General features: G+C 40.7%; 1 protein-coding gene across 4 annotated transcripts; it reads right to left on the bottom strand.

Moving 5' to 3' along the window:
- Positions 1–18822: 18822 nt before the first annotated feature.
- On the bottom strand, positions 18823–95253 carry Cd96 (CD96 molecule). 4 transcript variants are annotated; one of them, XM_075963976.1, is made up of 14 exons: positions 95037–95252; positions 92524–92880; positions 81286–81404; positions 70140–70347; positions 66900–66955; positions 54075–54165; positions 51878–52066; positions 46954–47046; positions 38646–38717; positions 30730–30843; positions 27713–27775; positions 26878–26964; positions 23764–23887; positions 18826–21539 (listed from the first exon to the last, which is right to left on the bottom strand). In XM_075963976.1, exons 1-14 carry the CDS (start codon positions 95095–95097, stop codon positions 21431–21433), a joined length of 1743 nt encoding a protein of 580 aa, XP_075820091.1. In that variant the 5' UTR covers positions 95098–95252; the 3' UTR covers positions 18826–21430. The 4 variants fall into 4 exon arrangements, with proteins under 4 accessions (XP_075820096.1, XP_075820091.1, XP_075820092.1 ...); XM_075963972.1 differs by having other exon boundaries at positions 18827–21539; positions 27713–27778; positions 95037–95251; XM_075963981.1 differs by lacking the exon at positions 23764–23887 and having other exon boundaries at positions 18823–21539; positions 27713–27778; positions 95037–95253.
- Between the last annotated feature and the right edge of the window lie 48926 nt (positions 95254–144179).

A 144179-nucleotide genomic window follows, 5' to 3' on the forward strand; every position in this document is an offset into this window, starting at 1 on the left:
CCTTAGGGAAGAAGAAAACCGAGTCCAGGACTCAGGCAAGTAGAGCATCAGAGGCTCCCGTCCAGAACCCTAGGTCAGCTGCCATTTAATCACCAAATGACCCAACTTCATCTCTGTTCCGTAACCACAGTTCCCGAGGCACAGTGGTGCCTTTTGACATACTTTTTCCTTCTTCTCGGATATTCTTAACATTCATTTAAACTAGCTTCCCTGCATAAATTTACTAAGTCTCCATGGAGGAGTGTTGCTTGACAGCTCATTAAAAGAAAGTATATAATATTTATCTTGAATCTTCTGGTGTTTAAAGGGCATTGCAGTATATAGTGTTCTTTTAATGATACCACAAGATCTTACCAATATGTCACCTAGCTGTTAGACTCAACAAAATCTCCCCACAAGACAAAAAGTCCCTCGAGCAGTATCTCAAGATTTGTTTTGCAGATTCCACATTTCTGGTCTTCCTTTGAGTATATACGTATGTATTTAGTTTCCAGACAAAAACAGTCTTCTGGGAGCTAAGATCCATAAAATGTGCTTTTGAAACTCAGCTGTGGAGTGTCCCTTGCTCTGCCACTTCTCCTGTATTCTTGGTATTGAACCGACAGTGGTACCAAGCATTGAGGAGCTCTGTTCAGACGCCTTCTGTAGGTGAAGCAGGGATCCTTTTTTTTTTTTTTTTGATTTTTTGAGACAGGGTTTCTCTGTAGCTTTTGGTTCCTGTCCTGGAACTAGCTCTTGTAGACCAGGCTGGACTCGAACTCACAGAGATCCGCCTGCCTCTGCCTCCCGAGTGCTGGGATTAAAGGCGTGTGCCACCACCGCCCGGCAAGGGATCCTTGATTTACACTGTAGAAAATCACGCCAGGATAGTCCTTGTGAAGCAAAGCTGGAATTTAAGAAGATCTGAATGGGACTGGTGTGTAGCTCAGTTGGAAGAGTGCTGGCCTAGCATGGACCAAATCTTTGGTTCCAGCCCCAGCGCCACATAAAGCAAGTATGGTGGTGCATGTCTATGATCCCAACATTCCAGAGGATGAAGCAAGATGACCAGAAGTTCAACCCCAGCCTTCGGTACATAGTGAGTTTGCGGATAGCTTGGGCTACATAATAAGTCTGGTCATGGTGGCTCATATCTATAATCCTAGCACTTAGGAACATGAGAAAAGAGGATACAGATTTGAATCCAGTCTAGTCTGCATTAAATAAGACCCTGTTTTCAATGGACTTGGCATTGATATCACTATATATATATATATATATATATATATATATATATATATATATACATATATATAATTGTTTTGGCTCCAAATTTCTCCTGCATGATCATTTGGAAAATTGTAAACCTTTATCCAGAGATGAAAATTTAATTTCTTTGGATCCATTGCTTCAATAGTCTGATTGCCAAAGAGAGAGGTACAGATGTCTCTAGACTATACTCATATAATGATATTTTATTTGTATTTTAATAAATAAAACTTGCCTGATTCCAGAGAATAAAACAGCAGCCCTGGTCAGCCTTATAAACTAGGCAGTGATAACATACACCTTTAATTCCTGTAGCCACACTTGTTTGCCATTGATACCAGTGGTAGTGGTACACGCCTTTAATCCCAGCACAGAGAGGAATATAAGAAGGAGGAGACAACTCTCAGACATGGTCTCATTCTGAGGATTCCTGGAGGCAGGATCGTCATTTCAGACTGGGGTAGAGGTAAGAGCCAGTGGCTGACTGTTTTGCTTTTCTGACTTCAGGCTGAACCCTAATATCTGTCTCTGATTTTTATTAATTGTGCTACATATTCATTTCTTCCAGGCAGGCTGGTTACAACCATGTTTGTCTGTGTTTTATTATTTTCCCTTTCTCCTTCCCTCTTTTCCCTCCTTTGTCTCCTCTTCCTTTTCCCATCTTTTCTCCCCCCCCCCCATTCATTCCTTTCCTGTTGGAGTATGGACATGGGTCAAAGAATCCCAGATAACACCAAAAGATTTCAATTATTATTTTTGTCTATTATAAGGAACAAACTCACGGAACAGGAATGAGAAGTCCAACCTCAGGTGCGTAACATGGGAACCAGAGAGAGCGAGCCCTGGGTGCGCCAGTGGTTTTCTCTGGGTACCCAAAACGTCATCCCTAACCTGGCCAACCTCTTAAAGATCATTGACTGACAGAGGTTCCCTATCACCTCCACCTTTTGTCTAAATAATAGAGTTTTAAACCCAATTTATACATTAGGAACAGATATCAAGTATAAAATTAGGATTACAACCAGCGTAAACAATATTAAGCAAGGAACACATGTTAAATGTTTTATCCTAAAGAGTTTAAGTCTTATATTGAAAATGGCTTGGTTAAATTATATGAGGAAGATAACTACGAATAACTAATCTTTAAATCCATCAAATGCCTAAGAAGGGAGATAATATTACTTGAGTAGGCAGGAAGTGCAATCCAGTAGCTTCCAACATGTGTGGTATATGACAGAGACAGCTGGCTACTGGAGCAATCATCCAAAGTCTCATTTACAATGTTGAAGCAACCAACTTTGGCTAAGGCCTAGAGTAACTGACAGACCATTTTTAGAGGCAGGAAAAACTTTAGAACTGTCTTACCCTGTCTTGGTAAGGTTTGGCAGTCTTTTTTCTTGTGACCTGCTTATCCAGCCTGGACACCATGTATTTTGTCAGTGGTCGAGGAATGGGCAATTTCTTGCACAAAGGCCAATTGTGCCAAGAAGAAAACAAACTCCAAGTGGAGTGAGTGTCTTTGGTACTCAACATTTTCTCGGGAATAGATTGATGCTATCATGAACACTCGTATTTCACATCAACAAATCCCTTAGTTATTTAAATGCCATGTTTTACAGATCCTTGAAGTGGTTGAAGATTACCTATCTATGTAGAATACAATCTCTATGTATCTAAAGAACCTAATTAATCTGACTAAATGTATAACAAACATGAATAACTATTAACTTACAATACTAAATACATGTATAACTTAAAAACTAAGACTTTATATCAGAATATTAAATAATCTGTAAATAACTGTGCAGTAAATGAGGACAATGACCTCAGAATGTAAATAATGTATAAGTATCTTAATCAGAGGTAGAAATATATAATGTAATATGATAAAATATCCTAAAAAATGTATCAATATATAAAATGTCCTAAACAGAGGTAGAAACATGCATGCATACAATCTGACAGAATAACTTTTCATAGGTGTACAAATATTGTAAACAGAAATAGCAAATATAATTTGAACTTGTATCAATATACAAGAAAGTATACCAATGTAAATTGTTCATAAATTATAGCTCACAAGTATTTACTTTATTACTCACTATCATTATTATTATTATTAGTGTGAGTAAGTTCACACTAAGTTACCTATTATCTTATTCAATTTTCCTTCTCTCTTTTAAGGAGATCTCCGGGCCTAGATAATTTTTACCCCAACCCTTTACCCTATAGAAGTAATAGTCATCTCCTAAATGGTGTCCCCAGCCCTGAGGAAAAACTATGTTGGAGAGTTGATGCAAGTCAAAGAATCCCAAGCTGACACCAAAATAATTGAAATACACACACACACACACACACACACACACACACACACATTATAAAGGGCAAATTCACCAAACAGGAACAAGAAGTCCAACCTCAGGTGTGTGGCCAGAGAGTACAAGTCCTGGGTGGTGGTAGGCTGGTGGTTTTCTCTAGGTACCCAAAAGGTCATGCCTTAACCTGGTTCAACCTCTTAAAGGTCACTGAGTAACGGAGGTTTCCCATCACTTTCTGTTTCTCTTTCTTTGCAGAATGGGCCACAAAGAACCAAACATACTCTAGAACTTACTATGGAACTAAATAGCACTTTGGATTCCTGAATGGTGAGGTATTGGGTAGGAAAACCAGGGATGAGAATAAAGAAGATGAGAAATTCTTTATTAACTCCTTTAAAGCAGGAGGACGAAAGCAATAGCTGGGCCCAGGAGATCTCACATGAGCTGATGACTGTGCCAAGTAAATGTATTAAGAAGTACAGCACCATTTTTATGACTTGCAGGGGGATATGGTCAAGGTTAGTGGAGAGCTAAGTCAGACAATGTCAGCAAAGAGAACAAGGTATACTTCCAACCTAGCTGCCCAAGGGCTATTATATAACCATAGCCCAACGAGAAGAACCATAGTCCCCATAGTTCCCAGAAGCTGCAACCTTGACTCCAATGTGGCACTGGCTCCATCATCAGACAGGCCTTGCCAAGTCCATTCCTGGACTTTGCCCTTTTATAGGGACTTCTGAGAAAGTCTCCAGTTAGCAGGCTCCCTACCCTTGATTCTTGGTAACAAGTGCAGGAAGCTGGCTCTTTCCCTTCCCAGGTTCTTCTACTTTCCCCTGTCTGTCCATGCTGCCTCAGAAAGAAAGAGCCGATAAAGAAAGCACCAATGAGCTCCGTGCAGTGGACCATGCCTGTAATCCTAGCACTTGTATGGCTGAAGCAGTACGCCCAAGAACTCAAGGTCAGAGCAGGCTACAGAGTGAGTTCCAGGTCTTCCAGGTTATGATGGGTGACAGTGGGAGAGACCCTGTTTCAAAAACAACAACGACAAAACTACTACAGACATTTACAAACATCATTTTCAAATAAAACATAGTATTCAGAAATTGAGTGTTCATGATACTATGATGTCAAAGTTGTCAAGTAGACAGGAAACTAATAGAAGGGATGAAAATTTAAAATTAATGCTAATAAATAGTCACAAACCGTTCCGACAGATTTCAGGAACGGAGAGAAAGCAGAATAACTCCGAGACAGTATATAATCAGTAAAAAAAGAAAGTGGGGCTGGGGGAAGAGGAAAAAAGGACCTTGTAGGTAGTGGGGTGACCTGGAATGAAGCCATAGCCCACATGTTTCCAGACACAATAAAGAGGCATAGAATGTGACAAGGGAAGGGCCAAAGGACGTGGGAGGCAGTCAAGGAAGGCCTTGAGTTCTAAGAAGGTCTGCTCCTGGAAGGTGGGGGTGTGGTGGAGTAGAAAGGCGGGTAGAGCCGAGAAAACACGAGCAATGCTGTGGGAGCGAGTGTAGGTGGGAGCAGACAATCACACCGGCGCGGCTGCGGGAATAAATGGACACGCGGCACTATTGCTTTCGGTTAGCTTTCACAGCAGCCTCAGGAGCTCGGACACTTGCTGCTCTCCTGCTCAGAGGCTGAACACGTCCTGGTTTTTAGGAGCGGAGCCGTGACTCTGCCAAGGACTCCCTGCTCTACGCTACCTATCATTATCATAAATCAGGCAAGGCATGTTTATGACTGAAGCGTATTAAAGCGCTGACCCTTTTCTTTGGGCAAGAGAAACGATTGTAAGTTTTTAGAACAAGGGAGATGAAACTACCTGGTATTGTAGGAAGATTCCTACAGCAGAGTGGTAAATAATGGGAAAACAAACATAATTTAGGTAACTGATCAACATCGATTGTCTAAGCAAAAATAAGTCAGAGAGCCAGGCAATAAATGCATGGCCTTCCTTAAGTCTGCTGCTTGTCTTTCTCAACCTATAATTCTGGAGCCTGGGTGGGCATCCAGACAACCTCTTAATTTATATTCATCACGTTAAACCCCCATCAAACTCCTCATCCCTTTTTATTTTACATATATAAAACCAAACCTGTTCCTTCTTGCAGATCCAGTTACAAATTTTGTTTTCTGAAACGTCCTATCTAAGACTTGAGTAAGGAACATAATGGATTCCTGAAAAGATAGCTATAGCATTTGGCCCTTCCTTAATGGCTATGCTATATTTCGAAATATCTATATTCTGATGCTGGTTTATTTGTTTTGTTTGGATTCATGGTATAAATGATGAAAGAGAGTAATAGGGCAGCACCTCAATAGTTTAGCACCTAAATCTGTTTGGCAGGATTCCCAGCCTGAAATTTCTCTAATTGAAGGCACTCAAAGAGCCTCAAAGCAAACATATAGTCTTAGAGGTGTGGGGACTGGGGCTGTCTCTAGAGTCAGAGCCTACTATACTGTGTAGCCTTTACCGTCCGGGCCATGTGCTAGGTAAAAAAAGTACAGATCTCAACCAGGATCAGCGACCAGACCAGGTGTATCTGATGCAGGGATGTTGCTTGAGAGATGAGACGTTATATGATGCTCTGAGTTCTGCGGTGGTCTTTCTCTCTCTCTCTCTCTCTCTCTCTCTCTCTCTCTCTCTCTCTCTCTCCTGTCTTTCTTTCTCTGTCTCTGCTCCCCTCCCCCCAGCCACATATACTTATTTCTTTCTTTTCCCCTGAGAGGGTAGAAAGGGTACTAAAATGAGGAGCCAGAATGTAGAAGATGGAATGTCATATAAGTGTAATGTAAACTATTTGTTTCGTCATGTCACGTCACCACAGTCTCAAGAACATGTGAGACAACACACATACACCTGACCATGAGGCAGCGTTCATGTGTTTGGTCCACATGTTTCTTGATCAGGGCTGGAGCCCCAACCTTTTGCTCTGCTGTTATTGTGACTCAGGGCCTTGACTGTACCAGGATGCGTGAAATAGGGTGAGACAGCAGGGTCTTAGCAGGAAGTAATCATCTTATCACATGCAACCCTCTGTTCGTGGTCCACCGCTGAGACTGCAGAGGGAGACAGGAGAGGATGTGCCAGGGGTTGGCTACATTTGTAAGCACACGTGTTTAGTGCACGCGTGTCTAGTCAGAGCCTTTGTGCCTTCACAATGCATGGCGCAACACGATTTTGATCTCTAAGAAGAAAATTTCCCCTAGCAACAACGCAGTATTTCTGCGGAATTTCCCAAAAGAGAGTTCCCCAAATTGATTATGGTAGCATTTGTTTTCACATCCATTTCCTCCTCCAATACCATCTTACTCCTGTGGTCAGACCCATCTTATATCTCACGCCTGAAAGCCCTTAGCCCTTAGGCAACAGCTGTGATTTCAGAGGCGAGAGCGCCACCTGCTGGCACTACAGCAGAGTGCCTTTCAGTTTCCAATTACTCCAACAGGTCTAACCAACTGCACCAGGGACAATGAAGAGATTGTTTCTGTGGCTCCTGGTTCAAATGCCAACCCTCTTGAGTGGGGTGACATTTACCACCCTTTAAGAAAACTCCCCTGGGTATTTTTATGCCCTAAATATTTGAGACTTTGTCTGCGAAAGGCCAAATTTTCTTATGTGGGGGAAAAAAAAAGAACAGGTAGAAAGATAGAGCAAGCAATTATTCTACACATTGCATACCAATTTACATATAGAGAAATGCACCTGTGGCAATAGTACATTTGTTAGTTCATCTAAACTAAATTGGCAAAAAACCCAGCTCCTCTGCCCCCCCTTATCTTTCTATTTTTTGCTCCTCTCCCTCTTCCCCCATCTCCTCCCTGCCCGTCCCCCTTCTTTCTCTTATTCTCTCCTATTGCTCAGGTCGGTTTCCAACTCAACTCACGACTGGCCCTGCCTGAACTCCAGATTCTCCTGCATCTAGGCCTCGAGTGCTGGAATGATAGGCCTGTGGGACCACTTTCAGCCCGTCCCCCCACCACCTCACCCTGAGACCTCACTTATTCAGAGACTTTTAATAACATGTCCCTTAGTGAGTGTAATTATAAATAGATGGGTCCCTGCCCATGCGTTATCATTTAACAAGCTCAGTCTTCTAAAGGAACGCTTGCTTTCAGCCAATTTGGTTGACTTTGGATTTGGTGTTGGTGGTGTGAGTTAGAAACATCACAAGGCTACTTCTCTCTCTCTCTCTCTCTCTCTCTCTCTCTCTCTCTCTCTCTCTCTCTCTCCCTCCCTCCCTCCCTCCCTCCCTCCCTCCTAGCATCCTACCAAACACTGACTTGTCCCGGTCTCACCCCTAAGCTAGGGATGCTGAAGGATGCAAAGGCAGCTGTCCTTAGCCCAGAATGCTGGAGTCCAGTCCAGGAGTTCATAACCTGATCTTCCCAAACCAGGGTGACACTGCAGCCATTGTTCTTATTCTTGCATTTCTTTCTTTCAGTGTGTACGTCTAGGGTGGGGGTGATGCCAGGGTGTATGTGGAGGTCGGAGGACTGCTTGCTGGAATCGGTTCTCTCCTTCTACCATGTGGTTTCTGGAAACTGAACTCAGGCTATCCAGCTTGGTGCCAAGTGCCTTCCTTTAATGCATCGTCTTGTTGGTCTGACATTGCAAATTTTGATTGAGATGTTATGGCTGGAGATGGGCAGATGGCTAGATGGTTAAGAGAGCTTGCTGCTTCCTAGAGGACTGAAATTCAGTTTCCTGAACCCCAGGTGGCAGCTCACAGTTGCCTGTAATTCCATCTCCAGGATATCTAACACCCCCTTCTGACTTTCACCTCTTATCACCACATACTCACAGGGACATAGATACAAATAAAGAAACTAAATATTTAAAAATAAGTAAATAAACTTCATACCAACAACAACAGTGAACAAAATTTTTATCTCAGTAGAATATTGAGTAGATGCGAGTTAAGTGTTTCTTGACTATTTACTGACTTCTTTATTGAAGACTGGATGTCATCTATCCCAGACTAGTCTCAACCATCTTGCTGAGAAATTTGGCCTCGACTAAATTTCTCATTATTTTGCTCCCAGTTTCTAAGTGCTAGGATTGAAGGTGTGCAGCACCATTCCCAGTTTGTGAGGTGCTGGGGACTAAACCCAGGGCTTCGTGCAAACTGCTCAAACACTGTGTCAATTGACTCACAGTCCCAGCCCCTGCAAGTTAAGCATTTATCGAATAAATAACTCATGGGCAAGTCCTGCACTCAAATATAAAGGTGATAGAAAGAGGTCTTGTAACGTGGCTGAGTGGCCCCCACAGGGCCATTTGAAAGCTTAGTCATCAGGGAGTCGCGATACTTGAGGACTAGGAGGTGTGGCCTTGTTGGAGGAAGTTTGTCACTGCAAAAGGGCTTTGAGGTTTCAAAAGCCCAAGCCGGGCTCAGCAGCTCTCTCAGTCTGCAGCCTGTAGATCAGGATGTAGCTCTCAGCCGCTTCTCCAGCAGTGTCTGCCTGTGAGCTGCCTAATGAGATCAGACTCTCCTCTGAAACTCTAGCCAGCCCCATTTAAATGCTCTCTTGGTAAGAGCTGCCATCATCAGGGGTCTTTTCACAGCGATAGAGTATTGACAGGTCTAGAGGAAAAGACTGGAAGTGACTGCAGAGGCTGCCCTGTCAGCGCCACGCGGGCACTCACGGGCTCTCTGAACTGCAGTTGCCTCCACTGCTCTCTCTGTGTGAAATTCTTTCTGCAGGGCCGGGGAAAGTGGGCTCTGTTTCCATAGTTCCCACTAAGGCTGCAACAGAAAGCTCCGCCTCAGGGTTTGGAGGGAGAAGGGAGGTCTCACTCACGGGTGAGGTCTGGGCAGATGCAGCTCAGCTTCTTTTGATATGAAATTGTTTATGGGAGGGAGGCTAAGTCTGCCCTAGAGTTTTAGGGAAATCAAAGAACCTCATTCATTTCCTTCAGAAAGGGAAAAAAAAAACTGATTGAAGTTTTAGTGGATCCCAGCCAGGACCTAGGGCCAAACAAGACTCAGCAATGAAATGGAAAGAGTGAACTTGCCAGATAAAGACACCTTCATTTCCTTCTGAACTTCACTGTGAAGCCATGCTCAGAGAAAAAAAGGAGAGCTCTCTTGGAGAGCTCAGCCCCAAGAAACAGACTTTGGCATTTGTTGCAAAAACAGGATGTTTGTAGATAAATAAGCATTTTTTGTTAGGTCCTTGCGTGGGCGCTTTTATTTACCTCTTCTATTAGGACTTGGGAGCTAGAAACAGGAGGATTACACGTTTGTGGCTATCCTAAGTAGCATATTGACACTCATCTCTTGGAATAAAACCAAACGAAGCCAAATTTGTATTTGAAAATATTTTCGAACTTAGAATAAGATTGAAAAATGAAAACTTCATAAGAAAGTAAGGCAAACTCTTTCCATTCCTAGATTAAGCTATTTTTTTTAATAATTTGCCCCCTCACACCATCGTTTTCTCCCTTTCTCCTGCTGTGAATATGTATGTTTGTATATGTGTAAGCAGGCACATACATGAACACACTGTGTGATGGTTGTGTACATGCATATATGCCTTTAATGCTCAATGCTTCAACGTGTATTTCATGAAAATATTAATACCCTTTTAGCATAGCAATAGCTGAGCTGACAGTACACGTCTTCAACCCACATTATGCTGCTCTCAACTTCTCTCCCCATGCTCCTTATAGTATCTTTCCGCTTTTAGTAGAAGATCCAGTCTGGGATCAGGTATTGCAATTAAAATGTCTCTTTAGTTTTTTTCTTTTCTTTTTTTGGTCTGAAATATTTTTAGAGTCTTTCTTTGTCTTCTAGATAGCTACATTTTTGAAAAATACAATCCCCCTTTATTCTGGTTTGAATAAGAAATGTCTTCCGCAGGCTCCTCTATTAAAGTTCAGGTCTCCAGCCAGTGGTGCTCTTATTGGGTGTTCGAAAACCTTCAGGATATGAGGACTAGCTAGAGGAGGTGGGTGCTCTTCTTTCTGTCTGCCACGAGATGTATGACCTCAGTCAAGGGTTCCCATTGCCATACAGTTCTTCCTCGCATGACCCAGACTCATAGGAGTCAAGGACTATGCATGCAGACTGGAAACCATGAGATAAATAAATCCTTACTCTTTTAGTTAGGTTCTATGGGACATTTGGTCATCACAAAGACAAAACAAAGGCACCTTTTAATAGACTGTTTCTTGTGTCTGATGTTACTTTGTGACTGGGTATGGTGCTTTCCTTCTCTGCCCTAGCACTGTGTGGGGGATGTGTGCCGCACAGACAGACAGATGGAGGGGCACAGGGCCCTTGTTTCATTCCATGGAGACATTATTGTGGTCAGGTGGTTGTTTGATGTCTTCGCTATTTCTTTTTCCTTGGTTGTCACTAAGGAGCATCTGCAGGAAGCCAGAAACCATACAAACACCCCAATCTTCCCTCGGACCTCCTCCGTGGTTTAATGCCCATGAACGATTCTAGAGTGATACAGTTCTTATGATGACGACAAAACGAGAGAACCCCTGAATTCTAGGATCTACCCACATTTCTCAGTCTCCGTTCAGCATTCTACTCTGGGCCTCCGTGTCTGTTGCCTGTTATTGGCAACCATTTGTGTGGCAGATCTCAGAAGAACCCGCCTCTTCTGAGGGACTAAGTACCGTCACTTGTTACTGGTTTTCAGGACTCAGAGCCTTAAGCATCTAGGTCTGTTAGTTTAGTCCACAAGCCCATTGTTACTTAGTGGGCTAGGTGGCTACCACCCCTGACGAACACACCCTTTGCCCATGCACAATTTTCTTTGAAATAATGCCAAAGACTCCAACCAACTGGCTGGCAAGAGACTTATGAACCCTTGTTTTTATTCAGTGTTTTAAAAACCATTATCATGCTGGTGTTCAAATGATCCTTGCTCTATCTGGTAGAGTCATTTCAGGCTGCTGCTTTCTTTCTCTTGATATAATCCAACATATTTAGACTATGTTTTTTCTGATATTATTTTAAACAGACATTTTAGGCCCATTTATACCCATTTTGTCTTTGGTTAGATATTTCTATGAGAAATTTAGATCCTTACAGAAAAAAAATATATTAGAGGCTGGTGGTATGGTTTATCAGGAATAGGTGCTCGTACCAAGCCTGATGATCTGTTTGATCTCTGAGATTCACATGGAGTAGGAGAGTTCAGATTCCCAGAGGTTGTTCTCTGACCTTCAACATGCACAGCACACAAACGAATACACACATATGCACACATACATGCATGCACACACACACACACACATGCATGATAAATTTGGCTAAGTTTAACAACAGCATGAGGTATAGGCGAACATCATGGGGACTCCAGCTGTGTTATCTTTGGATATTTTCAACTCTGCACATACATGTATGAATATGCATACACCTACACATTTACATTATAGAGGAAGTAATGAGCTCACACAGAGGGGTTTTTCATACTGTTCCTTATTTCACAATTCTCTGTTTCTTCTCCTAGAATGAGAATATGAACTTTCAACAATAATATATTTATATATTCACTCAGTTATATTACATACACAGAGGAGTTTAAGAAGTACTTTGCTCATATAACCACAACCAACCAAACAAATCCTATTACAAATAATTCTAAATTTGTATACAGTTTTCCCATTTGTCTCTCACTTCTATCCTACATCAAAATAAGAATATGTAATTATTATAGCCTGTGAAAGTTCTTGGGTTAGTTTTTTTTCTTTCTTTCATTATGATTGCAGTATTTTTCTGAAATACAAGTAAATTAGTCTGTTTTAGTTTTCATTCAGTTTTCTTGCTTGCTTTCCTTGTTTTGTGTTCAATTTTGCTATTTGAATAGGTCAGATATTAACATATTTCTGTCTGATAATATTATGCAGAGAAGTATATGTAGTTGGAGGTTGCTTGTTTGTTTCCTGACTGCCCAGACTCCTGAAATAATCACACAGAAACTATATTATGTTTTTTTGAAACTATATTATTTAAATCACTGCTTGGCCAATCACCTAAGCATATTGCTAGCTAGCTCTTATATCTTTGGTTAACTCATTTCTATTATTTTATATTTTACCATGAGGCTCATGGCCTACCAGCAAGGTTCCACCTGGTAGCTTGCATCTTTCCCCTCTGGCAGCTCCATGGCTTCTCTTTTACTCTGCCTACTCTCTTTATATTCCATTCCAGCCTGGCTATATTCTGTTAAGCCATTGGTCAAAAGCAGTTTCTTTATTAACCAATAGCGGTAAAACATATTCACAGCACACATCACCTCCTACATCAAGTATACACATTCCCTCCCATTTCACTCCACGTCTCTCCTTAACCATCACAGGCAACCAACCCCATGATCTTTTGTTTATTTTTTTTATTTCCTTTTGCTAACATATGTGTACATAAAGAGTTTACCATGATCAGTTGGAATAAAGCAATTTCAAATGCGCTCATCACATCTAACATACTCCACAGGCTGCCTTGGCAACACAGCAAATTATCGAGTCTTCACTGTTGGCCGGATGGGGATTTCAGTTAACTGGGCATGGCACCTCACTGGAGCCAACCTGTCATCAGAGAACAGCACACTGCATATTACTAGTGCAGGAAAAGATCAAAATCTGAAATAAGGTTCCAACTGAATATATATTGCTTCCCTGTCATGATAAAATTGAAAAATTACCATTGTCTGCCAGTGGCCATGTCGGAAGAGCTGCAGTTGGCAATTGAGCTTCTAGAGATTGGCCCACCAGGAGGTAAAGCCCTGATGGGTGGATCTTGGATAGGAAAGGCCCCAAGGGCTTCAGCTCCAGAATGTCTCTCACTACCTCTGTGACTTTGCAGGTTTTGCTGCTGCCATTTTCTCTGGTATCTGGCACAGTATGAATAGGTGTGGGGGGATTCCCACTGCCTGTAATGTAGTTGTTTCAGGTATATAGTGGGTCTACACCATTAAGTAGTTTATAACATGCTGCTCACAAACCCCATTTAAATGCTTCATAGCCAGAAGCTATGAAGAGTCATAGCCATTTGTGCTGCCGAACCAGGAAGGCAGCTTCTAAATAAGCCTTGAAGCCTTCCTTGTCAATGCTGAGTCAGGAAGACCTGTCTTAAAGGAGCTGTGACAAGCCAGCAAACAGAATAAGAAGCTGTGTTAAACTCTGTTTTTTTTTTTTTTTTTTTTTTGTGTGTGTGTGTGTCTAGAATTCCTTTTCAAGCTCTTTCAGGTTTTTAAGTGGATTTAGTTGACCAGGTTGGTGCAAGTTTGTTGGCAGAGGCTGTTCATTCATTCCTGGCCACTCAGAACCGAAATAATCGCACAGAAATCTGCATTAATTGCAATACTGTTTGGCCAATAGCTTAAGCATATTTCTGGCTCACTCTTATATCTTAAATTAACCCATTTCTATTAATCTGTGTATTTCCATGTGGCTGTAGTGCGGCCTACTGGCAGGGTTCCAATGGACTCCAGCAGAGGCATCTGTCTCCTGTGGGTGGCTACATGGCTTCTCTCGACTGCACCTACACTCTCTAATATCTTTTCCAGCCTGGCTATGTTCTGTTAAACCATTGGCCAAAGGAAGCTTCTTTATTAACCAATGGTAACAGAGGAGACTCCCATATCATCTAAAGGCTTAAGGGTTAAACGAATAGTCCCTGTAATCTTTATGACCTATGTGGCCTCTAAAATGTGGTAATTATCTCCTCATAGAGTATCCTCAAAAAAGATTAGTATCCCAGTTCCCCTTTCTTTCCATCTTGTGATTTTGGCTGAAGAGTAGACAGTCTTGTCATATTGCATGCTCCTGCCATGATGTGTTGCCTCACCATAGGCCCAGAAATGATGAGCATTGTGAGCCAAACAGACCTTTATCTTTGCAAGTTTATTATCACAGGTATTTGTCATACAAAACAGAAGCTGACAAACACAACATTACTCCATTTTAGGTGTTTGTAATAGTTTATTCAACCAATCTCTCATGTTTGGGCACTCAGATGGTTTCCAGTACTTATCAAGTACAGACAGTGATGCCAAGAATAAGCCAGGTCTATATAGTTTGTCAGCATGGAGAGCCTCAGGAGGGTCTCTCCTCCTGAGGAATTGCCAGGTCAAGGGAGAAAGGGTGCTTTGGTTTGGTGCTGTAAAGTACCTTTCAGAAGCATCTATGCCATTTTATATTATTTTCGGCAATACAGGAATGTGTCCACCTTCCCAACCTTGATAGAAGCTCATTAGCTTCAGTTGTCAACTTGACATCCCTGGGAAGAGGGAACCTCAACTGAGGGATAACCTCCATCACACTGACTTGTGGGCGTGTCTATGGGGCATTTTCTAGATTGCTTATTGATGTATGTGAGCCAAGCCCACTCTGAGCAGTGCCATCTCTAGGCAGGTAGTCCTGGGCTGTATAAGAAAATATCCTGAGCAAGCCACAGAGAGCAAGCCTACCAGTAAGCAACATTCCTCTCTGGTCTCTCTTCTTTCTCCTTGGTTCCCACCTCCAGTTTCTGCTTCAACTTCTCTCAGTGATAAACTGGTCTGGACTTGTAAGCCAAATAAGCCTTTTCCTCCCCAGGTTGCTTTTCGTCATGGTCTTTATCACAGTAACTGAAACCAAACTAAGACACTGTGTATGACTTCACATGCTTGTATTTCCAGTGGTGGAGGAGGACAAGCAGATCTTAAGAGCTTGCTGGTCAGGAAGACTAGTCAAACAGCCAACTTCAGGTTACAGTAAGAGACTGTCTCAAAAAATAAGATAGTGAGTGGTAGAGTGAGACACCTGATGTTATGCTTTGGTCTACACATGCATATGCATGGGCATGCACATCTACACATGTGTGTATATGACACACACACACACACACACAAGTGTTTATGTGTCAAAGAAGAAAGCTAGCACACAGATACCTACTTCTGTGCCTTATCCTCAGGTTAGTGGGTCCCTATCAGATTAAGAAATAAGGCACTGTTTTCCTATCTCATTTAAACCACCTTTCTAGTGCTTTTGAATAATTTTGTTAATAAATCAGTGCCAAAATGATACTGCTGTTATTATTTTTCCTTTTGCTTGTCTCTGAGACAGGATCTCAAAGTACTCTATGCTAGCTCCAAATTTATCCCATACTAAAGATGACTTTGAACTTCTGATCTTCCTGTCCCCACCTCCCAAGTGTATTGGTTATAGTCCTGCAACCCCACAATCCTGTCTACGTGGTGCTCGAGACTCAACCCTGGGCTTTGAGCATGCTCTCTACCAGCTGAACTACATCCCATCCCTTGTAGTCGGCTTTATTTGGTTAGATATGTTTTCCTAAGACAGTATATTAGAAATAGTCTGACAAAATTGAGGGAAAATGGGCATATGCTCCTGGGGTTTATCTGAGTGTTTCTTGTTTATAACTTGATATCTGATTTGTTGTTTTGGGTCTTGATAGCCTGAGTTCCCACAATGGCAGAGCTTTTGAACACATACTAGGAGTCATACAAATAATTGAACAGTTATTAAAAAATTCCTAGAGGCTAGCTGAAGAGCGAGCATTAGATTGTTGTTCCTATGTTAATCTTCCTGCAACTAATGTCAAGATCCATCATAGTTGCACTCGGTATATTTTTGGAATAACTTACGTAAGTTTTCTCTGCTCCTGAGGTCATACTCTCTCCTTTGTTGGCAATGCCTTCCTGATACAGCATGCAGCCTTGTTAGCAATCTCAGTATCTGGAAAGAAGCTGCCTTGCGGCAGCTGGAACAGAACCTACTTTTGTCCCCAGTTTCTCACTCTGTGTTGCTGGTTGGAACATCAGCCCATTTCTGCTGGTTGATGGCTTTTCTCCTGCGGTAGCAGCTCTCGCTTGCCAGTGCAGCTGCCCCTGCTCCAGGACTCTCACGCTGTTCTCCTGGCACAGTAGTGGGTGCCACTGTCAAAAGCATGCAGTTTTAAGCTCTGCCTAGGAGATATAGTCTGTTTCTGCAGAGTCAGCCTCCAGGTTCAAGGCAAAGTTGCCTCCGAGGCCCTCCACTGCTCAGAACCTCTGAGAAACAACCTTTCGTTGCCCATGACCTTGGCAAACTTCTCTAGACTTTCTGTTCAGCTTCCGATTTTACTCTATTTTTCGTTATCTACTCATTTCCCCTTTCTTTCTAGGCCATCTCCTCCTCAGGGATCAATTATTTCTGCCTTTGTTCTGTTTTGTTTTCTGTTAAAAATTTTTGAAGTATATTGCCTTGACAGTTAAAAAATCCCTAATAACTTAAGCAGGTCGTCTCTGTAGTGAAAATAAAAAGGAGGTATGGAAGGAATCAAAGATGGGAGCACTGGAGGTAGGAATGAGAAAGCTGTGCCACCATTTTGATGTTGCTGCGTCTAGTTGTATGACCTTGGGCAACTCAACTTTATGGATTTACCTCTCTATTTGTAAAATGACCTTTACTGTCCATCCTTGTTAAGGATCCTATGATTTTAAAGACTTAGAATGCAAAATAAATTTTGTGAAGCCCACTATACCTTCTTCAGTTAAAACTAAAAGGTAGGCTGAGTCAGAGAAAGAATTATTTTATGATTGGGGCATGTTCTTTATCCCCAAGTGTGGATATTTGCCATTAATAAAAATACATGTTTCTTGATCTGTGTGTACAAATATTACTACAGCAATGCTATATGGTAATCATAAAATTCCTGTGATATGCAAATACTTATGTGTCCCAGGAGATCGTAGGTTATGGGGTTGGCTGGTGTAGCTTTGGCTTGGCTTAGCCGGTTCAGTTCTACACCATGATCTTCTCATCTTGTTCTTGGTATTATCATGCTAGTGTGAAAATGTCTCACAGCAATACAAAAACAAGAGTATAATTCCAACATACATTCAGTTTTCCAAGCTTGAGTTAGTCATGCCATGATATGCCATTGATCCAAAGAAGTCACAGGACCAAGATCATAATCAAAGTGTAATAACGGTACAAGTAGGTGAGAAAATTCTTGTGTCTGAATAACAATGTCATGTACGTCAGAATGATTCTATATAAATTCCTCTTAGTGAAAATGAAGGCAGTGGTGAAGACGTGTATACTGCAAAGGTAAAATATTGATATTTCTGTAGAACATAATTGTGTCAAAACACACACTAACACACACTAACACACACACACACACACACACACACACACACACACACACACACACACGTATTTGGAGATAGGGTGTTCAGATAGCCCAGGCTAGAACCAATCTCTATGTAGTAAAAGCTCACCTTGAATACCTGATCTTTTGCCTTCCCCTTCTGATTACTTGAACTACAGGTAAGAGCACCACTACTGGCTCTGAGTCTATTACTGATGTGGGATTCCCCACTGTATGCTGTGAATGTGTTTTACTACCTCTGGTTACTAAAAGAAGCTCCTCCGGCCTATAGCAGGCAGAATACAGTCAGGCTGGAAGAGATATATAGAGAGAGTAGGCAGAGTCAAAGAGAGACACCATATAGCTACCTCAGGAGACAGATACCAGGCAGATGAAACCTTACTGGTAGGCCACAATCATGTGGCGGTACACAGATTAATAGAAATGGGTTAATTTAAGATATAAGAGTTAAGCAGGAATATGCCTAAGCTATTGTAATAAATATAGTTTCTGGGCAATTGTTTTGGCTCTGAGTGGCCAGGAAATGAACAGTCTCTGCCCACATGACAAGAGAATGGAGATGCTATTTGAGGCTGGCTGTAGGGTTTCGTTGGTACCCACCTCAAGGTGCATCTGATACCTTCATTTTGCTCGAACAAGGGATTTCAAGCCCACAACACTACCTAAAAGATGTCTTAGCCCCTCTACTTTGTAGTTCTGTGAAAAGTTCCTCTGAGTCACTGACTGAACCAGCAGATAAATGACTGATTTTCTAGTCAAATGGGAGATGAATTGCAAATGGTAACCAGAACAAGACCAAAAAAGACCAAATAAAGCTCTTCAAAGGAAGCCAACGTTAAAACACCAGCACACCCGTCACAGACTTAAAAATGACATAGACTTACATTGTACTGTAGAATCATCTCTCCCTTTACTGAAACTATTTGTGTCTCAAAATCTGCCATTTTTTTATCTTGCTGTTTCTGCTTGTATTCATGTCTCCAAATAAAACAACAAACTAAATCCATAATAAAATGTAAACATATCAGTGATGATTAAGTTGTTTAAATAAAAATAATTATCTCATTAAACAACAGCTATGTGTACGAGGCAAGTCTTTGTTACTTGGGAACCAAGGAGAAGTTGAGAATAATTAAAGGAGGCAAACTTTAGTTTATTTTTCCATTTGTTGAGCTGTGTTAGTTATCTACTGCTATGTGGTAAATTATACCGAGATTTGGTGGTATTAAACAAGCATTTATTCCTCTTATAGTGCCAGCAGGTCATAAATTAAAAAAATAAAGCACAGCTTGGTACTGTGCCTCTCATGAGCTACAGCATCGGCTGAAGTTGCAGTCATTTGAAGCCATGGCTGGGGAATCTGGTACCAGGGTGGTGGCTTGCTTGCAGGGCTGGTGATTTAGTTGGTGGATCCTGCTAACAGAAGCCCTGGGGCAGGTGGGTGTCAGCAGGGTTGCTTGCATATCATCATGTATGTCACCATGACATGAGACTGGGCTTCCTCCAGAGACAGTGATTATAATGAGGCGAAGGTTAGGGTTACAGTGTATTTGATGATCTAGTCTTGGAAGCCATACCTTGGCTCTTCTGTGGTATCTTATTGTCTAGACCAGTTAGACTGGTCAATAACTCTCAGGATTATGCAACACGGTGACAATGAATGCAATTATGCCACTCCGGGTGCTTCTCTTCAAGACTGGTTTAGACAAGCAGTTGTACTCAGTGTTGGAGGGGATGCAGAGGTGGCCAACCTTTTGACATAGTGACACGTGACACTGTGATCTACAACTGAGTTCATTTGGTCACATTCCTAGCTATCCTGGGATGAATACAGCATATGGGTCACAGGTTGATCATGCCCAAATGGGACAGGGCCACACAAGCGTAAAGTATCTGAAAGAGTCTGGTCTGTGAACTTGCAATGGTTCTGTAGTTGTTATCGTTGTCTGACCATGTACTGATGCAGGCACCTCACTCCTCAGACAGGAAGGCTTAATGGGCCAGGGGTGGTATCAGATAGTATTAGAAAACACAAACTTTGAAGCTGTTTTCATGTGCAGTTAGGGATAAGCACATTGCCAGTGAACAGAATGGCTCTCCTGGGGACTAAAGTCCACTCAGTATTTCCCATGATCCTATCTGCCAACATCTGTTCTTCCTTCCTGGGGCAAGGGGTGTGGGAGAGTTTGAGGTGACAAGGAAGAGCTGTAATTTATTCTGCTGCAAAGTGTTGCCAAACACAGTGTTTGTCTGACTAACAAGACTGTTTTCCTCTTCATTTGTAAATTCTGCTGGAAGTGTTTCGAAAAAAGTCGGCAGGAATGGGGTCAATCTGTTACTTCCAACCCACTCTATCTGTTATAAAACCGGTCAAAGCAGTGGGCTGGAAGAACAGGGAAGTCTCCAGTTGGACTGCCTGTAGACTTAATGTAAGTGTCTCACAGAGTCTGGTGCATGTGTGCATGTGTGTACTTGGGCACACATACACTGACAGTCAGAACTGAGGATAAAACCACCCAGCCCTAGGAATCAGTGGATTTCATTCATATCCAGAAAGCAACAGGTTTCTTGGCTACGTATCTTCTTACTCTTTCTCCATTGTAGTGCATGTGGCCGGCACTTGGGTTGAGCAGGATGAAGGGAAAGGGCTAGGGAGTACTGGGAATGCAGTCCTTGTACAGGGTGATGTATTTTCCTCCAGTGGAAAAGATGGGCAGATTTCAGGACGAAGACCTTTCACAAACATTTGGAGTTACTATGATAATTTTCACATCTTTGTCTTAGAATATTCTCAGGGAATGGGACAAAAGTCAGAGAGGATCATGGTTTAGGAAGATGGAAACAATCGAGAAGATTTTGTGTGGGAATGTTTACAGTTTGATGGTAAAATGGTCTCCACAGGCTCATGCTTATACAATTGGTCCTCAGCTGCGGACAGTGTCCAAAGGTCATGGAACCTTTTGGACATGGGATCTGGCTGGCAGATGTAAAGAGAGGGTGGGGGGATTGAGGGGTTCCAGGTTGGCTGTTTCCAGCCCAAGCTCTGTTTTCTGCCAGTGCCGTTTAACAAGCCGCTGCCACATACTCCTGTCACCTGATGTTCCCTTTATGATGGCCTGCATCCCTCAGACCGTAAGCTGGCAGAGCTCCTCTTTTGCTGAATTGCTTACGCTCAGGTGTTTGGACACCGTAGCAAAAACTTTAACCAATTTGCTGGAAATCACTGTCCTCCCCCAATAGAGCACTGAGATACAAAATAGAAAGAATGTACTTTTAAAAATGACAGCAGCCTTTGTGCACTTCTTACATAAGACAGGGAGTCTTTAGACTTTGCACTGGGTGTAAACATTGCTTCTTCCTTGGACACAGTGGCACCCTCCTAATGCTTAGACCCTTTGACACAGTCCCTCATGTTGTGGTGACTCCAACCATAAAACTATTTCCATTGCTACTGCATAACTGTCATTTTCCTGCGATTATGAATAGTAATGTAAATATTTTTTGGAGGTAGAGGGGTCGAGACCCACAGGTTGAGAACCACCGCTATAACTCGTATTTACATCTCAAGTGTGTGCAGATGAAAGAGGGCAAGGTGTTGGTAAAGCAGTTTGTTTATTTCCCACAATCATTTGAGCTGCAGCCGAGGCTCAGCTGGCTGGTGATGACAGTAATCTAGCTTTCAATAGGATGACAGAAACGCTCTACTGCATGGCAAACCTCAGAAGCTCAGAGTGTCTCCATCTCATGACAGGGCAGGTCATGTCCAGTGGACTCCTGAATGCACGTGTACTTGATGGGAGGCGGTGGTGGCTTGAAAGGTGGGGGTCTTTCCATGCTGAGAAGAAAACATTTCTCTTTCAGTGCTGAGAATGTGGGGTGGTGTTTCTTAAACTTAGGGATATACTGACGGGTGAGGAAGAGATACACTCTTATCTTATTTAGAATTTTTGACAGCTTAACTCTGCAAATGATCTTACCATTAATTAATAGGGATATGTATGCATGCATGTGTGTGTGAATGTATATATACACATATATGATTAATGTGGTATTTTATAGTTTGCAATGTGATTTTGATCCTGGCATCACTTATTTTGTGTAAGATATGTATATATATATATATATATATAAAACATTCACATATATTTATATATACAGTATTATTATACTATATATAATAACTGTGATTATTATAATCACTGTTTGACAGTTTGAGGCATAGAGGTTTTAAGTCACTTGCTTAAGGAAAGCAGGCCAGCAAAAGAAGTCTTGTAATGAGATCCCATAATCTCCATGGCAACTACCTCCTAATGGAAGGAACTTTACTCTTACATGGGTAGAACATCCCTCCAGAGACAGAAACATAAAATTCAAGGACTTTTTGAAAGAGCAACTTTGCTGACTCTACCCTCGATTTTTATGCAGACACTCATGTACATGGTGAGGATCTGGTACAAGCAGGAAGCAAGGTATTCCTTACTCCTGGGTTGGTTGGCTGGATAATGCACGCTTGACATTGTCTTTGTGCAAAGCCCTATTTCATGTTAGCACAATGCATCTCTGTCTTATGTGCGCCAAGCATCCAGGTTCATGAGGGATTTTGTTGTGCCAATGCTCAAGACATTTTGATAGCAGGAAACAGGGATATCTCTGTGAGAATTTTTGTGTCTATGTTCTGGCAATCAATAGCATCTCAATTTAGAGAAAGAATGAGTTAAAAGAGTGGGGAGGGAAAGAGAGAGGGGAGAGAGAAAGAGAATATTTTGTTTACTTTTATCTTTACATAATACAAATATTTAAGGAGAGAATAATTGAAAACTCAGTTTTTTTGTACTTCCATTTATATTAATATAAATACCACTAAACTTAAAAAAATTATGTTTATTTGTGTGTATGTCAGGTATGAGAGAAAGTATCCTCAGATACCAGGAGACACAATTAAAACAACTGTTACTTGAGGTTGTGAGCTGTTGGATACAGGTGCTGGGAACTAAACCTCGGTCCTCTGCAAGAGCAGCAAGGGTTCTTAAGCATTGAGCCATCTTTCCAGTTCCATAATCTGTAATTCTTATTACCCTGTATGTAAATATTTAAAAATATGCCAAAATGTAGATTTGAGTCTAAGAAACTTGTACTTTTTTTCAAAAATATTATGAATTTGTTAAGGTAATACAGTGTCCAAAATCCAGTCCTTGGATAAAAAAAAGCCCAGAATATTGCTTTTGTTTTTTCATTAACATGAAATATTTGTTGCTCATAGTTATAAAACAGGAGCATTCACTTTTGACATGGTGACATCATCTTCCCCATCTTCAAATGTACTGGGCCACATTCACAGCTTTTCTGGGATGCATGCGGTAGGTAGGATGTCTGCTGGGCCCTCCTATCGCAGTCTTAAGGGATCCTCTGGGAAGAGGATGCCCTGCAGTGATGACTGTTGCATTAGAGAGCGAACACACGGTGATCAGCACTGTGTATCCTGTGATCACAGCCTGGTCCAGGCTCATGCTCCATCACTGAATTAGAAAAAGGGGGTTTACCTTTACACCTACATGAGATTGCTGCTTAGAGAATTTGGGAAAATAAAGTACCTCTTTCCCCCTCTGTGAAAAAAGGAAAAGGGTGGGAGAAGCCCTCTCTGATGGAGAGCAACTGGAAGTTCAGAAAAATTACTTCTCTTACTCAATTTCACACTTGAGCATCTGGGCCCAGCTGATCCCAGTCAGGTCAAAAATTCAGGAAAATGAAAAAAATAATGAAGATTAAAAGAAGACAGTCAGTTTTAGCTTCATGGTGAGGTGGGCTCAGTTCTCGTTTCATGCCTACTGACCTGTGCATAACCTCTAATGTTCCTCCTGAGCGAGCTAGTGCAGACAGGGGGACTGAATCAAGATCTCTGTGTTGAGCCTTCACTGAATGATCCTGGGAAATTTTTCTCTGAGCTTCTAGAAGCCTGGATTGCTCATTAAATTGTGAGATGAATGCAATGTAGTCTTTATATCAAGTAAATATTTTATAATGGAAAATGTATATGTCTCTACATGTCTCAAAATACTCACATTTCTTTTTGATACTGACACCATTTTCTTACTCCTAGCATGAACAATATTGCACAGAAAATGAGCAAAGCTGCTACAACCACAGGCCAAGACATTCCATCTCTGGGCTTATTAACAGTGATACCTGCAGAAGAGCAGAAAAAGATGAAAGTTATTGCTAAATGTTGGCATTGGGGAAAAACAGGGATTTCTGTAGTTCACTGTAGCCTGGTGGTAGAACGCTTGCTCAGCATGCGTGAAGTGTTTCGTGTGACCCTTGATGTCACAAAACATTAACTTTTTATATGGAGGAATGCTGTAGGATAATGCTCTTGTGCACTGTAAAGATTTGTCACTCATGTTGGTTTAATAAAATGCTGATTGGCCAGTGGCCAGGCAGGGAGTATAGGCAGGGCAACCAGACCAGGAGAATTCTGGAAAGAGGAAAGGCAGAGAGTAAGTCACCAGCCAGATGCAAAGGAAGCAAGAAAAGAATGCCTCACTGAAAAAAAGGTACCAAGCCATGTGGCTAAATATAGACAAGAATTATGAGTTAACATAAACTGTAAGAGCTGTTAGTAATAAGCCCGAGCTAATAGGTCAAACAGTTTTATAATTAATATAAGTTTCTGTGTGTTTCTTTGGTAGTGAACAGTTGTGGGACTGTGGAGACAAAAACTTCTGTCTACAGAAGAGACATGTTTTTCCCAAGATGTTCACTGACTATGACCATATGTTCTTTTGTATAGGAGATGACAACTTGATAGTTGATTAAGTATCCTGTCAGCAATTTTCTATGACTACAAGAACATATATGTATATGTGTATGTCGTAAACAGGTATCATATATCCCATGTATTATAAATGGTGCATTCTTATATATGATTCTGTTTCAGGCCTCTTAGAGCCCACTTGAGTTATTTTCATAGTAATGTATAGAGGTACATCTCATTCTGTCCCATCCCTGGTTAATTCTACAGTACTGTAGTTAATTTAATTTGTTTCATAATGTTAGATGATCAAATTATTTCAAGCTTTTCTTTTTCTTCTAACAATACTTGAGCAAAATTTCTTAGCCATACAGTTTACTGTTTTTGAGACAGGGTTTCATGTAGTCTAGGTTTCCTGAAAGTCACTATGTAGCTGAGAATGACTTTGAACTTCTGATTCTCCTGCCTCTACCCCCTGAGTGGAAGATTGTAGATTTGCCTTCCATTCTTATGAGTCTTTGAAGATTAACCAAAGGTTTACTGCATGTGGATTAAGTACTCTACCAACAATTCTCAGACATCATTCATTCATTCATTTGTTCATTTATTCAGTGAGTCAGACTCAGAACCCTGCATATACTTAGGCAAAGACTCTACCATACCTTAAGAAATTAATATTTTTCTGAAAAAAGTTCAAATTTCTTGGTCTCAAATCCACCTTTTGATATATTTCTAAGCCTCCATTGAAGCATTCACAAAAAATGTAATGAGAATTACAGATCATGGGGCTGGGAAGATGGCTTAGTGCTTAGGAGCACTGTGTGCTCTTGTAGAGGATCCAGGTTCAGTTCCCAGGCCCTGCGGCAAGTAACTCAAAATCTCAATTACTGATCCCTTGGAGAGGGATCAGACTGCCTCTTCTGGTGTTTGGGTGTACCTGCACTCATACTCTAGCCACAGTTAATATTATTTTGTGAAAATAATACTCAGTATTAATTTAGATAATAAAAATTATCTAGTTTGTTTGTTTTTCCTGACTATTTCAATTTGGGTGATAAATTACTTGTGGGTGGTGATAAAGTTTATGTTTCTTTTGTTTCCTAGTTTTGATCATTGATTTTTACATAGTAAAGTTTCAAAAATCAAGAATGAAAGGACTGACTGAAAATATTAGTTTCACGAGGTTGGGGCTGTAGGTCAGTGCTAGAGTAGTTAACTGATATACCTGGAGCCCTGAGTTCATCACTAAAAAATTAGTGTTATCAATATTTTGCATGTTTACATAATTTTGACTGCAATCTCATGCTATTGCCATGTATATCAGTATGATTAAATCTAGAGGCTCATCCTTTTCAGACAGCACACATTTTGGATCTTCCTGATGGCCGCTCCCACCACACCCTGCTATAGGAGACACTGAAGGTATGATTGAAGCTCATGATGTTCTATTCATAGTTACATGCTGCTTTGTTTCTACAAAGGCTAGAGATTTCATAGCATAGACTTGTTGGGTAGCATGAGAAAAAAAAAACAGAGAACCATCATACTGAGCCTAGAGCTGAGTTCAGTTCATCAAGTCAAAACTTAACTAAGCTATAGCTGGAAATTATATAAGAGCCAACATTTCACAACCAGCATTTTAGAAAACAAAAGAAGAAAAGGTTTAAAACAAGTTTTGCATCAAGGCGGGTGAATCACCATTTGAACATAGTTTGCATAGTGGAAATTTGACCTTCCAGTCTCTCTGAGCTAGGAAGCCAGGATGAAGCTATTGGTTAGAACTTTGCCTTCAGCTTTTTTTCCCCCACGATGTACGTGGGATGATACTGTAGTGATGGGCAATTGTATGGCCACCCATATGGAAGGTTGTGTGGCTCTCAGGTCAGCTGAGCATGCTCCGCACCATGGGAAATTCCTGACTATTCCTATGACTTACTAACCAAGATCTCTGTGAAGGACAAACTCTACTGAGTCCCTTGCTCTTTCAAGATGTAGAACAAAAATCTTCATTTTGCACTGACATAATTATTATTAGTTGAGCTGCAGGAGTACTCTTTATTACAACCATCTTTCTTGATTCAAATAATGTTTTCACAAGCCCGCAATGTTTCTTCTACTTTTCGGCTGGCTGATTCTTATTCCATTTTATTCTTTCAGATTTTAATTTAAAATATAAGCACCTCATCACATTTCCTATTCTGCAGTTGGAATCAGGTCTTTCTCTGGATTCTGAGAGCACTTTATCATAATTCTTGTCACAAACAAGTTCAGTTGTCTGCTTACTTCTTTTTCACATGTCATCTCCAATGGACCATAATCTTTAGGATGCCAGTGTCCCTGTATACCCAACATGTGTCAGAGTGTCTGGAAAGGCTCTGAAAAATAATTTCTGAGTAAACTAAACATAAAATAAAAGACTACTCACTGGTGATATAGTTGTGGTCATTTTTAGTCATTCCTCTTGCCGTTGTAGCGACATCTGGAAATCCTTTGGTTGTGCTAGAGATGACATCTAGAGATGTAAAGGCAACACCCAAATTCATCTTTACAGCCATCTCAATATGATCAAGTTGCATAAACTCATAATTGAATTACAAGTATTACTGGGAAATTTTCAATGTGAATGGCCTCAGCATAGCCATGCTAAATCTGATATGGCTAAAGAGATGTTTCTACATTAAATTTAATTCTAAAGACCTAGGTACAGCAAGGCTGGTGTCTGGGGATCCGTCTAATGGCTACCAAATGACTGGGATTTCCTGGTGGTTTAGGGAACAGAACCTTTACACTTCTGAATAACAAAACAAGGACAGCTGAAGAAACACCACCCAAAATATAAGTAGCTTTGCAAAATTCTGCAGGTGAGGCCATGGAAAGATATGGTTCTAGCCATACTCTCACAGGTTAGTTAAGATTCAGGTAATTAAAATTCTGATTCTCCATGCTCAGAGACAGTGGATATCATCATAGATTCTTTTGCAACAAATAAACAAAACCATGTTGCCTCATCATTGCATGCCTGGTGGATTTTCAGGGGTCAAAATGTTGTCATATATATTTCATCTGAAGCAAACATAAAAGGCTATGTCCATCTTGTCCGAGTGACTGAAGGAATTTTTGCCCCTCTTGTTGTTATTTTCATGGGGAAGCTCTTTAAAGCACCTGCCTGCAACTGGCATCTCATCGTCCTTGTTTTCTGTCTGAGCCTACTTAAGCATACCACTGTTTTCTGTGTTACTCTATCTTCCCCAAGTACTCACCGTGTGGAGCCAAGCTTGCTTCTGAGGGGACTGAAGTGTGAATCTCAGTGGGTATCAATGAATCTGCTAACGGAAGAAGATAGGCAGTCCATTTTTCTAGTCAGACTTTTTCCTTCATCATGAATTGTATCTAACAACTGGGAAGAGGTACAGTAACAAATACTTAATCTTATTCAGCAGCCTTGCAGCGGACATTAGATTATCCCACATACAGTGGGAGTTAAGGGGGTGCATATGGTTTTAACACCTCTGATTGGGAAAGCTTCGGTGACGGTCACTGCTGAGGTCTGAAGGTGCCTCCTCTCAAGGATGTTGACAACATGAGAGCACTGAGAAGTGAGTCTTTAAGAGGTCAGTACACTACAGGAGCTTGTCTCTGATGAATGGTCTTAAGATCCTCACGAAAGAGGCTTCTTATAGTGTTCTCCTCAGCCTTTTAACCTTGTACTCTGTGAGGTCCTAGCAAGGTCTTCATCAAATGCCTGTATCTTGATCTTGATCCTCCAGTCTCTAGAGTTATAAGAAAAGACATGCATTTTCTTTATAAAATATGTGGTCTTATTCTGCCACAAGCCTGAAAGTAGATTGACTTAGTCTCTTAGGAATAAGAACGGAAGAAAGCTCCTTTGACATGGATAGTAGGCCGTCTTTGCTTTCACGCCCGCCCCACAGAGAAGCAGAAAGGTGGCAAGAGAATGAAAGCCCTCGTGTGTTATGGTCAAGTAAACAGATAAGTAAGACCTTGAAAACCTTGCTGGAACATTTGAGAAGGAAGAAAGGCATTTGTGCTTGTGGGTCCCTGGCATTTCTAGTCAACTGTGGACTGTGAACTGCATCAGCAAACCTGCATGACCATGAGTCTTTTTAGTTCAGGTACAGAGTCTGTGCAACACCTGGAAGCAAGTTTTTGCCTTGAGTAAAGAGCAATGACTAATTAAAAATCAGTTGTGAACAGGCCAGGATTTGGACAAAATAAAGAAGGCAGTAGATTTTTCTGGATAAACTTATTTTTTGTTTTGTTTTGTTTTTTTTTTTTTTTGTTTTGCTTGATATAGTGTTGCTTTTATTGTCTTACTTTCACAGCCTGGCATCTTTTAGTATCCTTTCATAGTATGTTTGTGAGGAAGGGTGGAATATATTAATTTATGCTGAGGTAAAACTGGTTGAAAAACTACTATCTATTTAGGAGAAATCTGTGTTTAAAGCAAAAATATTTTTCACTGCGCGTTTATTATCAGTGAACCAATGAAGAAAATTCTATAATTAGTAGCCAATGAACACTAATAGGATTTGTCCTAAATGTGGGAGAGCATTTTTTTCTTGTTAGTACTGATTTTTTCTTAAATTAAAAAAAAAATCAAGCTTAATACAATGCAAGGAGAATTGCCACAATGCACACAGATTATAAAAATATCAACACTTAAATTTTGCAAATTGATGATTTAGTAAATTTTTTTTATACAGCTGAAACATTTCTTAGAATAAAACATATTATATAATAAAATTAAAATATAAAGCCACTTTGGAAAAGGCGGGAGCTAGTTTTACACATTTCATTTTGTTTGATCTCCTTATGTGTCTCCGGGCCTCTCTGCATAAACCATGCTGGCCTCACATCTGTGGTGATCCTGTTGCCTCGCTGCCACCTCTCTCAAGTGCTGTCATTACAGGCATGTGCCCCCAGTCTGACTTGTTTTCTTTTCTGCTTTAAGAGCTATTGTTTTACATGCAGCAAAAAATTTAGTGGCAGGGAGAGAAGTGAAGAGAAACAAGCTCCCATTTGATTTGACATGTCTTAAAAACTTCAAATGAGTAAAAGGAGGAATTTCAATACAAAAACATGTTAGAAATCTTTTAGTAAGACGAGATGACTCTCTTTTTTTCTTTGCTCACTTCCGTGTGTATTTGTGTCTCTGTGTGGTGTGGGCACATGTTCATGTGGATGCATGCATACATGGGCACGCATACAGAGATTTGGGATTTCATTTTGAAGTCGCCCTGAATTACTCTTTCACCTTATTTACTGGGGTATGATCTCTCAATGTGGCTGGCCTAGTTAGCCAGCATGTTGGGGTGGGGGACCCCTGTCTTTTCTTTCCCGAGTTGGAACTACAGGCAGGCTGCATACCCACGAGTATTTCCATGTATTCTGTGAGTCTGAACTAGGTCCTCCTGCTTGCAAGGCAATAACTTAATAACTGAGCCCTTTCTCCAGCCCCTATGAGTAGTTTTGATACTGATTGCTCCCAGGGGAGAGCCGTGTTCCTGAAGCATGCTTATGGATAGAATTCTCTGCAAGGTAAAATTGTTTACCTCCAATGACCTATCTTTCATTACCCAGCAGTTTTCCGAAAGCTCACTCAGTCTCCCCTTATAAATACCCCATTCTTAGCGACCCCACTTTCTATCCTTCAATTACTCAGGGAGTCTCCAAGCAGAATGATGTCGAGTTCTTGGTTGGATGGAAATGATCTGTGTTGAGGCCTCACCATGTTTGTTAAATACATAAGTTAATGTTCCTTGAAGTCTTTTGAGCATCTGTTTTCATCAAAATCTATAACAAGCATGGCTTTGACATGGGAATAGCAAACAGCAGGGTAGCCAATAGCATTCTCTTGTACGAAACCAGTATCAGCCACAACTGTGAACACAGGGAGACTGTCGTAGAATCCCAAGTACATTACTGTATTCTTCCTTGGGTGGCTCCTGGTAAACTGTGCTCAGCAGGAAAGGGCACTTCTTATCTACAGAGAGGGCTTAAAGATCCTAGTGTACCCTACTTTTCTCCACTGGGTACAGTAACTTTTCCTGTTCACTTAAGTACTGTTGACGGTTGTCCAGAAAATGATAGCATATTAGCAACTGTTTCCCATTGCAGCTAAATCTACTTAGAATTATATCAAAGTTCATTATTATCAGAATTTTTGAAGTTCTTTTTAATATATATATGGAAGCACGTGGCGGTCCCTGCTGCCCACAAGGTTGTGTGGCAGAAGTCTGTGAGGAAGTTTGCTTACCTGGGGCATCTGGCTGGAGAGGTTTGGTAGAAGTACCAGGCAATGACGGCCATTCTGGAGGCGAAACGGAAGGAGAAGGCCAAGATGCACTACTGGAGGAAGTAGCTCTTGAGGCTACAGACACAGGCAGAAAAGAACATGAGGAAGCAAGTCAGCAAGTTCACTGAGGTCCACAAGACTAAAGGACTCCTAGTGTGATCCCCAATAATGACAGTGCCTCCAAAATAAACAAACCAAAAAAATCCTAAAACAATAAAAATCTCCTTTTAAGGTCAGTAATGGCAATTATGAGGCCCAGGTCATGAAGATGTCATGTATGGATGTACTTGGAAGAGTGAGAGGCTTCAGGCCTCTGGGGACCTGAAGTGCTTTTTTTTTTTGCTTGTTTACCTCAGGTTGGCTGGTTTCAATGTAGCCTCGGGCTTCATTGGACCAGGTAAATGGCAAGGGAAATCAGGAAGAAAGTAATTAAGATTCAATTTTCTTCTCCATGGCCTGATGACCCAAGCACTGAGATGAAAATGTCTTCCAAGATGTCATTAACCTCACCCACTGGGGTATGAAGATGTCCCGGCAGACTGTTCCCATTGCATGGGTGCTTAAAGTAAAATATACATTTTGGTTCCAGATTCTGGGGAATTTGGAAGCTGAAGTAGGATTAGATTCCAATGTCTTTAATACCAGCCTGGATCTCGATAAGGTAATACACAAAATGACAGCAAAAGACTGCGTTCAAACATTCTTATAAATGAGGATAAATGCAAAGCAATAAAAGTGGCAGAGGTATTTAAATATGCATGAGGGCCATAAAGCGAATCTCCCAAGACCATGTTCACAAGCAGCAAAAGACCCTGAAATGCAGAAATCCATCCATTATCATTCTTTCTTCGCCCGTAAGCACTTCATAAATCTATTGAAATAAGCATATTGAGGAGAGAGAGAAAAAAATCTCATTACCAACGCCTGTCCTGAATCTTGCCAAATGCGTCATCCAATATTGCATGTCGCACTACAGCCCAATTCAACTGGCAGCAATGTGTTTCAAAACAGTTGAGGAGTGAGCATTCAATTTCAGCTTGTTAGATTCTAATGGATTTCTGCGAATGATTATAAATATAGCAACCCATGGCAGGGGATTTTTTTGTTGTTGTTTCTTCTTTTAAACTTATGGAGAGAAAATGGTCACATCTTATTCACATGGTATTGAGAAGGTGAATCTTCACTGCCAGTGAGACATCCTTTGTTCGATGGATGTCAGAGTCCCTTCCTAGACCTTATTGTCTCTAAGACCATTTTAGGATAAGACCACTGATGAGATGCCCTTGGACAAATGAAGTTTTCAAATGGTAAAGAACAGAAAATAGGGAAGATCATAATAGTTCATTTCATTATGAACTGTATCAAAGAGACTAAGAATGCAATACTAGATGTGGCAGTATTGTATAAACAATAAGGCAAGACTATGTGGCGTGGGAATCTTTGATTCCTAGTTTCTGAGCTAGAAACTGCTTTGGATAACGGGAAAACTCCTACTTTTCCACTTCCCCCAACCCTGCCCACACTAAAATCTCTAAACAAAGGAAAGGAACCAAAAGCTCAGTTCCATCTTTCTGGCAGCCAGTCCAGCCCAGTTTCCTGATATGACCAGCCCGCCCAAGTTCCTGCCCACGGGCTTAGCCTTTGGCCATACTTGGGGACAGTCCCAGCTGCTGGCTAGCACCCCATCATCCTTCACCTAAGGTCTCCTAGGTGAGACTTCTCTGGCCTGTTCCCTGAAACCAGTGAATGTACCTGGGAGTTGCTTTGTTCTGAAAAAGTATGTTGTTACACACTTGTAATTTGGCTTGATCTGGTTTACTGAATCAGCAGGGAAACCTATTGTCTGGCTAAAAACATATGAATAACCTCTCTGCCCTACCTCATGGTAATGTACAGGATGCCAAGAATATTTCCAGTCTTTTCCCTTCCTCCCTTCCTCCTCTTTTTCCTTTTTTCTTCTGTCTGTGCCCCTAGCCCCAGCACAGCACAATATAATAACAATAGGCTGAGAATGTCGCTCATTTTGGTAGAGTGTTTACCTAACATGCATGAAGCCCTGGGTTGGATCCCCATCACCCTGGACAGACCTAGGTATGGTGGTGTGTGTCTGAAATCCCAGCACTCTGGAAGTAGAGGCAGGAGGATCTGAAGTCCAATTCAAGTCATTCTCAGCTACAGAGTAAGTTGGAGGCCGGCATAGGCTACATGAAATTGCCTCAAAAAATAATTTTCCAAAGTCCAATTAAGCAAATCATTTTGTTTTACTGTGCATCTGCCTGAGTCGTCTTCTTTGTCTAGATGCAATTATCTTTCAACTCATTCACTCTCCGGCGAGCACAGACTGTGTGCCGGTCATTGTTGTAGATGTTAGGATACATAGGGCAGTGAGACAGAGGTCAAAAGTTTTAGGTCATGTTTTTTCATACCCCACACCCTAGTACAACTTAAAAAATAATAGAAATAATGAAAAAGATTACACATTGAAAAGTATTATGGTGAGAATTAAAATATGAAATGTTTTGTATGCACAATATCAATTTATCTTGGGATTGTCTTTTCCAATAACACCCTCAATAAACCTTTATCTCTACTGCTACAAAGTTCTCACTCCATAATTAACAAGAGTCCCTTCGTTTACCTGACTGTTGCTCCTTCACTGGTGTTTCACTGACTTGTCCAGACTGTCCTTAGGGACAAGGTACAGGTAACATAAAGGGTTCATGGTACTTGTTTACACAACACTCTAAAGAATAAAGGATGAGAAGACACTAAGGTAGGTAGAGAATTTTAGCAGTTATTGCAAACAACTCTCCTTTATATTACACAACATAAGTGTGGACATCTTCCTCTGTGTCACTAATATTTTCTTGTCAATTTGTCCACTGGGCAAAGCCTTTCGAACTTGTGTCTTTGCATATATAAGGTGCATTGAGTATATTAGTACATCCTGTCTATACTTTTTGATGGCTTCATAATAATTCATTCCCTTCAACATCCTCTTATTGTTGGTTATTCTCTTCTCTTAATTTTGTCTCACTTTTATTCATACACATAGATTTTGGGTTGTTATAAACAACAGTATATTTGTCCTGTCTTTTAAAGTTCCTAACAATACTGTTCTGAATGTTATCACATGACTAATCTGTGTATTAAATTATATTTATTATAATTAGTTATGTTTTTGAGACAGAATCTTATCTATAGCTCATATGGACTTGAAACTTACTATGTAAACCATGCTGGCATCAAACTCATGGCTAATCTCCTGTTTCCGTCCCTAGAGTGCTGGATCTACAGATGTAACCACCACATCTGGCTACATATTTTATTTTTAAAAATTAAAATATATGTTGTCCCCTGGAATTTTTTTGTACTGAGCACAGATTCATTAAGATTTATTCATGCTGCTGCTCATGGCTACTCTCCACTCATCTTTTGTTCCTCTGTAACATTTTCTTTGTACATACAGCAATTTATCTGTTCTATTGACTACTGTCATTTAGATTATTCATAATTTTTGCTGTATAAATGGAGTTTTCTGCCAGTATTTATGCTCATTCCTCCTGTGCACAGTAAATTGTGGGAGAAGGTCTATAACCAGGAATACAATTGTTGAGTAGGGTTGGCTCCGTTCAGCTTTCACACATCATGCTGGGACCGTGGGAAGAGAGAGTAACAACATGTGTTCACATAAACAGTATATATAAGCTGTAATTATAGCATAGCAATTGACAATGACAATGCAGAAAACGTGACTCTGATTTCATTTTTTATTCACCTTTCTTGATTTCTAGAGTCAGAACAACTCTTTAGATGTTTCTAAGCTGATGTGTTTCATAGTTTGAAATGAAGGGTGGCTTCCATTTTCTATTGGCTTTTGTTGGAGTTCTAAGCTTTCCTTACATACTTTTTCTATTGTCCTTTGTTTTGTTGTTGTTTTGAGCTGTAAGCATTCTGTACACCCCCTCTTTCCTTTCTCTCTGCACGTATTTGTGTAGTACATGCATGTGGATGCATGTGTGTGCATGCATGCACCCATATACATGCGTGCAGAGGCCAAAGAAATGTAAGCAATAAATCATTATGGTAAATTTTTAGTACGAAGTGTGCTTCACTCATCCAAGACTCACAGATAAGCAGAAAAAAAATGAGGCTTCCCTTCTGCCTTCACTGGGACTGACACTGGCTAGTCTCAACATCCCGAGAGCTGGAAGTGGCAGACAGTCTGCTTCGTGACTGCAGGGCAGACATCCTTATTAAGAAAAGGGTGTAGTAAGGTGAGCATCCAAACTTCCTAGGCTCCCACAAAGCCAGTACATGCAGTAGGATCAAAAACCCATTGCCATTGTTCTTGAGTTCTCAGTAGTCCTCATTGTCCGCTATGTTCAGCAAGTCCGGTTTTATCCCAGACTTTTTCAGACCCAGGCCAGCTGGCCTTAGTGGGTTCCAGATAGAACATCCCCATTGTCTCAGTGTGTGGGAGGGAGGGGGACTTGATGGCGGGGAGGGGGAGGGAAATGGGAGGCGGTGGCGGGGAGGAGGCAGAAATCTTTAATAAATAAATTAATTAATTAAAAAAAGAAAAAAAAAGAAAAGGGTGTAGTCTTAAGCCCCAGGATGTTTATCGGATAAGGCTTTGCATCCTGAACCAATACGACGCTCATAGAGGGTAAAGATTGTAACTCACTAGAGTACCAGTCTGAGGGCAGAAAATTTTTGGGACCAGGGACTGTAAAATCACTGTCTGTTTCCGGCCAAATCAACATCTCTATGCTCCTGTCCTTTCTGCAGAACCAAAAGCTGTTTCACTTTTGCTAGTCTCCTGAGTTTGTAGTTAAGGAGGTGAGGATCTTGTTTCTCACAGAGGGATGTCAGCCAGCTGTCCTGCGCTATCACATTCTCCCTCATCCCCCTGAGATACAGTCCCTCACTGAACCGAGAGCTGGACAGCTGGCAAGCCTCAGCAATCTTCTTGTCTTTAAGGCCCCTTTCCACTCCACAGCACTGGGCTGGCAGACATGCTTAGCTATGCTGGCTAAGGTGCTAGGGATTTGAACTCAGGTCCTCATGCTTGCACACAGAGCAATCACCAGTTCCCACTGGACCATTTCCCCAGTCCCTCCTTACATAGATGTAAGGGTATTGAGTCCTTTCAGTTGTGAAATACGTGACCAATATCTTCCCCCAAGTAGAACTTCCTTTTAAAACTTTTTAAAAATTTGTCTTCTTGCCAGGTGGTGGTGCATGCATTTAATCCCAGCACTTGGGAGGCAGAGGCAAGCAGCTCTGAGTTTGAGGCCAGCCTGGGCTACAGAGTGGGTACCAAGACAGGCCCCAACGCTACACGAGAAACCCTGTATCAGAAAAAAAAAAAAAAAACCAAAAACCAAAAAACAAAACAAAACAAAAAAAAAAGAAAAAGAAAAAAATTGTCTTCTCATGAACCAGATTTCTTAATTCCATGTAAGTTATCAATCCTCTTAGAACCAATACAAAAACCACACTTTTATTTCATATTTAAAATTTTGCATTTTGACATCAAGATCTTAAACTATGCTTATTTTAGCTGTAAAGAAGTTCACTGAATTGCACAGACTTTGATCAGTTTAGTTTTGATGTGTGAGGATATTGTTTATTTGTAAGTTTTTTAAAAATATAGTTTATAAAATAAAAATAGGTCTTAAACTATACGCAGTTTGTTTCGGTATAATGTGTAGTATAAAAGTCCATTTGAATGCTTTTCTTAAAAATAATCAATATTTCAGGTAAGCTGGCTGAAAAGGTCCCTTCTTTTTCACCATCATCTGCCACGCTACCTCTGTTCTGTGTCTAAACTCCACTGATCTGTGCCTCTCCTTCAATGCTCCCTCTTCTGAGCACTGCCTTTTCATCCCGTTTTGGGGTACTGAGTTTAAACATAGGTATCAATTATTAGTATATTTAACAAAGGGACTATGTTAAATTATGAAGAGTATTCCATTGGCTAATGAGGAAAGTAAGTGATGAATTAAAGATTGTGATTGATCTAACTTTTGGACTTAGGTCCACCAAAGAGATAAAAGCAATAAATAATATTACAAAGACCTGTACTATGTGAATTCTTTTTTCTCTCCCAATTCCTGGGTCAGCCTTCCAGTGACACAGTGACTGAGCCAGCAAGTACAGATGAGCTCAGCAGGTATGTCTGATTTTGAATCTTAAGCCAGCGATGTCCTCGCTTCTTTTTATTCTACTCTACATGTGACCTCCCCTGTCAGCTCTGTCTTCTGCCACACAGAAGTAGTAAGTGTCTTCTGCAGGCTCTTAATATCTACTAAGGTGGGCCCTGCAGTTGGCACGGTTCCACATTATAGTGGTGCCTTTACATTGTCTTTGACTGTCTCTTCTGTTTAAAAAAATATAATATTTAAATGTATTCTTTAAGATTTTATGCATGTATACAGCACACTTTGTTTATATTCTCTCCCTGAGTCCCTCCAGCTCCTTCTGGACTCTCTCCAACATGCACTCCCTTCATGTTCAGTCTATCCTACTATCTATTTGTCTATCTATCTGTCTGTCTATCATCTATCTATCTATCTATCTATCTATCTATCTATCTATTATCTATCTATCATCTATCTATATCTATCTATCTATCATCTATCTATCTATCATCTATCTATCTATCATCTATCTATCATCTATCTATATCTATCTATCTATCTATCTATCTATCTATCTATCTCTCATCTATCTATATTTTATATATATCTATCTGCCTTACTCCTTCCTTTCTCTCCCCGCCTCCCATAACTCACTGAGTCTAATTAGTGTTGCCCATTTATGCATGAGTATGGACCACCCACAGGAACATGGTCAACCTGTCAGTGACCACACCCTTAGAGAAAACCAAGTCTCTCTGCCCCAGCAGCCATCAACTGTCAATAGCTCTTCAGCTAGGGGTGGCAGTTCATTCTCTTTTATTTTCATTATGGATACACATATCCTGGCTAGTTTGCACTTTCTACACGTGTTCAGAACTTAGTCTGACATCTTCATTGTTTTTTGGTTCTATCTATCACCCTTCTCTACCCCCTCCATCCCCCTCCTGCTCCTTCCAGAACGCAGTAGTTCCATGAACTACCTATGCATCAGAAGATGACCCTGAACTGGCTGTATGGCCAGTTCTTGAACTCATTATCCATTCTCTTCATCTCCCCAAATCCTGGGATTACAGGTTGAGGAAGCAAGATGAGAATGTCTCACTGAGAAAAACAAGGCTGGAAATCTAAGCAGAGACAGAGGAGGAAAGAAGGTGGAGTCAGGGAGAAACCATGTAGCTGCTGAAGGAGAAAAATGCCAGAACCTTACCAGTAAGCCTCAGCCTCATGGCGACACACAGAAAAACAGAAATGGGTTAATTTAAGATATAAGAGTTAGCTAGGAATATGCGTGAGCTGTTGGCCAAACAGTGTTGTAATTAATATAGTTTTGTGTGTGATTATTTGTGTCTGGGTGGCCAGAAAACAAAAGTACAGTCTCCGTTTACAACAGGTGTGTACCATCACATCTTACTTTTGACTCCTCATTTTCCAGACAATTTCCCAGTTACCATAGCAGCCCCTGCTGCCCTCCCTTGACTCTTCTCATGTCTGTGTATTGAGTTTTTTTCCTTGTATCATTAGTTACCATGTATCTGTTTCTCCTCACACAGCAAATTTGGAACTTAGATCTTGTTCATATATGTATTTTAATCATCTGCAACAGTACTTTAAACATGGCCAATGCTTTATAAGTTTTCAAGAATATCGTTATAAACATGGGACATGGTGCCTGTCAATACGTGTGCTGGGTGACTGAATAGAACAGACAAAGGGACCCGTGGTATACTCAACAGTTTTTGCTGTCTGTTCCACTGGATGTCTGGACATAGTTGAAGCCTTTAGTTGTCACGCTGGAATTGCTGGCTGAAAGATAAAATTATTTTCAGAATCCAACTGTTTTTTCTTATGAAACTGTAATTTTGCTTTGATGCACTGTTTTTTTATCTGTGTGACTTTGGGGACACGTGAAATGTCCTTCCTCCTCAGACACTGGCTGTTCTGAGGCTGACGCTCTGTGATTCATGTTTAATGTCAACTTTTTATTGGCAGTTTCCCTTTTTCTAACCTTGTAACCGGGTTACTTTATTATTACCTTAAAATCCCTTGACAAATGAAAGGTATGCTGTAATGCAGGCCATCCCAGTTTACTGTTAAGATTATAGTGATCATCACATCCTTATGTGGCCACTGCGGGGTAACTCTAAATCAGCTGGAAAACATGGCTTTTTCCCAAACCTCAAGGTCTTAGACATAGTAGTAAGATGAGGAGTTGTTGAACATGAAGCATGGGAAAAAGCCCGCTACTCTCCCTGGGGAGTTGCATCTGGTGTTGACACATCCCCACCTACAATGGCCATTGAAGACATACCTGGATATCCTGTCTGTAAAACAAAATTTCCAAATTGCTTTAAGTATTTATAGTCACATGTTCAATGACGACACTAAACAAGAGAGTCTTTGGGAGGAATCGAAGAAGGCACATATCTAATGGCTTCATTTTAAATATGGAAAAAATCTGAACAGGTTACACAACAAATATTCAGATCATTCCTTTGCTACTAACACAGTTCTAAATTCAAATCTATTATATTCATATCCCAAACACATATTGATTCAATATCTGCTTTGTAGCGAACACAATTCTAGGTGCTAGGGTTGTGGCAATAAGTGAAGTCAAGGTTTCTGCTTCACAAAATTTACCTTACAGTGAATTTTCATAAGGATAAAATATTTTCACCTGCTAACGATGGTTTCCTATTGACTTTGATTTTTAGCTGAAAATGAATTTCCGTAAGAATATATTTTCACGTACTACATTTTGCATTTATTTAAATTCTTAGCTTACAAAGTCGTCTCCGTATTTACAACACACCCTTTTCTTCCTTTTTGTCTCCCTGGTCACATATGAAAATATGGCCTACGGTTGCTTATAACATGAATGCTTCTCGGGAGAGGAGGCAAGATAGATGAAGGAAGAAGAGCTTCCAACCACACTCTGTTGAAAACTTGTCTACATCTTCTCAGGAGACACATTTTTAGTCTATTTTGGGTGTGTGTATTTCTCCTTTGGTCCCACACACACCTAACATGTCTTAGGTAAATACACGTAAAAGAAATGAAACAGTGACTAAAAAGAGGAAATAAGGGTGGAGCAAACAGGGAAAGTTGGGCTCTGCCGAAACCAGGATAGGGATAGAGCACAGTGTGCAACTCTTGCTACTTTGTTACTTTAGCAGATAGAGTCCCACATTCGCTGGAATTTTCTAGGTTAAATGATAGGAAAGAAACAGCATATATTATTTGATTGATGTACATTAAAAGACAACATAAGTCAGTTTTGGAGAGTTATTCTTTTTACCACAGTTGAGAAAAAGATTTTCCAAGTTCTTGTATGATGACTGTTGTGTAAGTTGTACAGTGTCCTCAACAACACCCTTGCAGTATGATAGAGCGGGCTGTGTTTATGCATGTGACTCTGAGTAGAGAACGGTGTGCCAGCTTCCAGAGTGCCTCGATGTTAGAAAAATTATCTTAACCACTGAGCCATCTCCCCAGCTCTGGAAAAATTTTTAACTAGATAAAATGAATAATGAATTTTTTGAAAAAAAATGTGTATGGTAAATAAATTGGTGCATGGTTTACACGTAGTTCATGTGCAGAGATGTCCACAGTGAATGTTTCTGCAATGCAGCCCAAAGAGATTCAATGTCATGTATTCCTCCATGTAAACTGCCATTGACAGGGGAGCTCTTAGGAGATGCTTTATGCTACTTGGAGATTTGAATAGGCAGCAATGTCAGAAAGGGAAGACCTGGGATGGGGAGGACCTCAGCTCAGTCATGTGTACTGACTTATGCGAATGTTTCTGAACCCATTCAGAGCTCAACATCTTTCACAGGCAAAACTCTGGCATTTGTCAAGGGCTTAGAGCACAGGAAGCCCCCAGGAAACAAGAGTCAGCGAAACCTGGTCTCTCTGTCCATGTGGTTTCAGGTTTACTGGTCTTCCCCTTGGTTTTTGTTATCATTCTTGGCCTGTACAACTTCGCATAGGTCATTGAAAGAATGAGTCATTTACTATGGGCCTTATTAACCACAGAGAAGTAGAGTTGAGTCCACCTGGGTAAACAATTGTTTTCTAAGTAAATTCAAACCACTCTCCTTCCTGCGGGTTAACACCATGGCTCGGGATTGAGGTCTGCTCACAAGCCACAGCCACACCTTGACCAGTCATAGTCAACCCCCTGCAGGCACTCTTTGTCCAACAAACACTTGAGGGCTGGTATCTCTTAGGTGCTGACCTTGAAATTTGGAATATTGCTCCTCTGCAGCCTATGTTCATGGAGGAGACTTGAATGATTAGAAGAGACGTGGAAAGGACAGATAATCAAATAAAGAATCCAAATCTGAGAGCATGTAAAGCTATGTGTTCTCAGACCAGGAATGCCAGGGGAGAATTGGACCAGGGAAGGACAGGTGGAAACTTCCTTGCATTCCGAGGCTTAGTAAGTTTGAGGTAGCTGCCTATTCCAGGGTATACATGTATGTAATTACCAAAATTTTAAAATGATATTTTTTTTTAAAAAGTGATCATGTCTGATTGTCTCTACATGCAGTAGAGAATTTTAAAAAGAATTTTATTTGCAGTTTTGAACCATTCAGATTGGTAATATTCTTAGCATGGGAATGGGGGCAGTTTGCTTTAGTCTCTTTGGTTTCCAGGCTAAGACCACATCCCAGCACACTAAAACCTCTTGCTTTCCAATAATTGATTTTACATTATGACACACGCTAGGCAAAAAGTATGAAAACCCAGATGATAGAGAGTTGATTGCTGTGTTTCCTGGCTGTTTATTTTTCCTTCAATGTGAAGACTTACTGTTATTAGATTTTGCAAGCGTTCAGACATACATCATCATGATTGTTGTTTCCAGGAAAAAAAATAAGCAGCCACTTCTTCCAATTTGTTTTGTTTACCCTAGTTCAGAACCTTCCATGAGGTTCCAGTCCATTTCACTTTAACTCTTTAAGTGCATCCCACCTGAAGGAAAGTGGTCCTTTTTTAGAGTTTCTGTGGCTATTCATGTAGTCTGGGTTGAATAGAGGGGACAGAGGAATGCTCTACAAAGGTTAGTTCTGGCTGTTGCCATACGCCATTGTGACAACTGCTTCTTACCCTCCATCTTTGTTTGCTTTCCCGGGGACTGACCCCCTGCTTCTCAGAGAAAAGCATAGATGGGTAAAATGCCAGTGGTTTCCCAGTTTGGTAACTTTTTGAAAATTTTATAAGACAATTGCCCACGCATCCATGAGATGACGGTGGCCAGTTTTATTTTTCATAGCCTAAACTGTCTAGATTAGATTAGAGCTAGCCTGTTAAAGGAAGCCCTTTCTTACTTATTCCTTCTGTCTTCTCTGTTCTCCATGTTCCCTGAGGGAGGGGTCTAAGCCAGGAACAAAAGGCTGAAGTCAGACCAGGGCATCGTGAAGCTATTTCCTTGTCTTTGCCTCACACAGTCATAAAGCACAAAGTCAATTTGTGTCAGCCCTCTGCGGCCAAGGCAGACCCATGCTTGCAGAAGGGATAGAAGAGAAATTCTGGACTAAATTAATTTTTTTCAAGTTTCGGCACTTCATTTGACAAGACTTTTAAATTATTGATATATGTCTGCTCTAGTGGCTGAAAAAGACCAGACGACATTTATTATATGAAAATCACCCCCCAAAGGGCCAAGTAATTTGTCTGAAATTTCTTCCAGCAGCCAAGAAACTATTCAACAGAGCTCATTTGAACAGAGAATGATGGAGAAAATAATTTTTTCTTTTTTTGCTACGCAGTCCAGCTTATATAATCAACCAAGTGCAAGAATAAAAAAGATTTGCAAGGTCACTCAGAACGACGTGGTTAGTCAGGCCAACTCATCCAAGACTTCCCTTGTATTCCAGGGATATTGCCTGAAAATTAAATTATTTTCCATATCACAGTGTTTTCACTCAGCCTTCCGCTGTATCACTATAGCATCTACTGGATGTACTTGGATCAATCTGCCAATTTCCTGCACAAACTTAGAGTTTCTCTCCATCAGCTCTCCCCACCCACAGCACAAAGGGCCCCTAACGGTGGTACTGAGATGGCAGACCTGTGCTTAAGAGAATCTGGGCCATACCGACACATTCCAACGAGCCTTATCCGTCCCAGAGGTCAGGCTGAGGTGTAAACTGACCTTGAGGCTGGTGTGAAGGAGACACTCACGGAGATGTCCTAAACACACTCCAAAACTCTAGTCACAACCTGCTTGTCTAACACGTTAAATGAAGGGCTAAGAGGACCATATACCACCAGATTATTGGCCTGAAAGGGGTTCAAGACCAACTCAACAAAGACAACAGAAAGCACGGCAGAGTTCTCCACCTATGTGGCACAGTTGCAGACAGGATAATTGTTAGTAATTTTAAAAATTGGTCACCTGGGGCTGGCAAGGTTGTTCAGCAGGTAAAAGGGCCTACTATGCGATCCGGGTGACCTGAGTTCAGTTTGTAGCGTGGAGAGCAGAAGAGAGTTGACTCTCAAAACGTACCCCACCCTCTGAGCCGCCTTGCTGCCTCGGGATTTTTCTAGAACTAAAAGAGAGCATGGCGTTTTTGTGAGCATGATGTTGTAGAGCCAGACCCACAACAAAGATTGCATTAAGGTGATTGCAGGCAGAGGCAGAGCACGGAAGGGTAAGGAAGACACAAAGAAGGGAAGGGTGCTCTTTCCTCTGAATTATTTCTAACAAAAAAGATGTGAGTTCCATTCTTGGGAGACTAAATTTCTCAGGAACCTCTGGTCCAGCTAAGAGAAAGATTAATGCAGGTGTTTTGCGTGAGCAGGCACAATGACAACTTCACATGAGCAGGGATTTATCCACCATAAAAGGCATTTGTACTGACAGAAGCAGTGGTCTGACTACCTAGGCTCCTTTCTGACTTGTCAACCTTCTGCACGACTTTACTTTTGCCATTTAAGCTCTTTGTGTCTCAGGATTCTTTCCTGTGAAGTGGGTGGTAATAACTCTTCAAGTTTGTGCTATTGGCAGAATGAAATGAAACAATGTATTTATAGTTGAGAATAATTCCAGATGCACTGGGAGAAGTCGACAAATATCAGGGACACCGTTCAGCTATGTGACACAGCCATGTCAGTGGGGAAAAAAATGGTTAGATAATTTCTAGGAGAAAGCCGGAAGGCACTTGTGTGGCAGTATTCTAAAAGCCTGTCTTTGTCCCCGTATTTAGTCAGGCAGTCCTGGTGAGGATCTGCTATATGACTCTCCATTTCCACAAATGCCTTGTTGAGACTGCCATCAATGTAGACCATTGTAAATCAACATCACCCAGTCTTTAGGCTGCCTGCTCTTGCAGCTCCCATTCCAAGCACATTGCTTCCTCTTTCCTTTTCCTCATACAATGACAAGCCACAGAGACTGCTGGCATCCAGTTCGCTCTAAACTCACAGCCCACTGTTTTAGCTCATCTTCACCTGGCCCCATCACACCTCTCTTCCCCACCGGTCCTTATGACTCCTGCCTCTCTTCTCAAAGATGCCTTCAGTTTATTTACAGCTGCGCTGAAGATGACGATTTTAGTTTGGGGCCCTGGTTAATTTTGGTGCATAACTGTTAAATAAGTAATGAACTTTTTAAGTAATGAAGTTTAAAAAGTGTTAAAAGGATAATAATTGGAAGACCCATTTTGCGTCTTTCTTCCAGTTGAGCAGATCCCTCTTTCTAGACTGCGTGCAGCCTTCCCCAAGCCTACTGTATGCTCACCGTGGCGTGCTGAGCATTGCTGTCATAGTTGGTTGTGGTGGTGATAGTAACAGTGCTGGAGAGATGAGCCCAGGGATCTACATATGTCCATCAAGCTTTCTGCCTCTAAGCCACACCCTAGCTCTCTCTTCTGCCTTGCTCCTCTTCCATGTCTATATATGGTAACACTGGAAACTAATGGAGTTGCCATCACTACCAAATCAGCAACATCCTCTACCTCCTTTCAACTCTCTGGGACTCCCTTGCTCTAGAACCCAGTGTCTTGACCTGCTGATGCTTGTCTGTGCGTCTTCCTTCTGATACGATCCAATAATGCATTTCCTGAGTCTGTTCTCCATCCATGTCTGGCATATTTATTTGTAAGTCTGTAGTTTTGTTGCCACCTCCCACTCATTCCCTCCCAGACATGATCATCTGCTTTCTTCAGACCAGCTGTTACCACATGAGGAACAGGCCAAGGTCTGGAGTCAGAGCAGACCCGGTATTGTGCGCTAAGTGTTCAGAGTAGGAAATCAGATGGTGAGAACCAGATAAGTTATTGATGAGGGCTCAATATCAAAATCAATGTCAATGGGTCAAAGGACCGGGTAGAGACATAAAAATAGGAGGCAGAGCGAAAGGGTCTGTGGTATTGTGGGCAGAGAGATGAGAAGCAGTCTAAGACTCATGTAGCAGACTGGTATAAATAGAGCCTCTGTTACCACTAGGTGCTGATCACGTTTAGTGTCTCAATGTCCTGCTTGGAACAAGGGAAAGGATATTTGTGCTCCCCACTATGAAAAATAAGGAAGGAAAACAACATTGCATTTAATATAAAAAACTTTTAAAATGATACAGCACAGTGACTTATATTTGATCACAATTCCTACTCTTCCCTTTAAGAGATGGAATCCTAGCCTTTCCCCTGAGACTATACTTGTTTCTCATGGAAAGAATGAAGCAGAGGTGACCTGCAGTGTGGGAGAGAATGACATTAAAAGGCTACTTTTCTCTAGCCATTATTTCTTGAAGTACTTTGTCAGGAGGAAGCCAACAGCCATCTTAGATGCAGTCCTACTGAGGGCCACGCAGTGAGCACTGAGGCATCTTGTTTTGGGAGCATGCTTGGGCTCAGATGTATGTGCTACTGTTCCAGCCGATCTTTCAGATGACTGAAGCACAGGACAATGACTCAAACTCACGGCACTTAAAATCCTTAGTGTTGTCCAGCTAAGCTGTGTATTCCAGGCTCCTCGAACCATTTGGGATGTTTTACAATGCATTACGTACCAAAGTAGTTTTTCACACAGCAATGTACAAATGTTACATAGGGCACTGCAGAGGTTTAAGATATTATTATTATTAACATTATTATTATTATTATTATTGAATATGCTGATATTTGCTGAGTGGAAATATCCGTTGTAATTTATTGGTCTTTGAAAGTGGTAGCTAGAGAAAAAAAGAAGGGTGATGACAAAGAGGAAGGAGAGGGGAGCAGGAGAGGGAGACGTGAACCTTCTGATGGTTGGTGTGCAGGCATTTTTCACCTGCCAGCCGCTTCTCACTTTCTGCAAGGCAGCTGTGTGCGACAGCGACAGTAAGGGAAATGTAAAAGGCTACCAGCTAAAGCAATTGTTCACTCCTGCGCACTGCTTTTGTTTTATTCCATTTTCCAGCAAAATTGATAGTTTTAATTAAATATGGAATGAAAGCCATGCTTCTACTCTAAATATACTTTAGTTTTTTTTTTATATTAAAGGTCACCATGGATCTCTAAATGTACAAAGGCCGTGGGCATCAGGATTATGCCTTTTTCGCATCAATACCAACCTCTGAGACTCCCTGCCATGCATGACTTTACCATAGCAACACTGACCAATGGCTCCCCACTGTTAATGCTGCTGTGGGTGGGAGGGTTGAACTCACAGCACTCCCTAGCCATCCTGGTCAATTAATTTGAGGCCAGACAAATTTAAACATAACATGTTCAACTATTTTAGACCCACAGTCTCCCCATTTGCAACCACTTTTTTAAGCTCCCCAATGAGAAGATGTCTTGGAGGACTGCCAATTTACTATTTAATAATGAATACAGAATTTAAATTCCTCGCTGAATATTTACTGACTTCAATTTGCCCATGACTTTAAGTGTTAGCTCTTAAAAACTATGAGAACAGCACTTTGGTTTATGCCAAAGGTCATAGCAAGGAAGAACATGAACCTTGCAAGTCTCCTAGTTTTAACCACTGGGTTAGTTAAAGCATTAGTAAGTTATATAAATTAAAAGTAGTGTGAAAACGTCCTTACTTGTAGGAGACACATCGTCATTTGGAAAAGGTTGTGTGCCCAAGGTAGATCTTGTCACACTGGCAAAGTGTTCCGTTGGGACATTCACTGAATCTGAAAGTGTAAGGCAGATGTTTATAATGGATAAAATATTGTTAGTAAAAGATATAAATTCATCGCTAAGCATATTTGTTCATTATCTAGCAATCAATATTGAGAACTTGATATGGACCAGGCAATGAGATTAACTGGTGAGTGGGTGAGGTGTGGAGCTGTCTTTAATTTTCTTTAAACACTTTAAAATATTTATTTGTCTTCTCTCTCTCTCTCTTTCTTTCTCTCTCTTTCTCTCCCTCTCTCTCTCAATAGAAGCTAAGATGTGTTGTTTTGCACTCATTTAATTTTCTTTAACCACCATGTGCTTTACAAATAGTTCTACTGAAGGAATTGTTTAAAAATTATTTTATTTTACGTATATGGGAGTTTTGCCTGCATTTATGTATGCAGACATGTGCACCAGGCCTCCAGGGACCAGATGAGGGGACAGGATCTCCCAAAACTGGACTCACAGATGTCTGTAGTTCACCACACATTTGCTTGGAATCAAACCCAGGTCCTCCAGAAGACCAGCATATCTTAACCACTAAGTCATCTCTCCTGCCCCTGAAGGAGTTTTTTTAATTACAACTATAAGGAGGATTGGTTAACTTTCGAAAAAAAATATAGATGAAATAAATAAATGTGGTTAATTAATGTTTGAGCCTGAAAGATTTTGTGAGTTTTCTAGATACAACATCACTGTTTAGATTAGAGTCATTAGATTAAGAAAATGATCACACTCTTCTTGTTCACCATCTACTGTAGTGATGAGGCGAGCAGGCCTGCTTTTCATCCTGCCTGGCACCCACACGGCTAGCTTAGCCCCGGAAGTAATAACACAGAAACTGTATTCATTTAAAACACTGCCTGGCCCATTATCTCTAGCCTCTTCTTGGCTAACTCTCACATCTTAATTAACCCATTTCTAATAAATCTGTGTATCACCAGATGACTGTGGCTTACCAGCAAGATTCTAGCCTATGTCCGTCTCGGGCGGGAGAGCCATGGCATCTGCCTCACTGCCTTCTACCCAGCATTCTGTTCTGTCTACTCCACCTACCTAATTTTCTGCCCTATCAAAAAGCCAAGGCAGTTTATTTAACCAATGAAATCAACACAAAACAGAAGACCCTCCTACATCAGTCTACGATTAGTCTCAAGTCCTCAAACATCATACTCCCAACTTAATATCTTGGTGTTGACCATCTCTTTTCCATCTTTCATGAACCACACATTCTATCCAAAAGGCAGTGTTTCAACCCAAGGGTAGTTGACTCATGAAGACTTCCTAGTCTTTGTGCGTTTCTCAGCATTTTCACATTTTCATATGGACCTCTTTAAAATTGGGGCTTCCTAGGGGACCTTCATGATATACCTCCTTCCTTTGATCTTAATGCTACCAAGAGACTTGTCATTTTTATTGATGGCTCATGCCCCTCCAAACGAAGAAAAACTGGTTTAGTTCCTCATTGTATTTACAGATGTCGATATGTGGAATGATGTAGTATAGACCATCATTTCCAAATTGTCAGAAAGACCAACATTAAATGCCTTTCTGACTGCTCTTAAGTAATAAGCATCCTCTTTTAAAATGGCATGCTGTGAAGATGGGGTGTGTGGCTGAAAGACGAATGCTTACATGGTTATCTCTGTGGGATGGTTTGACAGAGGTTGTAAGTCAATGCATATAGTCAAATCCCACCCATTCTTAAATTATGAATGAAATATTTTTGGGATACAGTTATACTAATTTGCTTATATGCTGTCCATAACAGCCTTTGTGCTGTATTTCTTAATTGAGTAATTAGGACAAAGATAATATTATCTACAAAACTTAAAATATTTGCTGTCTCACCCTTTATAGAGGAAGTGCCAATTCCTGGAATTGAAGGTATTGATTATGTTCTGTCCCAGATTGATACAATGTAAGGCATTTATTTTTTACTGATGGACATTTTTGTTTTAGAACAGTATTCTGATATATTTCATAAACAAACATCTTTGGAAGGTGAAGCGGTCAGCCTTGCAGTACATTTTGGAGATTTTACTATAAGATTTGCATACTGAGAAGAGCTCTTTGCCCCATGTCCAGAACCCACATAGATTTCAACATGAAATCTGAGCTCATAAACCATCTGTCTGACTTCAGATTGTACCAAAAAGTAGAAACACTGCCTTGGTCAAAATAAAAATCGGGGCTGTTAAAAAAGACATGACTACAACCTAACAGGCATAGGTGATTTCCCAACACTCAGGTTTAGAAACAAGTAGGGTTGCTTCACGAACATTTTAGATAACTCCATTTGCTGCAATGTTGAAAGGGATGGGCTTCTGGCTCTCAACAACTCTATTGTAGGCAAAGGAGTCTCTCAGAACCCCATCAGCAGCCATGAGTTTGGCCCACCAGAACATCTGAGTCAGTTCTGAGATTTCCTATGAGGAGCTGTCAGTTCTTTCGAGGTACACCTAAGAAACGAGCCAAATCCCAGGGCACATGAGATCCTTTCTTCTCAGAGTGGAGCCCCGCGAGAAGTTTCTTGCAGCGTCTTATTAATAATATAGAACTCAGCTCCAGACTTGCTGAATTAGAATCTACATTTTAACAAGATGTATTAGTGATTTGTGTGCAAATCTGATTCTCTATTTTTGTTTTCAGGATCCCTAGAAGCAGACACAAGTATGAATTTTGGCTTATTGTAGGAAGTCATAGGGCAAGAAGTCTTTGTCTAGAATCTTCCACTTAAATGCCTAGTGTTCCTCTTCTCTCAGCTATAGAGATAGCCTTTGACTTTCTCCACACCCTGAAATAATACCTGAGTGCATCTACACAAGTAAGAACACAATTTGATTTGTTGATTTGTGTGTGGATGGGGCCAGAAAGGGAGCGATAGTTTTGGAAACCAGATTTTGGGAAACTCCAAGATTTATTAGCTTTAATATCTTGCTGTGAAGACTAAAAGTTCATTTTGTAATTAAAATTTCCCTGCTCACTCAGAGTCTACACTTATGAAAGAAGAGGGACTTCTCTGTAAAATTTGAAATATAGTGTGTTCGGGGTATGAAAATCAGTATTCCTTTTCAACTTAAAAGTTTTCATTATTTTCTGATCTGGAAACAAAGTTTGGGTTGGATATCAGAATGCACTGGTTTGGGGGCACATGGGAATAGTATTCTGTTTAAGAACTGAAGATCTTAGAGCCTTTAGCTCACAGCTTCAGCTTCTGCCAAAGCTCAGCTCTGGCACTTCTGTACGAGACATCATAAACTTCCTACTGTTCTTAGACTGCAGCCCTGCCCATGTGACACCTTCTAGGAAAGAGTTGTGCTCGTTCTTCAGGGAGCTGACTGAACTTGAGTAAGGCTGTTTTCATATAAGTCCATCAAAATGTCTGAATGAGTGACTCCGAATTGACAGGGATTCTTTTTCATATTTAATTATATGGACACAGGTAGAGTCTCGGGCGATATTGCCTTTGGCCCAGCATGGAATGTCACCTGCTTCTTAGTAGTGGGAAAGGCTTTGTACCAAGATATATAGCCCTTCATCTGCAGATCCAGTAACCAAGCATTGTGTCTAGGAGGCTGCCAGAGTGCAATGCAAACTGTCCCTGTATAAATGGTTTCCGGAATAAATTAGTATATGTTTATGGATGCGTTATAGACAACTTTTATGAAGCTAGGATAACAGTTAAAGAGGTTAATAGCTCTATAGCGCTGTAATAAAGATTCGCAAATCTGTTTGGTTTTGTCTGAGTGCTACTGAATATGCACACTTGACAGCCATCCTTATAGCTTTTTAGAAATACACATATCTGCTGTCACCACATTTCCTGAGACCATTGTCATATTTTATATAGTAAAATCTCAATTATTTTTGTATGATTCTGGGTAGTAAATTTGGTTATTCAAATTTTGTAATAGCGAGGGTGGTTTGAATTTATCAACTTATTCCAGTCATAAAAGTCTCCAGCTAGATACTATGGTTTAATCAGGGCAGTGAAGTTATTATTATGCAAGGTCACACCCATCTCTAAACAGTGAGATTACACATGCTGGGACTAATTAAATCTTCTCTGTTTTCTTTTCTTCATTTGAACATTTGTTTATTTGTGCGTGTGCGCCTGAGTGCATATGTCATAGCACATGCCTGAGAATCAGAGGACAACTTTCTAGAGTCTGTCCTCTTCTCTGACCATGTGGGCCCCGAAGATGGGACTCTGTTGTCACGCTTGCAGCAAGTGCCTTTACCTGCTGAGTCATTCACCAGTTCAAAATATGTTTATGACTCAGGAATTTTAAGATAGTTTAAATTTCAGCTAATCCTAGGTGTTATTATTAATTGTTATTATTAATTGCATGGGATGATAAGTGAACCAGAATGCTAGTTGACTCAACATCATGATTAGGCTGTAGTGACTAAGGACTCTAATTCTAGCACTGGGGAGGCTGAAGCAGTAGATTGCCAGGAGTTAGAGATCAGTTTGTACTAGATACTGAGTTCCAGGCTAGTGGAGGCAATAACCTGAAACACCCATCTGGAAAAAAAGAAAAAAGAAAAAAAGAAAAGACAAGAAGAAAGAGTTATTATCACAATAAAAAAATACTGTGAGAAAATCTTTATAGAAAAAGGAATTATTTTTAATTTTTATTTGGAGAAAATATTTTGAGATTCTACTTCTGAATTGTTTAATGTTTTGAAATTTAGCAATTTCGGGTTATGTGGAGAGCTTTCTGGCATTGTACTGGTGTGGAAATAATAAAAATCCTATCCTTTCCAATTAGTCATGTTCTGAGTTGGTGGCACTCTTGGCTAAGCCTTATTGACTTTGCTAAAGAGGGAACTCACCTGAGGGAAGCATGATGGCCTGTGATGAGATATTCCACATTTTGTTTCTGGGGCCCGGGGACAGAGCCATGCACTGAACTGTCACGTTGTTTGATTGTGCTGGCCTGTCAACATGCGTCCTTGTTAAAACTGACTTTACTTCCCAAAATCCACTTCTGTCAGTCTTCTTCTCATTCGTAATGTATATTCCTGCAGGACAGATGGAAGCATGATTAGTCCCTGACATTTTCTGTATCAGCCAGATGAAGATGCCGAGACATGGCATAATAAAAGTTGATTTTACTTTGTTTTGAGATAAGGGTCTCTGTGTGTGGTTTAGACGGGCCTTTAACGCATGACTCAAGTCATCCTCCATCCCCATCTGTGTAGAGAGCCTAGAGACTGATGCTGCACCACACAGCTAGTTACTCAAGCAGTTGGCATTTAGCTTTGGAGAAGCAAGGTCCAGTTCTAGCAAAGCTGGAATTAACCCGTGGCAGGTGTTCCAGCCCTGTGTGGCACTGATCCATAGTTGGGCTGCACTATGCATTTGTTATATTATTTTCTTCTGACTATGGGTTCAAAGGCTTGGGTAGATTATTTCAACTCATTAGTGCCATTTAGTAATGGAGAAATTAGTGACTTGTTCTTGAATTGGCTTGAACTCTGGGGAGGCTCTTCTGTAGACTCTGGCCAGGCAATAAAAGGATATCAAAGAAATATAAAACAGCTCCGTTCTGCTTTGAGCTTCCCCAATGTGAGGAAGTGCATCTAGGTGTGGTCCTTCCAGAGAGAAGGAAGGGGGTGTTGATTGGATTAGATTTCCTCCTAACTATAAATGTAGTAGATGATGTGGATTCTAATCCTGATGCCCTACCATAGCCTTCTCCTGAAATAAGTTGTGTATTGATAAGCATTTTCAGTTCTAGTCCCATGAGTCTTCTCTAGAATCTTTTATCTGTCATTGTTAGGATAAGTTCCAAATTGCATGCATTGTAGCAATAAATTACTTAAAAAAAAATCTGTCCTCAGAGGCCAGTTCATTCTGAACTCTCACAGAGTCCTGACATTAAAGACTCTTTGTTTCTTTTGAGACCAGGGTCTGGTATATCTCTGGCTGACTTTAAACTCATTATGTAGTCAAGCATGACCTTGAACTTTTCCTTAACCTCCCAAATACAAGGATTGCAGGCCTGTGTCAACATGCCTGGCTCCCATGAAAGGTTCTTCCTGCTAATTCTGAAGCTATTAGTTAGCAAAGTACTAGTCAGCTGCTATTAGTTGTACTCTGGTGGGCTTCTGACCACATTGTCAGGCCTCTTGTGTGAGAACGTACTGGGCACATCCTATCTGGATGCTTCACATAACCGGAAAATATACTTGTCGTAACCTTTAACATGTACTTTCAGGATTGTGTTGTGTTATTGTAGTGAACTGCCGTTAAAGTGACCCCATTAACCAGTAACTAATCATCAAGGGATCTATAAATTCATCTACCAGAAGAAGCTGTTAATTTTAGAAATTAAAAGAAAAAATTGAGCAAGAGCTGTGTGATTCAGCTATTGTTCCGTGTGTTGGAAGGGAAAGTCAGTGGAAGGCCTGCTGTCCAGGCGCAGATGCCCGAGCTTATTCTGGCAATGCTGCCATGGTTACCACCTATGAGAAACACTACTTTCTACTGAAATTGTCTGTGTGTTTCCTGCTCCAGAAACTAAATCCTCCCGGTAAACTTGTTCCTTATGAGGGAACCTTTTATATCCATCCCTACGGCCACACCCCCAATCCTGTCCCAAATATTCACAAGAGAAAGTGAAAGTTATTATCAATTGATTTAAAGCAGTGGTGTTTAAAAAAAATGAACACAATATGTTAAAATAACAAGGCAGAGCAGATAGTAACACTACAAAGTCAGAGATATTATCATTAACTACATGTTTATTTGAATGCTTTTGTTCTTGTAAAGAATATTTACTTCTGCTAACACCAACTGAATGGTTTGTATGATCTGAAGAAATCAACTATATCAGTTTTATTCTGGAAATATTACCTTCTACCCCCTTGGTGGAATCAGATGAAGTATTAGAAACTGACACCTGGTAGGTAAGACGATGCTTTTTTCTTAGAGCAAGAATTAGTTTTAATGCTAAAACTAACTTGGGCACAATGCTTTCTAATGCTTGGTGTTGCCAAACACGTTCCCACAGCTTTGTTTCCTCACCTTCTTCATTGCCTTGAAGAAATCTTCCGTCTATTAACCAGGTGATGTTTGCTCTGGGGAACACCTTCTTCAGTAGGCAGGTAAATACTCTCTACAACAGACAGAAAGAGGGTCATTTTCAAACTCGGAAGAAATTCCTGCTCCTTGTGTCTCCATTCCTATGAGACACTTAACAAGAAATGATTTTGCCTACCTTTCAAAACACCGGGGTTTTCCTTTGGGGGCCTTGGCAAATTTGTGGCTAGAACCCTAGGTCAGTGTAGGAATGTCAAGACTCTACTAATGTTGCAGGAAGTTTATGGGCTCTGAGCAATAGAACTAATATTAAGATAATACTAAGTAGAAATCAAAGAGTAGAAGGAAAAAGTCCCAGAGCCAGAGAAAAATGTGACTAGATTAAAAGGGAAATGGGATCGAGACACTATTTTTCTGTTTCCAAAACAGTGTGAAAGACCATCCATTGTGAAGGTCAGTGGAAATCATTTTAAGTAAATATATCATTTGGGGGTATAATTTTTCATAACCTCCTTTGTTTTTTATCTTGATTCTCTACAGGAGACAGTGCATGCTTCCTTATGGTAGGTGACAAATATGGAACACCAAGGTGTTACATGGTTAACGGAATTAGAAGCAATCAATGGTATTGCATCCCAAAAGATTTCTTGGTAAAATATTTTGGATTGAACATGAGAGGATGGGTAGCATAGTGGTCTGAGTGAGAATGGCACCCACAGGCTCATATATTTGAGTGTTTGGTCTCCAGTGAGTAGACTGTTTAGGAAGGATTAGGAGGTGTGGCCTTGTCTGATGTGGTATATTGATGGGGGTGGGCTTTGGTGTTTCAGAAGCCCACACGGGCCCAGTCTGTCTCTCTCTGCTGCCTGTGGATAAGATTTAAATTCTCAGCCACTGCTCCAGTGTCATGCCTAGCTGCCTCCTGCCATACTCCCTACCAAGTTGGTCAGGGCTCACTCCCTGAAGCTGTAAATAAGCCCCGATTAAGTATATTTCCCTGAAGCTGTAAATAAGCCCCGACTAAGTATATTTCCCTGAAGCTGTAAATAAGCCCCGACTAAGTATATTTCCCTGAAGCTGTAAATAAGCCCCGATTAAGTATATTATTTCATGTTTCCTTGTCTATTGTGTCTCTTCACAACAAGAGAATAGATGTAATTTCTGTGTTACTCTCAGTACAGTTTGCACACCACTGTACCATCCACGAGCTGAGCAAGGGCGTGGAGATTGAAAGAACACACAAGAGACCTGGGTCATTCAAAAGGAGATCAACTGAATGCTGCTTATTCAAGTTTAGGAAAAACCTTACATACCTAACTGCTGCACAATGGAATTCCCCCCCCCCCAAGGTAGGTGGGAAATTACCACACCCGAGGTGGAATAAACATGCCCTGTAGCTAATCACCAGGCTGGGCAGAGAGAGCATAGGATAGCTGGGAAATGCAACAAAATGTCTGGCCAGAAACTGTCCTCAAGATGAACCTCAGGAGGAGGGGTAGACCTGGGACCTACAAACAGTAATTAAGACAGGTAATCATGTTATAAAATCAAAGATAAGTTAGATCTTTTCAATACTTTCATTCTTTTGGAAAATAGCATTGTGAACATATCCAATGATGTTTATTAGTTTGCTTATCTGATGCTCTATAAAACCATAATTCCATTTCTAGCTATATATTTTCTTACTACCAATGTGTGAATTTTGGATATGCCTTGTCCTTGATCTTGGTAGCTAAACGTTTCCCACAACTGTTGACTCTAACAGTAGTTAACTGGTAAGGAACAGTGAACTGGCTGTAATACTGATGTGTGGGATTTACCAACTAATTACCATCAAATAAGCCAAGCCTAGAAAGCTGTGAATCCAAACTCAAGGGTGCCAGAAGACATTTTTCTGGTAGACTTCTCCTGATGTGTGGTTTCCTGCCCCTAAGTGCACTGCAGTTAACTAGGAAAAAAAATAACTTCCATAATAATCCAATCTTAGGTCAAACGCTTCAGGAAATATTAAGCATATATGGTATTGCTGAGGAGTTAGTGTTGTCCTCATTCAGAGCCTGGCTTAAATGAGCAAGAAGAGAACGTTGAATCTGAAAGAAAAATAGAGTAAATATGTAGAGTAATGTAAATGCACACACAAAGGTGACTTTTATGGACAGGGAAGTATGGGTCTGGATTGTATTGGTAGTGTCTGTTGGAAAGTGGCGAGGATTCAAATCTGGATAGCCAAGGTGGGCTGTTTAGCCAAGAGGAACAGATGTAAGTTAGAGATGTTGTCCTGGAACCTGGAAGATGTTGGCAGATGATTATAACAAGCTAAGATTAACAAGGCAGAAAAAAATATAGCCCTGACTGTATATGACTCTATATGTACATGTGCATATACATACAGTATATATGGCTGCTCATTTTTTTTGTAGCTGGGCTTATAGTACAGAGGAACATAGCCCCCCTTTCCTCCACGCTGCATTTAACTACATGTCTATGATTCATTACTGGAAATCAGCTCCATGGGGGCTCTTCTTAATCATTCAATGAGTGTTGGTCCACAATAGCACAAAATAGCACTGAGCTGAAATCCCCAGATTGTCTCCTCCAGTTCAAGACCGATGATTTAAAATTTTCACCTTCTACAAGAATGTGATGGCTTCATGACTATGCAAAACTCATAGATTGCTAACAACCCCCACACTCTGCAATATCTGCTGATTAGATGTCTGGGACGCATCTAATCAGTTATTTCCTAAGTTAAATCCCCACTGCTGCCCCCAGCCTAGAGCTTTAAAAATGGTATGAAACACACCAAGCTCAGATGGCCTTCCAGGATGCGGCCCATCAGCATCTTTTTGACTTTGCTGACTTACCAAATAAATCCTTTTCCTTGCTCCATTAATACTGTCTTTTGTGAGAGGTGAGTGGACAGGCTAAGGAGCAATTCCTCACCTACAGATGAAATACTGAATTATCGCTAGTTACCACAGCTGCATCGAGACAGCACCTTGCCCAATGGATTTGTTTGCTTTTTTAGAACAAGTTTGAAAACATCAAGGTTTTAAATCTAGGAACAAAGAAAGGCACTGGTCACTGTCTTGAATCTGTGTCCCTCTATGTGTTTATGCATCTGACTTTCCCCTTCTGTGTCGCTGTCTCCTAGGATCCCAGAAGACAGTGTTGACTGGCTAAACACCGCTTCAAGCAGGGACTGAGCGTCAGTGAGCGTCACAGGATGGAATAGCCCCCAAAGAGGTTGATTCTAAAGATGGTAGGGTGCACCCTGTAAGAGGAGTCAACAGCTCATGGGAACCAAATAATCCCTTTCACGTAACAACAGGGGTGGGACATTTCCAGACCCCCTCTTGCGAGCCAGAGTTGAGCAGTCACCAGCCATAGCACACCGTGAGCAACACCGCTGCCCTCACCTTCTGCCCCAGTTCTCTCTGTGATGAAACCGAGAGCTCACGTCAGTGCGCTGAAGATGCACGTAGGGTTCTTCCCAGGGTGGCTATGTAGGTTATATCATTTATCTTTCACCAGTACCTCGCTTTAATTGGTGTGCTGGGATAGGCACTGAGCCTCGTCTGTTGGGACTTCCAGGGTTGGTGCTTTTTTATTCTAAAACTCCAGTAACAGAAAGATAATTTAAAAAAACCAAACCTTTCCCAACTTTCCAAAGCAATACTTGATCTCACTTGGATCTTTCCTCTGCTCACGCCACCTGGCTTAGAAACGCAACTCTCAGCCTCTCCACCATCTGCACTGTGACATTTCTCTCTTTTCTTCTATCCTGTAAACGTCCCTTCCTGTGGACATTGACTTTAAAAATGTTCCTGTCTCCTCGTGGTAGGCTTTGCTTTCCTGATTTAAATACAAATGTGAGTATATATTTCCCGTAAGTGGTGATTATCTTTCTGAGAAGATAAGCCAAGAGCATTTCGGTTTTCCCAACTCTAGTTATATAATGTAATGAAAGCACTGCGGAATTCATATCTTAATTTACCAGCATTCTTTGTATTTTCAGTTTTCTTTCACTTAATATCTTCCTTTCTGTGAGATCTTTGGCTTTTCTGCTGACCACATTCACAGCAGCCGTGGATTTTTAGCTAAGTATAAAACTTAATGATCTGACAGTTTGGAAAATACTTCAAGTCACAGAGGTCTTTGCATTCAGGGGAGTCTGTATTCCATCTTCTCCACTTTTTCTTACACTGTTCTCTGCTTGAGAAGTTGGATACCCATGCAGGATGCAAGTCTACTAAGTCACCTACAGGTACTCCATACCGGCACACAAAGACCTCCAGGAAGAGGGAGGGGCTCAATCCAGAAGTGTCCTCCCCCTGGGATCAGGTATGAGCTAATAATCATCATCCTAGGTGTGCAGGAGTGTGCTCACGGAACACCAGGGAGATCAGAAAGGAGTCCAGAGCTTCCCCTGCCTCTAAGTGCCTGCTGGGGCTGGGTGACGAGGGAATGAGAGCAGAATTTCCCTACCATTCCGGGCTGCAAGCTGGATGAATACATTTCCTATTCATGTATACAATGATCCAGAAAGAATGGAGAAATCAGACTGTTGTTAGGGGACAATATGGTTTCCTACTTACCTATCTGTATTTGAAATTGGGCAAAGAAGTAAAACACCTGCTGTCAGGTGCCTGGGGAACATTCAGTTGGCTGTTGGCTTTGCAGGCCATTGTGCCAGGAAAGGTGGGATACAGTAAGTTGCTGGCAGGAGACAACCAGGCAGGCCCAGTCTGTGAAGACTTGCCCGTGTCCTTCTCCTCCTGGCATGCCAGACCCTCCTGCTTAAAACAGCTAAGTTTGTTCTTGAGGTTCCTTAGAATCCCCCAAACAGAGGGACCTCTGTGGGTCAAACATGCTGGGAACGTTTGGCATTTCAGCCTCTAGACCACAACACACTGCAGCAACTCCTCCCTCCCACACCACCTGCCGTGTTCACTTCATCCGTGAGGCCCTATTGTGAGCCTCCTGAACTGCTCCAGAGCGGGCATTGTTGTTCTTCTTACCACTGAGATGCAGCTAGCTGTCAAGCTGCATGGAGGCAGAAAGCTGCTAAGAGGGGGAGTCAAGGAGGAAACCTGGGTGTTTGAATATGTAAGAGTGGGTGGCGCGGGAACACTGGGTCCGCCTGAGAGAGCTGGATTTGCTAGGCAGGGGATGTCTCTGTTTCTGAACATCTGTTTGTTGAGGGGAGAGCAGTGAGTGTCTGGGGAAGAGGACAAATGAGTGAGCTGGCTCTCTAGACTCACCCCAGCACTCCAGCAAAGCAGAAGATTGAAAACTTCACAGCAGCGTATGTGGTCAGCTTTGGAACATTTCCTAACCGTTCATCAACTTTGTTGTTCAACTAAAACATTCTGCATATATCTAGGCACACTATGAAGACAGTGTGGAAGAGGAGGTAAAATGAGGTCAGGAAAGGATGAGGAGAAGGTCAGAACTGGGATGTTGCCAAAAGGAGCTTCAGAGACCAAGGAGGAGGTAAGTAAAGTGGATGCCCAGAACAAAGGTGCTTTATTTTCTAAGGCCTGGGAGTATTCCAGCTGAGCCCCATCTCAGATCATATGCTACCTGTCTGTCAACTCAATGTCAGACAAGAGAGGCATGGCCTGGGGTCAACATGGGTACCACCATCCCGTGGAAGCATCTGCAAAGCATGAACAGAGAGGAGTTGAAGAAGAGCAGCCACAGCCTTGCCAGGCAGCACCAAGATCATGGCCCCCTGGATCCCGCTAGGCATGGAGGATGACTGGGCCAAGCTCCCAGAGCCAGGAGATGTCCTAACTTTATGGGCCAGCCAGAGGAAAAGGAAGTGCTGAGGGTGTAGAGGGGAGTAGAATGGTGAGAGAGGACTGTGGAAGGGAAGAGCGAGCACTTGAGGAGGAGGGAAGAGCCATCCTGGAGATGAGGCAGAAAGTGAGAGGAGAGATGGCTGGGTGTGCCTGCAGCCAGAAGAGGGGCCGCCTGCAGTAGCACATTCCTTCCCTTCTGCTTAAATGCTGACTGTGGGCATGCGTTCTAAAAACAGTGGCTTTCCCCTTAGCTCTTATTCAAATAGGAAGCAAAAGTGGTCTATGGGGTGCTCTAAAGACACGAGCAATCATGCGAGCCAACCTTTACAGGTATGAGCAGAGCAAATACTTAATCTCCAGGGCTTCCAGTGTTTGCTGAGCCTTGGTTAGAACTTCAAAGTGCGCTAATGAGACATATGAATTACTTTGTCGCAAGTCTCTGAGTCGTTTCAGGTTAGAATATATGGGTCAGCATCTCCAGCACTTGGTTTCAGGGAATGGGGAGATTTGAATGGAATGCACCTACTTGAGCAGCTCACCCCTAGAGGCTCAGGGACTGAACGCATTCATGCTGGCAGCAACCTGAGACAGCACACACAGGCTACTCTGTGATCCAATGATGGAAGGACCGAAAGCCTTCTGTCTGAGCAATGATTAGCTTTCTCTTCTGGCCAGAATGCTTTGCTTTTCTCTTACATTAAAACTGTTTCATCTGTGCAGACTTTCTGCGTCTTGTGAGATTTCCAACAACCTAACTAAAACTAATTAATGCATAATTAGGACAGAGAAAATACAATACCTCTCAACTCACTGGGTTTAAATGTTAAGAATAATAAAAAAAAATGGGTTGGTAATATGGGTCAGATGTTAAAAACACCTGCTAGGCAAATCGAAGACCTAAGTGCCATGTCTAGGACTTGCCACAGAAGGGGTGAGCCAACTCTTGTAAGATGTCCTCTGATCTCCACATATGCACCGTGGTACTGTGTGTCTGCACACATACACGCACACACACGCACACAATTAAAATAAAAGTTTTTTTTTTTGATTTTTCGAGACAGGGTTTCTCTGTGGTTTTGGAGCCTGTCCTGGAACTAGCTCTTGTAGACCAGGCTGGTCTCGAACTCACAGAGATCCTCCTGCCTCTGCCTCCCAAGTGCTGGGATTAAAGGCGTGCGCCACCACCGCCCGGCCTAAAATAAAAGTTTTTAAAGAGTAAAACTATTTTGCTCACAAATATTTAAATTTAATCGCACTCCACATTAAGGTATAAGGGAGAAAGAGTAGGTAAATGCAAGTCAAGTGAAACTCAGAGAAAGAAGGGAGGCAGTATAAAGAGAAACGAAGAGGAGAGAGAAAATTATACAAAAAAGTGACCGAGAGAAGCGTGAAGAAGGAGAAAAAGTGGTGGCGTAGAACGTTTCACAATGAATAAAGAAAAGAGACCATGCTCGCCAGGGTGACTAAAGAAAGAGGACATTCCTGTTCATCCCAAAGGCACAATTTTAATGAGTTGACTTTGTTTCATGCCCAGAGACTAGACACTCATTTGTGAAGTAGCTTTTAGGTTTCTGTTGCACCTCTAAAATATGAGCGGCATGGCCATCCATTGTCTTCTGATATTTTATTAAAAGGCTCATCTTTAAATGTTCAGAGATGCTTTGGGGGAAAAAAGGAAAATATTCTAATAGTTCACATGGAGACAAATTTTCTGGGTTGCTGAGGCTCTGTCTAAAATATTAACTTAGGGACAGAATAAAATAAAACTGGATGTGAACATGGCTTCTGTGCTGGGGCTTCCTGCTAGCTGGGATGGGTCCACCAGCACCTTCTCCTCCTTTCCCCTTCTAATGGGTTGGTTAATCCTCATTGCCAACTTGGAAGGATTCTGAATCTCATAGGAAACGTGCCTTGGCTGTATCTGAGGGTATTTCTAAAGAGGTTTAACTGAAGAGGGAAGACATCCTGAATATGGATGACAACATCTGGTTTTTTACTACACTCCAGACTGAATGAAAAGAGAAAAAGAGCTGGTCTCACAATGTGGGATTCCCCTTTGAGTGCTATGAATATGTTTTTACTACCGCTGGTTATGAAAGAAGCTGTTTTGGCCAATGGCTTAATAGAGTAAAGCCAGGCAGGAAATCCAAACAGAGATATAAAGAGAGAGTAGGTGGAGTCAGGGAGATGTCATGTAGCTGCCGAAGGAGAAAGTTGCCAGCCGCCAGCCAGAACTTACTGGTAGGCCACAGCCTCATGGCAATACACAGATTAATAGAAATGGGTTTATTTAAAATGTAAGAGTTAGCTAGGAATAAATATTCCTAAGCAATTATTTAAACCGTGTTGTAATTAATGTAGTTTCTGTGTTATTATTCGGGTCTGGGCAGCTGGGAAATGAATGAGCAGTCTCGGCCTACATGCTCACTTCTATAATTCTTGCACTCTGGAGGTAGAGACAGTAGAATAGTAGGTTTAAGATCGTCCTTGGCTACATAGTGGGGTTGAGGCTAGTTTAGCCTATTTGAAACCCAAGAGAGGTGAAGAAAGGGACAAACTGAGCTCCAACGTTCATCTTTCTCACTGGGGACACAGTGTGGTCAGCCCAGCACACCCCAACAGCTATGGTTTTCTGAAAAATGACTGTATCCCCCTCTTACCTGGGGCACAAAGTTCTCTTTTAAGATGCTTCTGTCGGGTATTGTGTTAGACTAACAAGAAGGGTGGCTAATCACAGCAGAGCAGAGTAAGGACAAGAAGGGAAGACAGTGGTTTCTGTTCTCAATGATGAACAGGCATTCTAGCACCAACCTTTCTGAAAGCAATGGAGACCTGTTCTCCCACGAAAGGTCTCACATGGCTCACTCTTAATGACCTATCAGGTAGAGATAATAGTGAGACCTGCTTTCTCAGTAAGCTATCTGTGGAACAAATGGAAGTCTAAACACCAGGCTAGTGGAAACTCGGTCCACACTGCGACCTTATAATACTCCTTAGTTTTCTGTTACGGGAGATCCTCCCACTCCTCCAGCCTATCGCTGCTGAAATACCAGCCCCTTGGGGCGTGGTCTCTCTCCCTTTAAAAAAGCGGCCACTTCCCTCTCCTCTCTCTCTTCACTTCCTGCTCCGCTGGTGACTTGACTTCCTTCCTGGTTACGCAGAGGGCTGACAGTGATCTGTAAGTTTTTTCCCCTTTAAATAAATACCACCCTATTAATCATAATTCCAAACTGGTGTGGCATTGTTTATGACTTATGTCTTCAGTTTTCTCTTGAAAAATTGAAACTCTCCTTCCTACATGGTCTCCTTACAAGGTTAAGCCCCACTTCCAGGCCTGTATCTGTCTGTCAAGGTTGACTTCTAAGGTGTTCAACAGTGCAGATGACAATGGCTACAGGAAGTCACATACACTCAGAGTCAGAGCCGTTTTACGTCACAAAAGAGACCGTCCTATCTGATCTCTTAAAAACAAACAAATCAATAAATCACATGCATGAGACTTAAGAAAGCTGAGGAATGCATAAAGGTTCAAGCTTTGCAAAACTCAGACTAAATAAACACAGTAATTGGATTCTGGAAGCCACTACCAGAGTTCTGCTAACGTAAGACCCTAACTGCCACACTCAAGTATTTTGGGCTATGGTATGTTTTTTTTTTTTTTGTATTTAATTTATTTATTTATTTATTTATTTATTTATTAAAGATTTCTGTCTCTTCCCCGCCACCGCCTCCCATTTCCCTCCCCCTCCCCCAATTAAAACCGGACTCTCTGAACATAGCGGACAATGAGGACTACTGAGAACTCAAGAACAATGGCAATGGGTTTCTGATCCTACTGCACGCACTGGCTTTGTGGGAGCCTAGGCAGTTTGGATGCTCAACTTACTAGACCTGGATGGAGGTGGGGGTTCCTTGGACTTCCCACAGGACAGGGAACCCTGATTGCTTTATGGTATGTTTTCCATGGATTTTTTTTTTAATGTAGATTGTCTTCCTCTCTAGATACCGCAACCTTAAACTGCGTTTGTTTCTTGCATTTTGTGTCTGGTCAATTGGTGTAGACATGATTTTTCTATATTCTATTAAAATAATAAAAGAGCAGAATGGCAAGGAGAGCCCAGGTTAAACCAGAAAGCCCAAGCATAAAGGAGACAGCGTGGCTTTTGAAAGTTCAAACTGCTCAATAAACTCTGGGGATTCCATGCATGTCTCTTCGCCTTACTGTATTAGCGGCTGCAGACTGTGGACTACGTGGCTTGGCATCTTTTAGTTTGATGCAAAAGTATGCACATGGAGGGACTCTGAGCTTTAGACTAAATTTGCCTCTCTCAGCTGCAGGAGAGAACCTGTATGCTGTGTGGCAGCCTGTTACGGCCTGTCCTTGGGAACACATAAGATCATGGTAGGCATAGGGAGACTATTCTCTGAAGACCTTGCTAGTGTATCCAATTCTGAGAGGCATCATCGTTAGAATAATGCTGGGTCTTGTTTGTTGTACAGAGAAGACACGTTAGTCACAGGCTTTGTAGGTTTAACTAATAACACTAGGTCGCAGCTCATAATAGACTGAGTCCCCAGCAAAATCTTAAACTGCGGGCTGTTAAGTTCAGGCCTCCGGTACATGGACAGTCACTTAATTCCTCTCTGGAATGAGGGGCTAGGGAATTAACTTAACCGAGTACCTGCGGCTACTACATGGCAGCTGCTTCTCGAGCAGTCTCTCATTTGATCTTCGCATCACTTATGAGGCTGGTATCCTTCACTGCCCACTTCCATGTATAAGGAAGATAAGGAAGCAAGGCTCCAGTTGCTCAAGTTAGTAGATGGAGAAGCTAAAGACAACTCCAGCAGATTCTATATTGTGTCCAAGTCTTCCCTTTTCTCTATCTCAATTTGTTTCCTGGAATTGATCACAAGTACAGGAAGGCACAAGCAGAGGGAGGGGTTGGTGAAACAGAGAGAGACTGGTAAGGGAGGAGGGAAAAACATGCCTGAGATGTCTACTGTGTGCCACAGACTCTGCAACTGTATATACATTTAATTCTCCTAAGGATCTTGCGAAATATTTATTAGCCCGAAGTTTCAGAAATTAGCACTCACAGTGACTAACTCCTTGATGTAGATAACAAGGCACAGTTAGATTCTACTTCGATATGCCTGCTCCCTGAGCAAGGCACCCTTTCTTCTCATCCTCCCCGGGTCATGCTCACATGCACTGTACCTCAGTTCCTTGTGAGGCACTCAGCCAAACGTTCAGGGCTCTCTGGCTTGAACATCTTATCTATAAAATAACAGCTGCTCTGTTTTAGAGGCTGGTTGAAAGCAAAACAAAATAAGTATGTCAAGATGCTTGGAAGAGTTGGAGAGTTATTAACAATACAGCACCAATCCTAAGAATATTAGAGTGAAGGAGCCTTAACGTTTGGTGAGAGTTTCAAGCATCTCCAGGCCAGCCATGGTGACATGGAGGTGGAGAGAGCTGAATATTCATCAATTCCTCAGGGAATAATGCATGTCCCTTTGTTTCCCTAGCCGGCATCTATGCCTGCTTGGACCTGAAGAGGAAATTTTATGACTTGTGGAACGCGAAGCCAAGTATTCCCTTCTTAATTTCCAACTGGGATTCTTGGATCTGGTTTTCTTGTTTTATATCTGCACTGAGGTCATCTTACTCAGGAACTCTGGCACCAAGAATCTGCAAGAGGGCCTAAGAAAAAGAGCATACATCTTTTGAAAGCTGCATTGTTGGGTTACTTAAACCACCAAAATGGATGAAGTGCACTGATAAACTTGGAGCTTAGTTGGAACAGAGGATAAATGACTAAACCTGTCCTTATTATTTTAAAATTTATGATACCATAAATAGACACATAAACTTAGATAATAGATATCTAGGGTCCTCCAGAATCATCCCATAGAATCTGAGCCATGATTTATGGGCAGCTGTGGAATTAAATGACTGATATCCAGCAGGATCAAAAATCGTAATATTTGTGGAGTGAGAGGCAGCTAAATATAAATTGTCCATAGCGTGTAACAGGAAATGCATGAGAATATTTATTTTCCTTGGAGTTTTGAAAAGCTTAGGTGAAGTCACAGGTCGCAAGACATTGAAATAAAACAGATAATAGTGTTGCAGTGTGTGGTGGCACACACCTTTAATCCCAGTGCTGGGGCAGAGGCAGTTCAAGGCTAGCATGTTTTACAAAGTGAGTTGCAGAACAACAAGGGCTACACAGAGAAAATGTGTATCGAAAAACCAAACCAAACTAAATGAAAAACAGGGATAGCAAGGATAGCAGCAGCAGTATGCATTGGCCATTTGCCACACACGGCACGCTCTTTTAAGACTTACTCATGCATTGATTTCATTATTAAACCCACAACAACTAGATATTACCCTTGGATATGTCATGCTAGTGGAGACCTGACTGACTGCAGCGATATGGAGTCATTTGTTCTTGCGACAACCAGCTGGTAAGCGTGTCCCGATCCAATGACTGGAGGCTGAGAGCTATTCTGAAGAGGGTGAACGCAGAGCATCCTGCTCTACTTTCCCTTTTCTCCTGCCCTCCCTCTGTTGCCAGGGAAATAGGAGGAGGGCAGGAGTGTACCATTCCTCTTCTCAAAGCAATGGGAAAGCCAGCTCAGGGGAACAACAAATTAACCGTCAGCTGAGCAGAACTCTTTCTTTTAGCAGGATTCACACTGCTTTCTGTCCCACTTTCTCTCAGTTCAGAGACATTTAAACAATTGAAATACCCCCACGCCCCAGGAAAGTAAGGCCTAAGGGTGCAGCTCACACCTTCTCAGAGCAGTAAGTCAAAGCAAGGTCTTCTATTCAGTTTCCAGAATCACCCCAGCCTGCCTTCCTTCAGAGCAGCAGTGAGCTGGCTAAGGGCCAAGGGATAAAGTCTTTGGAGGGAATGCTCCTGGCAACCATGCAACCTGACACAGCTTGGCATGCAGTATTATAGATGTTTACAGGGTTTATGGGACTCACCTCTCCTAAGACATCCATGGTGCCGTTTTCCATCATTATGAGGATTTCTGGCTTAGCTTAAAGATAAATGAAATACAGTTAGTGGCATTGGATTCTGTACTACTTGCCTGCCTGTGTGTGTGTGTGTGTGTGTGATAAGTGTGAGTGCTGGCTCCTGAGTAACATAATGCGCCTATCAAAGATCACTGGGCAGCTTTCAAGAGTTTGAACCTCTCTTTCTACCTTGCATTCATGGGGGAGGGTTCAAACACATGTCACTGAGTTTGTGTGCAAGAGCTTTTTCCACTGAAGCATCCTACCAGCCCCTGATATGTATTTTGTGCCGCAGTTCAGAGCTCTCAGCAAGACTGATCTCTGAGCTTGAAGAAGTCAGGGGTTTGACCATTGTGCGTTCCTTGTCTTCCTTCTCCTCCTAGGCTCACTTTCCACCCCCATCCTGTTTCTAAGATTGACCTTTCAGACAAACTATGACTGTTAATAGTTTTAATGTCCAAATATAATTTATTTGGGAATGATTTTTAAATTTTACTTTTTGATTGAAGAAATTTTTTTTATCCAATTTATTCTATCATGTTTTCCCTCTCTCAAATTTTCCCAGATCCCACCCACCTAACTCTACAGGTTTTTCTTTCTTTCTGTTTAGAAAACAATCAGATAAACAAAGCAAATCACCAGAATTTAATAATGAATAATAATAAAAATACATATGCAGCCACAAAAGCAGAAACTGTAATATACAAGAGATTAGTAAGACTCTCCCACGCATCCTCCCTCCGAGAAAAAAAACAATCCAAAGCAAACCAGTATGAGACAACAAGTCTTCAAAGATACCATTGGGTTCATTTTGTGTTGGCTTCTGCTGATGAGCCTGGCAGCCTGCCGTTAAGTATGGTTAATATAACCAGTGAGACTTTTTACCATTTGCAAACAGATAACAGTTACAGATAGCTTCTTGTCTAGGGGTGGGGGCCATGTCTACTCCTACCTCTCAGTTCTGGGAACCCTTTCTCAAATAAATTAATTTAAATCCAAGTTTTGTTTAAATTCCCATCACCTCCCACCTCACTCCCCTGCTCCTGGGGATTCCAAACCAAGACACAGCCCAGAAGTTGACAAATGAAACAGTATTTGTGAACGCTTATAAGAAACAAATGCAGGTAGAATGAAGGCCCTGGAAGAACCCGAATGTCACTGGGGTGGTGGAGAGAAACAGTCTATGAATGTGAAGCAGTCACATTATCAGGCTCTGAGTAGGGGGAGCAAGCAAAGCCTCAGCGGCGAGTTGGTGGTGGATGCAAAGGGGCAGGCTGCCTCTGTTCCCTGCTCTGCAGAGAGTAGACCTCAGCCAGTGATGGCTTGGGAAGAAGAATCAAGTGTTGTAGAGCATGATGGATGGGTTGGCGACACAGTCAACACAACATTTTTCATATTCCATTTGGGCTTATTCAATGTAGAAAAACACTAATGGAAGAAAGGCAGATTTTATCTATCTTTTATTTGGCAGTTTCATTCTGCGGCATGGGCTCAAACTTGTAATCCTCCTGAATAAGTTGCCCCAAATTACAGGCGAAACAAGTGTGCCTGTCAGAGGTAGAGCGAAATCATGGAGACCCTCCTTCTCAGCCAGCAGCGTGTCTGTAAACGGTATATTTGCTTAAGAATTCCAGTGAGCAATGCAAACTTAATTGCAAAATAAGCAGCCGCTGTTACATATTTGTAAGCACCGTCCAAAGGGAGCTTAAAAAAGAAGAACGTATCCAGACAGAGCAATGGGGGAGCAGAGACGATGCTAAATGTGGGATGTAGGAGCATATGTGCCTTCCAGACCAACATGGAAACGTTTGAGGGTGGCGAAGACATGCAGCCATGGAGTCCATGTTGACAAGGCTCTTAGATAATGCTGTGGCACAAAGATCTCACCTACGTTAAAATGCATCTTTCTTCCCACATCCTGGATGTCTGCCTTCCTTGGCCTGCCAAGAGCAAGGCCAGATGAGTCAGTTTGTGTTTGTGCTAAGATAGTCACACCCTGGAAGTGAACGAACGGTGCTATGGGTACAGTAAAAGCAAATCAGTCTGTTTGGAAGTCTTCACAGGACACTGTCTAGGCTTCACAGAGAGCTGATGGGAACGGATAATTGTGATCCAGTTCACCCTCCTGGGAGACACAGGAGAGAAGGGAAGCATAGAAGTAAGGAGAAGAGAGAAGAAAAGGGGGCAGGGGAAGACAACAGGGCACAGGAGAAAGCTATATCCATGAAACTCTTGCCTCAACCATTTCTGTCTTTATAAACTTCTCTGTGTTTTCTTCCACCAACCACATTTTCTGACCTCTAATTCAGTGCAGTATGTTTCTAAATAAAAAATAAATAACCCCTTTTATATTTTATTTTATTCTGTCTGCCATATCATTAAGAAATCTGAGAAGCAATCTAGCAGCCCAGGCCCTTAGATTTTAGGAAGTGTATTTTCTCTTTGCTTACTTCATTTTCAAAAACAATTGATTGCCATCCAAGTGGCCGCTTTTCCCTTTGCCCTCCTTTAGGATGACTTTAAGAACTACAGGTCATGGTTTGAAAAATGAAAAAATAGCCAAAGTCAGGAGCTTCTCTTTAGTAATATTTTCTTGCACCAGGAAACCAAACAGAACACACACATTTTCTCATCAAATTGCAGCCTGCAGAGTCTCTACATTCTGAATGGGGTCACGGTGGATTTCACAGCTAGGTGTTCTGAGGATCAGGTCAGAGAGCCATCCCTGCAGGCTTCACTATCTTTGCAAAACCCCAGAGGATTCTCACCCCAGGGGGCCCTTGCAGGATGGTGTGGGGCCTCCTGCAGTTTCTCTGGCTGTGTTTACCAGCCTCTTTTGCTGCTGGTGGCCTTATGGCACTTTGCGTGAGAAAATAACTCAGATAATTAGACAGCCAAGCAATTAGACTTTGGCAGTTATAATTAAAGAGATTCCCAGTACCCAGAGGAAACATGCCTGCAAACAAGGCAGAGGCCACCAGGAAGCTGACCTATATGTGACTTTCTGGTGGCTTTATTCTATTAACTGAGTAATTATTTTTTAGCCTTCCACCTTTGGTCCCGCCCCCAATGAGGATGATAGGCATCAAGGAAATGGGAATTGCAGGAGTCCCCTTGTGTGGCTGCTATCCACTGTAAAAGGGGGAGTCCCTTGTAAGGAAAGAGCATGACCAGAGGCATTGACAGAGGTGGCAACAAACTCCTTACCAAACACCTTGACTATAGTGGAGGTCTTCCAGACTTCAAGAGGAGTGACGCTCAGCTGGCAAGAGAATGTCAAGCCGTCATCTTGGATTTGGACCGGAGAGAGGTGGAGTCCAAAGTCTGCCCCCAGCTTGACTCTGCCTTTAAATGATGTGGAATTGCAGATGTGGTCATCGTGGGTGAGGAGAACTTCCTGGACTCCATCTTTCTCCTGGCGAGAGAAATAGTAGTAGGTTACGGAACACAGAATGTGTGAATCTGCCTCAACTGACTGTTTCTTAAACACTATTTACTTGTTTTGAATTATGTGCAGGTATGTCTACATGTAGGTGCACATGAGTGCAGATGCTGTGGAAGCCAGAAGAAGGCATTGAATCTGCTGGATCTAGAGTTGGTATGAGATGTCCAATGTGGATATTGGGAGCTGAACTCAGTTCCTCTGGAGGATTGAAAGGACATTAACCACCGAGCCACCTCTTCAACTTAACCAGTGCTATTTAAACATTAATAAATGTTTAAACACGAACAATGAAGAGCCACGCAGTGGTGGTGCACATCTTTAATCCCAGCACTAGAAAGGAAGAGATAGGTAGATCACTGTGAGTTCAAGGCCAGCCTGATCTACAGAGTGAGTTCTAGAACTGGCTCCATACCTACTGGGAAACCCTAAAAACAAAACAAAACAAACAAAAAAAAGGGATGATGAAGAATTAAAATGGGAGGAGATTAAGTCTATTACTAGAGAAAATATTGTTGTCCTTACAATTTAATAAACATTTCTCTTATTTCCAAGGAAGAGACCTGGTCAGTCATTCTCATCAATTTAGACCATGAAACCCAATATGGACAAGTTCAACAAAACGGCCATGTGCAGGCTGCCCACGCGTGCTTCATTCATTTCATTCACTCTTATTTCCTCATAACAGGAAGGGAAACGCCCTTTGAACAGATCTAGCTTCTCACAGCCTTGCTTTCCGGGGCAGGGGAGAGTGCCAACTGCAGACTCAAAGCTCATTGAGGAAGTTCATACTGTTAAAATGTGCTGAGGACATTGGGGTTTTGATGGTAACTTTTTTACATTAACTTCATGATTCCACTTATCTTCTCTTCCCAGAATTCCCTAGGGAAAGTTCTAATTTAGTTCCTTTCAGAATCAGGAGTAGGATGAAGTAGACACAAGAGAGCAAAGAACTTAGGGAAGACACATTTCAGAGTCTGGCACACGAAGGGAAGGCACCTGTGAGGAAGGGACCTCCTCAAAATTTGTCCCCTGTGTCCTCCTTATTGCAGTTCTTCATTATACTCGCGGTCCTGGCCATTATTTCCTTGCTTCTGTGGCCTTATAAGACCCAGAGAGCTCCTGAAAAGTGGGCTTTAAATGCTAACATGACGTTTGTTACTGGAGTTTGCTGGGAGAACCTGACACCTCCATTTCCTGTCCTGTCTTGGGCTGATGAAGAGAAGCTCCTATTATTTTCCCCACTACTAAGGATGCCCGTGCAAGCCTTGTGATCAGGATTGTGAGTGTCATAGGGGGATAGAACTCTTGGGGAGCACAAGGCAGTGTGCTGCTTAAATTCCTTCTCCGTGCTAGCCTAATTCAATCTTCTCAATTAGCTGTTTGGAAACTGTTCCCGGCACACGTTTCCCTCTAGAGATTCACGTCCAATCTGTTTGAGCCCAGGCATAACCTGGAACAATTTTAAAGTTCCTCAGGGGAGCCAGGTCTGAGAATGGCTGCTCTAAACATAAACTTTCCAGATAAATTATTATCCCCAAGGGAAATTGGAGGAAAGAAAGGGGAGAAGGGCAGATAGGAAGGCCCTTGATAGGGGGAAATACTTAAAATAATGAAAGCAACTCTCTGTGACTTGGAACCTCTAGTTTAAAAAGTTAGAGTCGGGGTAGAAGTAGAGTCTAGGTTGGTGAGTAAATTCAACACAGGAAGACTTATTAGAGTAATTATACAGAAATTTCCAGATAATACTGAATACCAGTTCTTGTGTAAGCCACAAGTCTCTGAATCTGGGCAAGATGCAAGATTGTTAACAGTGTTGCATACAGATGGAATTCTAGGGTTTCTTGCAAACTACCCTAGTCTCCCCCCCCCCCCCCCCCAACAAGGTAAGAACCTCTACAGCTTCGTGAACCTGACCTTTAATCTTCCTTCTGAAGAAGAGCAAAGGGAGGATGCATTCCCAAGACGGGGCCCAGGGGAGTCGGGGGTACCAGCAGAATGAAGTAGAAGGTATTTTCCTCAGCATCACAGATTTGAAGGTAATAGTTAAGGAAGCTGGCTCCCCCTGCAGGCCCTTCAGCACAACGTACTTCTCAGATCATCTTACACATGGGCTGGTTTTATAAAGATTGTGTCGTTCAAAACGTTCTTGGAGTGTCTTTAATGGGCGTAGCTTCTACCATTACTAGGAGACACTCTCCCAGCAAACTCCCTGATAATCTGACTCTCACATCTCACAGCCTCTTTCTTCTACAATGCTTCCTGAGCCTTAGGTGTGGCAGTGTCGATGTATCCATTGGAACTGGGACCCACAACTCTGCATTTTGATTGGTTGTGGTTTTAGGCAATGGTTTCTGTTTCAAAAAGAAGTATCCTTCACAGAGGAGTGTGTATAAAGACAAATGATTGCCTACTCATGAACTGAACAAGGACAACACAAACAGACATAACAAAGTGGACAGGGGAAGAGCATGGTGCCTCAACCCTACTCAAAGAACTACAGGAAACCAGTGATTCCTGGGAGTGAGAAAAATAGCCTTCTCCAGGGAAGAGCATAGCTACTGGTTATCTAGTACCAAATGGTCAGCCCTGGAAACATGCATGTATGCAGGTAACCACAATTAATAATAATAAAAAAGGAGATCACAAGTTTGAAAATGAACAGGGAGGAGCTTGTGAGAGGGTTCAGAGGGAGGTAAAGGAAAGGTTACGTACTTGCAATCCCCCCCAAAAAAAAGGAAAAAAATATTCTTGGCCTGCCAACAGTCAATCAGGAATCAGAAAGAAGCTCATGGGTCCCGACCCCTCCCTGCTGAACTGCTGACTACTAACGGATCCTGCTGGAAGGGTAGTAGCTGTGTGTAACTGTGTATCTACTGAGGAGCCAACCATACTCCAATGGAGAGTTCCAAAGCCATAGTCACACAGATGGAGCTGGTTAAGGAGGTGAATGTGGGAAAAGATCTAGTGGAAGGAGGGGGCTCTGGGGGTGGGAGGGAGATAGGAAGGGACCATTGGGTGAGGGTAATTCTAATGTATCACATACATGTATGAAATTGTCAAAGAACAAATTTAGCCAAAGTTATTTTAAAGTGTTCTTGCCTGTTCACCATGTGGTTTTCTATTTGGGATAGTCCCATCTGTCATGTTGTTAAAGAGGGTAGACACAGGATGGAGACTGGTAAAAGCTGATTTTGCTTTTATTGTATACCAGGGATGGCTTACTGTAATACTTTTATTGATGATGATAGCATACACCCATGTATACCAATGTATCCAGCAGTGTTTTCCTTTGCTTGCTTTCCTTTGGCATTTAGCAGTTGCAGAGGGACAGGGTAACTTTGTTTTTGAAAGATGAAATTTCAGCTACTAAGTGTCCTGAAACCTGTAATGTGAGGAGATCCTGAGGGATTCTAGGGTCTGTTCCCCAGTGGCAGGGAAGTTCTATAATTATGCTCTGACTGCAACTGGAATAGTAAGTTCTCATTATTAAGGATTTTTTCTTTTAAGCTACATTTTTTGAGATTATAATATAATTGCATCCCTTCCTCTTTCCTTTCCTTCTCCAAAGTATCCCATGTACTCCTTTTTGTTTTTGTTTTAAAAATCATGACCTCTATTTTATTGTTCTCTCTCTCTCTCTCTCTCTCTCTCTCTCTCTCTCTCTCTCTCTCTCTCTCTCTCTCCCCACACACACACACACACACGTTCCTAAATACATATGTACAACCTTCTCAGTCTATGTAATGTTATTTTCAGGCCAGCGATTTGGTAATAGCTAACCAACTGGCTAATAGATAACCATTTGGTAATAGATAACAGATTGTCTTTAATCTGTTTAGTGCACACTATGTTCTAGACACTGCAAAGCTTGTTAAAACATATCTTATACTCCTTACATAGTCTGGAATAAATTATGGTTAACTTGCCCATAACCATACAGAAGAAGAAGGTACTCAAACCAAAGCATTTTAAAGCAAGGATGCTCAGAATCAAGGAAAACCATGCCTCAGGACTGCACATATAGGACAAATCTCAAACATTAAATAACTAAACAATGATACTTTGAGGCATATCTGGAATGAAGAATGTAGGATAAATCCCAAAAAGCCACAAAGCTTTATAAGGTTGTGGCCTGCAGGGGTCAGGGCAGGATGCTGGCTGCAAAGGGCCTTATGTTATACCAACCATTTGCGGTGACCAGCATCATAGGGTATATTCACTCAACTCCTTTGTATTTGCTCAGAATGGGGCAGGCCTCCCATGGGCAGGGAGCAAAGCATGGCATATTAAGCTGCCCTAAGATCAAGCACCTTCCCTGTGTTTAATCTGGGCAAGACAATTCAACATGAGGAATAGGTTCCCAAGAGCCAGCCAAAGCACCAGGCACAGCCCTGCTTCTGTGACCAGGTGTCCCACAAATAGACCAAGCTACACAACTGTCACACATATGCAGAGGGCCTAGGTCAGTCCCATGCAAGTTTCCTGGTTGTTGGTTCAAACACTGTGAGTTCCCATGAACCAGACTAGCAGAGCTCAGCCCAATGCTTAGCAGTTTGTCTCTGAATCCGCCCCTATCAGTCACTGAATGAAGGCTCTTCGATGACAACTGTGATTGTCACCATACCAATACCAGGGCATGGCCAGTTCAGGCTATGTATCCACCGCTTCCAGGAATCTTAGTTGGGGGCTCTTATGTTTTGATGCAGTATACATTTAACTAGCTGTGCAGTCCAGACACTTAGTAGGTGATCAGTAATACAAGTTCACTCCTCGCTAGTTCTACCCACAAACACGCTGTGATTTTATGAAAGTTTACTGTGTACCCAGATAAATGGAAAATTTGGAGAATTATTGCTGTGGTTTAAATGGTTTTGTTCCTGTACCTCCCAAACCTATTCCCTGTTGGGCCAAATTATCTTAGGGCCTGTACCTTGAGGCCTATAGGACAGAAAAAAGCCTGACTCCAGTTCATGGCCTATACTTTGAGGCCTGTAGGACAGAGAGAAGCCTGGCTCAAGTTTGAGTGAGGACGAAACAGCAAAAACTAGGTAGACACCCTGATGAGGAAACTCTATCAACCAATCACATCTAGTTAAGGTGTAGCTACCTGGGGCCCAGGTAGAAAAACTGGGAGGACCCAGGTGCATGCCCTCTCTGCATGGTGCCCGCCGGACAGGTAGGACGTCGGACCTCCCACTCTTGTAGCGTGAGTCTCCCCTTTTTAACCATTAAAATATAACTGTTATTCTTGAGCTGGCCTGGTTATTTATCATACCTACCTAATTCGCAACAACGCCCCTCCAGCCAGAGGGAGGATTTGGCTACGCCCACATCACAGGATGTCACTTAACATTATATAAGCTGATGCTCACAGTAATAAACTGAGTTTCTGCTTTGACTTGACTCCCTATCGTGTCTTGTCTGATTGTCCTGCATCGTGGGGATGTAGAATGGGCAGATAGCGCCAAGCTATACCAAACAAAAACCCAAAGCAAGCAAATAAACAAAACGAGGTTTGTGGGAGTAGAATCCCTCTCCTCCATTCTTCTGTCACATAGGGACACAATAGTCAGCATCAGTAAGACAGTATTCAAGCAACCGTCTCGGAAGTGTAGAGTACAGTCCCCAACCATGCACCGTGATTCTGGACTTTCTGGCTTTCAGAATTGTGTGAGAGCAAGTCTCTGTTCTTCATAAACCCCCAGGCTCAGGAGTTCTGTGACTGTCACACAAAGAGGGCTAAGACAGTTATAAAGCCACACACTGCTCAGTTTATCCACCTCTGCTAACCCACTACCAGGCTATGTGATGCCCTTTAAGATTGAAGAACCACAGTGACTCAGAGAATACTCTTCCATGGAATATGATATATGTATCATATAATATATATATATATAATGTATGATGCACATAAAATGTGGTTTCATAACAAATAATCAACCATGGGGCTTTATTTAAAACTTAGATATTTTGTTCATCATGGGTTTTCTTTATATATTTTGAAAATATTGTATTAAAATATTTATCTTGATTATTGATTTTTGCTGCTCTTCTGAATGCTGCTTTCATTGATAAGGACCTTCCTCATCTCACTGTAAATTGAGCCCTTTGGTTTCACAGCCCAGCCAGTAAGGACTTGCACATACCGTTTTCTCCCAAAGGCCATGTTGTTAGTGACTTTGTTACATACAGCCTCACAAGAAGCAGAGGGCTGTTTTTGCCTTATCTGTCTGTAGTTATTTGAGATGAATGCTTCACCAGAAAAAGTTACAAATCGAGGCTCCAAGAAGGTACATGAATGTGTCATTAAATTATGTAGAATTATTTGTTTTAACAAAATTAGTGTGATAGGGACTGGATAGGTCATATTGATTTATGAAAAATTGCTGCCATGTGCATCTCAAGCACAACTCATGATAAAACTCATCCATTGAGCCGCCCGTGTTTTTGTACTGGGATCAGACTTTCCAGTTTTGTAGGGGACATGGGCGCTATTTGATTTAGTGGTTCTGTCTTGTCTCTGACTGGCTTCAGTTGCCTGGAGCCAGCTCTGAGTTGGCCCTGGCTGCGTTGTGCACAGTGCACAGCAGGTGTTGGGTGCTCTGAGCTCTCCCACAGTTGTTGCTGGCTGTATTGATCCCTGCTTCTCTGTCTCCAATCTGCTTTGCGTCTTCACATTTTCTCCAAGTATTCTCCACCCTGCCAGCACTGTCAATGCAGGCTGCTTGCCGAACTCCTCACACTCATTTCCAGCGGCACTGGACCAGTTTATTTCTAACCACCGTTACTTTTTAACCTTTTGTAGTTTGTCAGGTACTTAGTATTTTGGTAACAGCCAAGACAGTGATAGTCAGCTGCCACTTACTGACTGTGATGCTGTTTCTACATCTCAAGGTTTTATACGTTCTTTTGAAACCATTGCTTCTTGCCTGATTATAAAACAGCACAAATAAAAATGTGATAAAAATTTTAAACAATGTAAGCATCTAGTACCTATGTGACATTACCATGAATATCGAGTGATTTAAATCTTGTACCCTGTTCCCCACTTCATGATTTAAAAGAAAAAATATGAAGATCTTTTAACATTTTGTTTGTTCTTTGAGAATTTCATACATGTATAGTTTTTATTTTGACCATAAAGTCATCTACTTGCCTTTCCCTCTTCTTCCTCTTGGCTCCTCCATCGGCTCTTCCTCCTCCATCCTGCCCCCTCTTCTTCCTCCTTTTCCTTTTCTTCTCATTCTTCATCACTCTCTAAGTCTAGAGCTACCTGTATCTGCATGGGTTTAGGACTGTCCTCTAGAACATTGGCAACCTACCGGGGACATCTCTGAAGAAAACCATCTCCCTCTCCCGGTACTCACCAACTGTCAATAGTTCTTCAGTTTGAGGTGGGCCTCATGAACCTCTTTCTGGTTATTAGCTGGACTATTAACTGGACTGATCTTGTGGAAGTCTGTGTAGATACCTGTAACTATTGTGAGTTCATGGGTACAATGGCCCTGTCCTGCCACATCCAGAGGACAGAATACTATTTTACAGAAGTCTTCTTAACTGCTGGCTTTTACTCTCTTGCTGCCTTTATTCCATAATGCTCCCAGAGCTTGTGGGGAGTTGGCATGATAGAGATGCCCTGTCTATGGCAGAACACTCCATAGTCACTTAGAATTGGTGCTAGTTGTGTGTGCCTGTGGCAAAAGGAAGTCTCTCTGATGAGAGGTGAAAACTGTACTAACCGATGGGTATAATAAGTATTGAGATAGGCCTCTTTCTGTATGTATGTATGTATGTATGTATGTATGTATGTATGTATGTATTTATTTATTAAAGATTTCTGTCTCTTCCCCGCCACCGCCTCCCATTCCCCCCCCTCCCCCAATCAAGTCCTCCTCCCTTGTCAGCCCAAAGAGCAATCAGGGTTCCCTGCCCTGTGGGAAGTCCAAGGACCACCCACCTCCATCCAGGTCTAGTAAGGTGAGCATCCAAACTGCCTAGGCTCCCACAAAGCCAGTACGTGCAGTAGGATCAACACTTTTTTATGTTTAAATATATTTCTATTATTTTGAAGATTTCACAGGATGTACTTTGACCATATTCACCACACCTCCACTCCCTAACTGGTCCCAGACCCACGCTCACCCCGGATACATCCTCCGAACTTTGCGTCCCTCCCCCTCTGTTTTTAAAAATAATCCATTGAGTGCAGTTTGTGCTACTTGTGTATTACTGGGTGTGGGGTCATCATTTGATTGTGGTAAAGCCACCAGGATCCACACTTCTCAAGAAAACTGATTCTCCATCCCCACAGAAGCCATTACCCATCCAAAGGTCTTCAGTCAGGGGTATAGGATTCTGAGCACCTCCTCCTCCACGCCAGAATGTCGACCGCTTTGGTCTTGTACAAGTCTTATGCAGGTGAGAACAAGCCACTGTGAGTTCATAAACAGTGGTGAAGGATCTCTATTTAGTTCACTGACTGTGAGAGCAAATATTTCCTTAAGATATTCCGTGGGATATACTACTAATTTGTCTGTATGAGTCCCAGGGTCTTGTTATAGCATATGTCTGTCTTTTGCTATTAAGTGTCTTTAATTATATGGCTCAAACATAACTCTTCAATAAGCTTTTCTGGATTTATCTGGAAAATTATTTTCCCTGAGTACTACTATTTTTTTACATTTTATTATAAATATATGGCATGATAGAAAATATATCTAATATAATTTTGTATCCCTGTAGAAAACCCAGCACTCAAATCAGATTCACATCTGTTTATTGGATTGAATTAAAATTTATACTGTGGGAAATCACAGGATGATAGTTTGTAATGAAAACAGAATATTAGAATGTACTTAGAAACTCCCAGAATAAGCCTGAAGAATTTCCCTGATGCTGGTGAGTGTCCTAGGAATTAAATAGCAAAATTAGCACTTGCTGTTTATCTACCAACCCATTTCCCAACTAAACCCACATAGTCCTCAATTTCTTATTTAGCACTCCACCATTCACGTGGTTGCTCACAAGCTGGCCTTTTGTATTTTCTTAGTTATCCGAATTATCTTGTGGCAACTGAACATTAGATGCCCTGTGTTTGTGTCTGATGCCCGTTGACTTCAGTTAGTACAGCCTTGAATATAACTCCTCCCAAACAAAGGATCAGCTCCATTTAACACAGCTGCCATGAGACCAGGTCCACATCCCAAATGCATTTTTTACAATGATATTGAGAATCTTAATAATAACTTTCCCCACGAGACTCGCAACTGACTTAATTCGATTTTATAATTCCACATACGTGACAACATGACTTTTATTTTCTGGAGACTTGGATAATGTTTGTCTATAGAACTGTTCCCGAGGTTTAATGAAACACTCAGGACGGGAGGCCTTTGCAGTTTCCCAGGGTTTCTGGGCTCAGCACAGCAGGTTTCTGCCCTGCTGAGCTTATCTTCATCATTTCTGCTCTTTAGCCTTTTACTTAAAGCCACATTACTTCCTGTTTGTAAGAATCTGCATGACCTCTGCAGACATACAGCAATGATGGCGGGGGGGGGGGGGGGGCTTTCTCTGTTTCCTAATACAGGGACATTAGATGTTTTCACACAGTCTTAGTCAATCCTAGAGCCATCAGTAGTTAGGACACGGCTGAAAGTCTGTGAAGCAAACAGATTTTGACATTTAAAAAGAGAACGCACAGCAGGAATTTAATCAGCTCATTGCCAATCCATTATTCCCTTTGAAGGAAGGATTCTTTCATGGGGATCTCTCTATTTGTCTATATTACAATCTGGTCTTTAAGTGACAGTGTGGTGTGAGGGTCTGCTGAGGCTCAAGACTTACCCTGCCCCCTGCACTCTCTCCAGGACTCATTTATTCTAAATGTCCTGATGGGATCCATAGGTATCTCTACCACCTTCCAAGTTTCCTTGAAGGATACTACTACATAAAGGAGACTTATCATTCATCTAGTATTTGACCCCTAATGAGCTGGCACTAATGAGCCAACCAAAGAGCATGAATTTGGTGACCATCAATTTAACATGAGGATGGTGAAAAGGTGATTTGAGTTCTATTCTGGGACTACGAGTTGGACGAAGAGAACTGAGTCCTGAAAGTTGTCCTCTGACCTCCATACACGTTGTGGTGCATAACTCCATAAATAAATAAATGCAACTTTTGAAAGTCCCTATTCTGGCCATTTGTAGTGGTTTTTAAAGGTTGTGGTTACTGTGGGCCTGGAGCCCGATTCAGCAACAGAACCGAACAGCGATGTGCTTCCGCAGAGCCCGTTTCTCCCATGCACAATTCATGTGTGTGTTTGCCTGTGTGTGTTTCTGTATGTGTGTGTGTGTGTGTGCAGGCACCTATGGAGGTCAGGGGGAACAACAATGAATCCCTTGTTTGTCTTTCAGTATCCTCTGATAGAGCAGTAAGCTTTCCTAACTGTTGAGCCATCACTCCATCCTCTTGTATTTCATAAGCATCAGGTTTTGCATTTTTCGATTAAAGCAATGCAAGATTATGGCAATGCAAGTTCTGGGAAAAGAAGTCTATTTCTCTACATATGTTATTTGTAAAACAAATATTAGTGACTAGAGACTTCTGTATGTGACTTTTCCCCAGGGCAGCATCACTCCTTGTTTTTCTCCGCAGTCACGGTCTGGTTTATAATTTGAAACAGAAATCAACCTCTAACAGCTAATTTCAGAGTTCCACCGTATGCATCGCTGCTTGTCTAGCTGGAAGACACCCCTGTGCCCTTTCCTTCCTTCCCCAGTCTTTCCCCAGCCACTGGCATAATGCCTGTGTCTCATCAAGTGTTTCTCTATTATTGCTTGCTATTCATTTCAACTCATTAATATTTAAAGATCATTACAGTTATTCACTGAAAAGGGCAACGCTTACCACCAACCATGAAAAGGTGAACCCAGGTGAAATTTCTGAGGAGGTATTTTGAAAGCATGGTATTTCCAGAGTCCAATTCGTCTCTGTTTCTATTGTATAGTTGTGTTCCTCTTGTGTAACTGGAACAAAACATAAGGTGGAAGATGCATGAATCTTGGCATATAAGGTACATTTTATCAAACAGACAAAAACAGTTTAGAATAGAAATTCATCTATCTTCAAGACACCTATGAAGTAATGAGGCAGAACCTCACTGCAATCCACATAGTTTGAATGGCAAAACTGAGCCAGGAGAAGCCTGGGGAATGGCTCATCACTGAAAACTCAGAGAGATCATTTGACAATCCCGCTTAGAATTTGATGTGCTCTTTTGCTTTAACCCCAAATAGGTCCATTCGTCTTCAAGTTCCACGTCCTCATTAGAAAGAATATGAAGTCTTATAACCTAGCTTCTATTTGTATTTTAAAATTCATCAGGACTTGCTTTTTTCCTCACAGCAGCTGTAGGTTCACAGCAAAAGTGAGCAGCAAATCCAGACAAGTCTGTGTACATGTAGTTCTCATATTTACACACGTAGCTCTTCTGCATCAGCATCGTACACATGAGTAGTGAGTTTGTCATAATATATAAGCCTACATTCATAGGCCCACAGCTTGCTGTAGGGTTCATATGATGTACACCCTATAGGTTCTAATGAGCCTATAGTGACATACACTCACATTAAACACAAACGTTTACTTCTCTAGAAACCTTTTCTCTCTTCTTCTGCAGGGCTTTGGTCTCAGGAGAAAATGCTTAAGCCCTCAAGTTTCATATGACCCAAGCATACCTTAGAAAACTTACAACAAATATAATGGAAAGGCGTGCAGAGTTTTATGTTATGTTTTTAATGGTAGGGTGAAGAAAAGGTGCATGTTCAGTATACATGCAATTTGTTTCCAAATCTTTCTTATCTGAAGTTGTACTTATGGAATCTACAGATATGAAGGGTCATCTATATTATTCTAATCTTGTATTTTTTAGAATATCCTTGTCCATTAATTTTAAAGAAATTTAATCACCATATTTCCAAATGGAGTTACACTTGTGTAACAGCATCAAAATTCTGACACACTGCATACCACTTTTTAATTTTATTTCTAAAATTATTTTAACTGTTCTGCTTAAATATAATTTAAACCTAGTAATCCCAGTTAATCTATGATGTTCACAGAATGAATACATATGTTAATAATATTTTAATGATTACCCAAATATACAGTTAGTATATAATTATTACTAACTTTTATTCATTACTTGGCTTTTTGATCTTTCTATGCCACCCTGGATGACTTGGTACTTGCTATATAACCCAAGCTAATTTCACATTCCTCACAATTGTCCTGCCTCAAGTATGGGGGTTTACAAGTGTGTAGTATCACACCCAGCTCTACTTTTGAAGTTTGCCCAGATTCTCGGCATAACATTTTAAATGTAACTGATATCCTTTAGACATACAGAGAAAGTAATTAAAATTACCTAAAAAGTATCTACAAGAATATTAAACTACAACATGTCCCCACTAGCAAATGGTAACAAACTACTAGACCACGGTAGTAGCAGCTGTGGAGAAAGAAAACAGGGAAATGGATGGTGGTTCTCTGAATGGCCTTTAGAACCAGAAAAGTTCACTCCCACAGTGGGTGATCTCCACAGAGATAGCTGACTGATCTAAAAAGAGCAGTAGAAATGGAGAAGGGGGTGTGCAGGCCTCAGATCACCAGTTTCTTCTTGGGGAATGGGATGTCCCCAAACTGTGAAGAATCTCTTGGGAGAAGAATCCAAATTAAACTAGAAAGATCCAGTATGAGAAGTCAGGGAGGGAATTCATATAAAAGTGGGAGAAGGGAGACAAAAGAAAAGGAAGTGTATCGCACCAGCCCCACAGCTAGTGTTCACCTTGGAAACAGCCAATCAGGGGCTCTAGACACAACAAAGTCTGCGGAGGAGCTAGCCTGGCTGGCCCTCCAAATAAGAATAAAAACGTGCTTAAGCCTAAGCAATAGGAAAATGAATACAGCAGAACAAACTGCAAAAGTTACAGTGAGAAAAAGGCCAGAAAATAAAATAGCATTTATATAGCAAGGAAAGCTATGTAGCAATATATCCACATATGAATGAAAGCTACCACTTTATTATTCAAAATGAGATGAATGAATAAAAATGATAGAAATTGTAAAAAACTTGGAAAGGCTGGTAAATGAGTTTATTGAAGAAAAAAAAGACTTGTGAAAGATAGGTGATGTAATTTGGGAAGTCATTTTCAGAAATCACTCTAAGAATAAGAGGAAATCAGAACAAAGCAGAAACTATGTAAATTGAGAGAAATTTATAAGGTTAAATAAGGAAAATATTTAAATAAATAACTCTAAAAATAAGATATTCAAGTAATAAGAAAATACAAAGAAAAAGTGTGTGTGTGTGTGTGTGTGTGTGTGTGTGTGTGTGTGTGTGTGCCTGTGTATATTAAACAGAAGACATTGAAGGGAAAACCAAAAAAGCACGGGATAGTACATATTCTAAAAATTATAATTGAGAAAATTTCTTAAAAAGTGACTATAACATTGCTGGCGGAGGCTGCTAGTTCATTTCCCAATCACCCTGACTCAAAAAAGCACAAACATTTGACACCTAATGTGGAGCTGACTAAGTCCATGTAAAACATGAAAAAGCTTGGAAAGGAATCTTAGATACAAAAGAACAGAGTTAAGTATGGCTTTCTGTAGCAGCAATTTCTCAGGTGGGCTCTGCTTGTGAGAAGCAAGCAGAGGCATGATTCCTTTAAGAGAGGTCTTCCTGAATCAGCTATTGTATAAAACAGACAGACAGACAGACAAACAAACAAGCAAAACCAAAAAACCATGAGGTTTCAAAATGGCAGCTTCCTGGGCTGTGCTACCAGCATGAACTCTGGCTCTTTCAGGAGGACAAGCACCTGAATAAGGTGTGTGGGCAGTGTGCTCCAAGTTACTTGGTGGCATCATGGGCCAACTGGTTACCAGAGTTGAGGTGGTGAGCATGGCTCCCACCTGGAAGTCTTAGAGGCAGTGAACGGACCTCTGCTCAGTTGGACTGAGTGGAGCCAAAAGGCAAGGAAACCTTAGACCTAGCCAAGCTGCTTTGCATTGTAAGAAGTCCTCCTGGATAGAAAAAGATTGCAGATATACAACAGGACAGATTCAGACGTAAAAGACCTCTAAATGAGGCACAGCGTGTTTAAAAAAAGTACATAGGCTTGAGAGAGAGAAGAAAAAGAGTAAAGAGACAGCAAATGTAATATAAAAGAGTACAGACATAGATTAAAGGAGTAAAGATAATAAAATAAATACTAAACATGTAGAAAAAGTAATAGAGTAAGAAAAAAAAGCCACGTAAAGACGGAATATACACAGAGAGTCTGAATTATGTATATTATTGTGTTTTCTTTAAATTTTTTGACCGTGAGTGAGATAAGTACAAAGAGACATTTTATTGTCTGGGCTGCTAAGCTAAACCAACGTATGTATTTTAAAAGCACTATTTTAGAATTTGGGTCTAAACATTTATTGCTTTGGAAAAGAGGTTCTTCTTTTGTTTCCACAGAGAATGAGAACCTGTGGAATCCTTCTAGACTAATATGGTTTGAGGACCAAGACCCCCTGAAAAGTCACTGTGAACACCCCCCAAAATTACAAAAGCAGGAAGCAGTTAAGAGAAAACTGTGCCCAAATTCCCTAAATCATTGTTTACAAATATTTGTTTACATTAAAAGGGGGAATATGATAAAGATATGAATAATTTGCATTGGTATGGATCTTGGTCTATTGATACAAATTTTAGGTCAATCTTATTATATGTATATTTCTGCTCTTGAAGGTATTGTGCTTGTGCAGTTCATTTAAAAAAGTGTAATGTGTAATTAAGAAACACAGATTAATAGATAGTCATTTATAATAGTCAAGCCTGAAGTCATATTAGTTAGGTTTCCTAGATGTATAGAGATATATTTCAGATAGATAGGTATTCTTCAAATCTTTCAGAGACCTTCAGAATATGGCATTTAAAATGTTTTAAGAAATTTGGACTTTTCATGACAGTGAGACACATCTCATTATACAAAGCTTTGTGTTGGTGTTGCGATGGAATTGGTTTTAAATAATGCAAGGCACCTAACTACAAAGCCAATGGACAGGATATGCTTAAAATGAGTTAACTATACCACAGAATCAATATAAGATTTCTATATACCAACTAAGATTTCTGAGAAGTTGGGTCATTGAGACCCATAACAGGTAATCAAACTCTTCAAAAGTAGCAGCAACAAAAAGAAAAATAAAAGTAGCAGCACCAATCTACTTCAAAAGGATGATGGGCATCTAAGAGGCTTTTCATGGAGTTTGTTAGCCTTTTGGTCAAGAAACTGCTCTTGCCTGAACTGTTTGACTGGACTTGCAGGACCCACAGAAAAATTACTCCTGAAGCTCTCAAATCCCAACACTTAAAAGGACAAATCTGCTTACCGTTTTTACATATTGAATGGATAATTTCACTAGATGTATAAATTCTTGGTAGACTGTTATTAATCTTAGTATTTTGGACAAATCTTCTGATGAGAAGTGCCTTGATTTTCTGACTGTTCTATCTATAAGGAATAGGTTGTTTTTTTTTTTCCTATTTTGCTTCTATGCTTCACTTGTTTTTATTGCTACTTTTATGATTTTTCTTTCTTTTTGGCTTTCAGTGCTGTATAGTTATTGTCTAGGTAGATTTCTCTGTGTTTGTCTTAGTGGCCCTTCTTAGACTTCTTGGGAGAATAGACCAACTGATAGAAAACACTAAAATATTGGGTAACACTGCCATCATCAAAAACGATCTTGTTTCCCTTCCTTCCTGCTATAACTTAAAAGTGTTTTGTTAAGGCATGAAGGGAGAGGAGGGAGTAGGTGGGAAGAGGAGGCCATTAGCAGGAGTAGGAGGGAAGCAAGACAAGGGAATGTGGGAGAATAAAATCAAAATATATGTGTGTAAAAATATCACAATGAAACCTATGTGTATGCGTAATTAGTGAATGCTATTACAAACTTAATAAAATTTGTCCCTACTTTTGAAGTGTTTGATTACCTGTTATGGATCTCAATGACCCAACTTCTCAGAAATCTTAGTCGGTATATAGAAATCTTATACCGATTCTGTGGTATAGTTAACTCATTTTAAGCATATCCTGTCCATTGGCTTTGTAGTTAGGTGCCTTGCATTATTTAAAACCAATTCCACCGCAACACCAACACAAAGCTTTGTGCAACCACTCAGACTGTTCCCATTCTTATTGACCAGTTGCTAGAAGCTGTGTCAACACTTCTGTGCCCCCTCCCTCGCCTCTCACTTCCTGCTCCTCCTATCTGATTTCTTTTCTCTTCCATAATGCCACCAACACAAACTCCTGTGAAGTGGTCAATACCTTTCATGTTCCTAAATACAATCCAATAACCATTTGTCTTCCCAGAAGCATCCGAATTGATGGCTGTTGCCTATATGCAATTATCTTTCTAGGCTTCTGAGACCCGGTTCTCTTGTCTTCCTCTTACCATTTTAATCTATTCTTCTCTGTCCTGTGGAGAGTTGCTCTCTACTCAGCACTGTGTTCTGACTGAAGCACCATACGGCTTTTCTCATTTGATTTCTCTACCTAGACGATCTCATGACTAGAAATTTTGTCAGAATACATGCTCAGAAAACTTACAAAAATAGTATCTTTGCTTAAGCCTCTGTGCTAGCATAACTAACAGTGTGCATGCTATTATCAGCTTCCTGCCTAAGTCAAACTTACGGAATATAACTTGAATGATATCTATACAGTTTGGTCAGACCCCAGTGTCCCTTCCCACAGTGAGTGAGTTACACATTCTGAAAATCAAAGCATCATGCTTGGCAACACTTTGAATTTCAAATTCCACATATGCAACGCAGCATGAGAGTTTATGGAGAACCCACTTAAACACGGCTTTGGTCTGAACATTGCTCTCCATCTCTGTCCCCCTACTCAGAGTTGCCAGCATGTCTCCTCTGTGTTTCTTCTACTGCATTATTTCCTAACTCAGCTGAACTTCCACTATCCTTCCTGTTTTTTCTCACTTCATTTCCTAGACTTTAGTCAAAACAAACATAAAAACGGCCCCATATTTGAGATGCAAAATGAAAAGTGTTAAAGACCACACTAATCTTGTTCACTAATCTTGCTTTCAGCTGCGTTCACTACATTCTTTTTGCTCTAGTCGTAAGTCTTTAGAATCCCCACGGTCGACACAGTTCCTGCGCCACAGAGCCTGTGCGTAGCCTGTTGGCTAACGTAAAATTTTAGGCTCTCCAGCTCTTGATTAATAACTGCTCCCAGGGACTGATGGTCTCTAGAAAACCTCTCCTGAATTTCCCAGGACACCTCTTCATATACTGCCTACTTCACCCCTGCATCAGAACGCCTCACATTGTTCTTTGACATTTAATTGATATCAGTCCTTATTGGGCTTGGAGATGCTGGAGGACAGGGCCGTCTTGTCTGCACCCCACATTACTGTATCCCTGGTACTTGGCACTACAATCTCTCAAAAGCTATGTGGTGGACAAAGACACTGAGGAAAGTCAGCATTCAGATTCAATGACAAATTGACCTACAAGAGTTTAATTACATGTTTAAGACTTAACTTATAAATGTTCTGTTTTCTTTTCTCATCAACATTTTTATGTTTTAAAAGGAAAATGGTGGTAAACTTAGAATTTACAATATGGTATCTTTTGGGCTCTATGTTTGTATATGCTTCAGTATTTAGTGCCTCCCCATAGGTTTCTAGCCACTCGAGATCATTCTTTCTTTACAGTTCTGAAGCTAATATTTGTTTCATTATTTTTAAATTATTTTTCTTAATCATTTGTTAATATTTAAGTATTTGGAAGTCATTTGAAAATTTTATGCATGCATACAATGTGTTTTAAACACTTTCATTCTCCACACCAACCAGATCCACCTCCTTCCTCTCTCAAGTTTGTGTCTTCTTCTAAATTATTTTTCTAACCCAGACTCCAATTGGGGCTGCTCATATATACTTACAGATGTGCAGCCTTTTTTTTTTTTGAAGCATGAACTATTCACCAAGGTCCAGAATCTTAAAGAAAACTGACTCTTTCTCTCTTAGAAGCCATCAACTGTCAATAGCTTTCCAGCTAAGAGTGGGAGGTAGGACAGCCCTCCCATCCATGCTGGAATGTTGGTTGGTTTGCTCTTGTGCAAGCAACTGTGCAGCATTATGTTTTCAAGACTAGAATGTTACTATCCATTGCTGTCATCACTCCTCCTTCTCTTGTGTGTTGGTGGTGAACCCAGAGCCTTGGATGCTGTGTCCCTGAGCTCCATCACCAGCACAGCAATTCCTCCTGCGTGTATTTGTGCTACGTCTCTTTCTAGTTCTCCCAACATCCCTGTTGCTTCTGACAACATTAACAATCCCTGGGCTTTCATTGCAATTTGGGAAATTAAGCCATGCTGTGTGCTCTTATAATTTATCCTAATAACCACAATTTTTCATATGCTAACAGAGGTAGAATCTGAAGTACCATTCTAATTTCTGAAACGCAGATTCTCATAAACCAAGGACTAACTCGGGTAACTATGCTTCTCCAAATAATTCAAAGACTCCTAATTTAGGCAGAAATGTATCAACATGAGATGTAAATAAAGCGGGCTCCAAATTAATTATTCATTGTTTTTGCATTTCTATCCACAGCTTCTGCACACTAAGACACACAGGGACAAAATATTATGAAAAAGGAGCAACTAGCTGCCTTTCTTTGTTGAGCCCTCAGGGGGACAGGAGACCAGGACTTGGAGCTCACAGTTTTTTAAACAGACCAGGAAGAATGACTCAGCTGACAAGAAAGAGGAAACAGGAAGAAATAATTAACCCATCCACCGCTGAGCTTCCGCCTGGTCTCACATAGACTTGTGTCACCCCAGTTTGCATGTACTTATGTTCTTCTTAGGTGTTTTCGCTTCATGTGTGTGCCTTGCTTACACACCCGGCTTGGGAACATGAATATCTTGCAGGACCTTTACAGGGACCCTGATCTAAACAGGAAAGAAAGCAAGGAAAGATCAGGAGTACACAGGGCGGAAAGATGGCACAACCTTGGGTGGGGACTTGACCATGCTGTCAGAAGACAGGCACCTCCTCTAGGCTAAATTCTTTCACTCCTTAGCTCCACAGTAAGTCTACATTTCTGTCACTATCATGTAAAACTTTCTTCTCTTCTTATTTGTTTTTTTATAGATTGTGATCCCGTAGCGAATATACAATACTAACATCTCTTTTTTTCCTCACTAGGTCGTTGTTTTCCATCTGACTCAGAGGATCAACAGCAAAGCTCAGAACGAAGATTGAAAATTTCCAACCACAGAAAACATAAATATGGCTCTGTTTCTTTATCTATTCACAGTTTTCAGTAGCTACAAGCTTAACCACCTCACATTGCCTTTTCTTTCAAGAAATGTACTTTTCTTAAAGGCAACATTGCTCATTTCTGAATACCTTTTTCCATTACTGCCTTCATTGGAACCACAATATACCCTCGATTTTACTGAGTACACCCCCTTGTCCAGATGACAGATCCTGGGAGTTTTGTAGGCACAGCAATGGAAGATACAACCATGTTGCCCTTTTACAATAGAGTATTGATTAGGTACCAATGTTGAACTTGAAGCTAATGACTAGTTGTACTTGGGCTAATGTCTGACAATATCTCACTGGATTCCACATCAGACCACTATAAAAAGAAAAAGAAGTTCCTTTCAATAAGAATTTAAAAATAATGTCCCTTCTTGTATTATTATTATTACTACTATTAACATCAGCCATTTGCAATGCCCTTACTTTATTTTAATATTTATTTATATTTTATTTATATTCATATTTTGTCCTCATGTATATATGTGTGCCTGGTGCCTGAGGAGGTCAGAAGAAGGCATCAGATCCCCCGTATCTGGAGTTACAGATGGCTGTAAGCCACCATGTGGGTGCTGGGAACTGAACCTACATCCTCTGCAAGAGCAACAACTGCTGAGCCATCTCTCTCTCTCTTTTTTTATTTTATTTTATTTTTTTTTTTTTTGAGACAGGGTTTCTCCGTAGCTTTTGGTTTCTGTTCTGGAACTAGCTCTTGTAGACCAGGCTGGCTTCGAACTCACAGAGATCCGCCTGCCTCTGCTTCCCGAGTGCTGGGATTAAAGGCGTGCGCCACCACCGCCCTGCTTCTGCTGAGCCATCTCTATAGCCCAACTCCTACCTTTTAATAGGAACTGAAGTACTGTACACAGATTACCTTAGAGGATTTTCAAGATAAAGAAGAACTGTAAACATCTCCATTTGTTGTGTCAGAAACCGAAAACCTAGAAACCTGAAATGCTTGTGAAGTGTGAATGACGCTGTCTATAGTAAGTGGCACATCTAGTGCTTCCCTGATGACCAGAATCTGAAGTACCCACAGCTACGTGCTGCTCTCAGCTGGTCTTTTGTCTCTTTATTTCAACCACATTCTGCCTATCCTGTCGTCAGCTGATTGGAAGTCGTATTTCACTCCATTGATGGAATCCTACTTTATACAGAGATTATCCAAACATCACTGCCTAGGAGCAGCAGGAGTTAGACACGGGGAGGAGTTGAGAAGTCCATCCCTGCTGTGTATCAGGATAGTCGCGTGCGCCCTGCAGCAAGGCTTTCCCGAGATAGGTCTTATTGTTCTTTTCTCTTATTACCAGGCTACTTATCCCTTGCGTCTAAAACATTCAATTTCCCGTACGCTTTCTATTTGCTAGTTTTTGTGTGTATCTGTTCCTGTTAGCAGGAATAGAAATCATTTTACCTCAGAACTGAGTCATGTAGGGCAAGTGTTATCATGATAAAGACCAAAACAGGCTCAGAGAACTTACAAGATGGACCCCGAGTCAAATTCATTTCTATCCAGAGTGTACCTAGAGCTTAAATTCAGGGTTCCATCACAAATGCAGGTCCTTGAAGCCTGTACATTCTAAATGCTACATGTTCAGGAGCCTCTCTGGACCATTTACTTGCCTTACAATAAACATCCAAGTTCACTTCCACAAATTCACTCATGAAGCCATGCCACTTCCTTCATCTTTTGTCCCAGCAACTGGCACCAACAGACTGGTGTACACACCAGGAGTCCAATGCCACCCTCCGAGTTTCTTCTGTCTTCATTCAGACACTCCTGTCTACATGCAATCTATGATCAATTCATGTGTGTTTTAAACTCAGTATGTAAAATGTGTGAGTTTCCTTCCATGTCTACCAGACTACCACTATATTTCTTCTGGGTAGCTGGAAATGGTCTTCTGATATATTCCCATTATTTCTTTGTCCGCTTTAAAGTCATTTCCATACTGAAGCCAGAATCATGTTTTTATTTTTTTAAATATTTATTTATTTATTATGTATACAATAGTCTGTCTGAGTGTATGCCTGCAGGTCAGAAGAGGGCACCAGACCTCAATACAGATGGTTGTGAGCCACCATGTGGTTGCTGGGAATTGAACTCAGGACCCCTGGAAGAGCAGGCAATGCTCTTAACGTCTGAGCCATCTCTCCAGCCCCAGGATCATGTTTTTATAACAAAACACAATCAGACCACAAATGTTATCCTCATCACTTGTTGGAAAAATTCCATTTCTTTTTAAGATTCTTACGTAAAAGTCAGAACTTTCAACATAGTCAACAAGATCTGACATCATCTGGTCCTCACTAGCCTTACCTATGAATCTACACTTGCATATTCCCATGTCTTTAAACCTTGCAAACTATTTCCCATGGCTGCCCCTTCTAACTTGCATTAACAGTACGCACTCCTCAGACTTTGACCTGGGTATTCCTTTCTCAGCCCCCATTTCACTGGATTCTGCTGTGCTCTTTCCTCTGATCGTTCTCGTTAGTAATACTCGCCACTGTTGCAACATCACACTGACTTGTGGCATTCTAAGATTTGTTGCTACTTCTCTTATCAGACAATACTTCTTTCTGCTGAGCCTCTGCATGTTCAACACCAAATCTAGAACATGGCTGTCAATGTGTGCTAGAACATGGTTGTCAATGTGTGCTTGCTAAATGGGGGAAAGCCACATGAAAACATGAAGCATCCCTTCTTGTGTAGGTTATACTCACGAGGTGCCACAACGAGGTTGTAGACGGTAGTCTGGATACCTTCTGGATACACAGTAAAGCTGCACTCATACTGTCCACTGAAGGTGGTAGAGGTATTCTCTAAGGACAGAGTCCATTCTGTTACATTGTTCCGAGTTTTGATAAAAGCCTCCTGTGCCCCATGGGCATGCCCCTGAGCATAGTGGAAGCCATACTGAGGATGAAAAACCACGATGGGATCGTTTTTATCGGTGACCTTAGACCACTGTGCCTGTACCAAGAATTCTTTCTCCTTTGTTGTTTGGCAGGTCAAGTTGACGTCGGATCCAGGTGGAGAATATATGGTTTCTCCTGCGTTGACTCTTTCTTCCCATATGCCTGGAAAAGAAGGATGTAAGTAATCAGTTTGCATAACTCACCTGGAGTGTATCCCTTTAGAGTGTGTGTGTGTGTGTGTGTGTGTGTGCATGTTTGTGCATGCGTGTGTGTACGCATGTATGCGTGCGTGCGTGTGTTCTTTAAAACATATCTTTGGTTAGCATACAAAACACAGAGTGACTCTTAAAAACCCTGTTCAGCACACTGATAGGAGAGAGTCACTGAGATTTCTTCCTGGCTGCCCTAGGTGTAGAAAAACTCATGCGATTTTGGATGAGTGGAGGAAACAATGAACACTTACATACTTCTCTGTTCATCTGCCCAAAAAGTAACTGAAGGTGTCTGACTAACTGTGAATAAAACTGAGCATATTTAAAGATTTATTTTATTATTTTTAGTTATATATGAGTATGTTTCTGTGTGCGAATATGAGCGCCAATGCCCATTGATGCCCACAGATGCTCTTGGAACTGGAGTTACAGCTGGTTCTGAGCTACCGGATGTGCAGAACAGGGTCCAAACTTAGGTCCTCTATAAGAGCAGGAAATGCTCGTAATTGCTGAGCTACCTCCTCAGCCGACAAATTAAGCTCAGTTAAGTGTCCCAATAAACCTATCATGAAGCTGAAAAACATCTGAATATAGTTGATCTTTCTGAGTCAGTTTCTGTAATAAGTAGTTAAGTACAGCAGTTTGTTTTCAGACTTTCTCTGTAAATTCTTTGCAATAGAGTGACTTTTCTTTTAAAAGAGTATGTGTTTACCAGGGTATTTTAAACAACTATTGTTTTAATCTTCGTACATCATAAGAGTCATATTGTTATGTTACCTTATCAGAAAGGAAATCAAAGCACTGAGAAACGACATAGATCATTTAGAGGCCACTCCCTTAAGAGAACGTAAATTCTCTTTGCAATTAGTCACATCTGTAATTTTTCTTTAACATTAACTTCATAACTCCAAACTGCCTCCTACATTTAGTCTGGTTGAGTAGAGTAAGAGCCTTGACATTCCCTCTGAGGAGAAACAGACCTCATCTCCATGTAGGTAAATCTCCAAAGGAGAAGGGAGGAGATGCCTTAGGTAGAGGTACCCTAGGGCATCATCTATACCTGGCTCATGAGATGCTCAACATAAAAGAAGATTCTCTCTTCCATCAGAAACCTGACGGCATGGTACAGACCACTAAAAATTCGTTCAGCATTGAGTCTTTGATATGTCTTCAGAAATGCTGGTCTCCGTTTTAGACTTTACCATTGCGGAAGTTATACATTATTGTGACAAGTCCCCCAGAGCTCACAAGGGGAAAGGATAAAAAGATGACAACTGCTGAGAAGAAACCAGCCCTCAAGAGCACTGGATGGATAGGAGTTACTCTGCACTTGCAGGTGCACAAAGCTTGGGTAGACAGAGGTCCACATATCTGAGTGCAACTCCCCGGAAGGGATCCTTCAATGACATGCCTCTGAGCCTATCTGGACCACCATTTCCAATGTCTTTGATTCAGAAACTCCTACAACCTTCACAGCCAAACACAGTTAATTATTAAGACCCTCAGGTTTTAAATAATAATCTTGTACTGTGGTATTCAGATCTAAGCTTTTGTCCTTCAGTTTTGGAGCAGGTCTTTTAGGTTCTGGTTCCCATGGCCATAAGGACTCCACTTGGCTTTCCAGAGCACTCTTTGTATATGACTAAGACGCAACATACATCCAACCACTAATGACATTGGTATTACAGAGGAGAAATGCTTGTTAATCTAAAGAGAAAAGAAATGCTTGAGACAGGATTAAAAGCTTAGCACAGCTTTCTGCCCATGGACACAATTGTAGGGCTGCTTTTCTAGAATTGTCTTTAAAATGGTCCAGGAGCATTTCCTCTCCAAGACACAATTTTCCAATTACTCAAGACTCTTTGAAGAGAGAAAATGGTGAAGAGAGGCCATAGCAATGGCACAAACCATCCATTCCGTTCTTGGCTCATGAGAAATCCTGTCTAGACTCTAACATCCTTTCCTGGCTGTCACATGCATGACTGACAACCTTAGCAACAGTTTGCCCTTTAGTGATCAACTTTTGCAGCAGTCATGAGGCATTTCAAAGGAGCAAAGTTACCTAAAGCAGCCATCTGAAAGGACAGGATTGAACGGATGTCTTACCCCTGAAAAACTGTATCTGGATGATGGAGTAAACCGCACAGTATGTCCATTTTCTCCCCATTGCCTCCCGAACAGCTCACATCAGCATTTCTGTAATGATCTCAGGAGTCAGTGGATGTCTCTAGCTAAGCAAACGCTCGTCACCCTATTCGTGCTCAAAACCCCAACTCTACCACAGGGCTGGGGTTGTTGATCGCTTGGCAAGTCCCCAGGAAATGAAATGCAAACAGGAAAGTAGTGTGGTTCAGGGCTAAGTATAACCGCCACAAGAACAATGCAGAAGCTGTTCTCTGAAACCTTGTGTCTCACCTCTAAAAGATTTTTTTCATATCACAAGATTCTCTCCTTCAGTCTCTTTGTCAATCAAGCTGCCTCTAAAATCCAAACAAAGGAAATCGTGCAGAGCAGTCCCCGTGTGCTTTTTATACATTTCCTTTCAAGAATACAAAGTCATTTAGCAGACACGAGCTCTTAGCCTCTCATAACAGCGTTTCAACCCAATCTTAAGATATATTTTCTGTCCAAAATTGCTCCAGGGTGCAAGAACAATGGTTAACATATTTGATTTTAATAAACTCTGAAGAATAACAGGGAGTAATGCCAGCTCTCCTACTGAATTCGTTGTCTAGCTTCTTGTAGGGAAATCCACATTTCTGGGAAGGGGAGAAGTGAGTGTCTTTTTCCACCCCTTGTCTTGTTAGGTTGGAGGCCAGAATGGGCAATCCCTCATTGCAATGGTCAGGAGCCTTATCTGGCTACGCAAAGAACCATAAAGAACTGCATAGCACATCAGTGAGTATGTTAAGCCCATTTTAGCTAGTTTTTTTGTTTGTTTTTGTTTTGTTTTTGACTCCTGGTTCATGATCTAATGCCTAGGAACTTCTGTGGCCTGAAGACAGGATTTTCCTTGTTTTCCTTTGGGATCCATCTAGACTCGCAGAGAAGACAGTTTTCAGTTGCTCGTGGCATACAGATTGAATGTATCTGATACCTTGAAGTGACAAGCCCCAAGTGGCAGCCCCTCCATGGCTGTGTTTCTGCAGCAGGTGGCAGCAACAGCCTGCGGACCAGACAAGCTTTCCCAGGTGATAGGAACGGCCTCCGCGGCTTTTCCGTCCTGGTAATATTTTCTAAAGGCTGTTTCAGCAGGGGGATAGGCATTCTCTGTACTTAAAAATAACTCTTTTATGAAGCCGTATCAATCTCTCCTATTATCCTCTTTGCTCACCAAATCCCAAAGCACACAGCATTTCTTCTGCCTTATATTCCAGCTTGCTGCATATGAAAAGGAAACAGAAGCAGTCAGTTTCACAACGTGAAGGGAAACCTTGAACTTCTTGAACTTCAGAGGCAAACACAATTATTTCCAAAGGGGAGCTGGGACGTACATTCACTTTTGCTAGAGAAGCAAGCCAGGACTGTGTTTGGACAACATTTTTAAACAGTCTATCTAAACACTCAATTAGACAAGGGCACTGAGAAGGAGGAGGAGAGCAAGTGGTAAACTTATTTTTGTGGTTGCTACAGTGATTAACTCAAATATTACTGGACTTTTATTTTTAATCCACTCACATAAATTACAAGAAAGTGAAGTGTTATACCATTTGAGCACTTCCCAGTGTGTTTGAAAACAAGACACTCAAGGATTCAGTTAACTGAAAAATATTTATTGTGACCTTTCAGGGATCACTGAAGACATACACGTCTAGGTCATTTAAATATAATGGAAAAATCATGGTCTTTGTTCTCAAGAAACTTGCCATTCTGCTAGGGAAAGGGCATCCGTGTGCATCAGAAAATGAAACAAACAAACAAAGCTAAAGTTCCACCCTTGTAACGTGCTGCCCGAGTGAACCAGCACCACAAAATTTACAGAACCAAACAGCGAGAGGTCTAGGGAGAAAATGACCAGAATCATCTGAAGTATCGAATCTGAACCTGGCCTTAATGCTACTGAAGTCATCCTTGAAGACACTGGGAGGTGAGCTATTCCAGACAGAGGAGCTAGGAAGAGCCGATGCATGTGAGCATTGAAGTTCAAAGCAGATGCAGTGTACATCTGAGCTGTTCTTTGGGGGCAGTAGCTGGATGCAAATCAAAGCCACTGAGAGGCAAGTTTGGAGCACAGAGAGCTTTCAAGTCCAGGCCATGAGCGTAGTTTCTCTTCTTCAGTTGGGAATTAGTATAGGTTCGGGTCCCCCCTCCCCCTCCCAGCATCAGCATAATGCAGTATTGTTTGATCACAAAAGACGAAGGGGGTGGGCGCAGGCAAGTTGAGTGGATGAGGGGTAAATTGGGAGGCAGAATGTGATGGGTCTGTATAAGAACAGGTTCTCCAAGAATCTGCATGGGTGAGGAGGAGCTCAAGGTGGCCCACCCTCGCTGCTGACATATTTGCTACAGAGAAACTCAGAGAGATGGAGAGTCACTGCCTTCAGTGGTGGACCCACCGTTGACCTCCCTGGGCCCCAGTAAATAGCTCCAATCCAACAGTCCTATAGATGACCTTGGTTACACTGTGGGTCGCAGAACAAAACCAAACTCATCAATTTGGGAAAAGAGCAGGTATGGAGGAGGGGGTTAATAGGGATAGGAGGATGATAAAAAAAAAAAGGCCAGGGGAGAAAGTAATCACAGAATATTGTATTGTATACAGGTATGGAATTGTCAAAGAACATAATCAATTGTACTGATTTTTTTAAAGGAAGGCGGAAGACCTGTTGAGAAATTATGTTTCTCTTGGCAAGCTAGGAAAGTGCCTGCTGGGTGGCAGTGGTGTCCACACTGGAAGGGCAGTGTGGCCTTTCCTAAGAAAAGGGAGTACATGGTGAGCTGCCTTTTGTACTGCTCTGTCCGCAGTTCTCAAAGCAGCCATGGCTGTGGAATGGGTACCATAGGAATAATTTTCAGTAAAACTCTAAGGCAATGCCACGTCTATTAAAACAGTATAACACTATCCCTTTACAAGATCCACAATGTTGAAATAAGGCCATCAAAAGAATCCCCAAAATCCTACCTGTCCTTTGTTTTTAGAAAATCATGTAGCTCATAGTTCAGCTATTTTTCCAAGAATTTTTCTTTTCTAAAGAAAGCTGCCTCTCCAAGTTGATGCATCCCTGCCCCTTTGAAAAATTTCCCACCGTCAATAAGTGGCCGGTGACAGGCAAAGCCCACAAGGCCTGAGCACTTGCTTTGTTTATGGAAACAAACTGCCTAGTGTCTGCCAGCTCCCGAGCTGCGCTACAGTGAGGCTGTGCCACATCCTGAACACAGACCAACATCTCCTTCTTCCCCTCTTGCTCTCCTCATCCACTTGAAAGCGTTGATTCTGAGCGTACTGCTCAGCGAATTCCCTGAGTACCAAGTGCACTGTGTGTTTCAGTTCCTTCTTGTTTGCCACGATAAAACACCGTGACAGAAGCCACTTAAGGGAGAAAAGGTGGGTTTAGATTTACAGCTCCAGAGGGAGACAGTCTATCGTGGGAGGGAAAACATGGCAGTAAACCAGGGAGGCACGGTGCAGGACGGAGAGCTGGCCTGCCATCGTGCATCTCTGTTCAGGAAGCAGCGTGAACAGGAAGTGGTGCCTTTGTTTTAGCATCAGCCTGGGGTGTTTGAAGGCAACCCAGACCCACCGCCGGAAGGCTTGTCTGGCTACAAGAGATGACTAGTTGAGACTCAGTATTCTCCATTACTAGGAGTCCTCATTAAGTTCACCTTCACAGAGTCAAGGAAGTTTCTACTGCATTAGGTTTCCACACCACCCCATATGCCTCCAATTCCAGCTGTCTCCCCTCATACCGTCTCACTTCATTCCATCCTCCCACTTGACCTACCCACTCTAGCCCACACCTGTCCTCACTTCCTTCAGTCCACTCTTAAAATATATTCTATTCCCCCTTTCCTGATAGACCCATGTGTCCTCCCTGGACCCCTCCTCTACCTAACCTCTGCAGGTCTAAGTATTGGTGTTTGGTTATCATTTACTTAATGAGTAATATCCACTTATAAGTGAATACATATTTGTCTTTCTCAGTCTGAGTTATCTCATTCAAGATGATTTTTTTCGAGTTACATTCCTTTGCCTGTGAATTTCACGATGATTTTATCAATCGAGTCCTTTGTGTAAACATACCACATTTTCTTTATCCATTCTTAAGTTGAAGGATATGTAGGTTGTTTCCACTTTCTGGCTATTATGGACGAAGCTGCAGTGAACGTGGTTGAGCAACTGTTCTTTGGGTATATGCCCAAGAGTGACGTAGATAAACCTTGAGAGAGATAGATCAATTCCCAGTTTTCTGGGAAACTGCTTTATTGATTTCCATAGTGGCTGTACAAATTTTCACCCCGCAACAGTGGAGGGGTGTTCCTCCTTCTCCACACCCTTGCCAGCATAAGCTGACACTTGGGTCATTGACCTTAGTCATTTTGACAGGAATAAGATGAAAACTCAAAGTGGTTTTGATTTGTATCTTCCTGATGGCTAAAGATGGTGAGCATTTCTTTAAATGTTTCTCGGGCTTTTGAGATTTTTTTTTATTATTGAGAATTCTTTGTTTATATCTGTACCCAATTTTTAAATTGGATTATTTAGTTTTTTGATATCTAGTTTCTTGAGTTCTTTATATATTTTGAATATTAGCCCTCTGTCAGAAATGGAGTTTATAAAGATCTTTTCCCATTCTGTAAAATGCCACTTAGTCCAATTGACTTACAGAAACTTTTCAGTTTCATGAGGTCCCATTTATTAATTGTTCATTATAGAGCCTGCACTACTGGTGTTCTGTTTAGGACGTTGTAGCCTGTGCCAACGTGTTCAAGGTTATGCCCACTTTCTCTTCTGTCAGGTTCAGTGTGTCTGGTTTTATGCTGAGGTCTTTGATCCATTCGGAGCTGAGTTGTGTGCAGGTTAGTAAATATGGATCTATTTAGATTCTTCTACATGCAATCATTCAGTTTGGCTAGCACCATTTGTTGAAGACGCTGTCTTTTTTCTACTGTGCATTTCTGGCTTCCTCGTTAAAAACCAGGTGTCCATATGTGTTTGGATTTATATCTGGGTCTTTAATTAAATTTCATTGATTAGTGTGTCTGTTTTTAATGTTATACCATGCTGTTTCTTCATTAGTATAGTTTCTTTAAAGAGATTTGGATGAATATCTTCTTTTGCTGGCACAGAGCAGAACCTTTGCTGAGACATTTCCTTAAAGCGGCTGAAGAAAAAAAGAAACAACTTGTCGATGGAGTCAGAGAAGATTGTGACATTTCTGCAGAAGTTTCCTATTTAGCAGAGTAAAGCAGAAATAACAATATCTTGGACCAGATATAAGAAGCTAATACCTTAATGAGAGCACTTGGGAGCCAGAGGCAGGCAGATCTCCGTGAGTCTGAGGCCAGCCTAGTCTACAAGAGCTAGTTCCAGAACAGGCTCCAAAGCTACAGTGAAATCCTGTCTCAAAAAAAAAAAAAAAAAAAAAAAAAGAACAAAGCAAAGCAAAACAAAACAAAAAGAAACAGATACCTTTGCAGGGAAGCTGCCTTTAAGGGGGTGTAACAGAGTTCCACTGTAATGGCTCTCTTGGAGAGGAACGGGATTGCCATATACTGCAAGGGGACCATCCCCTACCACACCCCAGTTTCACAATAAGTCAGAATATCTTTCCCCCCAGAGCTGCAACACTTGCAAACTTTATATTGTTGATACCTAGCTTTAATTTGTGGTGTTCTGATAGGATGAAGGGAGTTATTTAAATTTTCTCTATCTGTTGAGACTTGCTCTGCTTTCAAGTATGTGGTCAACTTTGGAAATAGTTTCACGAGGTGCAGAGAAGTTGGTGTATACTTTTGTGTTTTGGTGAAATGTTCTGTAACTATCTGCTATGTTCATTTGTTTTACAATGTCTTTGAGTTTCAGTATTTCTCTGTTTAGGTGTTGTCTGGCTTGTGGAGGCCCAAAAATATGAACCTATTTCCACCTTGTCTGAAGGTCAGAGAGTTTGAAGTTGCTCAAACTTGTTGACAACAACCAGGGCTACACATCCTGACCTAGGGTGTGGTTACTTGGTTCTTTTGACATTAAGATGGCCCACTCCACTTTGACCAATGTTCAGGAAATTCAAGCATACTTCTGCTCCTGCTTTTGAAATGGGAGGTTTGACTTTGGGAGTAACTGCCTTCAGGATTCTTGGTCTAGGGTGGATTCACTGCCTAAACAACTTGCTATCTCAACGTATTGAAGCAAGTAACTGTTTTAGTTGCCCTTTGCGTCATATTAAAGCAGTTTTTTGTCTTCTTCCACCTGTAGTACTGTGGTATAAAAGTGTACGGAAACTTCAACGTGGTGATTTTCAGTATTCACTGGAACTCCCTCCTGGTACTATCCTATGCTTTCTGTTTTATTATTCTCACATTGTCTTCACCCTTTTTACTATTTTTCTGGTCCCCATGTCCATACCCTGGTAAGCAGTATTTTTGTTGAAGTTGGTTTCTGACACTGGATAATCTGTTCACTGGTGATAGTGGGCTACTGAAGTCTCCCACTATCAGTGTGCGAGGGTCAATGTATAAACACACGTGTAGTAGTGTTTCTTTTACAAGTTTGAGAACATGGATAAGAGGTGTCTAGAAGCCAGGATAGACATCTCCTGGCCTCTTCTTCTGCATGGTAAGTACTAGAAAACCAAACTCTTAGAAAGGCTGGCTATTGGCTCAAGACATCAAAGAAAACTCCATGCTGCAGGTCTCTACTCTTGTTGCAGAAGACCTTGGGTAACAAGTCATCTTCACGGTTCTTCTAGATTCTTCAATCTGCCACTTTAACCCATTGTCCTTCGTCTTATCAGTGTTTAGCCCTCCATCCCATTTCTTCTGTTTAACATCCCAGGCCTTTGTTTTCACTTCCCATTTAAAAAATCTATTCTCAACAAAAGCTACTAAGGATGCTGAGAAAGAAGCTCATGTGTTGTTGGTGGAAATGTAAATTTGCATAGCCATGAGGATTCCTCAAAAATAAATAAATAAAACTGTCATATGATCTAGCAATTCTCCTATGAGGCAAATTGTTATTTGTTCTAAGAGAGACAGTGGCGAATGGCCAAAGTGAGAAAGAACATTCAATATCTTCTTCTTAAGACATGGTTTGTAGATATAGGAAATGCTTTGTAGCTTGAGGTTTGGTACAAAACAAAATTTTCATTCATTGTAAATATTAATCCAGCTTAGCTGTTAAGTCAATGACCTTGGCTAAGTAACACGTCACAACTTCACTTTCTTGAACATAAAATTAGGATAACTACAATGCTTGTTTCCCGAGACTGCTGTGGAGATTCTAGGGTATAACCTATGTGAAAGTCCAGTATCTGGTGCACACATCAGCTAATAACATCACAGCAAGAACTACAAGTGCTCGGAACAAAGGACGCGGGAGTAAAAGGACAAAGATGGTTTCTAGATATCCCTCTTCTCAGATCAATGGTGTCAGGCAGATAGGCCATCTGATTTTTCTAGGCTTGCATTTCCTCATTAGTAAAGTAGTAAATGGCTAAAGATTACACAAATGAAAATAGCTTTCTAGTTCACTGACTCAAGACAGGCTTAATGGTCATCACTAAATGATTTGGTCTGCCATTAAATTATAAAATATGAGATTTCCATGAAATATGGGAAGATGATAGTCCACATAAAACAGAAAATTACAATAAATTATATGGGTAAATATCTTTGTCCTGGCAGTTTTAGCCTATAATCCCTTAATGCATTTCTTCCTCCTGGAAGGAGGCTTTTTCTTTGACCTTAAAAATCAATGCTGGAGTGAATTAATCATAGCCTGCTGTAGTGATTGGATTAATGGGCAGATCTTGCTAGGACTTACATAAAAGCCTAAAGTAAATTGCTACCCTATGCATAGAACTATTGGGTTAGACACAGGGATGCCATAAAAGAAATTTAAGATTGAATTAATAATTCCATTGCTTTAAAAACATGCCTCTAAAAATAAATTGAGAGTTCAAATTCTCTATTATTTGTCTCCATAGAAATTTAACCAAAAAAACCATTTTTTTTAAAAAAACTGAGACTGTAAAAAGTTGCAGGAAAGTCAGCAACTATCAGCCCCAATTACTTTCTGAATTACTATAGATAAGAACTATGTCAATATTTTCATCAAACTCACTCCTGAAGATCATGTGTGTTTGTGTGTCTGTATATGTGCACACGTGTGTGGGGGGTGCCTACGTAGGACACACCCATGTCAGGTACCTTCTTCAATAGCTCTTTCTTAGCGTCTCTGACTGAAAGCAGAGCTCATTGGTTTAGGTAGATTGGCTGGCCAGCAAGCCCCAGAGATCCTCTTGTCTTTGCCTCCCTAGCCTGGGATTACTAGCTACTGCTATGCTCAGGGATTTTACAGGAGTTCTGAGGCATCAAACTCAGGTCTTTAAGCTCATGTGACAGGCCTTTACCAACTAAGTACTTCCCTCAGTCCCCCTTCTGAATTTTCATTGGCCTCAGGTCATTCAACAATCAAGTCTTTTAGTCTTTATCTAGAGAAGCAGTTACAGTTTCCACTGTGGTAGAGAGGAGGGCAGAGCAAAGCAACGTAGTCTCCACATTTTCCTGATTTAAAATATTTGGCCCAAGGGTCCAGGGAATGATTAGTCAATGCCCATAGGTTTTCATAACTTTCTTCACAATGCAGGTGACCAAACAAGAATAAATCCAAATGAATCTATGCCTATGAGACTGGACTCAAAATCTTATATTGGACTTGACTATTGAATTTTTTTCCATCCAACTTCACATATTGTCCCTTATTGCCCTGATGGGAGCTAGAAATGGCCTTGTGTAACCGTGTTCGTGACATAAAACATCTTAAATGGATGACATAATTACCTTGGGTTCTTCTGCCTTTGGAGTGCCATAAGCAATTTAGTGTTTATGTGTTAGTGATGTTTGGGGCTTCATGGAGACCAGACAGGAATGCCTTGAAAAGTGGTTGCAGAAATGAGAGCGTGTCTTTAGTGATGAACGCCCTAACATGGTATTTATTGCTGTGTGCCCGAGCGAGGTCTTTGTTCTGCTGCCTTCTTCTATAAAAGTTACCTCGCTCATCTCCTCTTTCGTGACTGCTCTGTCTACTTGTCGCCCACCTTCCCCTTTGACCCAGTTGTCAGATGTCTCTCTTTCCCACATCAAATTTATCATATGGCCTCTGTCCACATGTCGTCAAGTTGGCCCTTGGATATCTTCTGACATAAAATCTCTCTGGTCTTCTGACATAAAATCTCTCTGGCTCAAGGCATCAATGCAATAAAAACAACAAAATGTTCTTTTTAATTTCAGTCATTCTTGGGTTATAGTCTGGCATTTCTTCTAATAATTGTCAGTTTGATGACACGTCCTAAAGTCTGCTGGTAGACCAAAGACCAGGAATGTTTTCCATTAACTAAAATAAAATGGGGGCTGGGAGCGTAACTCAGTTGGTAGAGTACTTGCCTAGCATCCCCGAAGCCCCTGGTGTGATCCCCAGCGTGGAATAAAAGCAGTTGTGGTTGTGTGTACCTGTAATCCTAGAAGTTAGGAGACAGAGACAGGGGCATCAGAAGTTCAAGGTTTTCTTACATACTGAGTTCTAGACCAGCTTAGGCTATGTGCGATCCTATTTCAAACAAACAAACAAACAAAAGAACCAAGCAAACAATGATAAGTGCTGAGAAAAGAATGGATCAAGGGCACTGGGACAAGCCTGGGTTGTTCTGGAGACCTCTGGAGCCTCTGCAACCACTAAATTTAAGGAGGTATCCTGGGTCTCCACTGCAGTTCTTATTGAACGAGCCATGTGTTTCCGGGAGCAGCATTGTTCATCCATGCAGAATAATTCCACTCAATTTTGTAAAGTTATAATTGGAAGTTAGCTCACTAAACTAGCAGGCTTCCATAAGCTTTTTCTTACATCTTAGTTTTGGTTAATATGCCCACTACCCCACACTCTACCCTATTCCTTGCTTTATCCAAGTTTAATCCAAGAAACACCAATATGTTTGACCTCAGTTCCTTCATATCACATATGGTCTACTATCCCTCCAATGTATTTTAATTGGGTTGTGAGACAGTATGTGTCTATATGGGTTTTCACAATTCTTCTTTTGGGTTATCCCTTCCCTGAGCCCTGTGATATCCCCTATACACCCTCACCCTCCCTGCATATGTCTCCACACCACCAGTATTCCGCTCTCTATATCCTGTAAAATTGTCATCGTCAAAAGCCCATGGTTGAGGAGACCGTAGGCCCTTGAGTTGAACCTGCTCCTGTTGTACTCTCAGCCTTAGTTAAAGAAGCTTTTTTTTTTCATGGACAACAGTCAATGCAGAAATGCATACCTGGTCAAAGTGCTGAGAATAAAAGTCTGAGAGCTCAGCTATAATTGGGACACCTCATCCCCAGTCCATGCTGCCCAGGTTAAGGGAATGATGTGGGATGTCCTTCTGTATATGTGTTGCCTTTATTGGCTAGTGAATAAAGCACTTTTGGCCAACCTCTTAGCAGAATATAGCCAGGCTGGAAGAGATATATTTAGAGAGAGTAGGTGGAGTCAGGGAGACACTATGTAGTTGCCAAAGGAGAAGAACATACTGGAACTTTACTGGTAGGTCACAGTTTCATGGTGATACACAGACTAATAGAATTGAGTTAACTTAATATGTAAGAGTTACTTAATAAGAAGTCTGAACTAGTAGACCAAACAGTGTTGCAATTAATATAGTCTTGTGTGATTTTCGGGTCTGGGCAGCCAGGAATGAATGGGCAGTCTCTGTTTACAAGGGAACATCAAGGAAAGCACATAGAAAGAATGTGAGATGTTGGGACTGGAGAAGCTGACTTGTTACAGAGATTGTATTGCTCTTGCAGAGGACTTCAGTTCAGTTCCCAGAGCCCAAGGTTGGAGAACTCATGACTGCTTGTAACTCCAAATTCAAGGGATCTAACATCTCCGGTCTCTGTTGGCACTTTCATTTACATGTACACATCCCCACAAGACATATATGCCTACATGTAATTAAAAATGTCAAAAATACATTCATACAAAATAATGGAAGAGCTGGACGATGGGGAAGAATATTGTAAATGCTATTTTTCAGAAATAATGTTACTATTCCTATGAACTCACAGTGACTGTGGTTACCAATGCAAGATTAAGTCATCCAAAAATTTTAGTATAGATGAGGTAGACACTCCCCCAGGTCCTCCTTTGCTGAGGAGCTATTGGGAGGTGAGATCCACCGGGGTGAGAGATGGGGGAAGAATCATTCTTTCTAAAGGCTAAGCCCATGCACCATTGGGTCACTCCACACCAATGCACATATGGGCAGTATCCCCTGGCCTTGGTAGGTGATCCCAAAAAAAGGACATCAAGTTTGGACAGTGGTGTGTTGAATGAATACAGGGAGACTTGAAGAAGAGAAATGGTGGATATAATCATGTCTCATTATGCACACATATGAATTCCTCAAAAGTAAAGAGAAATTATTTAAAAATGAAAGCACAGATTTTCTTTAATAAGAACAGAAGCTATAGATACAGAGTTGTTATAACTGAATTTCTGAGGACTGGAATGTGTGAGTGGTTGGGATGGGGCAGTGCGCATGCACTAACCCACTTTACAAGGCTGTGAAGGGAGAATACACAGAAAAGTATCTGGGCAATGAGGCAGCTGGGCCGGTGCACAGATGGAGTGACCAGACCCCTAACAGAAGTCTTTCTTCTGTGAAAGAGAGATCATGAGATGAATTGTGACAAAAATTGAAATACCGGCATCAACCAAGTTCTAAAAGTTTATATTTGAGTTCCTGGTGTGTGACTGGTGAAAAGTAGCAGGAGAAGAGACCTGGGGAACTAGTGAAGAAGTAATTTCTTGACTAGTGACTGAGAAGATGGGGACAAGCAGGCTAAATAGATTCCTGAGCAGCATCAAGGCTGGAGAAGAGGGTAGTGGTGCTTCTGCCGGATCCAGCAGCGCTTGATGTCCGGGGTGCAGGACAGGAGAAGGCAGCTGGGCGAAGTGAGTGGGAGAGACACAGGGAGATGAGGGAGGACTGGCTATCTGACTACTGTGTGTACATAGAGACAATTGGAACCTCAGGAAATGGCGAAAGGACAGGGCTAAGAGCAGGGGTAAAAGGGACGAGAGGTGGGAACAGGAACGGCCAGCTTTCTTTTGTTCTCCATACTACTCACTTCATGATTTCAGCCCCAGTGTCACCGAGAGCTTACAAAGGAGCCTTTGTTTGAATGACAGCTGAATTAAAATTCAGCTCCTCCTTATCCCAGCAGCGCATGGCTGTTCCAACTGGCACCAACATGTGCTAGAAAGGTACCGCACGTGCTATCGTCCTCCTGAGTGGAGTAAACAGGAAAGAGCTTCACTATGGCCAGAAACACTAAACTGAAACCCACGGACCGTGTTCTTAGACTCTGTAGAGGGTGGGCTTAGAGGAGTCGGGATGCAGAAAAGCAACTTGGCCCATGTACTGTTATTCGCCATGTTGTGTCTTTGGGTAACTGTCACCAAGGTGAAGAAGGGATCAGGGTATTCTTGTGAAACATGACCTGGCATCATACTCGTGTTCAATTATGGACTAAGAGCCGGCAGGAGGGAAATTGCCAAAACATGTTTTACATCCAAGTACAAATGGTGCCAGGCCTCGGTTGTCTCTTTATCTTTGGATGGCTTCCAAATTTCATCTCAGGAGGCCTTTATTTTCAGGAGACTGAAAAATAAAAAAAATCAATCACTTAAGTCTTGATGAGGTTAAGGTGGAAGATTAGAATGGATTAGAGCTGATTATAAACACAATTCCTCTGCCATGCTTCCTGGGGACCAACAGAAGTCTGTCAGACCCTCATTAAAACAATTACTGTCAGGAGCCAGTGATAGGATACATAGTTTAGTGACCAGGTTGAAGGTTAGATTGAAGCCAAACTAGAGAAATTTAGAGAAAACAAAAAACAGAAAATATAGTATACACTAAATCTCACAAACCTCCAGCCTTCAAATGAGAGGAATCTTTCTTATAACCAACATCCTCTGTTATCTGTCAGTCAGTCTGTCTATCCATCCATCATCATCCATCCATTTATCCATCCATTCATCCATCCATCCATCCATCCACTCATTATCTGTCTTCTCTCTCTCTCGTGTGTTTGTGTGTGCACATGCATTTACTCTTAGGTAAACACAAGCAAAGATCATTAGCTTTGGAGGTGGGCCAATCTAGATTCTAGTAGTTGATCCCTATTTTCTGAATTTAATGACACACAAAGAACAATGGACATTTAAAAAAGCCACAGAGACATTTGAGGTCAGAATATGTGCTGGCCTCCTCTACTTCATAAGACGATGCTTATGCTAGTCCCAGACTTTGTGCGCTTGAAAGGCTGGCTCCTCCATCAGAGTAGATTCCAGATGAGGAATTCCTATTACTCAAAAGAATGGCTGCATGGTCTGCAGATGTGTTATTTGCTGGGTGCCAAGGTTTGACAAGCTAAAGTCCCTACTGTGTGACCTCGAAGACATTGCAAGCTATTTTCTCATCTTTTATGAATGTTAATTGTGTCAATATAATCCTTATGTGATTCTTTTTAACATTTTGAGTATTCATAATGAGACTTTATTTTCAAAGAAGTTTTAATAAGATGAGAGTGAATAGCAGTCTAATGTAAAAACTAATGTAAAATTTGAAACATTTTAATGTAAAAATGAAAAAAATTGGCATTTTTGTCACATACAAAAGAAAAAATGCCAACTTCAGGCTCCCTGTGCCGTGCCAATCCATCACTTTAGACAATACAGAGAGATTTTTACGTATCTGTGGGGCATGAACGGTGCTACAAGGGGTTCTCTTGTGTTCGCTTTGTTATTTTCAACATGAAATTGTTGCTGCTATATACATGCTTACAAATGGCACTGATTTTGTTTTACTACTGTTGTGCTTCATTGATATTTTTCTTCCTCAAGAAGCCAGCATTAGTGAGCTCTGAGAGAGGACAAGGACATTTAGTTGGTGACTCAACGAGAGCCTGAGTTGTTAAGCAGAGGTTGATAAGGGCCCTGGAGGAAAGCATGGATTAAAGGGCAGGTGACAGTGTTCTTCCTCACTGAAGTGGCCCAGCCAGGTAGTTTAGAGAGGGGCCTTTCCCACACAAGGCTTAAAACTGAATTTGAGCTGCCAAAGAAAAGCTGGACCTTGAAGCCTAACACCACCATTTATACTTCCATGAGCTCCCAGAGAGCATTGCTTCACTTGTAGGTCTTTGGTCTTATCTGGAATGAAAATTTCCAGGGTCTTTGAAACTGGAGCAAGAATTCTCTTGGGTTTTTAGAGGTGTTAAATTGACTCACCGAAGGAAAATGACTTAATACAAAGCCTGACACAGTGGGCATAAAAGTAACACTTGAGTAATATTGAATAATCCTCAATAAAGGATGCCTTTAAAAGCTATTTTGGGGGTCACATTTAGGGTCATTATGGCATATGCAGAAACATGGGTGCAAATAATGTTGTAGCAATCTCCAAAGCATGATTATTCATAGTATATCTGTGAAAATGGTTCTGACAATAAGAATGTTCTAGTTTCTTTCTCTAATTTTGTGGACCAGGAAATTGACCTAGGGAAGAAGAGTATAGCACCCAATGTCACACAGTTCTGTGGCGGGTCGTTCATCAGGAGTAGAAACCCTTGCTTTAAGCACTGTGCTTTCTTCCTTCCTTCCTTCCTTCCTTCCTTTCTTTCTTTCTTTCTTTCTTTCTTTCTTTCTTTCTTTCTTTCTTTCTTTCTTTCTTTCGATGCTATTTCGGCTGCCACAGTACCAATAATGTATACTGTCTTAGTTATGGTTACCATTGCTGTGATAAAACACCAGAATTAAAGCAACTTGGAAAGGAAAGGGCTTGTTTGGCTTGTCTTCTCGCATTGTAGTACATTACTGGAGGAAGTCAGAATAGGAACTTAAACATGGTTGAGACCCAAAGGCAAGAGCTGGTACAGAGGCCTTGCAGGGGTGATGCTTACTGGCTTGCTCTTCGTAGCTTGCTGGGCTTGCTTTCTTATTGTAGTGAGGAGGCTGCTTGTTGGTTCCTGGCTGCTCAGTCCTGAAATAATCAAAAAAAAACTGTATTATTTAAATCAATGCTTGGCCAATTAGCTCTAGCTTCTTATTGTCTAATGCTTACATATTAATTTAACCCATTTCAATAATTTGTGTATTGCCACATGGCTGTGGCCTATGGGGTAAAGTTCCCAGCGTCCGTCTCTGACTCTGCCCTTCTTTTCCCCAGCATTCAGTTTAGTTTTCCCCACCTACCTACCCTATCAGGCCAAGGCAGTTTCTTTATTAAACAATGGTATTCACAGCATACAGAGGGGAATCCCACATCATCTTATAGAACTCAGGACCTCCAGTTCAGGGTTGGATCCTCCCCCATCAATCACTTATTAAGATCTTACAGAGGTATTTTTCCAATAGAGGTTTCCTCTTTTCAGATGACTCTAGCTATGCCAAGTTGACATAAAACTATCTAGGACATAAATACATGACCATGGTGCCCTAAGAATCTGGAGGTTAAACTGGAGTATTTGGTCTGAGAAAATAGCTGAACCTGGAATGTATTCAAAATCAGAGAACAAAAGAGAACACACAGTCTGACTAACAGTAACTACTTCCATGAATTTATAGAAGAATGAGAGCTGACCTGGAAGCTAACCACTCCGGCGCCATGGACTTCTCCATAGTGGCCTGATTGACTTCATCCTAAATAGCTCTCCCGGATGGTGGCAACTGAGAGTCTAGACATAATGGATGGAATCAAAATAGATTTGAAGGGCTTCCAAGTTTAGCATCTACTACCCTTTTCTTAGACATCTCTTTTTCAGATTGGGCACACAGCCAAAATTTTAAAACACATAATATGTGGCACCCTTTAGGGAACACTCACCCAGCCCCACTAAAAAACTGCATGGGATTTTAATTGAGGGCATTTGTAGCAGTGGTTTCAGAGACCAGTCTGAATGGTTGTCGGGCTGGCTGGCTGGCTGGCTGCATACCCAGGAAAGCTTCTCAAGAGAACTTGCTAAGAAAGAGGTTCCCCGCCTTCCCCAGCCACCTGCCAGGTTCCTCCATGCAGTCAGCCTGTGGTGACTCTTAAGCATCTCTAGTTTATAAAAGTGTTGAGAATGCTTTGAAATGGAATCGTCACAGTAGCTCAGGGTGAGAGGTATTGAATGGGAATAGAAGAAACCAGTACCAGAGGCACCAGAAGCACCCCTGTGGCATGAGCATGGTGATGTAAAAGGTGTGGTTAGCATCTTCACTTCATCCTGCCCTTACAAGAATCACTTCAGCTTCTACTGTCAGACTTCACTGTACATCCATCAGAATCCAAGTGTGCACCTTAGCATTTTACTCTTCCTACTGCACTTTCCTGTGTCCTTGACTTGGGTGGAAATTACAGACTGAATGGTCTTCAGTGACCCTTGTATCTAGTAGCACATATATGGTAAGAATGCAATAAATGTTGAAAATGTACATCAAATGCGGCTTCCTATCAATGTGGCACCTCTAGGCTCTAGCTATAAGAGCTTTGACGAAAAGCCTCACATCACTGAGAATTTAGATTTGTCAGGAAATTGCGAGGATTAATTCTTCAGCTCAATTTTCATGAGATAAAAATTCTAACCTAATGAGCCTTACACCACCTACAGTGTAACTTCAGGAGATGAGCAAGTGGCCCCTGGGCTTTCCATATGGTTTTCATCATTCTTAGAGTCTCAGCCAGTGGCTATTAAACAAACACAGATGCTTATCTGGAAAGCAAATTAGCCCAAAAAGCTGTATACCATACATCAGCCCTTAAATCAACTGGGATACTTTGGGAAGCATGTAATCTCTTGAAGCAGATTCATCAGCAACTGGTATGAGTTATTTTGGGGACTTATAAAACTAGAATGCCAGAATGAGAACACAAAGAAAGTGTTAACTCATTCTGGCACTCTAAGAATTCCAAAACATGAACAAGAGTTATTAACTCATGAGACAACCCTGCTGCTTATTGAAACTAAAAGGGGGTTCCAGTCGAACATGAACTATGTTCCCTCTTGGTCATGGTTTAGGCAAGAGTGGGCAAACATAGCACACTGGAGGAAATCTTCTGCAAGATAGAGGTCTAGGAGTAATACTAAGGAGAACTCATCTCCATAGAAGAGTAAGAAAAAGCTCGGATTTGTAGCAAAATATTTATCTGCATTAGGTGAGGGTATCTATATACCTTTTGGGATCAGATTCAGATTTGTCTGTTGACCTAGTCCTTGTGAACTTGTCTTGGTCCGTGGATAAGAGAGCAACCACGTGACAATAGTGTGGTATTCAGCGCATAACTACTGAAATACGTAGGTAGTATATAAGCGTGCATCTGGTCAAAGTTGAAATGTTAGACGTTGTTTTGACTGGGCATTGCGTGAGTAGATTAACTTCATCTGTACCTACTTTAATGTAAACCTTCTGTTCTCTTCAAATTCCCAGCATCCTCAGATTCCTGGAACTCCTTTATTTTAGCATTCTAACAGAATTATTCCATCTGTGTCATCTTGTCAATGTTCTGGTTCAGTAATTCCTCTCTCTTCGGCAAAGAGATTGTGGTTTGCATCAGATAAAGGCACGCTCCTCTGGGAAAGCAGCATACTTCCTAGCCTTCCCACCCTGCACAGAGATAGTTCTTTTTTTCCTTAACCACTTTGCTCTAATATCCATCCTCTTAGATTTTATTTATTATATATTCACAAAGGAGGAAGGTGGAGGGAAGTAGAAGGAAGGGGAGAGACGTCTATGGCATCCATTTGTTAACAATTTTCTTATGCACGGCTGTTTCAGTAAAACTTCTGTAAGCTTAGGACCCCTTTTGCAGTCTGATTAATGAGACTATCGCATGATGGAAAGAAGTGTCCTTAAGGTTGTCCATTATCTTAGAATAGGTTTAGAATATGTTCTCCAAGAGAATCTACGCAAGAACAAACCCAGCGAAAGTGAGGGAAGTCAGCGAGTGGCACTGCATTGAGATAATCATGGCATGTTGCAGCAGGGGCACTCGACAGTACTGTGATATAGACAGTACCATGGAGAGGCAGAGACCATGCTGCGGGGTAGCACTGGTACCCTTTAAACCCTGTGGACGTGAAAATGTCACTGATGCTGCCCATCTGAATACACAGACCTGTTGAGACCATGCTGAGGGGTAGCACTGGTACCCTGTACAACCCTGTGGAGGCGAAAGTGTCACTGATGCTGCCCCATCTGATAACACAGACCTGCTGAGACCATGCTGGGGGTAGCACTGGTACCCTGTACAAGCCTGGAGAGATGACAGTGGCACTGATGATGCCACATCTGTAGTACCCAGTGGAAGAATCACTAGGGGCTCTGTGAGTTTACTGGTTCAGGGCTCCTTCACCTGGTCCACAACAACTGGAGGTCTTGGAATCCATCAACCATGGGTGAACACGGAATATGAGCATAAGCAAATGGCATACATTTGTAGTTTAAAACATGAGCTACCTCCTAAGAGCTGAGGAACTGATGTGGAGCTGGTTAAGACACAAATAGAAAGGCAGTTAGATCAATGCAGAGAATTTCCTTTTTAATTTAATTTTATTTGGACAGGGTTTCTCTGTAGCTTTGGAGCCTGTCCTGGAATTTGCTCTGTAGACCAGGCTGGCCTCAAACTCACAGAGACCCACCTGTCTCTGCCTCCTGAGTGCTGGGATTAAAGGTGTATGCCACCACTGCCCAGCTGAGAATTTCTTGAATGTCACTGTTTTTCTGCAATTTGATACCATGCTGGAAAGTAGAAAGAATCCAGAGATGAAGGTGCATGGTCTGAAGACATATAAGCCACTTATGACAAAAGAAAGTAACATCAGTGAGCAACTTATTCAAAAGTAATAATTACCCAGGTTTTCCTGGCAAAGAGTAGACAGAAATCAGCTCTTTGTAATCCAAATTCCTTTTGGAAGTGCCCAGAAGTTTGTGCTTAGAAGCCCTATACTAGATCTAGAAAACATCATATTGAGTGAGGTAACTCAGACCCGTAGAGGCAAATATATGTACTCACTTATAAGTAGCTTTTAGATATAAAGCAAAGAAAACCAACCTACAATTCACAATCACAGAGAACCTAGACAACAATGAGGACCTTAAGAGAGACATACATGGATCTAATCTACATGGGATGTAGAAAAAGACAAGATCTTCTGAGAAAATTGGGATCATGGGGACCATGGGAGAGGGTTGAAGGGGAGGGGAGAAGAAGCGAAGGGAGCAGAGAAAAGTGTATAGCTCAATAAAATCAATTAAAAAAGAAGCCTATACTATATGTCCATCTACTACATCATTCAGTGTGTTCCTAAAGTAAGGATCAGGAACATGAGCCATTTTTATGGTTCATTACACCAGGATTCTGACCTCCAGACTCTGTTTCAGAATTAGATAGATTTAATGTAATATGTTGCAAAAAGTATATTATCTTGTGTAGGCTTCTAGTATTAGCTTGCTATCCTCAGTGGAATAAAAAATGGAAAGGTTAGTGAGACTAATTTGTTTTAATGCTTAATAAAATACTTCAGTTATAACTGAAAGAAGCAGTACCAAGGAGAGGCTGAGATCATGTTGAAGGGTAGCATTGATACCCTGTAGAACCTGCTGCTGCTTCTGATGACGTGGAGCTGGTGAGACCATGCTGAAGGATAGCATTGTTACCCTGTAGAACCCGATGCTGCCTCTGATGACACGGAGCTAGTGGGTAGGTATCCTTTTTCAGTCTTCATTTGACCAGCTTGGGATTTGTTATTTGATGGCTTTTAGACTAACTTTGGTATAAAAAGCCAACAAGGGCAGGAGTTTTGTTATGAAGCTACGTTAAAGGTAGACCTTGCAATTTCAGGTATGTTCCTTACCATTCTATGGGCCTCGTGAGTGTTTCTTGGTCACTGGTTTAGAAACTACTGTGCTTGGAGAATGGGCAAGAAAGCACAGGAATTACCTAGGCCCATTTGAGGTGATTTGTTAAAGGCCAGGTATTGAATGCAGCCTGAGCCTGGATGCCAGGGAATGCAGTTAGCTCAGAAGCCAGGTGGAATTATAGCTGAAAGTCACAGAGAGGCTCTGGGTGAGATATGAGGAAACTTGATTCCACAAAACATGTTTCTTTTCTCTGTGATTTAAAAGCCAAAATCTGCACAATGTTTGTCAACTTCACGCTCCTTTAAAAATTAGACACAAAGAGTAGAGAATCCCCAGAGAATCCCAGAGGAGGTTGGAGCAAAGAACCTTAAACCAGACACAGTGAAAGAGAATGCATTTTAAATTTTATCAAGTAGCATGTTGCAATGTCACATGAATAACAAGTGCCCAGGGGCATGATTTAAATGATGGCTTAGAATTTATCCCCATTGCCCTCTGTCCCCTCTTTCAAAGTAAATGGCAAGAAAGGTTGAGTAAGAAATGTCATCTAGGCTTCCCATTCTTCTTCTGGCCACTTCAGGCACAAAACAATGTTTATGCTTTATTTTGGTCACCTTTTGTTAGGCTCCTCAATGCAATCCATCACGTCCTCTAAAAATATTAGCCATTCTGTTTGACCTAGAAGAAGACAGTGAGCTCCAAATTGACTTGCTGACAGGGGTAAGTGATCGACAATGCTGCTTCCCAGCTATTTTAGGGAAAGCCTATGTATGACATAACTCTGATGGATGATGGGAAAGCACACAATGGGCCAAAAGATAAAAAAAAGAGGCAATGAGAAAAATGTAATCAGGCTATTTTCCCATCTCCCTCTCCACCTGCGGCCCTGCGAGACCACGGCATGTCAGAGAGACCTTTACTGGAGTTTATAATTGTTCCTTTATTTAGCATGGCCCAAGGCTGTATTATCAAGGACTCTGCAGACAGACTTGTTGAAAGAGCCACAGAAAGTAAAGGATAAAGAATAGGTAAAACCAAACTTTTCCAGAGCGATGCCTTTTCCACACGCGGGAGTCACCACCCTGTATTCTTTATCCACCCCTCATTTAGTCCACTCAGCTTCAACCTTGTCTGGGGCAAGACCATATCAACTTAGATTTTAGAGATACATTGATCCTTAATAAAAAAAAAATAATGAAAGATTTCTCTCTGTCAGTTTCACAATGATTTTTGTTAGCTCATCCAAAATGAATTCACTTTCTTTTTTAAGAATTTAATGGGTCTTAAATACTAAATAGTATTAAATACTAGAGAAGAAAAAAAATGAATAAGATCAGATTTCTTCCTTCAAGGAACTCCTAATTTGGGTTTCATATGAAAATCATAATTTATGCTGCCACGTTCCTAAGCCAGCATAATTCCTAGCTGCATTCTAAATACTTACTGTTTTACACACTATAAAATGGAGTTCTCACTGCTCACCAAAGAAACTTTTTTTTTTCAGCAGATGGAGACCATTATAGAAATCCACAACTGGTCAAACTGGAGAAAACAGCTGATAGTGGGTGTCACCCACCTAAGGCTCAGGGAATGTCGAGGAGGAGGGGCTGAAAGATTGTAAAGGCCAGAGGACCAGGATGTATACTGGGAGATTGTCTCTTTATCTATGGGATGGGACAGCTTCACCCAGGAAATCTCAGCAATATGGTGGCCTAAACAAGACCTAAAAAATGATAGCAATCGATGTGCCAACATGAATGGGCGAAATCGCAAAGGCCCTCACCCCTAGATGTGGAGCCATAGGAAATCATTGGCTGTTGAGAGTTGGAGCTTTTTTCTTCCTGTCTTCTGGTATTTCCATTATGTGTCTTACATAACTGTCACAGTTGTTAGATCAGCTTTCTATTTATTCTCATTCTTTTCACTTTCTACTTTGTGTCTATCTGCAAGTTCACCAAATCTTTGGACTTTGTCCAGTCTACAAAAGGGTCATAAAAACCTTCTTTACTATTAGGAAACTTTTATGGTTTTACTAGCATATCAATTATACATGGTAATGGATTTCCTGAGGATATTTTATGAATGAATATTACATATTGCCATCATCCCATCCCTCCTCTCCAACTATCTCTTGTCTCCTCCTCGCTCCTGCTAATCCTCTTGTTCTTCACAGCTAGCCCATGTTCTTCACCATCGACTTTCCTGGGGTTTATGGTTTAACAGGAACGTGGACACCTTACCAAAGAAAATATCTCTCCCTCCTCCAACAACTATTAATTGCCTACATATTCTTAGGGAAGTGGAGTCTCCCTTCCTTCATGGGGTTTTAACGGGCCCAATTTTGTGCAACAATCACAGCTTTTGTGGCCTCAAGAGTTCTATGGCCTTGACATGCTTAAAATGTGTTCCAGCTTTACCCACGTCATCCTTTAGCTCAGAGCGTCTCAGCCTTCCAGTGCTGTGATCCTTTAATCCAGTTCCTCATGTTGTGGCAACCCCTGACCAGAAAATTATTTTCATTGCCTCTTCATAACTGTAATCTCACTACTGTTATGAATCACTATGTAAATATCTGATATGCGGGATATCTGATATGTGACCTCTGTGAAAGGGTTGCTTGGCCCCCAAGGAGCTGCAAGTCCCAGGTTGAGAACCAATGCTTTGGGCTGTCACATCATTTGTGCGGTCTCTCGTGCAGTATCCCCGGGTCTCGGAGTGTGTGATATAGATATCTCACTTATGGCTGAGCAGTAAATAGGCATTCGTTCTCAGCAGCAGTGTGATCAGCTATGTGTCTCTGCAGTTACTACTGCCCATGGTGAGAAAAAACGTCCCTGACCAAATCAGATAGCAGGGCATTTTTATTTTTAGCATTTCCTTTTGATCTTTTCTTAGACTTTCCATATGTCTGCTTAGTTATCAGTGTACTGTTGATGTCACTTTTTCTATCACAGCTTTGAGAATATTGATCATAACTATTTCAGATTCCTGTTCTTGCAATTCTGTGCCATATGTGAGCCTGGTTCTGGAGCATGATCTCTCTGTGTAGCCTACATTTTATTTGTTTATTCATATTCTAGCTTGCTTTGCAAATTTTTATTGGAAGCTGACTGTGATAGGTACAAAAGAGGAAGTGAATTGCTTGTAGTTTTGTTTGGTTACTGATTAGACTGTATTTATCATTTGCTGTAGCTATAGGTATCAATAGCTAATTTTTTTCTATGTTGTCTGTTTTTGCTTTGTTTCATTTTCTTTCCTGTTATCTTTGAGTTTTCCCAGTGATCTCTTTTTGGGCAGATTCTGAGGTTTATATTGCTCTTAGCCTTGCCCTTGTTATTACATAGGAGGCCTGTCTATCTGGAGTGATGTGTATTAGGGTAGGAATTCTATAATCTTGTGGTTAGCTTTTAGTGTTTTGGTGAGCTTATGTTCATGCTCTATAACCTTCAAAAGTACAGCACTTGTCCCTCCTTCTGCTACAAATATAAAACAGGAAGATGAGGGAGATCTAGATGCCTTGTTTTATTTCTAGGAATCAGCAACCTTTTCCTTAAAAAAAAGCAAAAGAGTAAGTGTTTTAAGCTTTGTGAACAATACGGTTTTCATTATACCTACTTAAACCTGCTATTAAAGAATAAAAGCAACACTAGGCAATACATAAACAAATGGGTGTTGCTGTTACTAATAAAACTTCAATAGTGAAGGAGTGAATCACACTGAGATAATATTTCATTGCACTAGAATGACTATAGTTGAAAAGGCAGAAGTAAACAAATATTGGCATTGGTGTGTTGGCCTACAAGAGTTCCAAAATAGCCTGGGATAGAGTATAACAGCAGTTTATTTATTAGGGGTTAAACTCACAGAAATAGTAGTGATCTGCAGTCCTCTGCATGCAATGGGAGCTGGAACCGAATCCAGCAGCCAAAGGGCCCATGCATGCTTTTTGTCTGCATTTATAGTACATGAGATCTCATCCAAAGTGATCTGGTATCTTAAAGGTTATTGGCTGAAGGAGTTCCCACAGCACCTCCCCCTGTGTCTAAATAAGAGTCTAAGTCTAACACAAGTCTATATACAATAAAAAAGAAAAATACCAAGTATTGTCTCTGGAAAAGAAGAGGCAAAAACCATACATTAAACTTAGAATTACAACCAGCATGAACAGCATCAAGCAAGAAACACATGCTGAATGTTTCAAAGTTATCCTACCCTAAGAAGTCTAAGTCTAGTATTAAAAATGGCTTGGCCAAGTCTTGAAAGGAAATTAACTATGACTATCTAGTCTTCAACCCCATTCAAAGACCTGAGAAGGGAAATAATATTACTTGAGTAAACAGTAAGTGCAATCAAGCAACTTTCAAAAGGTACAAGAAATGACAGAGACAACTGGGTACTTGGGCAATTACCCAAAGTGTCATTTGCAATGTTGGGGTCACCAACTTTGGCTAAGGCCTAGAATATCTGACAGACCATTTTCAGGGGCAAAAAAATTTGAAAAACCATCTTAGCCTGTCTTGACAAAGTTTGACCGTCTTTTTCCTTGTATCCTGCTTGTCTAGTATGGACACTGTACATTTTGTTAGTGGTCAAGGCAAGGACAGTTCTTTGCCTAAAGGTCAGTTTTGCCAAGAAGAAAACAGGCTCCAAGTGGAGTATCTTTGGTGCTCAACATTCCCTCAGGAATAGATCAGTGTTGCCAGGAGCAATTATATCTCTTGTCAACAGAATCCTAAATTATTTAAATGCCTTATTCTACAGTTCTTGGAAGTGTTTGAAGATTACCTATTTATCTGAAATACATCAAGAAAACCTGACTAACATGAATATAATGCTTGTTTATTATAAATGATTATCTATTATCAGTATTTCTTAATTATACATTACATTTTTAAATGAGCTGTATAAACACAATATCTTAAATAAGAGCAGAAATACATATACACAGTTTAGCAATTTGATCTTAGATTTGTATCAGTAGGCCAAACTCCATACCAATGTAAAGTATTCATCTCTATCTCCCTTATTTATTTATTTAGAAATTGACTGTGACCATTAATTCATCATAACCAAACCTTTTCAAACAAAAACAAATATTTATAAACAGACATTTTGGAAATATGGGGGTGGTTTCCTCCAAACTTCTTCCTGCTGTTTTTTGGGGTGAAATACTTTTAGGGGTTCACAGAGACCTTTCAGGGGGCTCTTGTTCCATCAAACCATATTAACCTGGAAGGAATCCATAGGTTCTCATCTTCTGTGGAAACAAAAGCAGAACCTCTTTTCCAAAGTAAAATATCCTTAGACTCAAATTTTGAAGTCAAGATATCTACTATATAAACAAAGTGAAACATAAAAACCATATGATCAACTCATTAGATGCTGAAAAAACCTTCAACAACATACAAGTTGTGATATATACATTTATTAGGATATTACTCAGTAACTAAATACTAATGAAATATATACATATTTCAACAAAGAACATTGAAGGCATTGTGCTAAAGGGAGGAAGAAATCATAAAAGACCAAAAGTTCTGTGACTCCAATTATATAAGGACTTAGAGGATCAAAATTAGACAAACAGAAACACAACAGTCTCTCTAGTGGTTTGTCTAGAGGTAGAGGTGGGAATGGGTTTATCTATAAATGAATATGAAGGGCCCCTCAATTATGTGGAAAATAATATAACTCAATGAATTTACCAAACACCATTGAGTTGTATATTTAAATGATGAATTTTATAGTCTGTAAAATATACCTCAATAAAATTGCTGTTGGTTATGAATCATTTATGAGAATAATTTATTTTCCACAGAAGAATAAACAAAATAAACAAGACAAATAGTTCTCATGTAAAGCATTGTTCTTGCCCTTGATCTACCCAGAAAAGCCACTCGTGAATATAATTTATTTTTCTGTCGTTCTGCTATATCATATTTTTCTTTATTATTATTTTTTAGATGTTTTCCAGTTCTTAAAGGGAGTCTTTATTGATTTAGATATTTCTTATAGGCATGACTAACCTTTTTGATGTGGTTATCTGTAAAGTTCACACCTGAGAGCTACACAATTCAGTTATATAAGTATTACGGAAAACATCTCATCATCTTTTAAGTAAGCTTATGACATTGTGATGGTAACCATTCATAGTTCTCTCGGGTAACATGCAGGGCACAGGTGGCAGTTTGGACACCTCTGAAAGCTGTATGTATTCCTACTTTATCAGCACAATACCAGTTTCATTATTGCTTCATAAAATGTCACCTAATTTTTCTTGTGTCATTCAGCCAAAATGTATTTAGAAATTTGTCTCTTCTTTTTTTAATTTTCCAAATATTTTGTCTTTTCTATTTATTATTATTGGTTAAAATTTATTCAAATTAATCAAAGAATAAGCTTTGAAAGGTTTGAGCCTTTTTGAAATGTCTGGGACTTGTTTAGTGGTTGGCATACACTCTGTTAGTGACTGCAACAAATTCAGTGAAAAGGAGTTACTTTTATTTTTAGGTAGATGGGTATTTCACTTTTTCATTTGTCTGTGCACTACAATCATGGTTGGTACCTGTGGAGAGTGGAAGATGGTATCATATAACTTGAACCAGAGTTAAAGATGGTTGGGAGCCACCACATGAACACTGAGAATTGAATCCAGATCCTCTGGAAGAAAAGTCAGTGCTCCAAACTGATGAACTATGTTTATAACCCTTGTATCTTTTCTTAATTTATCAAATTATGTCATTAAACAAGAAGGTATGTGGTGTGAGAGGTCCTTCTGTCTATGTGTGGCTTTTTATTGGTTAATGAATAAATAAACTGGGTTGTCCTATACCAAGGTGGAACTTAGTTAGGCAGGGAAAACTAAACTGAATGCTGGGAGAAAGAAGGGTGGAGTCAGGGAGAAGCCATGTAGTCCCGCCGGAGACAGACACCCAAACTTTACCTGGAAAGCCACAGCTTCATGGCAATACACAGATTAATGGAGATGGGTTCATTTATGATGAGTTAGCTAGAAATACGCTTAAGCTATTGGCCAAACAGTATTGCAAGTAATAAGGTTTCCAAGTAATTATTTTGGAACTGAGCAGCCAGGAACTAACTATCAGCCTTCTTATTACAGGTATGCAATTTGCAGCTTTCTGACAGTGAATTTGCTTGAAAGACTACAGCTACTAACCTGTGTTTCTAGCTTCCATCCTGGCCTCTGCTAAGATTTAATGGATGAAACTGAAATAAATTGGCTTTTCCCATCCCCTGTGTACTCTCTTTTGCATGTTCCTGGTAAATGCAGAGAGAGAAAGACCCCACTTTTTCCTGACTGCAAACAAGTTCCTCTGGCATTAGAGAATGATGGTTTGTTTTTCTAACTTGGGGAATTGAAGCCTTTTCAACATTTCCAATTTCACTGGGCTTGTTCAGGGTCAGAGACTGGTATGTATGTCCTGCAGCTCAGGAACATGTTTCTTAAGCTCATCCCGGGGCTAATGAAATTACTTGACCTTCAGTTTTGGCATATGAGTTTCTCTTATCTTGAACTTGCAGTGATGCTACAATTTTTACAAACACATATTTAAGGCTATTTTAATAAGAAATTAAGAGAGCTGCTGTTAGTATCTCAAGTCTTTCAACTACTAAATTTCATGCACACCCAGTATAGCCTCTCTTTTTTGTTTGTTTTGATTTTTGAGACAGGGTTTCTCTATGTAGCTTTGGTGCCTGTCCTGGAACAAGGTCTTATAGACCAGGCTGGTTTTGAACTCATGAAGATCTGCCTGCCTCTGCCTTCTGAGTGCTGGGATTAAAGGTGTGTGCCACCACTGCCTGGTCAATATAGCCTTTCTTAAGCTTCCCTGTGAATACAGACCTAAATGGCATCTCTGAGTTTTTGTTGTTGTTGGTTGATTGGTTGGTTTAAAGTAGGAAGAAATGAAGATATTTTAACTTAGATTTTACTATGCCGGTGATGAGCTTTATAGCCCTTTAAAAAATCTTTTTAAATAAAGTATTCATTTATTTTACACTTCACTCTAACTGCAGTTTCCTCTCTCCTCTTCTCCCAGTTGCTTCCCCCACTTCACCTTTTCTCCCTGCTATATTCATCCTCTTTTGTTGGTTGTAGATTGTAGCCTGGCTATCTTTCACTTTACAGCTAATAACCACTTAAGAGAGAGTACATACCGTATTTGTCTCTCTGGGTTTTTTTCTAGCTTCACCCATTTGCCTTCAAATTTCATGATGTCATTGCTTTTTAACACCTGAGTAATAGTCCATTGTGTAAATGTGCCACATTTTCTTTATCCATTCTTGGGTTGAGGAACAACTAGGTTATTTCTAGGTTCTGGCTATTATGAATAAAGCTGATATGAACATAGCTGAGTAAGTGTACTTATAGTATAATTGAGAATCCTTTGGGTACATGCCCAAGATTGGTATAGCTGGGTCTTGACGTAGATTAATTTCCAATATTCCAAGAAACCACCACATTGATTTCCAAAGTAGCTGTACAAGTTTGCACTCCCTCCAGCAATGGAAGCATGTTTCCCTTGCTTTACATCCTCTCCAGCATGAGCAGCTGTCACTTGTGCTTTTGATCTTGGCAATATTGACAGGGGTAAGATGAAATCTCAGAGTCATTTTGATTTGTGTTTCCCTAATGGTTAAGGATGATGAACATTTCTTTAAGTGTTTCTCGGCCATTTGAGATTCTTTTGTTGAGAACCATCTACTTAGATCTCAATTTTTCATTTGGATTCTTTAGGTTTTTTTTTTTATGTCTAGCTTATTGAGTTATTTATATATTTTGGATATCTGTCCTCTGTCAGATGTGGGGATCCTGAGGATCTTTTCCCATTCTGTAGACTGCAATCTTGTCTTATTGACCATGTCCTTTGTCTTACAGAAGCTTCAGTTTCAAGAGGTCCCATTTATTAATTGCTGATCATAGTGTCTGTGCCATTGAGATTCAATTCAGGAACTTGCCTTCTGTGCCAATGTGTTCTAAGCTATTCCCCACTTTTTCTTCTATCAGGTCCAGTGTATCTAGATTTATGTTGAGGTCTTTGATCCACTTGGGCTTGAGTTTTGTGCATGATGATAGGTATGGATCTATTTGCATTCTTCTACATGTAGACATCCAGTTATGCCAGCACCATTTGTTGAAGATGCTTTCTTTGTTCCGTAGTATAATTTTGGTTTCCTTGTCAAAAGTGACGTGTCCATAGATATGTGGATTTGCATTTGGGTCTTTGATTCGATTCCATTGATCCACATGTCTGTTTTTATACCAATACCAAGCTGTTTTTATTACTATAGCTCTGTAGTAGAGCTTGAAGTCAGGGATGATGATATCTCTGTAAATTCTTTTATTATACAGGATTGTTTTACCTTTCTGTTTGTCTTGTTTTCCATATGAAGTTGAATATTGTTCGTTAAATATCTGTAAAGAATTGCGTTGTTATTTTAATGGGATTGCATTAAATCTATATCTTGCTTTTGGTAAGATATCCACTTTTACTAAATTAATCCTATAGATCTGAGTATGGGAGATCTTCCCATCTTCTGATATCTTCTCCATTTTTTTCATCAAAGACTAGAAGTTCTATGTATGTCTTTTACTTGCTTGATTAGAATTACACCAAGATATTTTATATTATTTAAGGCTATTGTGAAGGGTGTTGTTTCCCCAAATTTCCTTCTCAGTTCATTTATCATTTGTATATGAAACCCACTGAATTTTTCTTGAGTTAATCTTGTATTCAGCCACTTGACTAAAGATATTTGTCAGCTGTAGGAGTTTCCTGTTAAAACTTCTGGGGTCTCATGTATACTATCATATCTTCTGGGAATAATGATACTTCTTTTCAAATTTGGATACCTTTGATCTTTTTAGCTCTCTTATTTATAGCTCTATTTCTATACACAATGAGTATGTGAAAGCCATAAAATTAACCGGTGAACAGTACTTTCATTATTCAGACTTTAAACTTTCAAAAATTCTTTTCTGGTTGACATGTCTTAATTTTTGAATGCAACCTGACTTATAAGAGTTTTGAAGATGTGGAAATTGTAAAGTTGTTAACTACACATATCCTTTATAGTACAGTGTCCTAAATGGTTCTGAACATATGGTGAGACATTCAGCTTGGTTATATCATTAAGTAGTCAATTAGCCTTTGACTGTTCGCTACTATCAGGAGGAATACAGGGGTCAATGGGGCTCACAATGCATACAGGTTTTCTCAAAAATATCTCCTTTATTTATGTATCTTCCTTTCTTTATATATCATTATCATAAAGTTGACTTATCAGTTTCATAGCGATCCACTGACAAATGACAACTGATATTATAGTGTCTATTTTAGGACATCATACACATCTGGAACATCAGCCAAGGTTCTACTGCTGCTGAAAGTCCTTCTTCATTTGTATCATGGCCACCTTAATGGAATGATACCATTTGGATTTTGCTCTGTTTTGTTTTCCTTTCACACCGTATACCTTCTACCAGGCACAGTAACTTGTAATATAGCTATACCTAGAAGTCTTTTAGTACATATATCAAGAAAAACTTGGATTTTTGGAACTTGAATTTTCACATCTGACATATATGAGCTTTTGCATACACTACCTCTTCCATGCTGAAAAGAAGTGCAAATGTATAAGCCTATTTGGATAAGCTTAGCAAACTGAAAACACATGTATAGTAATAAGCTCCATTGATCATGTACAGCTCCTCTTCAGATCCAGAATACCCAACTCTGATTGGAGCTATCAACATGGCAGTTGACTAGACCACTTAAATGCCACATAGAGCACTAAAAACTCCCACCCAGGGAGAATAGGGAAGAAGTCTGCATTATTGGAAGAAGAAATCAACAGTCAGGTAAGAGATAAGCTTCTTAGGGTGGAAGGATGAATCTTTAAAGACATGTTCAAATATCAACAGACAGTACCTGTATTGATTAGGTTTGTTCTTTTTATTTTCTTAGCTTGATAGAACTCAGAGTTATGTGAGAGGAAGAAAACTTGGTGGAGAAAATACCCTCATCAGAATGGTTGAAGGCAAGCCTGTGGGATAATTTCTTAACTGAAGATTGATATAGATAGGCCCAATCCACTATGGGTAGTGCCACTCTGGGCAGGTGGTTTGGGCTTGTATAAAAAGGCCAACTGAGCAAATCATGAAAAACAAGCCAGTATGCAGAGTTCCTCCATAGTCTCTGCTTCAGTCCCAGTCTCTAGGTTCCTACCTGGATTTTCTGCCCTGTCTTCTCTTCATGATGGACTATAAGCTTTAAGGTGAAATAAACCCTTTCTTTTAATCATACTGTTTACCAGCAATAAAAAAGCAAATTAGGACAGCACCTCATTTTCTAAGAGGACCCATCAAGTTACCAGCACTCTCTGAGAGCTGCCAATGGGGCCTATGTGCCCCTTTCAGAGCTGTTTTATTATGACATACTCCAAGCTGTCTAAACTATTTTGGGCATTGTCACCAATTCATTACTTTCTTATCTTCTCCCTCTTTTTGTCTTGTCCAGTTCCATCCATTTTCTTTCAAAACCATAATTATTTATTGTGATGGGAGCTGCGGGCTGCGTTCCTGCCGCCCAGATCCCAGTCACCGGCTAGGTTTACCTGAAATAACAAGACATAAATTGTATTCATTTAAACACTTCCTGGCCCATTTGCTCTAGCTTCTTACTGGCTAATTCTTACATCTTGATTTCCCATTTCTATTTATATGTGTAGCACCCCAAGGTGTGCTTACCGGGAAGATTCTAGCCTACATCCATCCTGGGTTGGAGCTTCAATGCATCTGCCCCAGAGAGGAGAGGAAATGGCATCTTTCTGAGGCATCTTACATCACTTCCTCTTCCTCCCAGCATTCTGTTCTGTTTACTCCACCCACCTATGTTCTAACCTATCAGGGCCAAGCAGTTTCTTTATTAATTAACCAATGACCTTCCTCCATCAATGTATGGTGGATTAAAAATCCCCCCCCGTCTCTAAATTTCAGTCACTTATCTCTTAATGAACACGGAAGGTGATTTTTGTGACTTCACAATTGTGAACAGGATTCTGATGACCATGGGCGGGGGGTCTCTCTACTAAGCAGACTTTTATCCTTTTGAGTACAGGACTAAAAACAGTATAGGTAGGTCTTATGGGAGTTCTATCTTTACATTTTTAAGGTGTTTTCTCTAGTGTGTATTTCCACAGTGTACAAAGGTTCCTCTGCAATCATATCCTGACCAGTGTTTGTTACTGTTGGGACAAACAAGGGATGTGAGCTGGTCATCACCATGACACAATCATCCATAGTGACGTGGGAACCACAGCAAATGGGAGCTGAGTGTCCCAATGCTAAGTTCTCTCACATACCTTTGCCTGACAATATTTTCTGACTTAGAGCCCTGATTTAGCTTCTAATATACAGATAAAACTCAGTTCTTCAGGTTTTATCAAGCTCTTCGAATGCTCAAGGCTGCCTTCCTGCTCCACTGAGTACTAATGAAGATGGGCACGTTTCTTGTGTGCTAGGATGAAGAGTCTATGCTGTGGGCAGAGAAAGCACCTAAGATTTTCCCACACTCCTTTTCTCATAGATTGGCTTTCTGGGATGCTGCTTAGTCTACCTCCACCTGTAGGATAGAAGCAGAGACCAGAGTAGATGCTAATGTTTGAGCCTAAGTACTACTTTTTATTTGTCATTGTGATCGGGTAATAATTTATAATAGCTGACAGTATTATTTTAGTTTCTATAAAAGTTGTTTTGATTCCCTGGGCCTCAGAGCAAACCCTTTTTAGAACTATTGGTTTATCCTTGAGACTTTGAGGAAGATTTATTATATATTCATCTGAGAAAACTGAAACTCAGACAATTCAGGACTTTTAACTGTGTTAAGCCTCCTACAGCAGTATGTTTCCTCAAAAAGGCAATGTCACTTGATGAATAATCAACTTGTTATTTATCTCTCTGCTTTTGGAAGGTAATACTAAGTCAGCCAAGGACATCTCCAGGAAAGCACTATTATCAATAGAAATTAAATGGTGTATGATACAGAATGCTCTGTTCAGTTATATTCCAAAAACAAGACAGAAAATTGTTCAATAAACCTGGAGTTGATATCTGATTTTAGATATTTTTCTCCCTGTAATTTGATTTAACTTTGGTCTTGTTTAACATTTAAAAATTTCCACGAAGATTGAAACATAGATGCTGCTATTAATTTGTCCAATTGAAAATAACCCTGTTTGCTTTATGGCCCGAGAAGCACTTCAAGACCTGGACCTTTTTTGTACATAGCTTTAAGGTTTTGGGCGTAGTCAACAGGTGGAACAAAGAGTAGTGCAGTTGTGTACTTGTCGTATAAAGCATACAAAAGTGATGCCATCTTCCTCTTCCTTGAAATGGTTCTAAGACTTTTTTAAAATGCCACGACAAAAATCTAAGCTTAACATGCATGTATGGGTACCTGGCCAGGTCCTTGTTCACTTTTGAAATTTCATTCTGCACCTTCCATTACAAGCTGCCCCACAACTTATACATACAATCAACTAATCTCTTGGACAAATAAAGAATTCATGAAGAAAACAAATAGCTAGTTCTTACCCATCCACTGGCCAGAGTGAAAAAGAGCTAAAATCAGTTTGCAGGACCTTTAGGTAAGGAACTTTTAAGTCTAGAACATAACTCTTCTTTCAATAGTTGTGTCCTAGTTCCTAAGTTTCCAAAGAGGAATCATTCTAGTCAAGAAGAAAATCAGTCTTTCCCTGTCCTGGTGTTTAATAATATGCATACTTAGGCATAAGCAAATTCAGATTGGTAATAACTGAGGGCAAAGTTTAAGGGTTGCTACTGACAGTTTTCCAATGATTGGAGTGATTTCAGTTAATGAAAATCAGCAGATAGAGTATCATAAATATAGAGCAGCAACATGTCACGTTGCCCATTCCCAGACATTTGCTGAGACAACAAAGGTCCAAGGCATCAACCAAATTGGATATTAATACCTTTTTTTTTGACGTGCTCCACAGACTTGCCTTCGGTTTTATACATACAACTATATGCATAAGAGTGTGCATGTGGTCAGACAACCTAAAACAGTAAGTAAACCTCATTTATATCTAGGGAAAATGAAAGAAAAAATATCCTTTGTTGAAGTTTTTTAAAAAAACTTCTGCAAAGAAAAAATTTGAATGCAACCTTACTTAAGAATCTCCATATTACATGGAACACCAGGGACAGCCCTGTTGATCACAACTATGAGCAGCCTTGCAGCAGGTGAATCATTCCTGTTTAGGTTCAGAGGGAATTCTTTGCTGCCATCACCTGCCAGAGTGCTTAAAATCCAAATGCCTAAAGGTCACATCCTTGCAGTAGCATTTTAATTGTATTTTGATAAATAAAGACTGCCTGAAGATGGGAGAGTAAAACAGTTCTGCTGGTCAGTCTTACAGACCAGGTTATGGAAACACGCGCCTTTAATCCCGGTAGCCACACTAGTTGCCATAGAAAGTGATGGTACATGCCTTTAATCCCAGTTATAATCTGGCCTAGTTTTCTGCTTCTCGACTGACTATATAAAGCAATGAGCCAACCTCATTCTCCTGTTCCCATGCCTTCCCTACCATAATAAACTGTGTCCCCTCTCAAACTGTAAATCAAAATAAATGCTGCTTTAGTCAGGATGTTTTTATCAGAAGAAAAACAAAGCTAATACAGGTATTATTCTCTATAGCCCCTACCTTATTTATTTATACAGGGTTCTTCAATTTGGCCAGGTGATCAATGAAGTCCAGGATCCTGGCTGTCTTCACACCTCCCACCACACAGTCTCCTGTCATCAGGGTTACAGAAAAATATTATCACACCCAGTTTTCACATAGGTTTTGGAGCTTTGAACTTAGGTCATCATATTTTCACATCATGCTCTAATGGAGTCATCCCTCCATCTCCAGTTCTTCACTCTGAAATACATTCATGGGACCTTTGTCAAAAATCAGTTGGCAGTAGTTGCCTGGTTTGTATTTGTGGGGTCTGTTCCACTGGTTTTGTGTAATGATTAGTCTATTATTAAAGAAACTCAGGAGTCAGACATGGGGATAAAACCTGATGATCAGAAAAGCAGTAGAGAAGTGGCCAGTGACCTCCTCTCTCTCTCTCCTTTCTTGAATTCAAAAGGCTGTGGATCTTTTTAAGCCCTTCCCTTCTACTTCCTGTTTCTCTCTCTATGTCCTGGGTCCTCCAAAACCTCTATGGCTAATTCTGTTCATCTAGTAGCTAGCTCCACTTTCTAATTCATTCCACTTTTATTGTCAGTTTTGGGAATGTCAGAGTGTGATCAAAATATCCCATAATAGCTTTGTGTCCTTTAATGTTAGTATGGATAAAAAACTTAACATTAATGCTATGAAGCTACTAGAAGAAAAGATAGAAGAAACATTTTAATACATTAGTTTAGGCAATGGTATTTATATTGCATAATCTCTCACAAGTAACAGAAACAAAGTCGAGAACAGAGAAATGGGATTATATCAAATCAAAAAGCTTCTATGCACCAAGAAAACAATCACCTAAATGGACTGTCAGAAAATATTTGCTAAAAATTTGTCTGCAAAAGGATTGCTATCCAGAATACATATGGAAATCAAAATTTAACAAAAAAAGTAGGTAATCAAATTTTAAAAATAGGCAAATGATCTGAATACTCATTCTTAAAAGAAGCATACAAATGGCAAAAAGAAAAAGAATGCTTGATGCTGTTAGCCATCACAGAAATTCAAATCAAAGCAATTAGGTATTATTTCACCCCAGTTAGAGCTAATACAAAACCAGACAGAACAAAAAACACTGGCAAAGATGTGGAACAAAGGGGACTCTTACACACTGTCAGTGGGAGTGCAGAATTAGTATAGCTCTTTGGAAAACAACATAGAGCTCCTTGCAAACTCAAAAATAGGACCACCCTATGACCCTATCCCACATACGGATGGACACACACAGGGCAAGGGGAGGGGGAGACTCCTTTTGTGTTGAGTGAAAAATAAATGATGACTAATGGGCAGCCTATTGAAGACTGGAGATAGTTCCAATGGATTATGGTTTATAATTCAACCATTACTGAGATATGTGGTCTTGGCTTCAGTTTTCTTAAGTAATGTGTTCGCGGAGGCTGCTTGTTTGTTTCCCGGCCACCCAGACTGAGAATAATCACCCAGAAACTATATTAATTACAACACGGCTTGGCCTATTAGCTTATGCATGTTTCTAGATAACTCTTACATCTTAAATTAACCCATGTCTATTAATCTGTGCAGCACCATGAGGTTGTGGCCTACTAACTAGGTTCAGCTCTCTGTCTCCTCCAGCGGCTATATGGCATCTCACTGACTCTGCCTACTCTCTCTCTCTATTTTTTTTCCAGTCTGGCTATATTCCATTGAACCATTGGCCAAACCAGCTTCTTTATTAACCAACGCAGTGAAACATATTCATAGCATACAGAGGGGAATCCCACATCATAATGTATGAGCTCATCTAAGATACTGGTAAGTCAGACAAACACTTGGGTTTACTTCCAATTCACTACAGGGGTTAAGAGAGGTTAGTGTACAAAGCACAAAGAACAAGGTAAAAAACTTCAAGACTTTGGAGTGTATGCACTTTTTCCACTAGGAATATTTAGATATTTTAAATATCGAATTATCTAAAGAGGGAACGGAGAGATTGTTTAGTAGTCAAAAGCACTTGCTGGTCTTGTAGAAGATATAGGGTTAGTTCCTAGCACCCACATAGTGGCTCACATCAATGTTTACCAGTTCCAGGAAATTCAACACCCTCTTCTGGCCTCCTTCTCAGATGCAAATTGGCCAGCGATATACATAAATACATGCAGGCAAAAATCCTCATATTTATAAAAATAATAAACCTTAGAAAGTTCAAAGAGCAGAGGGAGGTGACAGAATGGAAAGCAGAGACCGAATCTGGCCTTAGCTTCGAGGGAGGCAGCCTGGTTAGGATCACACAGAATTGAGGGGTGGCTGGGAACAAAGTGAAAGGGAGTGCAACTTGACACACAGCAGCTCAAAGGATCCAAACACATGGGCACAGAAGGTGAGTGTGAGCACAGTCTATTAAAAGCCATGTAATTTGAAGCATTAAAAAAAAGCTGTAAAGCCTTAACAAACATTGCTATTTTTGTCCTGTGGTTCAGTAAAGATGAAACGATTGCAAAAGATAAGTCAGGATAACCCCATCAGGGAGCGGCTTGACAGCTGTCCTCCCTTTACCTAAGGGACCATGCCCTTGGCACTCATAGAAAACATTCCTTTGCTTCTCCTCATGTGTCTGACACTCTATCAGATTTGGGGCATTCACCTTCTGTTTTGATGTCTGGATGCTTTCAGTGACTCTGTACCCCAACCATAAAGGCTAATGCAATAGCAGGACTTGAGGCATTTTTCATCAAGAAATCTCTCAACTTGTGCTTCCTAAAGTTTAGAAAGCTGTATTTCTGAAGGGCACAGATTTCCTCCATCTACTCTCCTGGTTGTTGAGTGCCTTGTCCCGGTGTGCTGATGTGCTCACATTCCATTACCATAAATTCGATTGTTGGAGAATTTGTTTGCTATTCTTCTGCCCCCGGGATGCACCATTACGTTGAGAACAGGCTGTTTGCAGCCAGTTGCTTTCTTTCCTTTTGTCGATGAGTTCTCTGAACTTCTCTCTGCCTCTATGATGCTATTATTCCTTTTTAATAGCTTTTCATTTTCTCCGCTATTAGTGGTTGTGCCATTGTCCAGTGGCTGTTTTTCTGCTAACAGGCAGACATTAAATGCCAGTCATAGAGGAATGCCTGTGTTACCCATCCCTCCTTTGCGTATGTGTTCAAAAATTTGCTTGTCTTTTTTTTCTGCATCCTTATTGTCTGTCCTCATATGTTCCTGTGTCTTTTTCTTCAATCCTCAAAGCTGCACATATTCTGAGTAAGGCAGGTTATGATAGTCCTTCATAATGATGTTAACCCTCTGCTCTGTCTGGAGCCTCAGTTTAGAATACACAAAGTAATGTTCATCTTTTCTTCATTTTAAAGAAAAATTTAAAAAAATGGATTTGGTTGTTTTGAAACACAACTTGGAGGCTGAAGCAGGATCACTCAGCTGTACTGGGTAACACACAGTAAGTTCTAGAGCAGCATGGGCTGTAGAGTAAGACCATGTCTCAAAACAACAGAAAACAAACAAACAACATAAAAATATAGAGTAGGGGTCAAGTTCTCTTTGAACCTCTACTACTACACACTTGAGCTCAGACACAAGGCCCAGAGCAACTCTGCTAGTGACAAGTTGGGTGGCCCGAGCTAGTATTTCAGTCTCGCTCTTCCTTGTTCCCTTCCAAGTTCTTTTATACAATTATGTTACCAGTTCTTTGAGAATTTCATGAAATGTATTTTGATCATTGTGCCCCCCCCTCAAGATTCATTCTCACCTCCCTAATGTGAATTTCTTGTCTTAAAAAAACAAATACTGGAGAGTCCAGTTGGTGTTACCCCTATAATGCTTGGTGTAGGACCAACCTCTAGAGCAAGACAGACCCACCCTTAAAGAAAACGGATTCTCCCTTCCTCAGACGTCATCAGCTGTCTAGAGCTCCTATGTCAGCGGTGGAAGCTCATGGAATTCTTCATACTCCACAGCAGAGTGTTGACTGGCTTAGTAGCAGGTCTATTATATTATAGGCAACCACAGTTGCTTTGAGTGCATGAAAACGCTGGTCCTGTCATGACCAGAACATACTGTTTCACTATGGTCTTCCCTGAACATACTGCTTCACTATGGTCCTCCCTGAACATACTGTTTCACTATGGTCCTCCCCGAACATACTGTTTCACTACGGTCCTCCCTGAACGTACTGTTTCACTATGGTCCTCCCTGAACATATTGTTTCACTATGGTCCTCCCTGAACATACTGTTTCACTATGGTCCTCCCTGAACGTACTGTTTCACTATGGTCCTCCGTGAACATATTGTTTCGCTATGGTCCTCCCTGAACATACTGTTTCACTATGGTCCTCCCTGAACATACTGTTTCGCTATGGTCCTCCCTGAACATATTGTTTCGCTATGGTCCTCCCTGAACATACTGTTTCACTATGGTCCTCCCTGAACATACTGTTTCGCTATGGTCCTCCCTGAACATATTGTTTCTCTATGGTCCTCCCTGAACATATTGTTTCTCTATGGTCCTCCCTGAACATACTGTTTCACTATGGTCCTCCCTGAACGTACTGTTTCACTATGGTCCTCCCTGAATGCTGTCTCTTACATCATTCCCATTACTTTTCCACGATGACCCCTGAGTCTGAGCTGGGCTTGGGGTAGTAAGAGGAATGAGATGGGGACACTATAGATGTCGTTGTGACTGAGCTCTTCATTGACACGTATTCTCTGCACTTTAACCATCTTCTGCTTTTCTTATCTGAGAAAAGAGGTGATTGAGCCTATAACATCCAACCACATCTCTAGCTCTGGCAGTATAAAACAATAAAAGCAGTTAAAGAGAAAGTCATTATCAGTGTCGCTCAAAAGGCTTAACACAACACACCATCTTGTGCCAAACACGGTAACAGCTGCATAATTTCAGGTACTAAATTTGACTTGAAAGATAATGATATACTCAAAATGCTCTCAAGACATCCTTTGTACAAACCGGATGCTGATCTCAGTACTGGGGAATTTGACTAGCAAGGCATCAAAGAGGTTAAGTAGCCACATTTGGGTATTTCCGTTAATTGTAAACTGTGACAACCATAACTAGAATTCAACTAAAGAGAACAACCTCACTGGATGCTTCCTGAAAGTCAGTATGGTTAGCAAGCATGCATGTAAGCAAATACTTTAAAAATATTCTAAAATATGGCAGAGTCTCTTTAGAGTGAGAATCTTCTCCTATTTCCATTATAAATACCATATGGGACTGATGTGTGAAGTCATATAATTAATCTAAACATTGTGGACAAGAAATTTAACTTATGTAATCACATTGCATGACAATTGTGTTGCATTGCTATCCACAGTCAATTTGTTTTGCCAAGTAGATCTGTGTTGATGTGGTTTCAAGAATTGCTTTCCAGGGGCAGTTTTCCCTCTTACTCTTAATTCTCATTGTTCTTTAGAGTCAATGATGTCATTTTGCAGAGAAAAATTCATCAATAAAGATGGAAAAAATTTGCTGTCTTTTGGTACATTTAATGTAAGCTTAATATTGCCAGAAAGGTTTACGCACATGAAAAAACATGAAGAGTCATCTTTGTTGTTTTAGTTTGTTTATTTTGGACATATGAAGAGATACATCCTATTGTTTAATCTAGCCTGTAACTCATTGTGTAGCCCGTGGTGGCCTCAAACTCAAGGTGATTTTCTTGACTCAGTATACATAGTACTGGTATTACAGATGCATGTTACCACAGCCAGCTTAGAGTCATTAATTCTTACATTTAAAAACAATAATACTGTACTTCTAAACTCAATAATTTAACTTCAGTATAGAAGGAGTAAAAATAAGGACTTTTTGTAATAGAAGGGTTGATATGGTACAAATAAGAAGGTTGCATTTTTACTTCTAAAAACATGTTCTCTCAATCTCATCTCCTTGAATTCAATAGTACTTCCTTCAGATAGGAAGATGCACAAACAGAAATATGTTATATTCATAATATATATGTTATCATATATATTCCTTTTTATCAAGGGAATAGGTATACTTTACATTATAAGTGACTTGATCTAGACATTAGGAGAATTGTCCTGTTGGTAAAAGATCATGATCTCGGGAAGTGAAAGAGTCAGTTATCTTTTGGTGAGGCTTTAGAAGGAAGAAAAGTTCTCAACCTGAGTGAATTGGTGCAAGTTAATAATTCTGAGTCTTCTTCTGTAAGTTGAAGGAATCTCTGGACATCTAAGCTTGAATACTAGTACCTCCCTCTGACTGTGTCCGGCTGAAAATGGTGCTGCTGGGATGTGGAGCTTAAGGGGAACTTGGCAACTGCAAGCTCTGCCATTTGTTCTCCTATAATCCCTCCTTGGGCTTTGAACTTGACTGATAAAGCTGAAAGTAATACCAGAATCTCCATTTTCTGAAACTCTTCTATTTAAGCTACTCTCCATTCACAGATGTCCATTACAGTTGCTGCTATCAACCCTTGTGCTTGTATGCTTTTTCTTTTCCATCATTCCTGACTAGATGCACACTATGGAAATCTGCAATAAAGGAAAGCTATCTGTCCTCACAATTCTCAGATGGTTTGGGTAGTTAAGGAAGGCCTGTTGGCCCATCCTTCTTGATGTTCTGATGCTGCTACAAGAAAACCACTTAAGTGTTTTCAGCTTCCTCAAGAACCTCTTCTTGACTCATTATCCCAGACAAATTCATAGGAATATCAACTGCAAAGACACTTGCTCATCCGTGTATGTTGCTACTGTAGTCTCAATAGCTAGAAAGTGGAGACAACCTAGATATACATCAGTTGATGAATGAATCATTAAAATGTGGCACATACATAAAACTCAACTATAAAGAAAATGAAATTATATAATTTTCAGGTAAATAGGTGGAGCGGTAAATAATCTTCCCGTATGTGGATGCTATGTTAGAATCTTCAGATATGTGTATTCACACACACACATTGGAGCCCCCACAAGAGGTAGGAATCTAGTAAGGAGCCATTAAGAAAGGATTTCAAGAATATTAGAGGAATAAAATATATGTTATGAAGGGATTAAAGAGGAGTAAAGACACAGGAAGGACTAAATAGGTGGGGGAATGGAGTACAAGGTAGACGAGAAAGTATGGGGAGGAAAACTAACTAACATTAAAGGCCTTTTAAATGGCATTGACTTATAATGGGTATTAAATTTCTCCTGATACTATCGGCTATCAAATAAAATAAAAAAAAAAACAAGTGCCAGGTATGGGTTACCTCTTTATGAGTTGTTGGCCAATGGGGTACCGTAGACCCCCATCAAACATTACAGACTATTGCTATTTTTCTTAGTTACCCTTTAAAACTTGATGGTAAAACTCTATTCCTAAACATGTCATATAGTTGAGCCATAGGCTATGGAGAAATCTAATGGAACCAGCCTGAAGCTTCCCTCCCATCTGGCTAGTTTTCATCATGTTAGAAGGTGCTATTGAGGGAGAATAATAGTCTACAGTTTTATCCAGCTCTGAACTCTGGGAACTATAATAATGGATGGCCTGACGAGATGTGTCTACTGGGGTGATAGTGGCATGAATGTCATAGGAATAACTAGCTACTTTCTGATTGGATTTAAAGCCCACTTCACAAGATGAAACTCATGCTTATTACTGCTGATTAGACAAAACTCTATGACTAGCTAGATCATAGGCCTGAGTGGAGAACCTGGCATTATCATTCTATTAATTGGACAGAGTAATAAACTGACCCCCACATTCTTATATTTTTTTACCAGTAGATCAGTGCAACTCTAGGCCCCAATTAGAGAAGCTTCCTATTGCCACGGAGCATGTCTAGTATGGAGATCCACATCACTAGTCATAGTGCAGAGGACAAAGACTACAGAGTCTCAGTTCTAAATGGGACAACTGTAGGGTAGAAAGGGTGTAAAATCCAAAGGTAGTGGACACTTGTAGCAGAGCAGAATTTGCCAATTTTGGCAATGTTGTTGCACACATGAACTCAGTGATTGTTACTGTTTACATGGGCAAAGTCAATCCCAGAATAAACAGAGGAGGGTCTCATAATGTTCTACCCCAGACTGAGGAGCTATTAGCCATTGGTGGCCACTGAAGGAGGGAGAATTAGCTTTATTCAGAAATGTAACACCTAGGAGGCTACCCATGTTCCAATAGATAGTTCTACATCCATATATATATATGTGTGTGTGTTTGTGTGTGTGTGTATATACATCCATATATATGTGTGTATATACATCCATATATATGTATATGTATATATATATATATATATATATATATATATATATATATATATATATATATACATGCAGCACTAAGTGGACTCTGTGAGCTAAAAGAAAGGAAATATTTGATAGACATGTGACGCTTGATAATATTGTTGTCATTATTACTGGGAACTTCCACTCTGCCTTTTTCTATCTTCCTTGTCTCCATGAAGCCACAGACATTGTAAGTGATAAGGCAGAATAAAAGGTCAGCAGTGCAACCCATCCAGACCACATGGGAAATAAGGTTATCTGAAGTTTCTTTTAATAATGCAGAAGCAGAACTGTTGAAATAAAAGTTTTGATAAATTAGATTTTTAAGGGCAAAGCAATTCTCCATGCTCAAACATATGTTGAATTAGCTCCTTCCTCAGCACGTTTGTACTCTTATATGCATCCAATGTAATGTCTTCTAGGAGTGTATGGTTCATTAAAATTAAGAAAATTGACAGGAAAGCTACTTATTTTAGACCATTAGTAAAGAAACTTATCATTAAAGAGAACATATTGCATTACAGAGACAATAAGGTTATCAAGAAAAAGTCCTTTCTCGTTTTTTCAAAGTTAGAACATTTTACAGAGCTATTTAGATGTTGGAGTTCCATAAACAAACTCAATGCATCTAGGGTAGTGGTAATATTTTTTAAATATATGAATTAAACAAAAAAGCATTTTAGGAAAAATGTACTGGCTCACTCACAAACACTACTGTAGTTTGTATTTTTTCATCTTGACAATCTACTTTCTGCCTCTTTTGTATTCATAAGACCAGAGAAGTGGTCATAAATTATTGCTTTGCCTCATTGTGCCTGGATTATGTGAAGAATACTTTGGAGTCACACCGACTCCCCTGTTGATCACAGCAAAGGACTATAAATCTGTCAGCAGGGTGATTCCCAGAGCATATGGCTTGTGGGGGAAAATAGCTTACGGTTAGCTCTGTCCAGCTGTCCAGAGCTCAAAAATGTCTACAACATATTTCAGGAAAGATAAGCTAAAAATATATTTAAAAAGCACCAGCAAAATGTACATTAATCTATATTAGCTCCAAAACCATAAAAATCAGATGCCTATTTCTCAGAACAAATATTAAATAATTTCTGTCCACCAGAATTCTGATTAGAAGAGGATAACATTGACCACTGCCTGTATTATATGAATGGCATCTTTGTTTGAGGGCATGATGCTAAACTTTCTGGTAATATTGACCACTGCCTGTGTTATATGGATGGCATCTTTCGTTAAGGTCATGATGCTAAACTTTTTAATAACTGATGAGCCCCCTTCAGTCACATTTCAGACTTGGTTACTTGAAAAGAAAATCTGTATGCATAAAAATGGACCATCTGCAAAGTGATACTAGCCTCAGACACTCATGTTCAAATAAATCTCACTTTAAGATTTGAAGATCAGGAATTTAAAGAACCCCTTGAAACCATAGCTGATTCTTGGGTAAGGATAGGAAAACTGCCCAACAGTTCTGGGCCAAATTGTCATGTTGTTTGGAGAGAAGGAAAGAGTGCTGGCCAAGCTCAAAAATTCTCTCTCTCTCTCTCTCTCTCTCTCTCTCTCTCTCTCTCTCTCTCTCTCTCTCTCTCTCTCTCTCTCTGTGTGTGTATTAGAGAAAGAGCAATGAAAGTAAAAGACAGACTCTATGGGGTAGGAGAGAAAGGGTCCAGAGATAGTTAGAGGGGAAAGGAAAAGTTAAGGAGGGGAGAGGATAGGAAAGAGAAATATTGTCTATTTTAATCAGAATTGTAAATTAATATACATCACATGTATACACATATGATTATACATATGTGTGTGTGTGTGTGTGTGTGTGTGTGTGTGTGTGTATGTGTAGTGAATGGGTATTTGGGAGGAAGAATGGTACCAGTAGGGGAAGTGGGAACAAGTATAATGAAACACATTATTTCATACGCTGACTATAAAGTAAAATTTAAAAAGTGTGCTAAATGCCCATTTGGGGAAAATAAAGTTTTAAAAAGTGGAAAGTGGTAGACATAATCTGAAGAGCACAAGGGTCAAGATGGTAGGAGTTTCCCATGTTTGAAATCATAAACATTGATTTTCTAGGTTCGCATGTCAAGTGTTAGGTTTCATCATGGTGTGTGCATACGCATGTGTCATTATACTTTGTTGTCCATTGTTCCTCTCTCCCACTACTCTCTGCTATGCCCCACTTATGGTTGGTTCCCTTCCTTTCCCAATTAGCCCCCCTCTGCTCTCTTCAACTGATCTCCAGTCTCCTTTAAGATTTCTTTTTCCCCTCTCATGATGCCCTTTGTAGCTTTTTGACCTACCCCCCCCCATGTAGACATAAAAGTACACTGATATACATGTGTATGTATGTATGTGTGCAGCTTTAACTCTTGGTGCTGTGTAAGAGAGAAAATATTTAATTTGTGCCTTTCTGTATCCAGATATTTCCCTTAAGATAATGATTCCCAGTTGACATTTTTGCAACATGTCATGATTTCATATTTTTATGACATCATAAAATTACATTATGTATATGCACCATATTTCCTTTATTAATACCAGTGTTGATGGACATCAAGGCTGGTCCTGATTCCTGGCTTTTGTGAACAGTACCGCAGTCAACATTGATGGTAGGTGTGGTGTGTTGACTTAAGAGTCCTTGGGTGCTGTATGCAGAAGTGGTAAACCTGAGTCGTACAGTTTGCTTTCAGCTTTTAGAAAAATCTCTGTACCGACTTCTCCCACAGTGACTATACAAGCTCACATTCCCAGCAGCAGTGAGTACGGTTCCCCTTTCTCTGCATCCTCACCAGCACTCTATGACACCTGTTTTTTTATTCTTTCCTGTTTTATTAAATCCTTCATATTTTAATTGTTTAGATAGGGACATGCTATACATCTTTCCCACTCCCCTCCCACCCTCCTTCCTCCCTTTCCACCCTCTCCTTGTCCTCCAAGCTCTCAATTTACTCAGGAGTTCCTGTCTTAATCTAAACCTACATTTTGGAGTGTTCAAAATACTGGATACTTTATTTTAAAAGAAATCTTCCATAAATATTGTTTTCACCATTAAAGCTAAGTATTAATAAATTTATCCCTTCTTCACAAACCTTGAGAATGTAATAATACAATTCCATTCATTAATACTTAGACATGTTTTATTTAATTCATAAAGGTAAGAAACAAATAAATATAATTATATAAAGCTTGGAAAACCTTAACAATTACAGATGCATAGGGCGATATCCGATATCCTCAGAGGCTGGCAGAAGAAGCAGATCGCTCTAGTCAGAACACATGCTATCAAGAAAACAGATGTCTTTTTTTCCCCTTCCAAAATTTAGGTTTAGATTAAGTCATGTCAGCATATATGTCTTGTACATTATGGGTATCATGGTACCCTCCCAGGTAATTGCTTTGTAATGCAATTTTAACATCTTTCAAAGATGTAATTGGTATCAATTAAGATGTATATAGAGCACGCCACAGAAATCATCACTATGCTTTCAGGGAGAATGCTGTGGTGTTATTACTGTTTGCATTATGCAAAATAATCCAAGGAGATAATATTTATCAACTACCAACATTAAATTTAAGGTTTCTTTCTCGTAAGAGGGATATGCTTGTAACTGTACACACCCTTGTGATCATTATCTTGGCATGTTTTCCTTTCTGTCTTAGATGGTAGGAAACTTCTTAAATTTGTATTGAGCATCTATTAATAAAAAGGATGAAACACCAGATATTGTAGTCTAAGCAGCAATTTCCTTTCTATTTCATTCTATGTTATTTATTACTTCTTTTAGTTTTTGTGTGTTTTATGATATGTTCATTGCTGAGAAGTGCATCGAATGCAAACACACATTTTGCAAAAAATTATTCTATTACTCAGATGAGCATTCTTGGCAGATTATAGTTTCAATATGAGACCATCTAGATTTATTTGCTATAATATATTTCTTTCTTCTAAGAGATACATTAAATTTTGGGGGGGAGGAGGCTATAGCAAAGTATAAACAAGTGAATGGAATGAAATCAATAAATAATGTTCTTTGTTCTGTGTTTACTTGCTAGATCCTATCATTTTGTATGTATACTAAATTCTATCTCTCCATATATGAGCTAAGAATATCATCATTTAGGAGTATACTTATGAACATTAATTTGTCATTGAGTAGCTGAAGATTTGGAGCATCATTTGCCTGATGTATCATAAGCTCTTTTAATTCTGAAGAAACTTGAATGCCAGCATTCTTTTTTTTTTTTTTTTGCTCTTTGATAAAATTTGGAATGAAGTCATCCTTTCCTCTTAAAAAACTCATAGGGTGACTTCTTTTGGTACATTATTTTTCTTTTTTTAAATTAAAATTTAAAATATTATTTTATTTTTACTTTATCTTTGAAAATTTCATAAATGTATAAAATGTATTATGATTATGCTCACCTCTACTTTCCCCATCCAATTCCTTTCAACCCTCCAAAAAGCCCCCTCCCAACTCCATTGTTTCCCCCCTTTTTATTGATTTTTATTGAGCTCTACATTTTTATCTGCTCCCCTCCCTGCTTCTCCCCTCCCTTTCAATCCTCTCTCAAGGCCCATGCTCCCAATTTACTCATGAGATCTTGTCTTTTTCTACTTCCCATGTAGATTAGATCCATGTATGTCTCTCTTAGCGTCCTCATTGTGTCTAGGTGCTCTGGGATAGTGATTTGTAGGCTGGTTTTCTTTGCTTTATGTTTAAAATGAGTGAGTACATATGATAATTGTCTTTCGGAGTTTGGGTTACCTCACTCAAAATGATGTTTTCTAGCTCCATCCATTTTCCTGCAAAATTCAAGATATTGTGTTTTTTTTCCTGCTGTGTAGTAATCCATTGTGTAAATGTACCACACTTTCTTTATCCATTCTTTGGTTGAGGGGCATTTAGTTTGTTTTCAGGTTCTAGCATGACAAACAATATTGCTGTGAACATAGTTGAGCACATGTCCTTGTAGCATAATTGAGCATCTTTTGGATATATACCCAAAAGTGGTATTACTGGGTCTTGAGGAAGGTTATTTCCTAATATTCTGCAACATCATCATACTGATATCCAAAGGGGCTGTATCAGCTTGCATTCCCACCAGCAATGTTCCCTTTCCCCCACAACCTCTCCAGTATAAGTTGTCATCAGTGTTTTTGATCTTGGCCATTCTTACAGGAATCTCAGAGTTGTTTTGGTTTGCATTTCTCTGATGACTAAGGATGTTGAACATTTTCTTAAGTGTCTTTCAGCCATTTTAGATTTCTCTGTTTAGGTCTGTACTCCATTTTTTTTATTGGATTGTGTGTTCTTTTCATGACCAATTTCTTGAGTTCTTTGTATAGTTTGGAGATCAAACCTCTGTCTGACGTGGAGTTGTTGAAGATCTTTTCCTATTCTGTAGGCTGTCGTTTTGTCTTGTTGACCATGTCCTCTGCTTTACAGAAGCTTTTCAGTTTCAGGAGGTCCCATTTGTTAATTGTTTCTCTCAGTGTCTGTGCTGTCTTCCCACTTTTTTTTTTTAAAAAAAAGTATATCCCTCTGCATGCTGTTAGAGCTGTCCATATTCACTTGGGTGTGAAAATGACTATTCCCTCTTCCCACTGCCATCAACTGACAATAGCTTCTCAGTTAGATGTGAGCAGATTCCAATATCACCTTGTGTGTTGCTTCAACAGAGGCCCAAATCAGTGTTTCCAAGTGATTATGGAAAGAAATTTTGAAAACTACAAGACAAAATACGATTTGTTTCTTGTTAACTTGAATATCCCAGATTATATGACACAGTGAAAGAAAAACCAAATGGCATAAATAAATTCTTAACTAATGTAGATATGAAAAATTATAATAATTTAACAGGGCTTGGTGACACACACCTTTAATCCCAGCATTCAGGAGGTTGAGGCAGGTGGATCTGAGTTGGATGCCAGTGTGGTCTACATAGTGAGGATTCTGAGGACCACGCAGAGAAACCATGTGCAACAAAGAAAGATTACAATAATGTTAAAATATGAAATATTTTAGTAGCATTACTACCTTATGAGTGAAATGATAATAAAAATAAAATACACATCCAGAACACACACACACTCACACTCATACATACACACAC

The sequence above is a fragment of the Microtus pennsylvanicus genome, chromosome 1 (assembly GCF_037038515.1).
Source record: "Microtus pennsylvanicus isolate mMicPen1 chromosome 1, mMicPen1.hap1, whole genome shotgun sequence".
NCBI lineage: Eukaryota > Metazoa > Chordata > Mammalia > Rodentia > Cricetidae > Microtus > Microtus pennsylvanicus.

What these genes read in the sequence shown, in the direction of transcription:
- Cd96 (XM_075963972.1), bottom strand. Translation starts at nt 95,097, where the DNA reads ATGGGGAGAAAATGGACATACTGTGCGGTTTACTCCATCATCCAGATA. An exon ending in CACTATAGTCAAGGTGTTTG is followed by an intron (nt 66,956 to 70,139) that starts GTAAGGAGTTTG and finishes TTTATCTTTAAG; the next exon opens with CTAAGCCAGAAATCCTCATA. An exon ending in TGGAACAGACAGCAAAAACT is followed by an intron (nt 30,844 to 38,645) that starts GTTGAGTATACC and finishes CTGTGTCTGTAG; the next exon opens with CCTCAAGAGCTACTTCCTCC.